This window comes from Apodemus sylvaticus, chromosome 17 (genome assembly GCF_947179515.1).
Source record: "Apodemus sylvaticus chromosome 17, mApoSyl1.1, whole genome shotgun sequence".
Taxonomy (NCBI): Eukaryota; Metazoa; Chordata; class Mammalia; order Rodentia; family Muridae; genus Apodemus; species Apodemus sylvaticus.
In genome coordinates this window covers 54,282,199-54,403,606 of record NC_067488.1, presented here as the reverse complement: position 1 = coordinate 54,403,606, position 121,408 = coordinate 54,282,199, and the positions used below count along the sequence as shown (strand labels likewise).

General features: G+C 46.8%; 3 protein-coding genes across 4 annotated transcripts; 2 read left to right on the top strand and 1 right to left on the bottom strand.

Annotated features, from left to right (window-relative positions):
- Positions 1–11,018: 11,018 nt before the first annotated feature.
- Pkdrej (polycystin family receptor for egg jelly) lies at positions 11,019–17,420 on the top strand. Its single transcript, XM_052161200.1, has one exon. It carries the CDS (start codon positions 11,019–11,021, stop codon positions 17,418–17,420), a length of 6,402 nt encoding a protein of 2,133 aa, XP_052017160.1.
- A 5,155-nt stretch (positions 17,421–22,575) lies between these two features.
- Cdpf1 (cysteine rich DPF motif domain containing 1) lies at positions 22,576–26,868 on the top strand. 2 transcript variants are annotated; one of them, XM_052160812.1, is made up of 4 exons: positions 22,576–22,629; positions 24,630–24,742; positions 25,578–25,689; positions 26,307–26,868. In XM_052160812.1, the coding sequence occupies exons 2-4, from the start codon at positions 24,630–24,632 to the stop codon at positions 26,439–26,441; spliced, it is 360 nt and encodes a 119-aa protein (XP_052016772.1). In that variant the 5' UTR covers positions 22,576–22,629; the 3' UTR covers positions 26,442–26,868. The 2 variants fall into 2 exon arrangements, with proteins under 2 accessions (XP_052016772.1, XP_052016771.1); XM_052160811.1 differs by having other exon boundaries at positions 22,584–22,672.
- Positions 26,869–31,688: 4,820 nt separating this feature from the next.
- On the bottom strand, positions 31,689–101,224 carry Ppara (peroxisome proliferator activated receptor alpha). The gene is made up of 8 exons (XM_052160810.1): positions 101,051–101,224; positions 99,892–99,972; positions 59,930–60,176; positions 46,839–46,999; positions 44,971–45,109; positions 43,186–43,388; positions 35,631–36,078; positions 31,689–32,889 (listed from the first exon to the last, which is right to left on the bottom strand). The coding sequence occupies exons 3-8, from the start codon at positions 60,135–60,137 to the stop codon at positions 32,642–32,644; spliced, it is 1,407 nt and encodes a 468-aa protein (XP_052016770.1). The 5' UTR covers positions 60,138–60,176; positions 99,892–99,972; positions 101,051–101,224; the 3' UTR covers positions 31,689–32,641.
- Positions 101,225–121,408: the final 20,184 nt, after the last annotated feature.

Sequence of the window (121,408 nt, the reverse complement as noted above, 5' to 3'; positions counted from 1 at the left end):
CCTCCCCCCCATCTGAGTTTGAGTTAGGATCTTACTAAATTGCTCAGGCTGGACTTAGATCACCTTTGTAGCCGAGGCAGGTCTTGAACTTTCAATTCTCTTGCCTCTAGTTGTCAGCATTACAGACCTGTCCCACCAGGCCTGGCCATCACTTGGAAGTTCCAGGAAGCCCTCCTCCACCTTGCCCAGCCTCAGGCAGTCACAGCTCAGTGTTTAGCTAAGTCTTCATTGCCAAACTTCACCCAAAACTCTCTGCTGCCCTGGGACAGTCCCCCTCCTCGGGGGCTTGGAATATAACACAGCTCCCCTCCCTCCCTCCCTCCAGGAGCTTTCAGACATTTTGTGGGAGTCAGCTCAGCAGTAAGGGTGGAGAGGCGGGAAAGCTCAGAATGCTATTGCTAAGTGAAAGAAATCAGACGCAAAAGAATACACACACACATCTCCCTCCTCCTCCTCATTATCACTACCACCACCGTCATCATCACCATCATCCCACCACCATCATCATCACCACCACCACCACCATCACCATCACCATCACCACCACCACCGTCATCATCACCATCATCCCACCACCATCATCATCACCACCATCATCATCACCATCACCATCATCACCACCACCACCACCACCATCATCACCATCATCATCACCACCATCATCATCACCATCACCACCACCATCACCACCACCATCACCATCATCACCATCACCATCACCACCACCACCACCATCATCATCATCAAGTATATGTTAAATACCCAGAATATCCAGAATACGAGATGCATAGAGACAGAAGGCAGATGGCTGGAGATCAGGGTTGGGGAGGAAAAGAGATAACTGTCCATCGTGTTAGGTTTTGTTTTATTTTGTTTTGTTTTGTTGGTAACAAGATATCCGGCTGTACAACCTTCAGTTTGTAGCTTTACCCTTCCGAATGGGTAGCTTTATGTGAATATTGCTTCAGAACAGACGCTGTCCTGATGAATGAGGTCTTTGTGCCCCATCCCCTTGCATCTTGCACCCAAGTCAGTCGAATTCTCTGTTCCCTTCTTGTTTCCCACACTCTGGTGTCAACCAGGACCATCATTTTAGAGAAGAATCTGGAGGCCGTGAAGCTGGAAGGCCCCAGAACCCCAATCATCAGCGTACCAGGCCTGCACACCCAGGAGGCCCCAAGACACCACGAGAAAGCCAAGGGGGCTGGGCGGAGTGTGTAGTATTTTATGTGCCTGGCCCTTTAAATGATCCTTGGCTCTCTGTGGGCAGTCTAGCTCTTGGACTGCTGGGAACAGGAGAGGAAAGGCTGAGAGGAAGGAGAGAGAGTGGTGAGGAGAGAGAATAGGATTGGGGAGTAGGCAGGGACAGGAGACAGAGAGAAGGATCAGAGAAGATAGTTGGTGCAGGAAGAAAGAAGAAAGATACTGGAAAAGAGAAGAGGGGATGGGAAAGGGGGGAGGAGAGGGGAAGGGAAGGGAGGGGAGGGGAAGAGAGGGGAAGTAGGGGAAAGGAGGGGAGAGGACGAGAGGGGAGGGGAGGGGAAAGAGAAGAGAAAGTAAGAGACTGTTGAAAAGGAATTGGGCTAGCCGACTGAGAAGACTGAGAAGACAGTGGCAGTTGACCCACGAGAAGCCAAGCTGAGCCAGAAAAGATACTGTGAGCAGACAGATAAAATAAGAACCCACAAAGTAGCCAAAAATGAGACAATTAAATGCAACATTGACAAAAAGCTTCAGGTGGGGGTGGGAAGAGTGCTTGCTGCCAAGACAGATAATCTGAGTTACAATTAATTACTGTAAGCTGTCCTCAGATCCACACCTGCATGTATTTGTTTGACCCCTCTCCCCCCCCCCACCCCCCACCCCTCACCCCTACCACAAAACAAACCAAGTCAAAGAAGCCTTTAAGGAGACCAGAGAGGGCCTGGGTTTCCCTCGCCTTCTTCAGACATAGACTGTGAAGGGGCAGCAAAAGGTGTCTTTAAGACCACCGGAGATGCCACTGTGGTGTGGTACCCCCCACACATCCCCAACACACATCCCCATTGAGCAGGAACTTCCTGAGGGCCTTTGGCCTGCACCTCTTGGCCCACAAGCTGCTGTGTGATGGTGGCCGTAGGTCTAAGGCAGAAACAGGAGCAGGGCTGTGGTGGGAAGGGCACGCCCAGCAGGTCAGAGTACAACAGGTGTTCATGTTTGCTCTAGCCTTGCCCATGAGGGTAGGCTAGCCTAAATCCTGCAAACCCAGGACTGAAGAATCTCTAGGAAAGTCCTGGTTAATTGAGGGACCCTGGGTGAGAAGGGTGCCCTCAGGATGTCCCAAAGCCAAGGTCTCCAGGAGGAGCAGGGTTCAGGTACGTGTAGCCAGCCCAATGGGATCTACGGATCTCACAGTGCATTTCCACTTTGGTGGCCAAAAGTGCATTGAGGCGGCAGCAGAGGTCAGAGCTGGGGCATGGAGAGATTAGTGTGGAGCAAATTCCAAGTTTTAGTATGTATTACCTGTCAACTCCGGGGAGGAAAAAAGTACCAAGCACGTTTAATCTTGGGCTCCAAGTTTTATATCTTCCATTCTGGAGGCTGAGAGAGCAGAGTCAGGGCAACAGCATGGCAGAGGGCTTGGAGAGGTCTGCGGATGGCCAGGGAGTGAGAGAGAAGAATCTTTTCCTAAGACCACCAACCCAGCCATCCCCCCCCCGCACTGATTAAAAACAAAACAAAACAAAACAAAAACCACAGCTCTTACTTCAAAGGGAATAAGAGAGTTTATTCGTGAGCCAAATATGACCATGGCCCAGAATACAAACTTTAGGTTGTCCCAAAAGACAGGTTCTTCTGTGGGTGCGGTTACCTGAAACTATACTAGTTACAAAACAAAGAAAGTTTTAAGTCAAGGCATTTACCTAAGGCATTAGTGGGAGCCATACATGTTGTGTTTTATAAAAAGAAAGAGAGAAGGAATATGTTTTGGTGGATGTGTAGGCAGGTATGAGGGAAGGGGGTCCCTCGGCAGGCCCATGCTGGGCATCCCTTCCCCCTGAGGGACCGACCACACTATGGTATGGTATAGAGTGTATTCAGGGCATGGCGTGGGGAGTTGAGAGGGTAGGAGAGACTGAGAAAAGGAGAGAGAGAGAGAGAGAGAGAGAGAGAGAGAGAGAGAGAGAGAGAGAGAGAGAGAGAAGAAGAAGAAGAAGAAGAAGAAGGAGGAGGAGGAGGAGGAGGAGGAGGAGGAGGAGGAGGAGGAGGAGGAGGAGGAGAAAGAGGAGGAGGAGGAGGAGAGAAAGAGAGGCCAACCAGCCATGAGCACATGAAGGGGGGGGGGGAGGCTCGAGAGGACACAGCAGGAGCAAGAAGGCAAGAGTGGGGGGTGGGGGCAAGCAGCCCTTTTATAGTAAGTCAGGTTGTCAGGTAATTGTGGGGCGGAGCTTAGGCAAAATGCTAACAGTATGTAGGTAGGTTTCTGGCAAAGTGGGAATTTTGTTGTAGGTTTCAGGTGCCTGATTGATGACATTTTAAACTTTGGGATTGATGGAAGCAAGTGCCATAGTAAAAGTTCATTTTAAAGGATGCTAAGTCAGACACGGGAACAGGCCATGCACAGCTTTCAGCGCAAGATAATCTGGCTCTTGCCAACATTTTGGTTCTCCCTTAACTGCCAAGTTCAGTCATTTGGCCTTATAGAAGCGTGTGTGTGTGTGTGTGTGTGTGTGTGTGTGTGTGTGTGGCCGAGTGTGCACATGCAAGCAGATGCCAAAAGCCAACTTTGGTTGTCTTATTCAGTCACTTTCCACATCGATTTTTTGAGACAGTGCCTCACTGAACCTAGGGCTCAGAGAGTCAGCTAGTCTAGCTGACCAGCAACCCTGCCCCCAAGTCCTGTCTCTGCCTCCCTAGCACTGGAATTACAGGCATGCCAGGCTGTGACGGCTTCTGTAGGCACTGGTGCTGGGTGTCTTAGTTTGGGTTTTACTGCTGCAAATAGACATCGTGATCAAGGCAAGCCTTATAAATGACATCATTTAATTGGGGCTGGCTTCAGAGGTTCAGTCTATTGTCATCAAGGCAGAAGCATGGCAGCATCCAGGCAGGCGGGGTATAGGAGGAGCTGAGGGTTCTACATCTTTATCCAAAGGAAGCCAGGAACAGATCAGGTATCCTCAGGTATCTAGGAGAAAGATCTCTAAGCCCATCCCCATGGTGACACACTTTCTCCGACAAGGCCACACCTTCTAATAGTGCCACTTCCTGGGATGAGCATATACAAACCACCACAATGGGGCTCTGATCCCTGAGCCTTCACAGACAGACAACTCCCCAAGCTCTGGCCACGAAAAGTCTGTCCTCAACAAGTGGGCCGCAACCCCTTTGGAACTGCATATCATATATTTACATTACAATCCATAACAGCATCAAAATTACAGGTGTGAAGTAGTGATGAAATAATGTTATTTCAATACGAGGAACTGTATTAAAGGGTTACAGCATTAGGAAGGTTGTGAACTGCTGGTCTATGGTCTGCATAACTTCTCTGTTTCATTAGAAAGTTAGTTTGCAACATTCTAGACCTAACCACTTTCTAAATTCGACACTGGTAGTGATTAGGGTATGGCTACACAGACCTTAAGAGGGTAGAGATATTTAGTCAAGGACACCTCTAAAAACCAAATTCAAGCGGGCAGTGGTGGCACATGCCTTTAATTCCAGCACTTGGGAGGCAGAGGCAGGTGGATTTCTGAGTTTGAGGCCAGCCTGGTCTACTACAGAGTGAGTTCCAGGACAACCAGGGCTACACAGAGAAACCCTGTCTCAAAAAAAAAAAATCCATTTAAAAACCAAATTCAGATCAGGGTCACTTAGTGGAAGCGGACCACCCATGACTGGGATGTCAAAGCAGCAGTCTCCTGATGTGTAGACGTGTACCCGAGGCTGAGCCCCCGAGACAGATCTTACCAGGAAGTGACCAAAAGAGGCTTTGTGGTGACCAGCGCCACCTCAGTAGTGAGTGACACAGTGTTTTGATAACCCCATGCCTACTTTACTGCTCTGAGCTTGCTGTCTCAAAATTCTTCATTTCGAACAAGGGCCCCACTCGGAGCCCTCAGACAGACACTAGCATGGCCCTTCCTTACAGTTCTGCCTCACCCTGTTGCCCCAAGCCCAACTTTCCTCCAGGGTCAGCATTTCCCCTCATCCTGTTCCTTCTTTCCTTCTTGTCCTATTCCTTCTTTCGTTTGTGGCGCTGTCCTGGAGCTGCTCTTGAAGCCTGGTCCCCCATCCCATGCAGGCCAGCTGCTGTGTGTGGATGGCAGGCACCTCCTCAGAGAGGCTCCTCGACTCCTCATACTCCCCCCCTCGAGTTTCTTCATGACACTCCTCACACCTGGAGTTAATCATGTTGTGTCTTCTGCTTATTTTTTTTTTTTTAATAATCCAGATCTTGTTTTATTCAAGTCGATAGTACTAATTGAGAAACCTAAGCAGGGGCTCAGAAATGTAAATTTAAATAAACACAAAACCAGGTGTCAGGGTGAAACAAATCTGGCCTGCTGCAGCTGCTGGGAGTCACGGGTTCCACTAGATAATGTTTCCTGACAACTCTTCCTTTCCTACATTCTTTGCACTCAGGGGATCCAGATGGCTGAGCCAGAGTCTTTTTGTAGCCTTGAAGCCTAAAACAAGCCAATCATTTCAAAAAGTCAACTTGCCCATAAACCTCTTACCCAATCATATAATGCCAAGACTTAGAGACTTGCATTTTTTTTTTCCTTTAAAAATCCCTTCCCCTAAACCCGGTGGTTGCTCACCTAATCTGCTGTGTCAAGGAAGATTTGCAGTCCTGAGCTCGAATAAACCCTCGTGTAAATTGCATCGGAGTTGAGTCCTGGTTGTCTTTGGTGTTTTGAGATCTGGACATAGACTAATGAGTTTGTGTCTTGTGGCTTGGTTATCATGCAAACTGAAATTTACATTTAAAAACTCTTTTAACTATTTTTAAATTTTATTTCATGTGTGAGTATTTTGCCTGAATACATGGATGTGTACCACATATGTGTTTAGTTAAGACTACAGAGATCAGAAGAGTGCATCCAATCCTCTGGAGCTGGAGTGACAGATGACTGTGAATCACTGTGGATGCTGAGAATCAAACCTAGGTCCTTGGTAAGGCAGCAGTGCTCTTAACTGCTGAGCCATTTCTCTAGCCCCTGTGTTTTAGATTTTTCCTAAGGGTGTGTACATATATGTGCACATGTATGTGCCCATGTGTGACCGTGAGGGCATCCTTGACTGGCACCCTCAGGAACACCTTCTACCTTCTTTGAGGAAGGGTTTCTCCTTGACCTACAGCTCATCAGTTAGGCTAGGCTGGCTGGTGAGAAAGTCCCAGGACCAATCATCCTGACTCCACTTCCCCAGTTCTGGGATGACAATCGGGTGCCTCACACCTTGACAGCACGTTAGATTCTTAATGCTTAAACCATGGCCCATTGAATAGTGGGAAACAACCTCTAATTCCTTAGGATAAATGTTTTTAGAAATAATTTAAAGACTTGATTCAATGCCAAAATTCCTTCTGTAAACCAAATGACTTGCCAAACAGGGTTTGAAGAAAGTGAAAGAGACTTATTTTAAGGGCTACCATTTCGTTTGCAGACTCACTCCATTTAATCATAGGGAAAAACTAAATTCAAGGTCCTAGGCCCTCAGGAGACCGGGGACTTCCCTGTAGCTCAATAGCTCCGTTGTACACAGTTGTCTGAGACCAGACATCTCAGAGACAACTTCTCCCTCTTCCTGGCAGGGTCAAACAAGTTCATGTTCCCAGGCCTAGGAACAAACACCTATTCCATTTCTCCAAATATTTTCTTAGTTGTATGTGAACTAGTAAAGAATTTAGAAATTGCTCTTATCTGAACCAAGGTGCATATGTTATATAAAAAAAAATATATATGTAAGCAATTGCCTGTATGCCCTGATTAACTACGTGCAGCTGGCCTGCTCCCTTGTCCCCTTATCACTCTGAGCTCTGGACCTAATGTCTAGGAGGAGATTGAATTAAGGACCTTCAAGCCAAGTTGCCCAGGATACAACCCAGTCTCCAACTGGTACTTTCTTGCTTAACCCATAATGTCAAAATACAATTGGATGATACCACAGCTACCTGCACTCCCCACCCCTGTTATCTCTCACTTTCTTTTCTTCTTTTTTCTTTTCTTTTCTCTTCTTTATTTTTTTCTGGTTTTTGGTTTTCGAGACAGGGTTTCTCTATGTAGCCCTGGCTATCCTGGAACTCTCTCTGTAGACCAGGCTGGCCTCAAACTCAGAAATCTGCCTGCCTCTGCCTCCCAAGTGCTGGGATTAAAGGCATGTGTCACCACTAACTGTCTTTTTTGTTGTTGTTAAAAGATTTTATTTATTTTATGTATGTGAGTACACTGTCGATCTCTTCAGACACACTAGAAGAGAGCATTGAATCCTATTACAGATGGTTGTGAGCCACCATATGGTTGCTGGGAATTGAACTCAGGACCTCTGGAAGAGTAGTCAGTGCTCTTAACTGCTGAGCCATCTCTCCAGCTCCTGACCCCTCACTTTGTGTTCCCATCCTTTGAAAATGTTGTACAATCTTCCGCGGGATGAAGTTCAGATCCTGAACTGGCCGCCTCCCTGAGCGCTCAGAAAATAAAGCTTTCACTTTTTAGCTTCCACATTTGAAGTGAGTTTTCTCAACTTCCAACCCAAATCCAACAATGGTTTCCAGAAACAATACAGCAAGGACTCCAGTTTGATAGTCAAACAACACTCACAGATTTCAGTATCCATTTATCCCTAAGGCGGGTAGGCCCTGAGGGCATCACCCTTCTTACAAACCAAATGGTGTTGGAGGCTTTTGACTTTGAAGATAGTTCAGATATTGCCTCAGTTTTACTGTCTCTTGTGGCAAGCAAATTTGAGATAGGCAATCAAACACTCCGGGTTCCAGAAGAGCATGTATTTAATTTCTCACCCTTGGGCTGGAGAGATGGCTCAGCGGTTAAGAGCACTGACTGCTTTTCCAGAGGTCCTGAGTTCAATTCCCAGCAACCACATACAACCATCTGTAATGGGATCTGATGCACTCTTCTGGTGTGTCTGAAGACAACGGCAGTGTACTCACATCCATAAAATAAAGAAAGAAATTAAAAAAAATTCTCATCAGTGGTATACATTAGTAATGAATTCCAGGATGAACGTTTCCCGGTGTGAGTCAAATAAACACCCACAGTTATGATCTAGCTTACAATTTCGCTCCCTAACTCTGATGGCAGCAAGTCACGTGGTCCTCTACCCCCAAATGCATCTCACTGTTCTCCACCATTGGCTTCTTCCCCAGCCCCTGGGAAGCAGAGGTAGAGGCTCCAGTGTTCCATGGTCTAATTGGTTTTGCTCACCCTCATTGGGGTGGGACCTCCCTGAGAATTGAGACCCAGGCTATAGGTAAACGCTGGTGTCCAAGCGTTAACTGAATTAACGAAGCACACAAAAGAATGAGCCAGTGAGGGAGGTTAAAGGTGCTTACCAGCCAACCTGACAGGCTGAGTTTGATCCCCCTGGACCTGCATGAAGGAGAGAGAAAACTGGCGCCTGCCAGTTGTCTTCTCACCCAAGTAGGTGCACTATGGTGTGTACCTACCCACATACACAAATAAATCATGTAGAGAAGAAAAGGGAAACCATTAGTAGTCAATACTGATGCTTATCAAAAATGGCGCACACATGGTGGGTGGTGGTTTAAAAACTTCAATGAAAAGCCAACAGTGACAGCAGAAACAAACCTCTATTAAATATTGCAAGCAAAAATGAAAGAGATGTCTGTGTAAGGAAGCCAGCACAAGTGGCTTTGTTGGCTGCTTAGCTAAAACAGACTTAAGACAAAGCTTGTTATCAGATACACGTTTCATTGTGACATGAAGGGCAATCTATCAGGGAGACATCGACCCACAGACACATGTACTCGCCAACCAACAGAGTCCCAAAATGCACAGTGAGAAATGTCAGAAGGGAAGTTTGAACCAGAACTTTGCGCTGCCCTGGTAGGAGATTAACTTCACCTCGAGATTACAGTGCTAGCCAAAACCTCAGGAAGGACATGGAAGATGGAAGTACCACTACCAACTGTCTGCATTTGTTTGATCAAACACTCTAAGGTATGATATTATAATTTAAGTTAGGCTTGGTAGTGCAAGCCAATTACTCAGCAGGCACATCACAGGTTCAAGACCAGCCTGAGAAACAGCAAGACCCTCTCTCAAAATTAAAAGGGGTTGTTTATAAGGACTGAGGAATAGATTTCAGTGGTAGAGGGCCTGAAGGAGGTCTTAGGATCAACCCTAACAACAGCATATACCTTCCTTTTAAGTTCACATGGAACGTATATCAAGAGGGACTCCAGGGTGGTCATTAAGGCAAGTCATAAATATAAATGACTAAAAATCATTCTGGATCTATGCTCTAATCATAGCAGAGTTAATTAGAAATCAATAAACACAAGATTTTTTTAAATTTACTTATTCTATGTATGAGTACACTGGTGTGTCAGACACCCCATAAGAGGGCATCAGATCCCATTACAGATGGTTGTGAACCACCATATGGTTGCTGGGAATTGAACTCAGAACCTCTGAAAGAGCAGTCAGTGCTCTTAACCACTGAGTCAACTTTCCAGCCCCCACAAGGTTTCTACATGAACTCCAAATGTTTGCAACTAACAATGCCCTTTGGGATATATCATGGGCACAAACAAAATGCTAGGAGAGTTAGAAATATTTTAAAGCAAAGGTGACCAAAAATACAATAAGCATGTAGGATGTAGTTAAATACTGTATAGTAGGGACTTTATAGTTTTAAACACAATAGGAGGAGAAAGAAGAAAGAAGAGGAAGAAGAAGAAGAGGAAATGCTTCATCATCGAGCCAAACTTTCATGTTAGGAAACCAGAGCCTTGACTGCCGCTCAGCTCAGGGGTACAGCCCTTGACCATCATTCCTGGAGACCCCAGGTTTGATCTTCAGTAACCTTCTCCCTCCTAAACCACCTAGTTATTTTTAGCTAAGTAGAGTAGTACACTCCTGTGATCCTAGCACCTAAGAGAGAAGCAGAAGGATCCAATCTCCAGTTGGTTCCTGAGAAGACACAGTCTAAAACAAACAAAGAAATAAATAAACAATACATTTGAAAGCGAAGGAAAAAGAAAAAGAAAAAACAACAACAAAGACAAAACAAAACAAAAAACCAAAAACAACCAAGCTCAGCTATCCTTGGACTAGGCTGAGGGGCTGGCAAAGGCCCTCCTGACTTCATTATTTTGTAACCGGTTTTCCCGTGGGAGAGGAATTTCTGCTAAGAAGCTTTCTTGGTGTGTCCAGTTTTAAGAAGAAGAAAAGAAGGGGGCGGGGCGGAGCACGGGATTAACCTCATTTAGCAAGGCCTGATCCTGGAGCCTACATCAATATGGGAAGAAAGAGGCGGCTGGAAACAGTCTTGAGCCCTTCCGCCCAGTACATAGTGACTTACCTTGCACCTACCTTCCTGGAGATGCCTCTGTCCTTAACGCCCAATGCCCTTTGATCGGCCTCCTTCTAGCTGCTCTCAGGTCCTGAGAATCCCCAGACTCACTTCCCCTGGAAATCCACTGTTCTGTGACTTCCCACGTTCTCCTTGTGTGTGGTTCTCCTTGGTCCTGAGACCCTTGATGACCCCGAGACCCCACTGTTCCTGGGAACTCACTGCCCTTCGGGACCCACCGCCCCTGGGAACATACTGTTCCTGAAACTCATTAGCCCTGGGAACCCGCTGTCCCTGAGAGTCAACTGTCCCCGGGAACCCACATCCCGGGTGAACCGCCTTATTCCAGAGTGGCGGAGGACGCTGCTCCAGGCCCGCGGCGAGCTGCGCGCCCAGCCCCTCCCGGTACGCTCGCGGCCAAGCTCAGCGTCGCGGCCGTTGCCCCTGCGGCCCGGCAGCTCCTGGGGTGAGCCATGTGGCCGGGCCCCGCGCTGCTGCTCCTGGGCCTGGGCCTGGGTCTGGGCAGCCAGCCGCCACCCCGTGGCCCTCGCGGGCTGCCGGGCGTGCTCAGGGGCGCCCCGGGGTTGGGGCACAGCGCGGAGAGCAGCGTCCGGGGCGGTGGCACCGGTGGTCTGTCCCCGCGCTCATCCCCGCGCCGCGCCAGCCCTACGCTGCCTCGTAGGTGTCCCTCGGGCACAGCCGCGCGCCTCCTCCTGAAAGTCAACTCCTCGGACCCCGCAGCCGCCACAGCTACGGTGTCCTGCCAGATGGCCACCTGTATCATACAGTCAGTGAAGATCAACAGGAAAGACCAGAACGCTCCCCTTATCTTGAGCAGAGACGAGGAAGCCACCCTCAATGTCACTGTCCGTTGGCACTGTCCTGATGCCTTGGTCGTTCGCAGGAGCTGGGTGTACTTTTCGGTGACCTCTGTGAACGACACCCCTGACTGGAACCGACCTGTGTTCTTGCCGCAGATGCAGATGACTAAGGTTTCCTCCCTTCACATCCCCAAACATGCCCTGCCTTTCGGGGTGTATGTGTTTAACTTCACGCTGACCATCATCAGGTGGGACCCCATCTTGCCCACAGTGACAGACTCGGATATCATCTACATTTGGGTTAAAAAGCGCCTCCTGAAGGCTGTTCTTTCTGGAGCCCCCAGAGTAACCATGAAATTCTCCGATGAACTGATTCTGAATGGAAGCATGTCCTACGACCCGGAAGCAGACATCCCCACAGAGGGACTCATTTTTTTTTGGTACTGTACCACAGATCCAAGATACTATAGTGGCAACTATGTATTAGTGACCAACCGGGATGTCTGTCACCCAGAGCAGGATTCACTAGACTGGCCTTGGGCAGTGGGCCCTGTACTAACCATTCCACCAAAAACTCTTAGGGGCAATGGTGTGTATTACTTCAGAATGGTGGTACAGAAGCAAAACAGAACTGCATTTTCCGATAAAACTGTACAGGTGCTCCAGGGGCTTAAGCCCAAGGCGAACATATCCTGCATTGAAAATTGTGGCCCCACTTTAGCCGTATCAGAGAGATTCTCTCTGTTTCTGAATTGCCCAAGTTGTGGCCGCCGGGATTTCTATAGCTGGTCCATTTTGTCTGAAACGGGTCATGAAGTGATGTTTGACTGGGCAGGGCAAACTGACACCAAGAGGAATGGGGCTTATTTGTCCATAAAAGCTTTTGCCTTTAGGAACTTTTTGGAAAATAGGTTTTGGATTTCTCTGATTCTGAAGTCTTGGGGTGGTGTGACCAGGATCTTGAAACACCCCATTGTTATTAACCGTGGCCCTCAAGGTGGCAAATGCAAGATTAATCCAGCTAGTGGGATTTCCATGGTTACTAAATTTGTTGTTGAATGTAGTGGTTTTAAGGGTAAGAACCTTCCCTTTAAGTATAAAATAATAGTATCTGAGTTGGACAGCAGTGGCGAAATCAGTTCCGTAGAAGAGAATACACTGGGGGCCATTGCATATTCAGGGACACAGCCTACAACACCAGCCTTCTTTCTCCCTGTTGGTATGGCGACAAATCACTACAATTTGAGGCTTTATGCTCAGGTCTATGATTCCTTAGGGACCTTTTCTCCAGTGACTTTGCAAGCCACTGTGAAGGCACCTACTGTCAGGGACTCGTCAAAGAACGTTTTACAATCACTGCTCAACGTCACCACGGAACCAACATCATCACTGTCTGCTTTGCTTCAAAAGCAGGACTGGTTACAGGCAGGCTACTTAATTTATGTGGTGACTTCTGTGTTGAATAACATAAAAGGGGAGCTCGAACTTCAAGATGATAGAGCCCATCTCCTGCAGTACCTCGTCAACCAGCCTTTCCGATTTGCTATGCGCACAGTGGATGAAATTGGTCAGTCAGTGATGGTGATTACCAAATTAACCCAGAGAGCCTCTGACTTCAGTCAAGCGGCTTTAGAGGCCACCACGTTATGGCTAAGGCAAGCAAACCAGGCCCTACAAACATACCAGTGCAAACACAAAAACCTTCACTCCCAGCAGATTGAAATTGTGGGCACTGGCATCCTAACCAGTCTGTCTAACCTTCTTAAGCTGATTAATCCCTTCTATACATTCCAAGATCCTTTGTTTGTAGTAGAATCACTATCAGACACAATACTGGCTAACAAGGTACTAGGAAGCAAAACCACTGCACTGAGGACCAGCAACTTTAAGATGTATGTGGAGAAAGTTGAAAACTGGAATGTTTTTAAGGCCTTCAGAAATGAGTCACTCTGTCCAAACTGCCTCCGTGCAACACTGAACGCAAGCATGGTCCACGGGCTACCCCCAAAGGCTCCGATTTCTATGATGTTTTGTGAGTTCACAGATGACCCCTTTCCTTGGTTGACTTACCCGGAAAACATTTCTACAGATGTGGTTGGGTTCAGAATGACAGGGGCTGCCGATACTGGTAAGGTCGTAGAGATCACACCTGACATAGCAGAAGTGTACCTGGTCAGAAAAGACCTGACCTTTGCGAGTTTTAAACTTACAATGGGACCAGGCATCAAAAGTGATGGGTTCTCAAAGATGACAACAGGTGGAATTAGCTTTGAGGTGGACAGCAGAGGAATGGGGGAGGTATTTATCCACATTATTACAAATGTGACAGTGTTGTTCGAGGCCTTGGTATATGAAGGCAGTCAGCTCACTCCCACCAATCTAATGGCCACTTTCCTTGTTCCTCATGATATCCCTCCCATTGCCAAGTGGAGTGGCCTGTTTGACCCAACCTGTTCAGTCAAGGAGGCCCGCATGATTTGTCTGTCAATATCCTTGCTTCAAACCATAACTCAGCGCAGACATTCATTCAAGTGTAACGTCTCAGTGGTCCTGCAGGCATCTCGCTTTGTCTTTAGGCCCACTAACAAGCTCGTGAGACTGGCTGTCTTCAGGGCTCACTGTTTGGACATGTATGGGCTCCAGAGTGATTGGCAACAAAGTACCTGTGTGCTGGGTGAGAAGACCACATGGAAAACAATACACTGTATCTGTAGGAATGGAAGGCGGAGCCTGTGGCCCCTGGTTTCTATGGAGCTGAACTACAAGCATCTGCACACCCACTTTGTGACTGCTAAGGTAATTGTGGTCCCTAACCCTGTGGATCTGCGCCTATCGGTCATTAGTAACCTTACCCAAAACCCTGTGACCTTGCTGGCCGTGCTTCTCATTATGATCCTGTATACTATTCTGGCTTTCTGGGCCTTGCACAGGGATGTGATAGATCGGTATCTTCGGGACAACGTGGTAATACTGACTGATAATGATCCTTTTGATACCATATGCTACCTGGTAACCATCTTTACTGGGAGTCGCTGGGGGTCTGGAACTAGAGCCAATGTTTTTATCCAGCTTATGGGAACGGAGAGTACCAGTGATGTTCACTGTTTAAGCCATCCATATTTTAAAACCCTATACCGAGGGAATATCAATACTTTCCTCCTAACAACAAAAAGTGACTTGGGGGACATCCATTCCATCCGAGTGTGGCATGACAATTCAGGCAGAACACCTAGCTGGTACCTAAGTCGAATCAAAGTAGAAAATCTCTTCAACAAACGCATTTGGCTTTTTGTGTGCCGGAAGTGGCTCTCTGTGGACACCACTTTGGATGCAACGTTTTCTGTCACCAACCCGGAGGAGCCTCTGAAAAGGACAGACTTCTTCATGATTGAGCTGAGTGATAAACTTAGGCAAAACCACATGTGGTTCTCCGTTTTCACAGACATTGTCCCCAAACCGTTCAGCAGGCTCCAGAGGCTGTCCTGCTGCTTGGCCATGCTGCTAAGCTCTCTTGTTTGTAATATCGTGTTTTTTAACCTGAACAAAAAGGAGCAAATTGAGCCCAGACCTGGTTATATCATCAGGTCAATGGTGATAGGAATCAAAAGCGTCTTGATCACAATCCCTGTGCAATTATTAATAACTTTTTTCTTCACCTATTCCCAGAAGAAACCTAAAGTGAATCTAGACACAGTGGCACCCCAGAAGCACCCACTGATGTCAGAGGAAGGTCTGTCCTGGAAAGAACGATTGGACAAGTGGCATGAATATGAAATGAAGGGTCTCCCCAGGAAAACTGCCAAGTCTGCCACTGCTCCCAAGGAAAAGGAGGCCTTTGAAACCTCACAGAAGCATGAGAAAGCAGACAGCAAGGACCCAGACACTCAAATGTCCAATAAGAACTTCAGTAACAATAACCTAGAAGATGGTGACAATGTCCCTTCGAAAGCTTCCTCTACCCAACTGCATACTCCCGAGTCTGTTAAAAAGAAGACCCAGATTATCCTGCCCACGTGGTGTGTTTATATTGCCTGGTTTTTGGTGTTTGCCACTTCCGGTATATCATCATTCTTCATTGTATTTTATGGCTTGAATTACAGCTATGACAAGTCAGTAGAGTGGCTCTTTGCCTCGCTCTGTTCCTTCTGTCAGGCCGTGTTCCTCATACAACCGTGCAAGATTCTATTGGGGTCAGGCACCAAGACCCAAAAGCCTAAGTACTGTAAGAACCTCTCGTGGTCCAGCAAGTACTATTACTCGGAAATCAGGCTGCAGGAGTTGAAGATGACACCGGAGGAGATGGAGCAGCTCCATGAGGACATGGCCTACATCCGAAGCTTGACCATGTACCAGCCTGTCACTGAGGACAAAATCCAAATCCTCAGGCGGAAGAGCAGGTTCCAAAGGAGGTCCTTCTTGTTCCTGAGCTACCTTGTGACTCACTTCATATTCCTGACCCTTCTCCTGTGGTTCATTTTCTCACTGCGTCACAATGACAGCTTCTACTATAACCAGTTCATTCGCCATCGGTTCTCCGTGGATCTTGCCACTGTGATGCAGTTGGAAGATATCTACACATGGCTCAATGGTGTGTTCCTGCCTCTGTTACACAATGACCCAAACCCAACATTCCTTCCGGACAGCTCGTCTAAAATCCTTGGCCTTCCACTCATGAGGCAAGTAAGGGCCAAACCTAGCAATAAGACATGTCTGTTGGCCAAGGCGTTTGTACAGAGCAGCGTCGCAGGGGAAATCCATTGTCATCCACAGTATGGCATTGACCCAGAAGACACACAACACTATTCCAGTGTCTGGAATAAGGCTGGCAAGCAGTCTACAGACAAAACCAGCAATGGCTTTACTTATAGGCCTCCGGGGAAGAAATGGGTGTATTATTCCTACGGAGTATTAAACACCTATGGATCTGGAGGGTATGCGTTTTACTTCTTTCCAGAACAGCAGATGTTAAATTCCACAGTGAGGCTCAAGGAACTCAAAGGAAAGAGGTGGCTGGATGAGCTGACATGGGCTGTCATTGTGGAACTGACCACTCTGAATCCGGACACCAGTCTGCTGTGTAGCATTTCAGTCGTGTTTGAAGTCTCTCCCTTAGGGATTGTCAACTCCAGCCTCTCTGTGTACTCCTTCTCACTGGCTGATTTCAACAGAAAAACGTCAGCAGAAATCTACCTATACGCTGCCATTCTTATTTTCTTCTGTGCCTATGTTGTAGATGAGGGCTACATCATCATGCAAGAGAGAGCTTCCTACATAAGAAGTGTGTACAACTTGCTCAACTTCTCTCTCAAGTGCATGTTTGCTCTACTGATAGTACTTTTCTTCTGGAAGCACCTCCTGGCCACCAAAATGGTCCAGTTTTACCTCACTGACCCTGAAGCCTTCATCCCCTTCCATGCTGTTTCTCGGGTCGACCACTTCTTGCGGATCATCTTGGCTTTCCTGTTGTTTCTGACCATACTGAAGACACTGAGGTATTCCAGGTTCTTCTATAATGTGCGCCTGGCTCAGAAGGCCATCCAGGTCGCCCTTCCTGGCATCTGCCACACAGCTTTGGTGGTATCTATGTATTCCTTCATGTATGTAGCCTTTGGGTACCTGGTGTTTGGTCAGCATGAGTGGAATTACAGCAACATGATCCATGCCACCCAAACCATCTTCTCCTACTGCGTGTCAGCCTTCCAGAACACAGAATTTTCCGGCAACAAGGTTCTTGGGGTCCTGTTTCTGTCGTCTTTCATGTTGGTGATAATTTGTATCTTCATCAACTTGTTTCAGGCAGTGATTCTGTCTGCCTATGATGAGATGAAGCAGCCTGTGTATGAGGAGCCATCTGACGAGGCTGAGGCTGTAACCTATCTGTGCTACAGGCTAAAATCTGGGTTTGACTTTCTCACCTCCCGAACTAGAGACAAAGACCAATCTGACTTTTTCGTCGACATGCTGTATGGGCAGCCAGAGAAGAATACTCGCCGCTTCCTGGGGCTGAAGGCCAGAAACATCAACGGGAAGAAAATGATTTACCTTGTTGTCTGATTGGTGATGGTCAGAAGGGCCAGAAGCAAAGAGTGTCCCAAACACGACTTATGTTTGTCAAGGGGACTAAAGAATGCCTGATGGCTCAGTCATGCACACCTCCACATCTGAGGTATCCCCATGCTAGGCCCTGCTCTTGGGAACAAGAACATGAATAGAGAGGCGTGTCAGGAGAGAGGAAGATGGTAAGGTGGGATTCTCTCTGGCTGGAATTCTGGGACTCCTGGTTCAGAGGCAGCACTCCTTTTGTGGGGGGCTTGCAGCAGTCAGTGTGGAAGAGTGATAGCTGCTCATTTTGAGACCCAGCTTCAAGGGAAAGAGCTGGCAAGGTCCCATCATGGATTAAGCCGCAGCCCAGCAGCCTCATCCTCTAAACAGAAACAGACTGGTTAGCCTCCCTAGATGTCTCCTCTGCCGACCATGCCTGAGGAGCCTCTCAAGTCCTCCTGCAGGCCAGGGCTAGAGGCATCCTGTGGGGAGTTCCAAAACTTGCTTTAGAGTTTGAGAATGCAGAGATGAAAGAGCAGGGGACAAGGACCTGAAGTGTCCCTCTTAACTCCCTCAGGCAGTGCATCACTAATGCACTAATGCATTAGTAGCTAATGCACCTGGTAACATTTTATGACTAAGAGAGGCCCCTGTTGTCAACAAAGGTGCACAAAGGTTCATGTTGAAATACATTATGCATTCTATCTACTGAATATAACAATGTGTCTGATGACTAGGCATTTGGTTATTATATTTATGACTTGATGGATTATTTAGGAGTAAGGAAATGTGGTTCAAGAAGAACAAGGACTAACAGTTGTTACATTGTTACTCAGAAGCACTGTGCCTATATGCTGATGCCACTTTTAAGTTTTATATGAATTAAATTTGAGATTTCTTCTATGACCTGTGCAGTGATTTCTGTGTAAGGAAACAAGACATATTTGTGGCTGCCTTCAAAGTTGAGAGCCAGAGAAGGGAAACACACAGATGAGGCTAAGGCTGCACTGCACTCACATCAGCCTCCTCTGACCTTTATTAAAACAGAGATTTTTTAAAAAAGATTTATTTATTTAATGTATATGAGTACACTGTAGCTGTGCTGATGGTTGTGAGCCATCATGTGGTTGCTGGGGATTGAATTCAGGACCTCTGCTCACTCCAGTCCGCCTCACTCACTCTGGCCGGCTCCACTGGCTCCAGCCTAAAGATTTATTTATTATTATATGTAAGTACACTGTAGCTGTCTTCAGACACACCAGAAGAGGGCGTCATATTTCATTACGGATGGTTGTGAGCCACCATGTGGTTCCTGGGATTTAAACTCAGAATCTTCAGAAGAGCAGTCAGTGCTCTTAATCACTGAGCCATCTCTCCAGCCCCAAGAGATTTATTTTTTATTTGTTTGTTTTGAGACAAGGTTTCTCTTTGTGTATCCACTGGCTGTCCTGGGGTCAGACTTGCTGTGTAGAGATCTGCCTACCTCTGCCTACCGAATGCTGGGAACTAAAGACATGTACCATCACCACCTGGCTCTTTGATAGGCTTTTAAGACTCACCTGTATAACATTATTTTCTTCTTTCTTTCTTTCTTTCTTTCTTTCTTTCTTTCTTTCTTTCTTTCTTTCTTTCTTTCTTTCTTTCTTTCTTTCTTTCTTCCTTCCTTCCTCCTCTTCCTCTTCCTCTTCCTCTTCCTCTTCCTCTTCCTCTTCCTCTTCCTCTTCCTCTTCCTCTTCCTCTTCTTCTTCTTCTTCTTCTTCTTCTTCTTCTTCTTCTTCTTCTTCTTCTTCCCTCTTCTTCCTTCTTCTTCCTCCTCCTTCTTCCTCCTCCTCCTCCTTCTCCTACTTCTTTCTTCCTTCTCCTTCTTTCCTCCTCCTCCTTACCCCCTCCTCTTCCTCCTCATACAGTGCTAGCCACTGTCTTGGATATTTGAAGATGCATCTGGAAGAACATTAAGACAACATCTTAAGGAGGGTGGGAAAACATTCCCAGAAGCTGAAAGACTGTTGAAAGAATATCCCTCCAGGGGGGCTGGAGAGATGGCTCAGAGGTTAAGAGCACTGACTGCTCTTCCAGGGTTCCTGAGTTGAATTCCCAGCAACCATAAGGTGGCTCACAACCATCTATAATTGGTTCTGATGCCCTCTTCTGGTGTGTCAGAACACAGTAGCACTGTACTCACACAAATCTGAAAGAAAGAAAGAAAGAAAGAAAGAAAGAAAGAAAGAAAGAAAGAAAGAAAGAAAGAAAGAAAGAAAGAAAGAAAGGAAGGAAGGAAGGAAGGAAGGAAGGAAGGAAGGAAGGAAGGAAGGAAATCCCACACTGTTAACTGCAGATTATGTCCCTATGAGTTGCTAGCCAAGGAAATCCTTTAAATCCCAGAAACTAAAAAGACAATTTCCACTATTGTTGGCTGCATGTCAAAATTAAATGAAAATACTCATATATTGCAGGATATGGAGAAGTCAGGCTAAACCCGCTGGGGGAGGTCTAGGCTGCTGAGGGAGAATTATTGCCAAGGATCCCATTTAGTTATGGATTCTATTACGTTACTATGCCAGGCAAAGCATGTCTGCTGGTGCGATAGTGGTAAACCAGTATGGATGTAGACAATACTTTGATTGGATTTGAGGCTTCACAGGAGGGGAACCCATGTTTGGCATTAGAAACCTGTGCAAAAACTTGTGGCTGGTGGTCATAGGCTCCAGTGGAGACAGTATAGTTATTGTTTTATTAAATGAATAGACATGCCTTCTAAATACTTGTACTTCTTACCCATAGCTTACAGCTGCTATCAGACTCAGGTATGGAGGAAATTTATTTTTTACAGTCTGTGGTAGTTACTGAGGAGACTCAAAACCAGTCAAATAACTGAATAAATGCTTATCCCTATGGCATAGCGGTCCAATGCCCAGCCATAAATTTAAGAAAATAATCAGACTTCTGTGTGACTCCTTCCAAGGTTCAGGGAACATTAACCAAGAAGGGGTAAATAAGAGTCAGAAAAAGAAGTGAAGTGTTATATAGCCTTTTCCTGTAGATGCAAACATTCCCTCCTGGAGGCAGATTAGGACGTACAAGAATCAGAAAGCTCAACAAACTTTTAAGAATATCCATAAAGCCCCTTTCCCAAAAGTAAGCAAATGCTGCAGGAGACAGGTGGACTACTTCCACGATGTGCGAAGTCCAGTGACAGCTCTTAGGTCAGCACCCACACTGGGTAGGCTTTTCAATGTTGCACTTACCTGAGTCCCTTATCCCAGAAAATAACCCCAGTAAATTCACTGGTTCAACAGGCAAGATTTAGGTAGCATATGTGGTGGGTTTTTTGTTTGTTTGTTTGTTTGTTTGTCATCAGTATGCTTTTTTCTGAAGAAGCCCAGGCAGCTCTCAAGCCACGATCCACAATTAAGATAAGCTAGCAGTGGAAACAGAATCGACCAGTAAAGTTCTACCTGGACAAAGACGCTCTTTAGGTTTATCTTGCTTACGGAAGCTGGGACTGAGTAGAGTTACTTAGGCGTGGTAAGGCAAACCCAGGGGAAGGGCAGTGGGACGGTGGAGCTTCAGCGGGCTAAGAAGAAGGGCTGCATCCATTCTTCTGTTGAGGGATACCTGGGTTCTTTCCAGCTTCTGGCTATTATAAATAGGGCTGCTATGAACATAGTGGAGCATATATCCTTATTACATGCTGGAGAATCCTCTGGGTATATGCCCAGGAGTGGTATAGCAGGATCTTTTGGAAGTGACATGCCCAGTTTTCTGAGGAACCACCAGACTGATTTCCAGAGTGGTTATACCAATTTGCAACCCCACCAGCAGTGGAGGAGTGTTCCTCTTTCTCCACATCCTCGCCAACACCTGCTGTCTCCTGAGTTTTTAATCTTAGCCATTCTGACTGGTGTAAGGTGAAATCTCAGGGTTGTTTTGATTTGCATTTCCCTGATGACTAATGAAGTTGAGCATTTTTTAAGATGTTTCTCCGCCATCCGAAGTTCTTCAGGTGAGAATTCTTTGTTTAACTCTGTACCCCATTTTTTTAATAGGGTTATTTGGTTTTCTGGGGTCTAACTTCTTGAGTTCTTTGTATATATTGGATACTAGCCCTCTATCTGATGTAGGGTTGGTGAAGATCTTTTCCCAATTTGTTGGTTGCCGGTTTGTCCTTTTGATGGTGTTCTTCCCTCAACAGAAGAATGGATGCAAAAAATGTGGTATATATACACAATGGAGTACTACTCAGCCATTAGAAACAATGAATTCATGAAATTCTTAGGCAAATGGATGGAGCTGGAGAACATCATACTAAGTGAGGTAACCTAGTCTCAAAAGATCAATCATGGTATGCACTCACTGATAAGTGGATATTGGCCTGGAAAACTGGAATACCCAAAACATAATCCACACATCAAATGAGGTACAAGAAGAACAGAGGAGTGGCCCCTGGTTCTAGAAAGACTCAGTGTAGCAGTATAAGGCAAAACCAGAACAGGGAAGTAGGAAGAGGTGGGTGGGAGAACAGGGGGAGGGAAGGGGGCTTATGTGACTTTCGGGGAGTGGAGGGACCAGAAAAGGGGAAATCATTTGAAATGTAAATAAAAAATATATCGAATAAAAAAAATCTCAAAAAAAGAAGATGGGCATTAAAACCTATTTATCGGAAGTGAGAGACTTCCATAAATCCTTCTCCACAGACCTCAGAAATCAGCTACATGATGCCTTAATGATTTATTACTTGCAAAATAGTAAGAATGTGCCTTTTTGTTGCTAAAATGATTCACCCTAGGTTAGTTTTTCTTATTTTATAATTAAATATTTTATATGAATGGATATTTTGTCTGCAAATATACTTATGTACCACATGTATGCCTGGTGTCTGTAGAGGTCAGAAGATAGAGTATCCCAGCACTGAAATTACAGGTGATTATGAGCAGTCCTGAAGGTTTGAGTCCTCAAAATAGCAGCCTGTCCTCTTAATTGCTGAGCTATTTCTCTATGCCCCATGGTTGTTTTGTAATGGAACCACAGAAAAATATTGCAAAAGCTGTTATAAACGAAATGTTTATATCATTAAAAAAAAGGGGGGGGGGAGCTGCACAATCGCCACGGATCGAGGGCGGAGCCTTAGCGTATCTAGGGCGGAGCCGCGCAGGCGCAGTGAGGCGGAGCTAATACTGTGGGCGGGCCACGCAGGCGCTCTAGGGGTTTCGGCAGGGAGGTGGTGAGTTGTCCCGGCAGTGGGCTGCTGAACCGCGCGTGGAGAGGTGGGCCGGGTTCCCTCCGTGCCCTGGCTTGCTTGGTCTGGCGTCGGTGCCTCTGGAAACCCTAGGGGCACGGAGAAGGGGGGGTGGAGGAGGCGTTAGACACCCGGCTCAGAGCGCGGGGAGGGTTGTGCGAGCGTGACTCGGGCGGTGGTGTCTAAGATCGCCAGGCGGAGCCCTGCTGACCTGGGGAGACTCTGAACGGGAGGAGGAGGCTCTGGCGGAGTGGCACTATCCTGGGACTGTCTCCTGACTGTCACCTGCTGCAAGGGCAGCGCGCCCAGCAGCCTCGGCGAGGGCCTGTGACGTGCGAATTAAGATACCACTAACTAGGTTCGCGCACACCCAAAATAGAATTTTCAGTTTTAGACGTCATTCGGGACATCTGTCAGTTTCCAAGGCGTGCATATGCTCCTTCTGGCTCCAAAGCTCGTTCTGTAGGACGTGAAGGGTTAGAGGAGGGTGCAGCTGGGGCCAGAGCTGCTGATGGGAGCTTTGAAAGGCTAGTAGGAATTTCGATACAGCGCGATGAAAGTCTAAGAATCAGACAGCTGCTGTTGCCGCCAGACCACTGACCCAACAACAATTTGCTGAGAGGTGGGGTCTTGAATATAAGAGAAGTGCTGTTCAAACCACCTTCCCACCCCAACCTCCCCGGTGAGCCACAGAAACGCCCACCGTGGGCTTTTTTCACCAGCATGTACTGGGTGCTGGTGGGTAAGACTGAGGGCAGAACTGAAGTCTTTAAAACTTTCCTGTAAACTGACCTGAGGAAGGCTCTGGTTGCTGCACAAATTTATCTGCCTGGATCTTCCAAGGGAAGCAAACTTTCAGACTACTTGGGTAGGGAAGGAAAGTATGCTCTACAGCAAGAGAAGATTCTTGCATCCTGTGAAGGGAAGCTGCAGGAGGCACGAGAATCTGTCCTTAAATAGTATCTAAGCACAAGTAAATGTGTTGCCAGTGTAGCAGAAGAACCAGGAATGCCAAACATCCTTCAGTTACTAGCTTGCTTCAGCACCAAACAGTACAGGCCAAGTATACACGTCCACTCTGTGTCCTAGATGCTGCTTTACCTATACCGCCTTACCAACAAATCCCAGTTTATAATGCAGATTGAGACAGAAGGAAGAGCAAAGAAACAGTTTTGTTGCCAAGGATTAAAATAGGCACAGAACCACACACAGCACAGATGTTAGACCTATGTGGGGGGGCGTTTAAAGCAAGCACAGTTATTATGTTGAACATGGTAGTGGAAAAGATATACACAGATGAAGATTGCAGCAGATAGAGAAATAGTAGTGAAAAAAAAAATAAAACAGAATAATATTGCCTTCAAGGGGCCTGTCAGCTGATGTGAATGAAGCCACTGAACTTGAAGATAATCTATAGAAATTGTCCAAATTGGGGCTGGTGAGAGGCCTGGCAGGTAGAGGTGCCTGCTACCAAGCCTGACCTGAATTTGATCTCCAGATCCCACCTGGTAAAGGGTGAGAACTGATTCCACGTTGGCACTGTGGCACATTGCATACCTATGCAAAAACCAGTCCATAAAGTCATAATTAAAAAGTACAGCTGGCATGATGGCTCAGGGGTTAAAGACATTTTAAAGCTGATGACCCAAGATTAATACCCAGGACCTAGACTGTAGAATCTTCTGACCAATTCGTGAATTCCATGGATGCACAACCCTCTTCTCATATCAATAAATATAAATTTAAAAAAAGGAATTAACCAGTTTAAGAATGTGGGGATGTAAATCATGCTCTCTCATTTGACTGTAGCCCAGGCTAGGCACAGTCAATCTTGTGCACTCAACAATCCCATGCCATATTGGCCAGGTGTCCCTTGCTCAGAACTTGAGTTTCCTAGTCAAGGAGTCTCCCGCTTTGTGGGTGAGAGGTGAACAGCAAGGAGGATTTGGTTCCCATGGTGACACTCCTACCTCTTGGTCTTGCAGATGGGATCTGAGGTAGAGCCCTGCCCCCTGGGCATGTTTGAGTGCCAGCTTTGTGCCTTAACAGCTCCTTACAGCTATGTCGGGCAGAAGCCCCCGGACACCCGGGCTGTTGTGTGAGTATGCAACCTGAGCTAGTGCACAGGTGACCCTGTGCAGGGCTACTCAGCGGCAGGTACTGTGTGGAGTGTGACTCCAGGCTTGAGTGTTGTGCTTTAGACCAGCCCTTGCCTTGTTCTGGGATGTCTAAGGCATATCCCAAGCCCCAGGCAAAGCTGGAAATCCTTTCAACTCTTCTGAGGACTCTCTGCCTTCCCTGCGGTTGCAACTGAGAGTTAGGAACCTGTTCTGTCTGTGAGGCAGAAGCCTTATGGCCTAGGCCAAACAGCAGTGGAGGAGCTTGGTGGCTTTTTCATGTGGGGCCCAATCCTATGCTGTCCTTCCTGATGAGACTTCAGGGCTGGTTGGTTACCCAGTGGTTCCTGAGGAGCCGCTGTCCAGGGTTCTCATTCATGCAGGTTGGGAGCAGAGACGGTTACACCCTTGTTTACTGGATTGTGGCTCAGCCTTCGTGAAGCATCGTGAGAGAGCTGGCTGGTCCTGGACTCTGACACGGCAGCACGGGACCAGGCTCAATTCCTTCGCTTCCCTGGATTATGCCACTCAGTCACTCTCATTCTGATGTGTGTGGGACAGAGGAGACTGTCCCATGCTGACCTCACAAGGCCACTTAGTGAATCCTGCTTGCTCCGGGATTGACTGAAAGGTTCCCACTGCACCTTGCAGAGCCGAGGCTGGGTCACTTTTCAGTTCCCACCTGTCCTCCCCCCACCCCCAGGTGTCAGCTTTCGTGCCATTATTGTACTGTACAGGGAAACCAGTTTGTGTCTGCTGAGGCTCCTGCTGCCAGCCTTACCATGGCTCACAATCCAGTGTCCCTTCTCCCCACAGCCTCCTGGAGGAGAGCTACATCATGAAGGATCCCTTCTCCTCAGACAAGGCCAGGTTTCTGGTCCTCGGCTCTCGGTGCAGTGTGTGCGGCAGGCTGGTGTGTGTGGGCCCGGTGGGTAAACCAGGGGACTAGATGAGCTCCTTTGGGTCACAAACACAAAGGGAAGGCGCCAGTGAGGGCAGCTAGAAGGTCTCAGCCCAGGGCGAGTGAAGAGACTTTAAGCACTTGGGTCTCAGAGTAGTCCAGGGGTCTGAGAACCCCTGAGCACCAGCTGCAAGTATAGTGCACACAGTGGGGCTCGCCAGGTCATGGCCAACAGCTGTCACTTCTCTTTGCTGTCTGGCTGATGTACGGGATGGCAGGAGCCTCGGGTCCCACCAGGCGGAGGGAAGACTGTGGAGGGAGTGTTTGAGGTCAACAGGAAAGGTTGGTGGACTGGGGCTGGCCTCTGAGGGGCCTCATGCCACTCCTTGGATTTGGGCTGTAGTTGGCAAGCAGTAGTAGGCGTTGCCCCCAGAATAATAGGCATCTTCCCCCTTCTTGGATTAAACAGTATACTGTTAGCGATGTTATCTTCATTGCCAGGGGTTGCTCCTCAGAACTGGAGGTGGGATGGCTACCTTGCCAGCCCTTGGCGTTCCTTCCTGGCTCAGGTTGCTGCCTCTCCCCGCACTCCGTGGGGGGTTTGCCCGAGTCCCTCGATGTTCGAGTCCTCTTCTCTCTCACAGGACTGCAGCCTGTTCTACTCCAAGAGGGTCTGCCTCCCCTGTGTTCAAGAGAACATCAGTGCTTTCCCTCAGGAAATCCAGCAGGATGTGGAGAAGAGAAAGGGTGCCAGCAAGAAACACGCCAGCCGTCCCTGACTGGCAGGGCACAGCCTCCTGTGAGGCATTGGACTGGGCTTGGCCAGGATTCCGGCCGGGAGTGCTGTATTTGGTCTTCTCTGAACGGTGTGGAGTACCTCCAGCCTCAGAAGCTGAGGAACTACCAAGACTGAGGACAGACAGCAGGGGTGTATCCAGCTGGAGCTCAAGGCCTAGCCTCTAGTGGAGGCCAGGAGAGAGAAAGAGGGACCTCCTTCGCTTGACAGCTAGTAGACACTTCCTGTAGATGTAAATGTGGCTTCTCTCCAGACTTCTAAATAACACAATGTCATCTATCTAGGGAAATCAGCCTCTGAGGGCCAGAGGGTAAGCAAGGGTGATGTCACATCTTCTGTAACGCCTCAGAAATGATTTAAACCTTGACTCTGTGTCATATTTATAATTAAAAACCAGGAGGATAAGCTAATGGTTTGAGTAACAGTCTCAATGACACTTGAACACTCAGTTTGTCCCCCCTCGGGGCTAGTCCATAGGGCTTGGTCTGTGCAAACTGGCCACATCCCAACATCCCAGCATTCAAAACAAACCAACTAGTTTTTAAAAATAGTTTATTCTTTTTAAAACCATTAAGGCAAAACTGTACCCTGAAATTAACTCTTTACATTCATCAGCTTACAGTAGGACGTTCTAAACATACAGGTTCCCATAAATTCAGGATATAAATCAGTTCAGTCTCCTAAGGAGAAAACAAAGGCTCGGATTTTTTTTTTTAAATTAAGATTAAGTTACAGCCATTTTCTAATTGCCTGGAACCAATCAGCTCATGTGACTAGAACATTCTATTTGCCCTTCTGTGTTCACCCTGATTCCTGATGCCCTGGGAGCCCTGTATCCACAAGTGGGGTGGGGGGATGGGGTGGGGTGGGAGGATGCTAGTACCAGTTCAATAATTCCTATTCAGGCCTGTTATCACAGGGGCGAAGGGCTGCAAGCCCCCAGGTCTGAGAGGATGGTACCAAGGACAGTAGTGAGCAAGTGGCAGGAAGCAGGCCTCAGACCTTGCTTTGGAAATGTGTGTGCCCTCGTGTGTGTGTGTGTGTGTGTGTGTGTGTGTGTGTGTGTGTGTGTGTGTGTCTGTGTGTGTGTGTGTGTGTGTGTGTCTGTAAGGCCCCATCCCCTTGGGTTTCAACATGACGATGACATCGTGAATGTTGTAGGGAGTGACGAAGACACACCAAGAAGAAATGTGGCCAGGACATTGGAAATGACATGGAGACTCAACAGAAGAGCTCAAATTGCCAGAGTTCTTTGGTAATAAGTCATAGCTAACAATTCTCTAAACAGTGGAGAACTGTTAACCCGACAGGCCTGCTCAGTGGCCTTGATAGAAACACCGGATGTGAAGTTGGTGATTTCCAGCCAGGGTTCAAGAAAGTCTGGCTGGCAGAGATACATACAAACAGATTGGCTGGCACTTGTTTTGTTTTTTTTTAAATGACTGAAGGTGCAGATTCACACATTGGGAAGAGATCGTGCACAGCCTGGGGACAGTGACAGGTGAGGGGTGCACACCTCTGGGCAGCTGTCTGCAGTTGTTTATTTGAGCTTCCACAGTGCCCAGCAGGTTCAAGAGCTAGGCTTTGAACATACACTGTACCAAACCCTGACTTCGAGGATTCCAGGTATTGGCGATTAGACACACGGCCACAAGCTAGTCAACTAGTTGTATCAGAGTGTTTAAAAAAACAAAAAACAAAAAAACCAAAACAGAAATCACAGTATTCAAGACATAGCTGTGAAGATCATTCTTTTTTCATTCAGTGCAGAAAACATCGTGACACTTAACATGGATAATACTGACATCTTCCTAGAAAGGGTGCCAAGTGGCATTCATCTGTTATGAGGTACACTTAGTTTCAGGCTTGACAAAAGAGCTGGCTGAGCCTTTTTTTTTTTTTTTTTTAAAGTGAAATTTCCCAAAGTGACAATTTTACCAGGAACAAGTCAATCACTCCCTGGTCTTCAGCGCCCGAATCCAGGCTCTGTGTGTGACGTGAAGCACAGCTGAGTCCCAGGGACCTGGGGAAGATGCCCCAGTGCTGTGCCAGCCAGGGAACCCAGAGGGCCACTTGCCTCTGCTCTGCCCTCACCACTGCCAGGGTGACCTGTGGGCCAGGGATGAAGTATCTGTCTTTACTGAATAAATGAATTTGCAGCTGGGTTTGGGTTGGGGGAAGAGGTGAGAGAGGAGGCGAGTGTTACTTTCCCCCCCTCTACAGAGAACTTCAAGGTTTTCATATTTGACCCCATAAAAAGACAATGAAACAACCCGGTTGCTATGACATAAAACAATGCTTCTCCTTGCCTTTTGCCAGCAGTAGTGCCTGACTGCCACTTAGGTGTCAGGTGCTGCCAGCTGCTTGGTCAAGACACGACGCTGACCCTGGGTACAGTTTGGTCCACTTCTGGTTGGCACAGGATTCTCCAAAAGGTGCTCCTCATGATGCAACCACCCTCCGCGACTAAAGTTACCTTTTGGGAGAAAAGCAACGGACTCCATTTTTCATGATTCTGAGAAGTAGATGGTTGAGGTCTGATGTTGAGAAAATGTCATCAGGGGTCCCAGGCTGTTGACAGGCCAGGTAGCAGCAGCCTCTTACACTCTGTCCTGATTAGGGAGCACACAGCTTTTCCTGATAAGCCTGCAGGCCACTCCATTGAAGTAAAACCAGAGATGCCAACACATCCCTCAGAGGGGTCTCAGTGAGGAATGTGGTCCTCTTATTTAAACCAAAGCCTGCCCATGCAGATTTTAGTGTTTTTAGATAAAGGTAAAGGTAAAGGTCATCTATGGCCTGAGTCGGGCTATTGCTCTAATATTCTTAACCTATGCTGGTCTTGGGACTGGGGACAGAGCAGTGCCTGATGGCTCAGCAGGAAACCAAGATGGCGTCAGGCTGGTGGTATCTACTTGAAGATGGCTTTAGGTGCCTGTTCTCACCCCTCTAGGGGCTGTGGAAGGAGACTGGGGACTTACTCTGTATGCTGGGTGAGCAGCTGTAGGGAGTTGCTGCATTTTCCTAGTGGAAACTCATCTTGAAAGGCCACACAGGTTAAAGAAGGACAGTAAAGGTGGTGGGCTTTTTGGCTGTTGGAGGCCCTGGAGCCAAAGGCTAGTTAATCTCAGGGGACACCAGGACAACATTAAACTGGAGTTCAGCAAGTCATTTTCAAACCAATGATGCAGGACAAAAATCCCTTCCCCCATGCCTCTGGTTGCTGAGTGTCCAATGCGCCCAGTGCCATAGGGGTTAGATAAAGGCTCAAGGTGAGACATATTTAGAATCGGAGGCAGGCTGAGTGTAGAGGGGCCCAAGGACTGTGTTTTTCTGAAGGTCGGCTTCAAGGAATCTTTTCTGGGGAAGGGCCTATAAGATCAGCAGAAAGAGGTGTCGTGGAGGGAGGGGCTGGAGTGGTCCCTGCAGGCAGGATCATAGGGGAGGTCATGACGACTAAATTTTGCTCGTGTGCATCTTTAAGGCTCTCTTAAACAGTGAACATGTCTTCACTAGGCCACACAGCCTCTTGAAGACACCAAGAGTCAGGGAGGAGGGTCACCAAGGCTGCTTGGTCCCCATCGATCTCTCCAAGGAGTCTGGCATTAAGACTTTGCCATTTGTGCCGGGAAGTGGCTTTGCAACCCTGCTCCAGAGCTCCAGGAGCCAAGGTGGCATCTTTGATTGGGCTGTCGGCTGAAGCCACCGACACACCCTGCAGACCACATAGCTGCCCACTTTCTGAGTTCCTGAATGTGCCACAGTCTTTTACCCGGCATGCCTTGGGTTACTGACGCCTTGAGAAATCTCACTAGGTGACCTGAAAGGCCCTAGTATTATGTGGCCACATTGTGAATATCCTACCTAAAAGGCAGGTGCACAAAGTCAGTGACTGTAAAGCCAAGGCCACTGTGGTCCCTCCTGGCTTCTCTGGGGATAGCTTACTGGAATTCCAGGAGAACATGACATTGATGAACCTGAAAGCATCAGCTCAGGCGAAGACTGACACGGAACTTGTCAGTCAGTTCTGTGGTCTATGCTGAAAGCAGACAGCAAGGAGCTGCTCTTGTTTTATGCAAATTCAAATAGAACATGTGACTACTCCAGAAGCCCATGATTCGAAACTCACTTTTCCAAGGTCACCTACACTGGAGTGGCATTTGTCTAAGGTTCACCAGAACAGGAACCCGTCCTCCCTGGGGGACCTGTGCACAGAAGAGACTTAGCACTGGAATTCACCCTTTGACCCTCCAAACCTAGGACCAGTTCTTGCCCTTCAGGAACCACCGAGGTCTGGATGTGCCCTGTGACACAAGGGCTGGCTTCTTCCTGACTGAGGTCAATCCTCACTGGGCTCATGTATAAAAATGACTTGCTCTGCCTCTGATTCCTAAGAGCCTTGGCAGAAGGCCTGCAGCAACTGCTGCCCTACAGAGCCTTTGATTGGCAGCAAGGAGGGAAGGCAAAGGGGGCAAGTGGGTTTGAGGAAGGACAGGAAACAGGGAAGATGGGGAGAAGGAAATCAGGAGAGAGGACGTAAGGCGGTCAGTAAGGCTGCAAATCATAAAGCACCTCTTGATGCTAATTTTCCCTTATTATTCTTACTATTCTTTCTAGTGTTTTCATCATGCTGACCTTGAACATTTTATCAGCCACAATCTTTGTCTCTCTTAAACAGGGTCTCGCACAACACAGACTGGCATCAAACTTTGAAGTATGTATCTGAAGGCTACCTCTGACTTCTGCTGAGGCTGCAGACACCGACCACCAGGGCCAGAAAGCAGCACCAGGGACCAAGCCGTCTCTCTACCCACTGAGCTATGTCCTCGACTCCTTGTCAGTGTCGTCCATCTGGATCAAATAGTGATGACGTCAGAAGAGTCAAGCTTTCTATGTCAGGAGCGTAGAGGATGCAACCTGACCTGAAATACGCAGCCAGCCCTTGGAGGGTAGGGGCTGGCGGGCCCATGAGGTCTGAGAATCCTTTGTGCAACTGTTTCTCTTGAAGGTGGTAAGCACTGCTCTCCCAGTGGGACTTTACCATCTAATTCTTTGAAACAACAATAACAATAACACCAACCAAGTGTTGTGAGAGATCTTCGGCTGGGTACAAACAGAAGCTGAATGAAATCACACCCTTGTCTCTCTTGCTCTCCAGAGTGACCAGCTCCCTTCAGCCTAGGTAGGGAAGTCACTTTCGCCTTCTCTACTCCAGAGAGAGAGAGAGAGAGAGAGAGAGAGAGAGAGAGAGAGCGCATCTTATCACCAAGAGTTGTTTTTGTTTTTTAAAGCAGTAAAGTGTCATATCAAAGGAGCTGCCGAAGGGGGCAGGGCTGGAGGAGCATTTACAGATCTTTTGTGAATCTACCTCTGATATTGCTGTCAGACCCACATGCTGAGGGTCTGACATGAGCGGAGGTGCAGAACTAGGCGCTCAGGGCTCATGGTCTTTATCTGTCAGACAGATAAAGGCCTCCTAAGGCTTCTTGAGATGTAACTTTCTGTGAATCTTCTACATGAATCTGAAAAAAAAATTTTTTTTACCCCCACGAGTCAGTTACACACTCAGGAACAGTGAGACCACAGAATGATGGGATATCTTATCAAACTATTCTTGAATGTTCTCAGAAGCCAGCTCTTGTTCTTAGAGCCAGGAAACACAAGTGAAATCTTCCCAATAAACATTTTTTTTTTGTGCCACGTTTAAATGGCCAACCTTGGGCCACACCTTGACTTGTAGGTTTTTAAAGGTTAAAAAGTGCAGATTAGTTTTCAGGGATCTATGAGAGTGCACACAGCAGCCAGAAGGACGGCAGGAAGGAATAGACCGCTCGGACTTTGAAGTTACCCGTTAATTAATGGCGAATTATAAATGCAATGTAGAATGCTGGGCAGTGATTAACAACGGGCCAGTTAAGATCAGACTGGGGACTGCCATTGTCTGTAATTGTCTGAATCCTATTAGTGTCTGATCACCCCCATTTCGGTAGCAGGTAGTCTTAGAAGTGTCCATTCAGAACATAAGGGCGTGGGAAGAGCCTGCATTACCTAGGCTCAGTTCTCTTCGTCTCCAAGGATTGGAGGGACACCGTCTGTGCAAATCCCTGCTCTCCTCTATGGGGCCGCAGACCTCAGAGGTCCCTGAACAGTGGCAATGACCCTGCCATCTCAGGAAAAAAAAAATCAGTACATGTCTCTGTAGATCTCCTGCAATAGTGGGTGCAGCGCTGCGTCCGACTCGGTCTTCTTGATGACCTGCACGAGCTGCGCATGCTCCGTGACCAGCTGCCGAAGGTCCACCATTTTTTGAAGGAGTTTTGGGAAGAGAAAGGTATCATCCGGATGGTTGTTCTGCAGGTGGAGCTTGAGCACATGCACAATCCCCTCCTGCAGCTTCTCAATGTAGCCTATGTTTAGAAGGCCAGGCCGATCTACGCTCAAAAGAAGAAAGAGACGTCTGAGTGCAGCCGAGGCCAGTGCAGGAGCCAAGTGTCGCTGCTTGGTGCGGCCCTGCTGAGAGGGCACCGAGTGACCTTCACATGGCAGCCAGACCAGAGGTCACCGCCTCTGATGGGCACACACATGACTGACACTCCTAGCTATTCCCAGGACCAAGCTCATAGTCCACTCCCAGCCCCTCCTTTTGGATTTGCCCGGTAATCCCCAAACCACACCTTTGTAGGAAACAGAGTGCTTCTTCCTGTGTGAAAGTTGTGTATTCAGCTTCCCATCAGCAGCAATGGGTGTGACAAGATCAACAAGATTTTTTTTCTTTTTTTCCCCATTTCGTTTGTTTTGTTTGTTTTTGAGACAGAGTTTCTCTGTGTAACCCTGGCTATCTTGAAACTTGCTTTGTAGACCCGGGTTGGCCTTGAACTCCTAGAGATCTGCCTGACTCTACCTCCTGAGTCCTGGGATTAAAGGTGTGTGCCATCACCACCCCAGGCTCTGTCTTAAGGCAACATTTGATAAGGCCTTTTGATAACGCCTAGGTGGAAAGCAGAGAGAGAGAGAGAGAGAGAGAGAGAGAGATGACCAGAGCTGGACAGCATACCAAGGAACTCCTGGGGTCCAGAGAGGACATAGCAGAAGTACCACTGTTCACACTAGGTGGCCTTTCTGATACAGTCTCAGGTCTCTCCATCTTTCTGCCTGTCTGTCCATCCATCCATCCACCCATCCATCCATCCATAAATAACTAGGGCTTAAAAACTGCTAATGATGTAGTGTTTGTCTTTTAAAACATGATTTTATTTATTTATTTATTTATTTATTTATTTATTTATTTATTTTCAGTTTTTTTTGAGACAGGGTTTCTCTGTATAGCCCTGGCTGTCCTGAAACTCACTCTGTAGACCAGGCTGGCCTCGAACTCAGAAATTTGCCTGCCTCTGCCTCCCAAGTGCTGGGATTAAAGGCGTGTACCACCACTGCCCGGGCGATTTTATTTTTTTTAATTTAATTATGTGTGTATGTGTGTGTTGGGGGCTGGGGGAATGCCTGTGAGCATGACTCTCCAGAAGGCCAGAAGTGGGCATTGGATCCTTTGGAGCTGGAGTTATATGCAATTGTGAACTGTTTGACATGAACGCTGGGAACTGAATCCATGTCAGGTCCTCTGCACATGCTCTTAACAACTGAGCCTCCCCCCCAGCCCCTGACGTAGATTTTAATCTTTATTGTTTTTGCAAGGACAGGTGAAATAGGGTTTTTCTGTGTAGCCCTGGCTGTCCTAGAACTCGCTCTGTAGAACAGGCTGGCCTTGAACTCACAGAGATCTACCTGCCTCTGCATCTTGAGTTCTGAGATTAAAGTCATGCAACACCACTGCCTGGGTAAATCTTCATTGCTTTAGTAGTAAAATAAAAAAATAATAATTAAGGTTTTTGTGTATGGATGTATTTGAGGGTGGGCATGTGTGGAGGCCAGAAGTTAGCCTTGGATGATGTTACTCTGGTACCATCTGCCTTGTTATTTGAGACCAATCTGTCACCGGCATGGAACTCATTCACCAAGTAGGTTAGCCTGGCTGTCCAGTCAGCCCCAGGGATCTGTGTGTTTCTACTCTCACAGCACTGGGATTACAAGAGCATGCCCACACACCCAGATTTTTTTTTTTAATGTGGGTTCTGGGTTTGAACTCAGATCCTCACTCTTGTGTGGCAAGCATTTTACAGACAGAGTTATCTTGCCAGCCCAGTGATTAAGTTTCCCAACTGTACAAGGATCCACTCTTCATAGTTTTAACTTTCCCACGACAAGTTTCCTATTCTCTGTATCGGTTCTCATATCCACAGGGTCAGCGCAGGACTGCAGCCATGAGGGGTTGTGGATGTGTAGCTCTGCATTGGGTTTCCCTGCTACACCCGATCACACAGAGGGGACCACAACAGCCTCTACTACAGATTTGCATTGTTTTTACACTTTGCGGGAGTGTTAACGATGTTTCTTCTATCCAACTAATCATCAGCCAGCCAGTGACTGTGAAGGGCAGCAATGGCTTCTGTCAGTTAGGTAGAACTATCATACATAGGTCTCTGCCAAGGCCAGGCAAGGTCAGCTGGGCTTACAGTAGGTGGATGACCTTCCTAGACAAGAGACAAGGCTATTTAAAGAAGTGGATTGCTAAGCCAAACATCAGGAACCATGCCACCAGCTTCCCCGGAGAGGTCTGGCTCTTCCTTCCCTGGGATCATTCCTTCTGGCAGAGCAGTCCTTGCAGCTGCTTCCAGAGAGCATGGCAGTTTTCAGCGTGAATTAACATCAGTATTAACAGTGATAGTGCACTGTATCTACACCTGCACTGTACTTTCCAGATTCTCATTTACTACAATAATTATGATGTTAATAGTACAATCATCACAGTATATCATGTGTCTCTAAGATGCTTATATTTGAAATAATTGTATATTACCAGTGGAGCATATATTTAATTTATGCATATACTATGCCAATATGCATTAGCAGATACTATGATAGGAATGCAGCTACAATGTCTCATAGTTATACTGTTCTCCCTCAGTTCCACTCCGCAGGAACTTGGGCCCAGGCATTATCCCATCCTGTCAGCGCTCACGTCACTATATCAGAATATATATTGGCACCGTATTGACAACTGAGTTCCTACAGAAGGGAAAACCTGTGAGTGCCCGAGAGTGACAGATCAACTTACCTCCACAACAAATTATAGCAGCCACAAACAGGGAAATGTCACTGTCATCCAGTTCTAGGGCGTTGAACTTCATAGCGAAGTCAAACTTGGGTTCCATGATGTCACAGAACGGCTTCCTCAGGTTCTTCAGGAACTCTCGTGTGATGAAGCCATTGCCGTACGCGATCAGCATCCCGTCTTTGTTCATTAAGGAGGACAGCATGGTGAAGATGGCTTCATACACACCGTACTTTAGCAAGGTAACTTGGTCATTCAAGTCCAAGTTCGCAAAGCCCGGGATAGCCTTGGCAAATTCTGTGAGCTCTGTGACAGTCTCCACGGACATGCACTGGCAGCAGTGGAAGATTCGGACCTCTGCCTCCTTGTTTTCGACGCCATTGGCCACCATCTTGGCCACAAGCGTCTTCTCGGCCATACACAATGTCTCCATGTCATGTATGACAAAAGGCTACAAAGGAAGGTGGTTGAGTCAGTCAAGGGACGATTCTATGACAAGCTATGCAGTCCCCCTAAACATCAATGAGTCAGCAGCGGTTACTGTGTCCCAATCGCCAAGCTGGGTGCTAGGGTGATTCAGAGTAACTATGCAGTGCAGTCCTGTCCTGGGATAATTTCAAACTCAGACAACATAAGATTTTGCAGAAAACTAACAATGTAAGTCAGTAAGATAATTGTTGTCAGGGCTGGAGAGATGACTCAGTGGGTAAGAGTGCTAGCTGCGTTTGCAGAGGACACTGGCTCTATCTCCAGCTCACAACCATTTGTAGCTCCAGACCCAGAGAGTCTAATGCCTTCTTCTGACCTGTGCAGCACCACACAGGGAGCAGGTACACAGGCATAAACACAGTCAAAGCACCCACACATGTAAGAAAAAATAAATAGGGATTTCAATACTAAGAAACAAACTATGAGGCTGCAAAGATGGCTCAGTGGCTACAAGTGTGTACTGCCCATTTTTCCAGAGGACCAGTGTTCAGTTCCCTGCATCCATGTTGGGCAGCTACGTGTGACTCCAGCTCCAAGGCACTTAATGCTCTTGTCTGACCTCCTGGAGTACTACTACATGTGCACACACACACACACACACACACACACACACACACAGAGAGAGAGAGAGAGAGAGAGAGAGAGAGAGAGAGAGAGAGAGAGAGAGAGAGAGAAAATAAAATCTAGGAAAAAAGGAAACAAAAGCAGCCCAAAGCACCGGTGATGCTGAGATTGTAGCAAAGCTCCATTGTATTTTTATAACACACACCAGACTCCTAGATACTATTGGAATGGTACTAAGCATTAAAGTAGTTCTTAACTTTATCATTTTGTAAACCTTGAAGGTAACCATCATTATTTAGCTTGACTTTTGGGTAAGTCTTGCGTATTAATATATGATGGTCAGGACTGGCTTTGTGCAGAAACCAGCAAACAGACCTTGTTCAGCTTTGTAGAGCAGACCGAGACCACCTTCCAGTGCAGAAAACATTAGCCTTGTGTCAGCAGCCTGTCCTGGCACAAGGGCCAGATGCCAGCCAGGCTCCCTCTCTGCTGCGGCCCCATGACATCCACACTGCAGGTCTGCCGCTTTATAAAGTCTAGTGAGCAGCCCAGGTTTGTCACTACTGTGTGTGTGTGTGTGTGTGTATGTATGTGTGTGTATGTAACTCTGTGTGTGTGTATGTGTGTGCATGTGTCTGTGTCTGTGTGTATATGAGTGTGTGTATGTGTCTGTCTGTCTCTGTGTGTATGTGTCCGTGTGTATGTGTCAGTGTGTATGTGTCCGTGTGTATGTGTCAGTGTGTATGTGTCAGTGTGTATGTGTGTGTATATGAGTGTGTGTATGTGTCTGTGTGTGTGTGTGTGTATGTATGATGGTTAGTCTGGGTTGTCAAAATGGTGGGATTCAGAGTTGCCTATGAGACAAACTGTGAGGAACACCCACCCTGAATGTGGGGGGCGCCATTCCCTAGGCTGGCGTTGCAGACTGTTCATCTCTGCTTCCTGGATGTGGCCACCATGTGACCAGTTGCCTCGTGCTCTTGCCATCAAGCCCCCCCCCCCACCATGATGGACCAGACCCTCAAACTGGGACCTAAAATGAACCCAACACTAGTTTACACTTGCCAGGTGTTTTGTCACAGTAATGGGACAACCAACAAATAAAGTCACCAAAGACGATTAGCTACGAGATGCCATATCTTCATAGTGATGGCCGCACCATTCCCAGGAGACAGATGTGCACTCAGCTAGGATGCCTACTGATGGATGAATAGATATACCCAAAAGAATACTAGTCAGTCATTAAAAAAAAGACATCCTGGTATTTGTGACCAGATGGATGGAACCAGAGCACACAAACACTTAGTACTGTCGCTCATGTGGGTGCTAGAAACCTTGACGTCAGGAACAGAGAACAGGGAAGAGACTCTGGAGAGAAGGGAGGGGGATAGAGAGGGATCTCTAATGCCACTGACTCCAGATACCTTATGTGGTTCATAAGGAGTTTAAATGGAGTTCGAACTTTCTGGACACAAGATGACAGATGTTTAAGGAGGTGGGCAGACCTTGGGATCTGGTTTTATCAGTATACATTTTGTACTTGTGTCTAATTTCCAAACCCTACCTCACAATTGTGAATAATTTAAAAATATAAACTGGGACATATTGTTTGCAGTCACTGCACTCCAAGGGATTAAATGTCAGGAGCACGAGAAGAACAGCATTTACACCACCCCTGGCCAGATTTCATATTTGTTAAGCAGAAGCGACAGTATTACGAGACCTGAATTTTGTGACCATCTATACCACAAGGACACACATACACACATGCACAGACACACACACACAGTGTCTATACTGGGTGAGTATAGGTCACTAATGAGGTGGCCAGGTATTGCTTCAATACCTTCTAGTGACACATCTCAGCCACCTAGGAGGCATGTGACCACCCCTCTCCCCATGCTGGGCCATCAAGAGCATCTTCAGGAACCACAGAAAAGATATCCAATCAATACAGTCTGGTTCTGAGGCAGCAGGACATGTGGAGAAGAAGCAATTTCCTATGAGGTGTTTAAGTAGAGTCTGAACATGGAATACAGCACTGGACCAAAAAATCTGATTCTAGGTTGATGAAAGATGATGGTGTAGTAAAAATGGCTCATTGTGGGGCTGGAGAGATGGACCAGTGGTCAGGTGCTTTATCCGCCTTCCACATGATCTGGTTCTACCAAACACTCACGTGTTAGCTTACCACAATCTCCAACTCTACTCCCAGGGAACCTGAACCCCTCTTCTACCTCCAAGGGCACTGCACACATATGGTGCAAAGATGTACATGCAGGCCAAGTACTTATACAGAGAAAATAATTCAAGAAAATGACTCATGGGCAAGTGAAAACATTCTGTGGGTAAAACTCTGAGCCAAGCTGAACATTTCAAGTCAGAACAAGGTAGACCACAAAAAAAAAAAAAATCTAAAAGCCTTAATAACTGGGCTGATAACCACTTTTTGGGAATGATTTGGGAACAGTGATGTTACAGAAAAAAAAAAAACATAGAAAGTCTGATTTAAAGGGCTGACAGAAAGGTAGTGGGTCTTTTGATCTTGGCGGATTCTTTTAGGGCAGGTGAGATGGCTTGGCAGGTAGAAGTGTTTGTTTCCAAGTTGGAAAATCTGAGTATGATCCCTGGGACCCATATAATACAAGAAGACAGACTCCTGTGAGATGCCTTCTGACCTCCACACACATGCCACATGCATGCCTCTCACAAGCATATGCACACATACACACACACACACACACACACACACACACACAAACCCTAAATTTAATATAATTTTGATTAATTAAAAGTAAATGTCTATACTCATTGAGTACTTCTTCTAAAGATTAGTTGCGATACTGGAGACTGAACTCGGGACTTGGTATGTGCTGGAAACACTTCCCTAGCAGAGAGGCAGACCCTCAGCCCCGAGACCTTTTCTTTTCTTGCCATTATTGTCTCAACAGTCAGGTGTGACAACCATTTCCATAGCGTTCACATGATGTGAGGTGTTAGGAGCCATCAGGATGAGTTAAAAGTTTGGGGCGGGGGCTGTGTATGCTTCTCTGTGATTGCATGTGTGATGGTTTGATTAGGTATGACCATCATTGACTCATGTGTTTGAATGCTTGGCTTATAAAAAGTGGCGCTGTTTGGAGGTGCGGCCTTGCTGGAGGAAGTATGTCACTGTGGGGGCGGGCTTTGGGTTTCCTACGCTCAAGCTATACCTAGTGTGGCACACAGTCTCCTTCTGCTGCCTGCACACTGCCATGCTTCCCGCCACGATGATAATGGACTAATCCTCTGAGACTGTAAGTGGCCCTGATTAGATGTTTTCCTTTATAAGAGTTGCCATGGTCATGGTGTCTACTCACAGCAATGGAACCCTAACTAAGACAGCATCTTTATTCCCATTCTCAACACTGTCTTTTCCTAATGTGCTCTCTTTAGAAATAAAAGCAGAAAGCAAGCAAATAAACAGCTAAGATTTAGAGAAACGCGGTGAGAGGGGCTGGAACCTCCTGGAGTATTTGACAGGACAAACATGTGCAGGGACTCTTCCAGAAGGGGGGCGTGGGGAGAGGTGAGCTCCAGGGGACTTGATGACCACCCCTACAGGGCAGCTTCAAGGATGACGGCAGCCTCCGCTACACAGCTCACAGGGTGAAGCAAAATGGACAGGTGGCCTCTCTCAAAAAGACAGTTAAGAATTCTGAGTTATGGGCCCAGAGGGATGACTCAGCAGTTAAGAGCAAGCACTGTTCTCAAGAGAACCAGAGTTCAGTCCCCAGTGCCACACTGGGCAGCTCACAACGTCTGTAATTCTAGCTCTGATGCCCTCTTCTGGCCTCTGTGGGCACTAGATGTGTGCACGCCCGCACAAACAACCCCCCTACACACACACCTACACATGACTAAAAATACAGTAACTTGGGGCTAAAGGCATGGCTGGACAGATAAGAGTATTGGCTGATCTTCCAAAGGACCCCAGTTCAATTCCTAGTACCTGCACAGCAGCTCATAAACTGTAATTTTAGTTCATGGGGAGCTGATATCCTCACACAGACACACATGCAGGCAAAACACCAGTGCACATAAAAATTCTTTGAAAAATACAATAACTCTTTGAAAATTCATAGGAGGTACATACCCATTATCCTAGTACTCAGAAGGCTAAGGAGGATTCCATTAGTTTAAAACCAGCACTAGGCTAGTAAGACATTCTCTCTCTCTCTCTCTCTCTCTCTCTCTCTCTCTCTCTCTCTCTCTCTCAGACACACACACACACACACACACACACACACACACACACAGAGGCATGCATACATACACAAAATAAATATTTAAAATCTTATAAAAGGCATAGCCTATGGTCTTTTGATGTCACTGCAGCAACAAGACCAGAATCCTACAGACATACAAGGACAGTGAACCGAGAAGCTGGTGGCAGGCACTCTGCCACCTGGACATTTCCCAGGCTGGGCAGAGTTGGAAGAAGAAAGATGGGGTCTCACACTGGAGCAGCAAGTTCTGGGAAGCAGGCCAGCAGTCTGGGCAGGAAGAGAAGAAGCCCTGGCTTCTGAAATGACATGAGACCTGGAAATAGGAAGTGATTCTGGCCAACACTGTGGTCAAAAGCAGCTAGACCGTGTGTCTAAGGCTGGTCCCTGCATAGATATTTGTAGCTGAAGCAGGCAGTTAGGTGCCATAAGCCATTAATATGTGTGTGTGTGTGTGTGATGTTTGATGTGTGATATATATGTATGTATGTGTTTGTATGGTACCTGGGTATATGAGGGTACAGGTGGCGGTCAAAGGTCAACGTAGATTATCTTTCTCAGTCTGTCTCTATCTTATTTTTTGAGACAGCTTCTCTCACTGAACCTGAAGCTTACTGGTGTGTAGCTAAGTCCACTGTCCAGCAAGCTACAGTGATCCTCTTGTCTCTCCTTCCACAGGATTGCAGATGTACATGACCACATCTGGCTTTTCTATATATGTGCAGGGACCCAGCTCAGGTCCTGATGCACTGTGCCCTCAGAGACTTCTCTCACCCCTCCCCCTAGTCTGTATTTCTCATACAGCAGCTCCCGAGTCCTGGACTATTACACTATCATACATTTCCATGTGAGTCCCGATTCTGTTGAGCTCTGACAGAGGATGATGGGACCCTTCTAAGAACCTTGTGGTGAAGAAAACAAAGGCGACTCAGCAGGGATCCAAAAGTACCCAAGCAGAGTATTTGGGTATGAATAAAGCTGACTCTAAGGTTTGCTCTAAGTCTTGAAGTTTGAGGGAGAAATAGAAGGGTCTCAAATGGAAATTCTGATCTCCCTCATTTAAGGTCATCATCACAGAAATGCAAACTTTACCCTGTGATCTAGAAAGGCTCTAATTCAGAGGTTCTCAACCCATGGGTCAAGATCCTTTTGGGTTTTATATTGGATATCTTCAGTATCAGATATTTACATTATGATTCACAACAGCAGAAAATTACAGTTCCAAAGTAGCAATGGAATAATTCTATGATGGGGGGGGGGTCACCACAACATGAGGAATCCTGTATTAAAGGATCATAGCATTAGGAAGGTTGAAAACCCTGCTCTAATTGGAAAGGGTCTCTGGGCCCACCTGGTGTGGAATTTGCTGGAAGTTTCTAAAAGGTCTCAATTCATTTCATTGGAGATTTTATTAAAGAATTAAAAGTCCCAGTAAAAGAGAGGTCGGGCTTGCTCATTAAAGCATGTACCTTGTGAAATTCTTCATTTTCCTGTGACTAGAAATTCTAGCTTGTGACACCCAATAAGGAAGCCTCCAAGCTATTCATTAGCGCAAAATAAACCAGTCATACCAGGCACACAGGATGAAGGCAAGAGTCCCCATGTGCCAAGTGAGGGCTGCTCCCTCTGTGAAAATGGCTCTTGGCCCTCTTCTAGAGTGCCCACAGGTGTATCCAGTCGTAGAAGCTGTGGGTCACGAACCAGGCAAGTGTTACAGGAGGGGCAGAGACAGGGGCAAGCTAAAATATACCAGGTGCTTCCTGTCATCAAAGGGCCCTCCCCAAGACCTGAGCTATCACACTGAAGAAAAAGCAAGAAGGAAACAAAGACGGTGGGTATGGCTTTACCAAAAAGACAGAGAATGTTCTGAGTAGGGAAGGAATAGGTTTGGTTTCTGGGATCCAAATAGGGATTTTCAAATAGGGATTAAAACACACTTAAGAAACACCCCGATACTAGGTAAGGTATTAACTAGATTATTTTTGTCATATCAATTACACAGCCTTTATAATGCCTAGGTTGCTAGGAGCTGAGGCGAGCCCAGGCAAGAAGGCAGCAGTTGCTGTGGAAGTACATCTCAGAACCTCAGAATGACCCCATGTGTTTCCATGGCCTTTCCTTGGACTTTGGGATAAATTCTCTTTCCTACACTGGACAATGTTCTCAGTCATTCTCTGTGACTGGAGTTGACATATCGCTAAGGGACATTTCAGGGTACCAAGGGCAGCAGAAGCGCCTACCGGGTTGTTGCTGGTCTTTCCCGCGAGTATGACCCGGGCCTTAACCTTGTTCATGTTGAAGTTCTTCAGGTAGGCTTCGTGGATTCTCTTGGCCAGAGATTTGAGGTCTGCAGTTTCTGAATCTTTTAGATCGTGTTCACAGGTGAGAATTTCTGCCTTCAGTTTTGCTTTCTCAGATCTTGGCATTCTTCCAAAACGGATTGCTGGAGTTGGGGTGAAGATGGAACGGGGGTGGGGGGTTGGGGTGGGGGAGGGGGTGGAAAGGGATGTAGAAATGGTCAAGGCACTTGATGACCAAGGCAGAGGCAAAAGGAAGAGTGGAAGGTCATACCAGGAATGGCGAGATAAACCCATTCCTCATGACCATCAAACTTTCTACTAAAGAGACCGAAAACCAAATACACAGCTTATCTATAGGATGGTTTACTGTCCTCAGGTAAGCCATTGGCCAAGGTGAAGGTAATGAAAGTAAGTTATCTATCTATCTATCTATCTATCCATCTATCTATCCATCCATCCATCCATTTATGTATCCATCTATATATCTATCTACCTATCTATCTATAAACCTACCTATCATCTCTCTGTCATCTCTATCTTCTTGCTATCATCTATCTATCTATCTATCTATCTATCTATCTATCTATCTATCTATCTATCTACTTATCTCTCTATCACCTATGTACCTATTTCTCTATCATCTATCTATCTACCTATCATCTATCATCTACCTACCTACCTATCATCCTACTATCATCCATCTATATCTAGCCAACCACCTATCTATCTATCTATCTATCTATCTATCTATCTATCTATCATCTATCTGCCTGCCTAACATCAGCCTATTAATTATCTATCTATATACCTATTTATCTATCATTTGCCCATTAATCATCTGTCTGCCTATGGTTTTTTTGAGACAGTCTTATGTAGTCAGTCATGCTTGCTTCCAAATAACTATATAACGGAGGATTATCTTAAATTCCCGAGCACCTTGTCTCAGCCCCTCCCATGCCAAGATTACAGGCTAGGTCTATGTGGTGCTGGGACCACATAGTTTCATGAACCCAGTGCTTAGTGCATGCCAGGTAAGCATTCTACCAGTAGAGGGACATCCCCAGCCCTATTATTTTTTAAAGACAGGGTCTTCCAATGTAGCCCAGGCTGGCCATGAAATTACAAAAATCTTCTTGCCTTGGCATGCTGAGTGCTGAGATTATAGGCATGTAGCACTGTATCTGTCAAGCATGATGCATTATACAAGACTCTGTCTCAAAAAGAAAAAATGGACAGACAGATGATATATAAATAAATACATAGATAGCTATATAGATAGATGATTAAAAGTCTGATTTTAGGAAGACAGACAGACAGATGATAGACAAATAATAGATGTTAGGTAGAAGATAGATATATAGTTAGATATTTAGACCCCCATCTCAAAAATAATGAATAAATGAATGAATGAATGAATGATCTTCACTGGGATTATTCTGGGATGTTCTAAATTATAGTATGGCTGATAAAATGGAAACTCACAATACGGTACAGTGTTTGAAACAACACACATTCAAGAGTGGTTATGTGACATCTTGCCACTCCAGTGACCTCCAAGTTGACAGCCATGTCTCACCATAAGAGTTTCAGGTGCTCTGCTAAATACCAGCTGCCGGAGATAGTTATACAGCACAGCACATCCACTCACAATACAGCTGTTCTGACTGATCCAGGAGGGGAAACTGAGGCATGGACTGAGACAGTGTGTCCAGCGGCCTTACCTACCATTGTGTGACATCCCGACGGACAGGCACTTGTGGAAACGGCAGTACTGGCATTTATTCCGGTTCTTTTTCTGAATCTTGCAGTTTCGATCACACTTGTCGTACACCAGCTTTAGCCGAATAGTTCGCCGAAAGAAGCCCTATGACGTCAACACATCATTTACTTAAAGAACATGGTAAGTCTCTAGGCTGGCTTTGCTCTGCTTTCTTGTGAATTTGGTTTTCTGACTGATTTGTTTTGAAATGGGGTCTGAGGGAGCCCAGCCAGGCAAAGAGCTTGCTCTGTGGTCAAAGATGACCTTGAACTCTTGATCTTCCTGATTCTGCCCCTCAAGTGCTGGAAGCACATGGCTAAGCACCACCAGGCCTGGCTTTATGGAGTTCTGAGGATCCAGCCCAGGGCTCCATGCATGCTAGGCAAGTACCCTCCCAGCCGAGCTGCACTTCAGTCCTACCATCTCTAAGAAACCACTGTTGAGGTTCTAGAAGGTCTAGTATAACTGGGGCAAATAGGAAATGTATACGTCTCTGCATTGAAAAGCGGGAACTAATGTGCTAGTGCAGAGTTCAAAGAGATCTTAGAAAGACTCTACCAGACTGTGGAAGACAACACCAAATCTCTAAGAGAAAACATTATAACAAGCGGAAAACGGCTATTCCAAAGCAACACTCTTGCTTCATAACAGCATCAAGGCTTCTTCACCCAGGAAGAAAACAGCTTGAGCTCATAAAAGCCAAGATAATTGGACATGGCCTTGACCAAGAGCCCCATCCCAAGTTGCATTTTTAAAGGGATACAGATAGAAAACTCAGGAAGGGGTTTGTTTTAGCTTTTGGGGTCCTTTGTTTTTGAGGGGGGCTTCCTCCTCTAGCCTGAGATAGTGGATTCTCATGGCTCATGTGAGAAGGCTTTTCTTAGGGACTGGGACTGGGACTGGGGGACAGGAAGGGGAAGGATCCTCATCTAGGTGTGTGAGGTAGAATGTCAGAAGGACCTGTGGGATGGAGAGAAAGAGTGAGAAGTGAGGGCTGCTCATGTCAGGGAGCCCTTGATGTGGGTTCACTGCTACCATGCACTAGGCCTGTAAGGCCAGGCCCACTGAAGGAGAGAGGGCAGTGACTCTTCAAGAAGGTATAGGAATGTCTACGATATTTCCTCAGATCCTGGACACTTCCAGAAGGTACTAGGAAGGGAGCCTTTGGATTTTAAGTGAGTATGCACATTCCTCAATTTTCTACATATGGTGTCTATGAACTGACAATGTATTGCAAATGTCTGTGCAGCAGAAGGGGATTCACTTTATGTATGTGGGGGCTGGCTCATGCCTGTCTAGAGGTCAAGTTGGCTCTCATTGGGGGTAAAGATACACAGGAGGGTACAGGCGGTCAGGATGTGTTAGAAGTGACTGGCTAGGGGTCAGTTACAGGAGCTAGGTACTGTGGACCCTGAGCAAGGGACAGAACACCCTTGCTCAATGCATGGTAACCTCTGCCCTATCTGGCTTCTGGAGAGGTCCTGAGGTAGTAGGTAAACATGTTCCTCTACGTGGTCACCTCTGCTCTAGCTGGCTTCTGGGGTGGTCCTGAGGTAAAGTGTGTAGTCTAGACTTTGTGCCATGGGAAGAGTCCTTTTTAAATGGACTGCTTTTTGTTTCCTTGTTCATTTTGTTTTAAAGGACATGCCCTTCTCACATGTTTACAAAGTACAACAAAGCAACCTGCCCTCGATTGTCAAAAGAGGAGTCAACCTGCCATGGAAGCCAGTTCTCTGCTCTTTCTGTAGGTCTCGGAGTGTTGACAGCCATCTTGTAGAGGAGCAAAGGCATCGAGCCACATTGCCTCCTCACTCTTCCCCCAAGGCCTCCATACCTTGCAGCCTTCACATGCGTGGACTCCATAGTGGTATCCTGAGGCCTTGTCCCCACATATTCGACACTCGATGTTCAGGGCACTGCCAGGGGACTCATCCGTGCTGGCAGGGATCACAGGGAAGCTGACTGAGGAGGGGCTGGAAGCTGGAGAGAGGGTGTCTACAGACAGAAGAGAAAGTGTGTGAAACCTGGGATGTTACCACCCATGTCAGAATCAGATCCTTGGGGAGATAACTTTGCCTAAGAGGGGGATGTGTGTTATGAGCAGGTGCCTCTCTTTCATCAGCCCTGCCTTGGCCACACACTACCCATAGTCACTTACCATGGTGCCACCATCTTGAGGCTCATGTGCATTAGGTCTGCCTCCTGACTTGTACCCTACCTCCAGATCTTCAGAGGCCATACTAGGGGAACTCCACAGGGGCCCCAGCTACTATGCCAGGTGCCCAACACAGAGCCTGCTGCCTTCCAATTTTGTTGTCACTGTTTCAATAAACTAAATAGTCATACCCACAGGTGTCCTGGAACATGGTTTCAACCCTAAAATCCAATAGCTAAAGTAAGAGGATTGTGAGTTCAAGACCAGTCTGGCCTATAGAGTGAGACAGAGACAGAGTCAGATGGAGGTGGGGATAGAGACAGAAGAGGGAGGAGAATGTGTAGAGAAACAGGAAAGAAAAGTCAAAGAAAACCAAGAGAGTGTGCGTGAGAGAGGAGAAAAACCATGCTGAGAATAAGACAGAGAAAGAGAATTAGGAAAGGAGAGGAGAGGAAAGACAGAGAAAAAGAGCTAGGGCAGAGCCTGGGAGAAGATAATTTTCAAAACCCACTCAATAAAAGTCTAGTGTCCAAAAGATGCAACGAAGCCTTAAAACTGACCAATAGAAAACAACACAGATAAAAAGTATCAACAGAGGCCTGGAGAGATGGCTCATAGGTTAAGAGCACTGGCTGCTCTTCCAGAGTTCCTAAGTTCAATTCCCAGCAATCGCATGGTGGCTCATAACCGTCTATAATATGCTCTGGTTCCCTCTTCTGGGGTATACATAATGAATAAATATCCCTTTTAAAAAAGGCATTGATTGACCTGAATAAATATGTCACCCAAGAAGGCAGATGGGTGGTGAGAGCGTGTATGGAGGCACACTCAGTGTCACTGTCCTTAACAGTTAAAGCCATAGAGGTTATCACTGCACACCGATGAAACTAAACTTCTTCAAAACTGACAGAAGTGCTGGCAGGGTTGTAGAGTGGCTGCTGTCACTCCTGGCCAGTGTGCATGCGGAAAGAGACAGCCACATTTAAAGCAAAAGAGTCGTGAGAAAAATCCCATCCCTGGTTACTTACCCCGCTGATTCAGGAACAGGCCCATAAAAAATAAAATAAAATAAAACATGAGCAGTTACAGAAGCTTTGTTCTTTTCTTAAAGCATGTGTGTACTGTGTGTGTATGTGCACTGCTGTGTGCACTTTTATGTGTACGAGTGCTGTCGCATGCATGCTATGATATGGAAGTGGAGGTCAGAAGACGACTTGGGCATCAGCTGCCAGCTTCCACCATGTTTGAGAGAAGGCCTCTTTTCTGTTGCTTGTCCCTTTGAGCACCAGCGTAGCTATTGTGAGAGCTTCTTGAAGGCTCTTGTGTCAGCCTGCCATCTCTGCATTTGACTTGTCTTTCAAACATGTTTTGGGGTTCGGAACTCAGATCATCACGATTACGAAGCAAACTCTTTGACCCACAGAACCATTTCCTCAGCCCTAGGAGCTTCATACTTAGTTGCTAAGAACTGGAAGTACTCAAGATTGTTGTGTGCAAGTTCAAGGCCAGACTGAACTATTATATTCAGTGAATTCCAGGACAGCCTGAGCTATAACAGAGTAAGACCTTAGATCAAGAAACCAACAAAATCCAGGGCTACACAGAGAAACCCTGTCTCAAAAATACCAATAATAATAATAATAAAAAGAAAATGAAAAAAAAAGCCGGGCAGTGGTGGCGCATGCCTTTAATCCCAGCACTTGGGAGGCAGAGGCAGGCAGATTTCTGAGTTCGAGGCCAGCCTGGTCTACAGAGTGAGTGCCAGGACAGCCAGGGCTACACAGAGAAACCCTGTCTCAAAAAAAAAAACACTAATAATAATAATAATAAAAAGAAACCAACAAAAGGGGGTCGGTGGGATGTCTCACGGATATGAAAGACCAAGTTTCTGCATTCCAGGAACCCACAGCAGGAAAAGAGACACATGGAGGTTGTCTTCTGACCTACACACACACACACACACACACACACACACACACACACACACACACCAAATTAAAGAAAACACCACAACAAAATAAAAAGGCAACTAAAAAGGCCACCCCAGCAGCAACTGGTCCCAGGCAACTGCACTCCTGCATTTACAGGACTGACTACATTCCTGTCTTTGCCCTGCACAGTGGATGCTCCTGACTGGGCAGGGCATCAGGTACAGCACTGAGGAGACTTACTGCTTTGGTACTGAGGAAATCAACTCTCAAGTAAAAGTTAGATGCTTCCTTCTAACGAAGCTAGAAGTAGGACCCGGAAGGATCAGACACTTGACCGTCACCTAATTGTGTCTCTGAGCAAAGCCTGGGCATGCCTACTGGAATGCAGAATACACCACACCACACAGCTCACCCCAAGTACCACTCAATAAAAAAAATTACAAGGCAAATGAACAGAAATGTTGGCTCATGATGAGAAGAGAAATGAATGAAAGAGACCCAGAAATGACACCGATGATAAAATTTGCAGCCAAGGCATTAAAGAGTGTACAGAGCCACATTGGGGCAGTCTTGCACTTGGTCAGAGTTTGACTTTGGTCAAGGTTAACTTCTCCCAGTTAGCCAGGATTCTGCTCCACCTAGGGTGGAGCGCACGTAGTAAAGGTTAAGTTCATTGTTCTTCCTGGTATAGGGATTCCTGAATTAAACAGGTGACCCACCCAGCTGCCGGAGCAGTCAAGACGAAGACCTCCAAGAGAAGCTAGACAACTTCCACCGGAACTCAGCCTGGAGTCTGGGGGGAGGGTTTGCCCAAACTGTTAAAAGGTCCGGCGCCATTAAAGTTTACGGCTTCGATCAGTGAACATTGACCTAGCCGTACTTTCTTTTCGCCGCTCTTCCCTATGACCCCAAAATTCTCTCAACAGGTAACCCAGTTTACATGTAGCTGCTGGCGGCTACATAGTGGCGCCTGAACGTGGGAAGACCTGGCACGAGAGAATTTCTTGAGGTAGCCCTATCCAGCGAAGCTTCGTGGAAAAGGTGAAAATTAATGGTGTCCGCACGGTAAGCAACATAGAAGGCAAAACTAGCGCTAGTGAATTCGTGTCTATGGTTGTGAGTGCAGGAATGGATACAGTTTTTCAAGCATACTGCGTGGACCCAGCGCAGGACTGCTTGGGTTGATAAGATAGGGAAATATGGGGAAGGAATTTGGTAGGCATTTGCCCAAAGCTCGTAAGAGCTGATTTCGGCGAAAAGAAAGGGGTTTTTAAAAATAGGCATATGTCCATAGCTTCTAAGAGCTGTTTAAAGAGGAAAATGGATGCAATTGCTTAACAAGCACGCTTAACTTTCTGTGTATCTTTCCGTGTTTGTCCCGGTGCACCGACTGTCTATGTGTATGTTTATGTCCTCTCTGTGTCTTTGTGTGAATGACTGTTTCATGTTAAAAAGAAAAAATTGGTAAAGATTACATCTGCTGGTAACCTCTTGAGCTAGCCACAGTTTGTGTGGGGATTGATTCAAAGCCACGCCGCGGCAGCGTAGCTCACTCACCCAAGACAGAAACATGGCTGGGGGAAAAAGCCGCTCTTAAAAGCCCAGAAACCTCGAGATTTGGGAAGACTTTGGTTTGGCTTGTGAAATTCATGTAGTCGCTTTATACTTGTTTCTAATTGGTTTTAATGATATAAGGCTTTACATTTCTTGACTAAAGAGTTATAAATTAATTGGTTATTATGTAAAAGGTATAGTGTTATTAAGAAAAGGTTAGTTTAAAACTGGTGATTCAGTGTTAGAGCTATCTTAACTAACTACACGTGGCCTAACGCCACTCATGCCTTGTTCTTGTTTATAATTGGATTTAAAGGTATATTTTGCATGTCTTGACTATAGAGTATTGGCTTAAGTCACTGCACATGATTTAAAAGGTATAATGTTATTAACAAAAGTCAGGTTAAGGCTGGTAGTTTAGGGTAGTCGCCATTTTGAACACGTGGCATGATGGTTAAGGCTGGTAGTTTAGGGTAGTCGCCATTTTGAACACGTGGCATGATGGTTAAGGCTGGTAGTTTAGGGTAGTCGCCATTTTGAACACGTGGCATGACGATTAAGGCTGGTAGTTTAGGGTAGTCGCCATTTTGAACACCACATGGCATGACGCAATCCAGGAAATACAGGCCTTTAAGACGCTCCTAAATTGGCATGGTGTTTTGTGTGAATCTTGGCCTGGAGATTGGATTTTAAGATTTAAAATAATGTCTCTTTAATAAGTTACACTGGCAGACAAACCTTGTGCTGTAAAAATGTGTTTGCCATTGATTTTAAAGAAAATAGATTGTTTAAAATTGGGATTTGCTTCCAAAATTGCAATTGTGCTCTAATATTGCAAGAAAACATTGAATAAAAATCAGTGTGTCATTGGCTGCAGTTTTCAGTTTGCAGGCTCATAATTCTTAACATCTTGTAATTAAGATAATTTTAAGAGTGATACAGCTGTCTCCAAGATTAAAAAGGATATCTCTGTAGAAATGTATTTGATATCAAGTAGGTTCCTTTGACCATGGAATTACTGGTTTCTTTTGTTTAATCCTTAAATTGTCCTCGTAGGTTTGGGTCTGGTCTTAGATAAAAGGCTCAGATTAGAAGATATTTACATTTGAGGAATCGCATACTACGTCCTTGCCAAGGACTCAAGGTGGATCCTAGGGCAGAATTTTTACATTTGAGTTAATGCAAAGCTTAGAACTGCCTCAGGGGAAGCTAGTGAGGAAGTTTTTGAGAAATTGTTTCTGCCTTACAGGCCCCACCTAGGGAGTGTTTGGTTTAAAAAAAAAAAAAAAAAAAAAAAAAAAGTTTTTGACTTATCCAGGTGTGGGTTAAAATGCAGTTCAAATCTATGAAAGGTCAAGGAGGCTATAAAAGCATTAACATTTGGCCTGTCTACTCCCTATAAAATTATTGTAAATTTAAAGGGTTGGTTTTTTGCTTTACATTCTGATAATTATAAAAGCATTTGCTTCTAATTTTAAAGAGACAACAAAACAATTTCATTAGAAAGTTTTGCCTCAGGGAATGGCTAACCGCCTTATGTCTTGTGAGAAAAAGTGTTTTGTCTCTGTTTCAATACTAGAAGTTAAGATCTTAAAATTTTCAGTGTATAATGTTCATAGAATGTTTGTTACAGGCCCTTGCTCCTATAGACTTTTAGAATTTTTAGGTAAATGGCTTTCAAAGGTTGTTAGGATATATTAATTGGCTTTATCTTATTTACCTCATTTTAAGCTTGCCACAGAAGGTCTTAAACCTCTGTTTTCAAGGTAGGAAACGTTTGTTCCTTGCTTCAAGCAACAATCAAATTTATTATTAATGGTTGGTCTATTACATGGTAAGCATTTTTAGGCAAAATTAATAATTGTTATCCAAAAGATAATTTGTACTATCAGATCACATGTTTATTCCTTTAAGTTTCTCCCTGCTTCAACACAGATAACTGAATTGGGTGCTATAGCAGCTATTTTTAAGATGTTAAAGGTCAAGCTTTTAATAATAGTAGATATACATAGCTCATGGTTTATAATTGCTTAAAATTGGTCCATTTTTAATACTGCTAATTCTTAATTTCTACAGTTTATACAAATGTGATTCAAATTTCTAAGAACAAAGGATATGTTCTCTAAATGACTGTCCTTTAGGTATTTGAAATAATTTTATATTTTGTGCACATCAAATTATAAAGATTTGTTCTTGATGTCCTCAATTTCTACCTCTACCACGTAATGGTGTTAATCCTAGAGGACTTAGTTATTACAGATAAATGATATTCATATTTCTAATTTAAAAGATTAAAAAAATATGTACATGTGACTAATGATTCATTTTTAGGCTGTCTAGTTGCAACTGCTCTAACAGAAAAAGCAACTATATTTTATATAATTACATAGTTATTGCCTATGTTATGGTTTATACTTTGTGTTCCAACTTAAATTAATAAAACAATATCTTCTTGGAAGAAAGAAGAGAGGGGAAATTGTGTCCCTGTGCATATAATTTAAATTATGCTTACATGTTTTTAAGAAAATTTTAAAATTTTAAAATTGGATGCCAAGAAACTCCTTGCTAAATGTATATGACATCTTGTAATTAGACATATTGATGTCTAGGTGAAATGAAGGAATTCACTTACTAACATATGCCATGATCCTGATTTAATATTGGGGGAGAAGGCATGTCCTCTGTTTTTTCCACAGAATGCGGCAGAAGATATGCTGAGTGTGCTTGCTGAATGCCCAGACCATGGTAACATAAGAGCTATATTGGATATATGTTCTTGACTTACCTCAATTGTTAAATGTCCCAGGTTAGATAAATTGCCTAGCTTAAAGCTTTTAGACTTTGTGGGGCAGAACATGGAGACTGTTATGCTAGCTTAGGAAAAATTAATTAAGAAGAGTTAAAATGACTCTTCTCCTTATTGTGCTCAGCTGACTCAACCATAGACTGGTCTAGAAATAATTCCAATTTTGAAGATTCCAATTTTGAAGATGGCTAACAATCTTCAGCCAGCTGTGTTAATTTAACATATAGTCTCCACTTTTCCTGAGAAGTAACAGCTTAATTCTTGATTCACAAGGCTACCTCTCCCACCTCAGAGGCCAAGCTTTGGATCCTTAAAGTTGTTAATTTACAACTGAATTGGATACTTCTGGGACAAGTTAATCCTATTCCACCTTTAACTCTTGACCTTGTCTGTTAAGCAGACTGGCTGTCTCCACCCAGGTTCACCTGGATGGAGAGATTACATGTCTGTTAAAGACACTTGCAGACCCCCCTGGCTTCAAAACTTACACAAGTGGATCTCCAAAGAGGGAGCCACATAGAACTCAGATCTATGTGTGTTTGTTTATGAACAAACATGGGTACCAGCGAGACGTGCGAGGCAAAGCACTGCATGGGGAGGTGAATTTCTGCTTCTGAGTCCCCAGGAAGTACACCTAATTGCATAGGGGTTAACGTCGAGAGGCTGTCCTTAAAATAATAAGGGAGCCTATTACCCCTCCTCTGAAAAAGACGTTATACAATATTTAAGAGGAATTACGGTCAATGCTTCCCCTCCTGGTTAAGGCCCGCCTTCTTATGAAGGATATTTATCCACTTGTTTTCTACCTCCTCGTGTTCAAATTAATAAAAAAAGGGAGGACATGTACAGAGCCACATTGGGGCAGTCTTGCACTTGGTCAGAGTTTGACTTTGGTCAAGGTTAACTTCTCCCAGTTAGCCAGGATTCTGCTCCACCTAGGGTGGAGCGCACGTAGTAAAGGTTAAGTTCATTGTTCTTCCTGGTATAGGGATTCCTGAATTAAACAGGTGACCCACCCAGCTGCCGGAGCAGTCAAGACGAAGACCTCCAAGAGAAGCTAGACAACTTCCACCGGAACTCAGCCTGGAGTCTGGGGGGAGGGTTTGCCCAAACTGTTAAAAGGTCCGGCGCCATTAAAGTTTACGGCTTCGATCAGTGAACATTGACCTAGCCGTACTTTCTTTTCGCCGCTCTTCCCTATGACCCCAAAATTCTCTCAACAGGTAACCCAGTTTACATGTAGCTGCTGGCGGCTACAAAAGAGTTACTCTGACTATACTTCAAAACGTGAGACAGAAGACTGGGTGTGTTGTATAGAAATAAGGATGAGGGTGAGAAGAACGCATGGATCATGGCACTAGTGATAAAAAAACTGCAATATCTGGTGTGGAAAATAAACCATATACAATAGACAGTGGAGAAGAAAAGATTGGCAAACTAGAAAACACAGCAATAAAAATTATCCAAAAGTATGTGTGTGCATATGTGTGTGCACGTGCACGCATGCACACACACACACACACACATTTAAAGTATGAGTGACAGACGCCACAAGGATGCAGAGGAGACCATTGCATAGGGCTGACAGGAATGTAAATAAACAGCACAGCTATGTGGGAAACTGTATAGACCTTCCTCTGATAACAAAAGGTGAAACTACCATGGGCCGAAACAACCCCACCATCCTTCTGAAAACATATTCATAGGAACTGAAATCAATCTGCTTAACTTACCTGTGCCCCACACATCAGTCACTATTCACAATAGCTGAGATGTGGAGTTGTCCCACAATGGCTAAATAGAGAAAGAAACACGGCATACATATCAACTGATGTTAACTGATGGTGGGAAGGCCCGCCCACCGCGGGCAGCACCATTCCCTACACAGGGGATCCTGGACTATGTAAGAGTAGAGAAAGTGGAGGCTGGAAGGAGAGGGCTCAAGTTAAGAGCACTGGCTGCTCTTCCAGAGGACTGGAGTTCAATTCCCATCACTCACACGGCTGCTTACAACTGTTTGTAACTCTAGCCACAAGGGATCGAATGCACTGATGCAGTGCTGTGATGGACTGTGACTTGGAACTATGAGCTTAAACAATACTTCCTCCCCTAAGTAGCTTTGTCAGCATGTTTTATCACATCAACAGAAGTGAAGCTAAGAAAGAACAAACAGAAGCACTACAGATTCCCTAAATATTATAGTGGTGATAAAGAAGCATCATGAATAGCTTCAAGTCCATAAGTTTAACAAGTCAGGTGGAACTAACACTTTCTTTGAAAGATACCGTGACAGTCTTCATTGACACTTCTTCTGTGCTATGAGATGACTAAGGGGTTGATTAGTGAAGAGCACATCTGGGTGTGTCTATACGGGTGTTGTGAGAGAGGGCTGATGTGTAGAAGGATCACTAAGGGAGAAAGATCAGCCCTGAGTATGGACAGCACCATCCAGGAGCCAGGAGCCCAGATGGAATAAAGGCAAAGAAAGAGAGATGTTAGCCAGTGTGTGCAAGTGCCCCCTTTTCTGAGCAAGTACGATGGTGGCTGCTGCCACCACCAGTGGACCCCAGACAGCTAGTTCAGGCTTCTAGCTGCATACACTAGTGCTGTCTAGGCAGTGGTCAGGCCTGTAGCCTTGGACTAAGGTTGACTGATCCCCTATGTTTTGAGGCTCTGGGGTCCCTAGACTGAGCTGAAATTCGGTTCTTCAGCTCATCAGCATGCAGAAAGTCATCGGGTACCACCCGGCCTCCAATCATGTAAGCCAACCTAATAAATTCCCCATTATAACTACACACATGCACAGTGTATGTGCTTTTTTGTGTAGAGAACCTAATACAGAAACAAATTACCAACATTTCAAAAGAGAGGGGAAAAAGTCTTCCTTCTACCCAGGAAAGAAATGGAATATATAGATTAAAATGCCCTCTCCTAAAGAAAACTCCTGCTGGGTGAGGTGGCACAACCTTTATGTCTTTAATCCCAACACTTGGGACGGGTAGAGGCAAGTGGGTCTCTGTAAGTCAAAGCCTTGTCTACATAGTGAGACCCTGTCAATAAAAAAGAAAGAAAAAAGAAAGGAAGGAAGGAAGGAAGGAAGGAAGAGAAGGAAAAAGAGAAAGAAAAGAAGGGAGAGAGGGAGGAAGAGGCTGTGAGTTAAGACGACTCCAGGCTCAGATGGCATCATCTATGAAATCTCCCAAGCTTTCAAGGACTCAAGCATCAATTCTACAGAAAATCTTCCAGGAAATGGAGAGAGAGAGAGAGAGAGAGAGAGAGAGAGAGAGAGAGAGAGAGAGAGAGAGAGAGAACATTTCCTTGCCAGAGTCAATCTATGACCAAAGGCAGAGAGAAAGAGATTCTGAAAACAGGACCAACATACCCTTAATAAAACCTTAGTCAATTAAATTAAACTGTATACCAAAATGGTTAGTCGTTAGGACAAACTAACATTTTCCACTGGAATGAAAGCTTAGCTTAACCTTTGACATGCGCAATTCACCATATTAATAAAGTAAAAGGGGCCAGGCGGTGGTGGTGCATGCCTTTGGTCCCAGTACTTGGGAATCAGAAGCAGGTGGACCTCTGAGCTTGAGGCCATCCTGGTCTACAAAGTGAGTTCAAAAGACAGATAGGCTACACGGAGAAACCTTGTTTCAAAAAACCAATAAGTGAGTTAGAAAGTAAAGTGACTAATCAACCAAATAACCAACTGAAAGGGAGGCACTTTCACCATCATCTTAGAGGCATAAGAATTTCTCCAAATCTAACACCAATGCCTAGTAAAAACTCAGCGCACTGGGATAAGAAGGTGACTCCATCAGTCCGGTAAGCATCTAAGCACCCCATAAGAACACTGTGAGAGGGCATCTGTGAGAAAATGTGGCCAGGATACTTTGCAGCAAAAGATTGTGTAGTTTTTCCATGGATCAGTAATAAGAGGAGGCATTGCTATTCCTGTCTAAGATTGTGCTGCAAGTTCTGACCAGTATAACAATGTAATAAAAGGAAACTAAAGAGACCTAGCTTGAAATGGAAGAAAGAGAACTGTTTTTGTGTTTTTAATGTGTGGCACATTATTCACATGGAAATCTTAAAGAATCTGTGAAGAACTCACCAGAACTAATTAGCATTCAAAATGATTATACTCATATATATATATATATATATATATATATATATATATGGAACTGGATAATCAGAAATTTAAGTGCAAAATAATCAATACTATTTATTATCATATCAAAAGCATAAAATGCTTCCATGCAAATCTGATGCAAAGTGTGAAAGACTGAACATGAAACAGAATAACCCTCACTTGAAGAGTGAAGAAGACCCAGATAAGGGAGGAATACTACTGCCATAAATCGATTGGAAGACTCAGACCAGAAGATGTCAAGTCTCCCCAAAATGACTGTGTGTGTGTGCATGTGTGTGTGTGCATATGTGTGTGTGTGTGTGTAACTCCAATCAAAAGCTTAACTGCCATTTTTTTTTTAAAGAAATCGCCTAACTATGGGCTAAAGTGATGCCTCAGCCTTTAAGAGTACTGGCTGCTTTTCCCTGGACCCAATTCTCAGCACCTAGAAGGCAGCTCACAGCTCTCTGTAACTCCACTTCCATGGAATCCAACACCCTCACACAGACATACACACAGGCAAAACACCAAGGCACATAAAATTAAAACTAAATCAACCAACTAGAATAACTAGGGCTGGAGAGATGACTCAGTAAATAAGAGCACTTGCTGCTCTTCCAGAGGATCCAAGTTTGGCTCCCAGCACCCGGTTCAGACGGCTCACATTCATCTCTAACTCCAGCTCCAGGGGAATATGATGCCTCTGGCTTCCACAGGCAACTGCACTCACATGTATACAAACATATATACACACATATGCACATACACATATATACATATGCATACATATACACACATATCCACATACATACACATACATACATAAACACACACACACACTAAATTGACCAGCTGATTTTAAAGTATATATAAAGTACACAAAGTAGGGAAGTCCTAGACTATCCAAAACAATATGATCCGAGAACTTATCTATGTGACAGTGGGCTACTGCACATAGACATACTGTGAACAGACACACACAAGGCTCTGTCTAGATGTCTGTGTTCTTTTCTCGGGTAAATACATTGAAAGTAGAAGAGCTGGGCATGTGGGGCATATATTTGCTAAGTTTTCAGGAAATGCCAACACTATGGGATTGGTGATCAATGAAAGAAATGGGTGGAGCTGAGCAAAAACCTAAATGTAGACCTACAACTGTCCACCGATTTCAGAGACACAGAGGCAGCTGAGTGGCCTTGTCAGTGAGCTATGCCTGAACAACCCCAAAAACGAAAGAGAAAGAAACTTTGATGTGTATGTAAAAAAATTAAGTCAATGACTATTGGACTTCATCGTAAAACCTAAAACTTATAGAAGTTCAAGTGAAGAACTCTTAACTATGACACCAAACATAGTCTGCCAAAGGAAAGACACTGGTGACTACTGCACTAATTAGGAACTGGCTTTTATTGAGTAACTCAGCTAACAAAGAGGACAAATGAAGTACAGTCCAGGAGAAAGCATTTGTAAATCACTTATCTGATGACGTCCTTGTTGTCCAGGATGCAGATATAAGTTTCTAGCATCAGTAGTAAGAAAACACAAGTAAAAATAGGTAAATGATTTGAACAGAAAAGCTACCCCCAAAAAAGTTATAGGACGAATTATCACATAAAAAGATGTTCAGTGCCATTTGGCCCTACCCCTTGAAGCACCACGGCTCACCCACAAGAGAGCTAAGGTGGGGCTATAGATGACTACAAGATGGTTATGGTGTTTTCACCTTCTGAAGATGAGCCTGGGAAGGGCCGAACTCACACACTGAAGGTGGGGACATCATCTTGGAAAGGGTTTTGGCGTGTCCTGGAAACTAACACAAACGTCTGCCCTATTATCCCAACCCTCACTCCCACTCCTCTATAGAACGCAGATGTCTGGACGGAGCCTTGCATGTAACTACTCATAGTAGTTCTCTATGCAATAGCCTAGACCTGTCCACTGCACCAATGTTTACAGCAAGATGCATGGAGACAGAAACAACAGTATGTCAGGCAGCAAGATGCATGGAGACAGAAACAACAGTATGTCAGGCAGAGCATGGCAAAGACTGAAGTACCGGTACATGTCATAAAGCAGAGGCATTGCAAAGGGACCCCACTGACTGAGAAAGCCTGTTCAGAAAGAACCATGCCATTCAGAAAAAGTTCCAGGAAACACAGACTAGCCCACAGTGCTACAAAGCACACTGGAAGTTACTCAGAAGTTACTTGGTAAGGAGGAAGGGATGGTATCGCAGGGGAGCACCAAACTGACTTTGTTGGGTGTAGTCATTAATTTGATTGTGATGGTGGCATCAGAAAGGGGGAGAGAAAAAAAGATCTTCCTAGAAAATAGCACTTACCTGTGATGACAGAGCCCTCGGAGCCTGGACAGCTTCCCAAGTACTGGTAGTCCGCAAAACTAAAGCTTCCAGAACTCTCCTCTCCGATGGACTGAGAAATTTCTTGAATGTTTCCCATTTCTTGTAAGAATTCTTCAGACAAGGGACTTTCCAGGTCATCTGCCTCCAGTGGGGAGAGAGGACAGATGGGGCTCTCTGTGTCTACCATGTCGGACGGATGTGGCCAGGCAGGCCACAGAGCACCAACCTGTGGGAGCAAAATAGCCATTCACTTTCTGTTCTGAATCGAAGACATCACTGTCTAAGTTCAAATCTCAGCAGTGGCAGCATTGACTCTACCCTTGACTCGAAAGCACAGTAATTAGATTCTCTAAACAGGGTCTGGAGAGATGACTCAGCAGTTGAGAGTACCTGTTGCTCTTACAGAGGACCTGAGTTCAATTCTGAACACCTATGTGGCAGCTCCCAACCCCCTGGAACTCCAGTTCCAGGGGATCTGACACCCTCGCCTGACCTCTGTGGGCATTCTGACATTTTTTTCGTACACACATATAGACCCAGGATAGATGTTCATACAACACATAAAATTAAACAAACATATACCTTTAAATTTCTAAAGAAGAAAACACAGACAGTCCCAAACTGCGTGCAGTTGGCAACCTTTCACTGCTCACTGTCTGTCCAGGACACTGAGCCTAGCTTCCCAGCCATGGACAAAAGCAAAGTCCACGTTCCCTAGAACATGCCTTCTAATGGGGACACAGGTGGGGGCCAACTGAACGGGATGTCTGCTGGGGGTGAGACGTAGATACAGCCAGAGCAGATGGGGAACAGATGCCTCGCACAGGGAAGTCCCAGAAGGATGGGCTCCGTTCTGGAGAAGAATGTTCCAGCAGAAAGAACACCAAGTGCTTGCACATGCCAGCACATTCTAGGATCAGCTGGGAGGCCACTGGGCCTGGCTAAGGGGCACCAAGGGAGAAGGAACAAGCAGTCAGTACTCTTCCTATACACATGAAGGCCAGGGTATGGTAGATGGTTCTAGAAAAAAAAAATGACATAGCAACAAATGCTTTGTGGAGTTTTAAAGACATCTAAGTAGGTAAGTACCAAGCAATATCAAACTCCATTTACCTGCAAGCAAAACAATAACAAACAAATAACAACACAAACAAAAACAAAAACCAAACCAAACTAAAACAAAAAAGCCAAAAAACAAAACAGTCTCCATATAGATAAGTACATTCTCTCTTTATAATCTTAAATGACTTTGTACTCCCTCTAGTCCAAAGTCCAATCCCCTTAGCATGTCAGTTCAGCCCTTTGGAACTCATCCCTTCCCATCATGCACTTGTCATGGCCCCTTCAGGCCCATGGAAATTTATCACACTAGGCCACTTTGCAGTTTCACCTCTGCAGCTCTGCCTAAACTGTCTCACGGATGCCTTCAGTAGACCCTGACTCAGCCTCCTTCCCCTCAGCCTGATAGGGTCACCGACCATCTAGCCAGACTAGATGACATTTAGCTCCCCGAACTGTTTTTCCATCTAGAAGTAGTCGCAGAGAAGGCCACAGCTCCCATTGCAGAGAGGTCCTGAGCTGCTGCGTGCTAAGGGGGCTGTGGGTTCCAAGTGCCACAGCTCCTGTCATGCTGTGACCACAGAGAGCCAGTGTCTTCTGAAGAACAGTTCCCAAAGCACTGAATGAACACAAGTGAACCGACATCACCAGGTTTCCCATTTGCCAAAAGCCAACAAACTTTTCAACCACAGAGGAAGAGGTGTTTGGGCTTCCCCAAGAAATGAAAAATTGATACAATTACTTATTTCTGAGAAATTCAGCACCGGAGCTTGGAATCTTGACAGTTTGTCATAGGTGTTCATGACACACAGGGAGACATCATCATCCTGGGACTGGGGAGATGGTTCAATGGGTAAAGTGCTCGCTGAGAGAGTTCCAGGGCCTGGGTTCAAATCCCATCACTGACCCCCCCCCCCAAAAAAAAGCCAGGCATGGCAGTGTGCTTCTACACTCCCAGCACAGAGTAGGCGGAGGCAGGAGGATTCCCAGGACTGACTGAATCAAAGTTCATGAGACTCTTGTCTCAAAGAGTCAAGTTGAAAATAATTGAGGAAGACAACTCACATTTACCTATACAAGCATGTGTACAGGCACGTGTGTTCAGGCACACATGTACAGACACATGTATGCATGAATCACTGACCTTTGTAGGATAACGATGTGTTCATGTATGTTATGCCACAAATCTGTGCCTACTTTACTACTCGGAGGAGCGGTGCTGGGGAAGGAGCCCAGGGCCTCATGCACACTCCACCACGGAGCTATTACCTCCGCCCATCTACACACTTAATTCTGCATTACATGCAAAGGACTTGCTTTTTAATTGGCAAGCCAGAGTGATAAGCATTACATAAGTTATTTTCACCGTGAACTAAAAGTTCAAAAGCCACAATCATGATACTAGCCATAAAGTTCATCCCTATAAAAGGCCACCGCGGAGCAGAGTCTGTGCTGAGGATGGGGTGGTGTCTTTTTTTTTTTTTTTTGTCACTACCTCTGACATCAGCCTTTATTCCCAGAAACCAGGGGCACTGGTCTAAGGCCATGAATTGGTTTCCTTAACTTTCAGGAAGCCCCAATGTTTGGGAATCCTGTCACTTGACTGGTTGCTTTTAAGGAATTGCCAGGACTTAGGGCAGAGAAACACTGGTCTCGCCATTCACAAACGAGATGAGATAATACAGCTTCATGAGTCGGGCAATCTCGACGTGAACTCTGGACGCAGGGCCTGGCACCGCACACAAAGAGGAACACATTGGTCCTTCTGGATTCCAACCAGGACAGATAAGAGCCTTTCCCTTTGAATGAGTCCCCCAGATAGATAACAGAGGTCACATGGGCACACCCCAACACACTGGTTCCTGGCATGCCCTGGCATCCTAGCAGACTCTGATGGAGAGCATAAACATCCGGGGCAGTCTTACCAAAGTGTCTAGCATCCACAGTCCACCGCCATTGCTGATTCATGGAGAAGAGACACCAGGCCAGCCGGTGACTATGCCCTGTGCCCTAGATATTCCAGAAGGGTAGGGAAGGAGGAACAAGCCCCATCTTCACAGTGCCCACAATGGCTTGGGATAACTGAATTAAGTAACAGCGATATTTCCTTGGGAATTAAGAAGTTGACCATTTAAAAACTCTAAGAACATTCAGTAAATAGGAAAGAAAAGAAACAGGCATACAGTTTCATAGTGGCAGAGGACAAAGCACACAGGGACTCAGGTGTTCACTGACAACCTTTTATGCTGAAGAATCTTGCAAGTTGCCACTCTAGGACATTGGATGACTCCGCTAATTTGACTTGCTAATCATACAATGAGCACCTACTGTCTGAAGCCAAGTGGGGTTCATTCTTCTCTAAGGTCCTCTGGCCCTGGGTCCTAAATCTCTTAAGCCCTTATTTACATGTGGTCCTGTAACTTCTTATGTCTGTCTTTCCTATTAGACTGTATGTCTTGATAGAGCAAGGAGGTGTATTTACGTGATATTTGCATGCGTTCTTCCAGAACAATCTCTACCACAGAGCAGGTATTCAAAAGCAGTTTCTACTCTTAGCACAGAACAAGCACTCTCTGTGAGAGCTCACTTTGGCTTTGTATGAGCAGCTACTGCAGGCATCACCCAGTCAGTGAAAGAGTCCTCAGCATCTAAAGACAACGTCTGTGCGGTGAGTACCAAGAACAGAAGTCAGGGGAATTCTGCACTGGATACATGACCTGAAGTTTCCAGAGTGGGGTATGATTATTGGGTCTGGAAAAGTTTGTAAGAAGGAAAAAAAAACAAAACATCTCAACAGAATAGAGAATGTAGAAGTTTCTAGTCATGAATTGAGAGCAGTGGAGACTTGGGATGCTAGCTATCAACTCCTCAATGCAAAGCAAATGACCTGGCTTTGGGGTGAAGTCTGATGCCCTGCAGACAGTAAACATGAAAAGGCAAAGGAGCGGGAGGCTCGCCATTCTGGCTTTCCCCTTAAATCCACAAACGCTGAACTTTGGATATGTCCTGTGACCAAGTATGCCACAGGATAGTCCAGAAGTTTTCAACAACACCAGCCAGGTAGCTAGGTGTGATGAAGTACACCTTTCATCTCAGCTCTTGGAAGGCAGAGGCAAGCAGATCTCTGGGAGTTTGAGACTAGCCTGGGCTACATAGAGAGTTCCAAGACAGCCAGAGTTGCATAGCAAGACCCAGTCTCAAAAACAAAACAAAGCAACAAAACAAAACAAAACAACAAAACAGTGGTACTCATGTTATCCTGGCTACTTTGAAGGCTGAGACAGGAGGATTGTTGAGTTCCAGGCTAGCCTGGGCCACATAGAAAGACCTTTTTAAGGAAGGGAAGGAAGAAAAGGAAGAAGCGAAAGAAGGGATGAAGGAGAGGGGAAGAGAATGAAGGGGCTTGGTCCTTTGGATGGAATAAAAGACGGGTTAGGGTGTGGCTACTGCTTGAGTGCACAGCTGGCCTAGCACAGAAAGCTTGGTTCGGCACCCTCAGAACTATACAAAGACAGAACACAATAGGAAAGGTACATCGCCAAACCTCTGTATTATTAACAGAGGTTATTGGATCGACAAGTCACTTCCTAAAATATCTTCTAGAACTACTTATTGAATAGCACAGAGCAGGACCCTTGAAGCAGCTACAGAAAACAGTTTCATGCCTTCCATGAACAAATGAATCCAAACAATAACATCAATCCCAAAAGCATCCAGACAGGCCCAGACTCCGGCTTCCTGACCATGCCCTCTCTACGTGTTCCCTCATTTACTGTTTCACAGGACAGATTCCTCAGCTCACTGCTCCCCCCCCCCCCCCCCCCAGCACTCAACACTATCAACCTAGAGAAACCGGTTTAACCCTTCCACTGCTAGAGGAAGTCTGATTAGGCTTAAGGGAGTGGTCGAAAGGCCAAAGAGGAAGTCTTACCAAGGGAGCATTGATGCCTGCAGGCGGCTCCCAGGCTCACCAATTCTAGCCTGCACAGTTAGTCATACTCGGCAGGCTTTTTTTTTTTTTTTTTTTTTTTACATAACAGAGTCATGTTTACACATCTTTGAGTTCAGTTTGTTAGGCAAAAAACCTGAAATAACATTACAGAATAAACAAACTAAAAGCCACAGAAGCCTTCCCTGGACCTTTACCTATGACCCAGGGGTCCAACAAAATAGGTTAATCATTACTAACCACACAGTGATTGACATGCCAATGGTCAGTGTAGAAAATGCCCACAAAACACATGGGAATCCTAAGGCCAAGGTCAGCACGTAGCAATGGTTAAAAAAAGGGGGGGTGGGGGGTAGGGGAGGAAAGTATTTAACAAGTCAAGTCCAACTCAGCTCCAATCATTTCCCCATCACCTCGATCTTGCCCAACAATGCTGAAGGCATGACCTTGAAACCTTGTGATCACAAGAAACGGTTGGCATGAGAGGCAAGGCGGCACAAGACGGTGGCTTTGAGCCTCCATGGCCCTGGTGCGACAGCGCAAGATGAATGGTCCTAGTTCTTCTAAGGAACACGTCCCATGAATTTTCTTTCCACAAAGTCCCCACTACCTGATGGGGCGTATCACTTTCCATTTGAAACCCAACATGCCCTTTAAAATTTTGATGTAATCTTGCCTCTGTGAATAACAATGTCAAAAAATGGGGAAAGAAAAAGCTACAAGCTTCAACACATTCTGCGCCTGTTGCAATCAAAGTTGCCTGAGCCCAGAAGTCTGTCACAAGAATCAAAAGTCAACTAACGAGGCATTTGTATTTGTCCATTGGAAGCTTCCATCCTGTACAGACAGAACGTACAAACATGGGGACTGAGTTGCGATGTTTAGTAGTCTGGTGACAGAAGCCACAGATCGATGGCCCTGCCACGTGTAAACTGGACTATGCTGAGGATCGGATGCCAGCACAACAGGTGGTTGGCACAAAAAACCCAATACGTGAAGACAGCCATCTAAGGAGTCTCTCTCTCTCTCTGTAGACTTAACCTGATGATGCCTTTGGGAAGAGAGACCATGTTTTATGAATTCACTCATACAAGAATCCACTTAAGCTAATGCTTGTGCTCAATACCAGAGAATACATACAGTCTTGAAGGATGCCATGGCCAGGACATTAGAAAGAAGAGTGGGCTTGGGCACGCAGGAGGGACAAGGGAAAAATAAACATTTACTATTCGACCCCTAATGTCAGGTCCTCAGTGAAAATGACTTGAATTTTCCGAGTACCGAGACAGGGTAGGAGTAACGGGCCCCACTCACAAAGCAGAAAAAGACTCAGGAGAGCAGTGTCATTTGCCCAACTAGCACATAAGAGGTAGACATCAGCAAACAGTTGGAGATGTAGGGTGCTGTGTGGTAGGTCAGAGATCAGACATGAAGCCTAAAAGGTGACCAGAAACTCAACAGAAAAGGGCAAAGGGCATCTCAGTGAGATGTCACTAAAAAGGGACCCACGTGAATGACCTGAGTTGTTACTGGGGGAAAAAAATAACCAACGATGGTGAGCCAGGCTAAGCCAAGAGTAGTATGGGCTACAACTGTGTAACAAATGGCCCTAAACATAACCACTTAAAAGCACCACTATTTTGCTTTCAACTCTGAGTCAGCAAATAGAGCCAGGCAAGTTTCCTGTGGGTCATAAAGACTGTCAGTGAGCCGTAGCTCTCGGGAGTTCTACTCATGTCTGGTAGGTTCATCAGAGCCTCCATCACATGCCCAGCAACTGATGCTTCTGATTGGTCTCTTCCCATCAGGTCTTCCATCCTCTTCCTGGGACTGGAAGATGTCAGACTTCCTCAGGAGCAGCAGCATCTTAAGAGGGCGAGGCCTGTTAGGGTTAGGCCAGCTCTCTTCTAAATTATATACCATCTCTCTAGTCACATTCTGGGTTTCAGATCAAGTCATAAGGCCAAGCCCATACCAAGGTAGGGGAATAAACCTTTGGTGGGAGGAACCACAAAGGATTTGTGGCCATTTGTGGCTTCTTGTGTGAGGGGAAGTGGTGGTAGACGCAGCAGATGCAGGGGAGGTTGTCAGACCTGTCATGGTACCCAAGGATTCACTGTGATTAGGAGTTTGGCTGTCATCTTCAAAGCAGTAAGGAACAGACTGTGAAGCAGCAACTCAACATATCGAGAGTTATGTGTGGACTGACCTAGCAGCAGGGTGGGATCTGCACCCAACTCACAGGACAAATAGCAGGGGCAACCCGAGTCCTCGGGAAGCTGTCATCCTGTCCATCTACACCCAGAGGCTGCCTCAGAGATCTGGGGTAGGAGGCAGGATGCCAGCCTCTGAGGATTTGCTCACTGGGAATTTGGAGTTGAGCCTAGGACAGACAAGGAACCTGGCTTAGGTAACTGGCAGAAGTAGTGACATCCATGACACCCAGAATGTAAGCATGGGGACCCAAAGTTGAACTCTCAAAATGCATGTAAGAAGAAGCAGCATCTGTGCCTTTAGTGCTGGGCAGCAGGAACACCAGGTTCACTGAGAGAGAGACAGTAGGTGAATTCCACCAAGAAAAGGAACATTCTGGGAACAGAGCAGAGGGAAACCCTTCATGAATTCAAAACATTTTCTCTGAGAAGAAAGCCTGGAGTTCACAGGTACCAGGGTCCAATGGAGTCTAGACAGAGTGAGGACAGATACTACACAGTAAGGCCAGTTGCTGGAAAGTTCCATAGCACACTGGGGGACAACTGACATTCTCCAGAAGGCAGAAGAGGCAGATGACATCACTTGTAAGGGCTCAAGTTTGGGAAAGTTACTGAGTTTCTCAACAGCAACCACAGGAAGAAAGAAAAGGAGTTTACATTATCAAAACACCGATGAGAAATAATTTCTGCCTGATAACCACGAGTTCCGAAAGCCATCTGCAGGGTGATGGGGCGCAGAGCTCCTGTTCACCCTGTGGACCATTTCTCCGAGGTTCTAGAATGCCTTATTCAGCAACACTCGTTACCTACCTCTCTTTGGTGAATATGATTTCCCCAGGTGGGACTTCATGGCACTTTTTTTCTAGATATCCAACTTGCAATGGATCACTAAGTTCCTATATCTCCATCTGATGCATTTTTATAGCCTCGGGGCCCTTTCCTCCCCTCATTTAATAAGTAGTCATTATTAGGGGTTTGTCAGACACAACACTGCTGTAAACCAGAAATGTGGCTGATTATATTGGTGGTGCTGGTGATGGCAGCATCGCTAACACTCCTGAGTGCTTATCATGGGCCACACTCTGAGTCCTAAGTACCTAATATCTACCTGTTCCTGCCATCCTTGCCCAGCCCTGTGAGATAGATGTGGTTATTGCATTCACTTTACAGATAAGGACACTAAAGTACAGAGAGTCTCTGTAACATACCTAGGGTATGCTACAGCCTATGAACTATAGTAAACCTCTCTGCACCTCATTCCCAACCATGGCTATCAAAAGGTGGTTAAGTTTTCCTTCCTGGTTTGTGTATCTCAAGAGTGCAGAGGCTGGAGAGATGGTTCAGTTAGTAAATATTAGTATTGCAAGCACAACAAACTTAGTTTGATCCCTAGAAGCCACTTAAAGAGCTGTGTGTGGTGGCATGTGGTTGCATTTTAGCACTGGAGGTGTGGAGATAATCAGTTCCCCTAGGGCTTGTTGGCTGGTTAGCCTAGCCAGATGGCAACCCCTAGGCCAGTGAGAGAGTATGTCATAAAGAGAAAGATGTAGAGCAGCTGAGGAATGACACCTCAGGTTGACCTCTGGCATACACACACACACACACACACACACCTGTGCGTTAATATGTATGTACATGCAACACAATGCACACACAATATTGCATAATCCATAAAGTAGTATAGGTGTGTGTGTGTGTGTGTGTGTGTGTGTATGTTATAAGAAATGAGAACTAGGGTCTCACTATGTAGCCAGGGCTAGCCTGGAACTTGCTATATAGACCAAGCTGGCCTTGAACTCCACCTGCTTCTGCTTCCTGAGTGCTGGGATTAAAGGTGTGCTCCACCACGCCTGGCTAAGTGGTATTAATTCTGTGTCGGCATCTTTGATAAACTTTGGTGAAGACTGTGGGGATTGCTCAACTATCGGAGAAAGACTTGTGCTCCTGGAGCCATTGTAGGTGTCCCTGCCAACAGCCACTTGAGTCTGGGTCTCAGAGGAGCCCTCAGCCAAGGCCTCAGTTCTAGTCTATATTTGATGTGCTAAGTATTTTTTTTTCATTTTCACTTAAAAAGCAGCTTTAGTGGCTGAAGAGATGGGTCAGTGCTTGAGAACATGTACTGCTCTCCCGAAGCCCCCAGTTTAATTCCCAGCATCCTTCACAGGCAGACCAGAACCATCTGTAACTCCAGCAGCTCCAGGAGGGCTGACACCTCTGGCCTCCTTGGGCACCTGCAGTCACCTGCTCACACCCATACAGACACCCATACATACACACGATCGAAAATTAAAAATAAATCTTAAGGAAAACAGTTTCACTGACATGTAACAGTCTACGTATTGGTAATGAGCAGAGATGACAGGCTAGGAGGACATCAGCACATATCCATGACAGCACTGTCACCAAGCTGACAGCATACCCATCACCCTGGAGAGGAAGGATCCTCACACCACCGTACCTAGCATGCCATCATCCCTGCTAGTCAGTGTTTGTTGCTGTAGAACTGTGCACAGAGAATCACTCTAGGTCCAGTTTGGTCCTTTTCGAAAACCCAGTATTATCATTTTGAGATGCATCCCTGCCACTGCCTGTATTACTCAGCCAGTTCTCCATAGCTTCAAAGCCACAGCCACAGTATGGGTAACCAGGGTCTGGCCATCCGTTCACCTGCTGATGGACATCTAAACAGTTTCCATGCTCTTGCCATTACACTCAAGGCAGTGAGAAGCATTCGGGAGTCAGCGTGTGCATTTGCGCATGTGAATTTCTTTTCTCTTGGCTGGAAAAAAAAATCCATGGCTGGGAATCCCAGATGGTGGTATGTAGTTGTTTAATGTTCTAAAAAGATTTATCTATGTATTGATGTGTAGTCATGGATACTTGCATGTATGTGTATATGCCTGATATCTATGGAGATCAGAAGAGGGTGTCAGATCCCCTGGAACTGGAGTTACAGGCAGTCATGAGCTGCAGCAGAGGTGCTAGGAAGTGAACCAAAAAGCCACCTGCTGAGCCATCTCTCTGGCCCCTTGTTGAGCTTCTAAAGAAACCACCAACTTGTTTTCCAAAGTGTTTGCATCATTTCCCCTTCCCACCAACAATGCATGCAAGGCCGGGTTTGGTCTTTGGTGTGGTCAGCTTTCTGAATCTGGACATTCTACAGGAGTTCAGCATCACAATGAGACTGTGGGGGCCCTGGGATAGGAGCATCATCCACTACACATATATCTGCTTGGTGTTCTGCCCCTCAAATCTTCTGCTGACGTTGAAGCTTAGGTATTTTTTACTCCAGGTGATTTTGAGAGTTGTTTTTGTGTAATGGATATAATCCTTTACCAAGCACATGCTTTGGGTAGGATTCCTCCCACGCCACAACTTGGGTCTCTATTCTCCCAACAGTATCTTTTGAAGAGCAAGTCTTGGTTCTGGTGAACTCTGGCTTGTTTAGTTATTTTTATGAATGAGGTGGTTGCTTTTAGATCTGTGAAGATTTTGCTAAAACACAGTCATTGAGGTTTTTCCTCCCGGGATTTCCTCTAAAGCTATACAACTTATAGACATTGCATTTGAACCTACAATCTAGGTTCAAATCTAATTTGGGTTACTTTGGGTTATCTGGTATGAAGTGTAGACAGGCCTATATAAGATAAGCAAGCACACAAACAAGGTACTGTGTGTTGAAAAGATTTCCCTTTCTCTACCTTTGTCAAGAAGCAGTTGGGGTTTTGGAAAAATTATAAACAAAAGTGCGATTTTTATTTTTTTTATCAAATGCTTTTCCTGGGGTTACTGAGATGATTATATGGGATCCCACATCCTGTGGATTTAGTGAGATTCATCTTTTTTTTTCATTTTTTAAACTAGCAAGTCATCTTTGCATCCCTGAGATGAACTCTACCACTTATCATGGTCTTTTTGGTAGACTCTTGAATTCTACATCCTAAAATTTTTAGTAGAATTTTGGATTCACCAGGGACATTGATTTTTAGTTTTACTTGTTCATGACTCCTTGGTCTACTTTTATTACCAGATGAATGTTGGCTTCACACCTGGGATGAACTGGGACCTGTCTTCACCCCTTTGATTTTCTAGGACTGTATACAATACAGTCCATATTATTTCTTCCTGAGACATTTGATCAAATTCTCCAGTGAGTTGTTTGATCTTGAAGTTCTCTGGGAGAAGGCTTTTCGCAAAAATCTTTATTTGATATATTTAGGGCTACTTGAGTGATGTATTTCTTCTGGAAATGGGTTTTGAAAGTCCATGGAGTGCAAGTAATTTGTCCTTTCCATCTGGGCTGTTTTATTGGTGTAACTGTGTTCCTAATGCTCCTTTATTGCCTGATTATGTCGGTAGAACTTGTAGTGATGTCTCCTCTCATGCCAAATGTTAGTGATTTGTTTCCCCACTGCCAATTAGCCAGGCTTTATTTACCACCTCAAGAAAAAAAAAGCCTAATTGTTCACTGATTTTTCTCTCTCTCTCTCTTTCTTTCCATCTGATATTCTAAGGATCCCTCTCTTCTCTGATTCATCTTCTTTCTCCTGCTTTACATTAGTTTATTTATTTATTTATTTTTTGATCGCCAGGCGGTGGTGGCGCATGCCTTTAATCCCAGCACTTGGGAAGCAGAGGCAGGTGGATTTCTGAGTTCGAGAGTTCCAGGACAGTCAGGGCTACACAGAGAAACCCTGCCTCGAAAAAACAAAAACAAAAACAAAAAACAAACAAACAAACAAACAAAAATTATCTTTTTCTAGTTTCCTAGAAACCAGGTCAGATGGCTTCCTCCATTGCTCTTCTCCACCTCATTTTTTTTTCTTTTAACAAATACTTTTAATTCTTCGAGGATTTCATATGCTGTATTGTGATCTTATCTACCCTGACTCCCCACCTTAACTCCAAATCCACCCCCACGTCATTATTCCTGCACCTTCATGTTCTCTCCCTCCCTCCCTCTCTCCCTCCTTCCCTCTTTCCCTCCCTCCCTCCTTTCCTCCCTCCCTCCCTCACTCCCCCCCTCTCTCTCCCACCCTGTCTCTTAATTCACCAATCTTTTAACTCACCAATTTGTGTTGTCTATATCCTCCTAGCTGTGTGACCATCCACTGGAGCAGAGGCACCCTACCAGGGGCACTTTAAGAAAGCTCCCTCTCGCTCTCCTAGAAGCCACTGACCCACTGACTGTCTTTAGCTCATCAGCAAGGGGTGGGGATCACAGACCCCTTCCCAGTCCTTGCTGGAGTGGTAGCTGGCTTGATCTATGCAGGCAACCACGGCTGCTGTGAGTCCATGAATGCAGTGGTCCTGTCACGTCCAGAAGTCACTGGCTGTGGTCCTCCCCAACCTGTGCTCTTACAAGCTTTCCACCCCTCCTCCCCATCCTTCACGGTGGTCCTCCAGCCAGCTTGTATTTTGAGGCTGGGTCTCTCACTGAATCTAGAGCTCACTGATTGATTGGCTAGACTGAATAGCTAACAGGGCCTAGAGACTTGCTCTTGTCTCTCAACACTAGAAGCACAGGGCCATGCTTTCATGCCCAACATTTTATGTGGGTGCTGGGATCTGAACTCATATCCTCACACTTGCATGGCAAATACTTGATTGGCTGAGTCATTTCCCAGATTCCTCTAACCTAGTTTAAGGCTGCTTATTTGAGTTTTTTCTTTTCTCTTTTCCCCTAATGTTGAGTGTCCAGTGCTACACATTTCTACCTAAGCACCACCACTGTTGCACAATCCCGCAAGTTTAAAACATTGTTTTAAATTTTTCTCCGGTCCAAACTCTTCATTATTTCCTGTGTATTTCCTTATTGGTTTAGTTAGTTGTCTAGTTTCCAAATGTTTGGAAAATGGCTTCCCGGGTGTGTTTAGGCAACTGACTTCTAATTTAGTTCCATTATGGCCGGAGAACTTACTTCTCCTTAAATTTATTGAGAGTTGTTGTATGACTCAAAATATGGTGCATATTAGGGAATCAGGCAATGTAACACATAATGTGTGTCCTGCTGGTGGTGGTGCAGTATGTAACATAAATGTCAGTTTCATCAGGTTGGTTTACAGTGTTGCTCAATGCACTTATCTTTGCTGGTATCTATATTTGTCTTATTCATCTGATTATCATTGTGTACTTAGCTATTTCTCCTAACAGTGACATCATTCTTTGGTTTGTATTCTTTAAAGTTTTGTTATTAGATGAAAAAAAAAACCTTTTAGGATGATTATCTCTCTTCCCAATGAATCAACTATATTATTCTCAAAAAGTTCTTTTTCTTCTGTTTGCCTGAGTCAGCTTTGCTTGTCTGGATGACACCATAGAGCCACCTGAGAAGGGAGTCCCAGTTGAGACTGGCCTGTGGACATGTCTGGGGATACAGGAGGGCCCAGCCCACTGTGGGCAATACCATCCCCTAGGCAGGCGGTCCTAGGCTGTATAAGAAAGCTAGCTAAGCGTGAGCCTGCAAGTGCGCCAGAAAGCAACAGCCCCTCCATGGCCTTCTTGCTTCAATCTCCTGACTTCCCTCAGTGATGGAAGTTTAATCCAAATAAATCTTCTCCTCCACTAAGCTGTTTTTGGTCATGGTGTTGATCATAGCAATGGAAAGGGAACTAGACCCCTGCCTCTCTTTTGTTCCCTAGGGTCTCCAATTATGCACATGCTAGATGCTTAAAGTCAACCGATACCACTGATGGCATTTTCATTGAAAAAAATGTTTTTTCCCAAGTATTTCATTTTTAATGGCTCTTTTGACTATGTTCAACCTCACCAGTTTTCCCTTCTGCTATGTCTAGCCTGCCACCAACCCCACTCAGTGTGTTTTATATCTCAGCTCTTGCAATCTCCATTAGAGAAGTTCAATTTTGTTATAATATCATCCATGTCTCCACTTGACTTTCTGAACCTTTGAAATTCAATCATAATGACTTTAATGTACTCTGCTGCTAAATCCAATATCCATGGCTGTTCCTGCTACATTTCAAAGCATTGATTTTTTTTTTTTACCCTCATTATGGGGCCCCTCTTCCTGAGTCTTCCAATGCCTAGCAACCTTCAGTTAGATGCCTGGTTTGTGATCTTTCCTTCCTTGTTGTGGGACAGCCTTGTGTCCCTAGACATATTCTTGACCTTTGTTCTGGGATGTAGCTAAATTACTTGGGCAATGCTGGTCCTTCTGTATCTTGTCGTTGCAATTTGCTAGGCGGGAGCACAGCCGAGTGCTGTGGCAGATCATTACTCCCCACCACAGAGGAGGAGTCTTTCCGGTTCTCCTTGAGGCATGAGGGTTCCCAGGCCAACAGTGGGAGTTGAAGGCACAGTTTCTGGACCTGTGCACGGGCCAGACACCTGGTCCATCAGAAATGCTGGGCATTCTTTCCCTCTAAAGTTCTTAGGTTCTTTCTCTGTCCTCTGTTCTAGCTCTGTCCACAGACATGCCCCTAAAAGATTGTTGGCATTTGTCTGGGGGCCAGCGATCTTTCTCCTCTTTTCACTGGCCTAGGGGCTGTGAACACTGTCTTCTCCCAGCTCTTCAACTTAGAGTTGGTAAACTCTGCCTCAGTCTCTCTACTGTGTGGCAGCCTGGCCATCCTCTCAGAACCATCTGCACTGTATCTGACTCCCCTCACCTCCAAAATCAGAATCCAATTTGTCTGGGTTTTTTGTTATAAACTGGTTGTTATTATCCCTTTGGGACAAAGAGATGGTCATTTTCACACATATAAAATAAGTTGGCTTCAATAAGGCCATTTGGATTGGTACTTCCCAACACTTTCTAAATATTCTTTTTAATTGTGCATGTGTTACTGTATTTATGTGCACTCATGTGCGCACATTTGGAGTCGAAGCAGGATACTGATATTTTCCTCTATCAATTTTCTCTTCATTTCCTGGCCCAGTCTCCCACTGAACCAGAAGCTCACTGTTTGGGCTAGGCTGGCCAGCAAGCATCCAGGACCCTCCTGTCTCTACACATCCATTCTGGGGTTCCAGGAATGCCCACACATACGCAGCTCCTAGGTTGCATGCTTGCATTTGAACTTAGATTCCTTTTCTTCTCAGCAAGTGTGCTTGTATCTGCTAAGCCATGTCTTCAGCCCCTTCAATGTCCTCTAAAATCCACATTCTCTTCTGTTGAACACAAACATACCATATTTTCTACTGCTGTTTACATAATTTCAAAGTAAATTGACCGTGTTCCTTAAAGATCCTAGTGTAGTCCTTGGGCAAACAGCTGAAATTCTTGTTTAATTTAAAACAATGTTTATGTGCACCAGTATTTTGTTTGCATGTATGTACATGTGCCACATGCATGCCTTATTCCATGGAGTCCAGAAAAGGCTGATATATAACCCAGAGCTACATACTGTTGTGAGCCATCATGTGGGTGCTGAGAACCTGACCCCAGTGCATGGCAAGAGAGGCAAGAGCTTTTAATCACGGACTCATCTCCCCAGCCCCTGGACATGAGGCTTTATATAGCTCTTTAGGTATATACTTGATATCTTGCTCTGTAAGCCCCATGCATATACCCAAGAATCTGGTAGACTTTCTGCATACTTATTCAAATCTTTGCTTAAACCCCCAAGTTGGATCCATCTCCAAGCCTGTAGCTAGATTTCATTTTGAGTGTTAGAAAACATGATACTATAAACTCACCAGGTGACACCAGATTATTGTCCATCCTGTTTAAGACACATTGGGATTAATGAATTCTCAATAAAAATGATTAGGCTATTGTGGTGATTCTTTTTAAAAGCATGATACCAAGAGGATTAAGTACAGCAAAGGGATTCGGGAACATGTGATGATCCTCTATGTGCACAAAGCAAACAGGGCCTCCAAATACATGAAGCCAAAACTGACAGCACTGAAAGAATAGGGCAAGTCCAGCATCTTACTCTTAGGGGCCAATAAAGGCAGTAGAACAGAAAGTCGGCTTGGTTATGGAAGGGCTGGGGAGTACAGCTGATCAACTGGTTCTAATCAAAACAAGCAGAACACTCCACTTGTGGCAGATTAACAGATTGGTGGTCTGTGTCCCTCCAACAGCTCATATGCTGAATTCTAACCCCCAAGGCATCAGAATAAGGAAATGGGTCCTTTGGAGGTTTTAGCTCAAGAGGATGGATGGTTAAAGAGCACTTAGACAGGGCCCGGTGAGCCACTTCCTCCCTCCACCAGGTACAGACTAAGCAAGGAGACTCTGCAACAGGATCAACTTGATTCTCCCAGCCTTCCAGTCTGTGAGAAATACTCATACTGTTTATACACCACTCGGCTCACAATAACTTTTTCCTTTTTCCATTTCTCTATGTGTCCATACATACACACATATATACATACACACATATATATGTACAATTATATACACACATATATAGACACATACACATAAATATATACACATACACACATATATACATATACATATACATATATATGCACATATACATAAATACACACATACACATATATGCACATATACACACATACACACATATACACACACATATATACACATATATGTACACACATACATATACAAATATATGCATCACACACATACACATATACATGCATATTTATATACACACACATATATACACACATATGCATACACATACATGTACACACATATATACATACATACACACATATACACACATTTACATAAATACACATACATATACTCATACACACACATACACGTGTGTGTACAGGTGTATGTGTGTGAGGATGTGCATGGAGACTGGAGGCTGACATAAGGACTTAGTTGCCATTATTGATCAAGGTAGGGTCTCTCTCAAAGAGTTTGCTGATATTTCTACTTTTGTTAGCCATTTCACTCTAGGAATCCAACTTCCACAGAGTCTGGAATGACAAGAGGACCACAAGACCTACCTAGCATCCAAACACTGGTCCCCAGCTCACAGAGCACATGCTTTAACACTGAATTCTCTCCCTGGCCCCCGCTTACTATAACTTTGTTACAAAAGCTCAACAGGACCAAGACACTATCCAACAGCAGGTTATAGCCTCATTCACCTCAAAGCCTATAGGAAATTCACCAAGCCATGTGTCATACCCTGGGCCAGTGAATAAGCTTTAACACTTTTAAAATAATCAAAATCACAAGGAATATGTTTTCTAATAACAATGGAATCAGAGTAGAAATGAACAAGGGAAACAAAATACAAACATTTCTAAGTGTTTGAAAATTAAGTTACACACTTTAAAATGACCCACAAGTCAAGGAGGCCTCAAAAAAGATTTGGAATATATGGAAGTAAAGAAACACATGACATAATAAAATCATAACAGAGTCGTGAGAAGATGCAGGAATATGGCTGAGATAAATCCCGAGCCCTAAAATACCCACACAGGGGACAGTGGAGAGGAGAGGCGAGTAAAGGAGAGGGTGCAGAGCAGGAATGTAAGGTTTTTTTCTCAGGAGGCCAAGAAAATAATAGCAAAGAAAATGTAAAGCAAATGAAGAAAGAAAATAATAAAACAGGAAGAACAATCAATTAAGTTTAAAAAAAACAGAAAAATCAATGAAACAAAAACTTGGATCAAGGAAAACAATAGAATTGGCAAACCTCAGTTAGACTGGTACATTCAAGATACAGTCCACCAGTGTTGGGAAATAAAACCAGTGAGAAGAAATGGATAGATTCTCCAAAAGTTACGCTCAGAACTTCCCCCGAGAGCTTGATGGCCACAAAACTGAATTCATGACTTCAAAAAACATCCCAACAAAGAAATCCCCTGCTTCAGCTGTGTTTACTGGAGGATTCTACCAAATATCTAAAGGTGAATCCATACAACAATGTTATATAATGTCCTTTGAAAAATGAAGTATCCCTCTCTTGTTTCTGTTGCTATGATAAAACTATGGCCAAAACAACTTGGGGAGGAAAGATCTATTTGGCTTACACTTCCAGGTCCTAGTCCATTACTGAGGGAAGCCTGGACAGCAACTCAAGCAGGAACTTGAAGCAGAAACCACAGAATACTGCTTGCTGTACACAGACCCATGCTTAGCTAGCCTTCTTATGTAGCCCACCTGCCTAAGGAATAGTGCTGCCCTTAATGGGCTATCTCCTCCTACATCAATTGCCCATCAAAACAATCCCCCCCACCCCCTCCCCCTGCAGACACAGACACAGGCCAACCTGATGAAGATAAGAGTGCCAAACCCAGAAGCTACAGGATTCTGTTTTTGTTTTGAGCCCTGTCACCCCAGTAACCCTAGACTTTGTTAATTCTAACTGGAACAAAAAGGAAATGCATTTTCATGAAGCTAGCATCTCTCAGAAACCTGGAAAAGCCTGTAAAAAGAAGGAAAGTGACAGATGTATTTTGCTCATGAGTTTCAACATAAAGTTCTTCAGCAAAATATTAGCAAATCAAATCCAAAACTACATAAACAGTTAAAAAATAAAATAACAACCAACATGACACAACCACATGAGATGGATTTCAGGCATGGAATTTAATATTGGGAAATGCATACCGTCATATCAATAGCTAAAGAAAAGACACTGGGAAAAATATGACAAAAACTCAATGACTTCAGAACAGGGAAGATCAAGCCACCTCAAGAATGAACATCCATCAAACCAGCACTAAGGTTAATGATGAGATTAGTGAGAGTCTCTGGGCCATGGTCAGCAGCAAGGCCAAGGATGCTCAGATATGCTTAACCAGCAGTGCTGGGGTTGAAGCTGTGGCTGTAAGTCAAGGGGGGAGGGGGAGGGGCGAGTGTGATATATTATATGTGTATATGAAATTCATGAGGAATAAATAAAATTATACTTATTAAAAATAAATGTAAAAGAAACCCACAGAAGGCCATGTTTAAAAAAATGGAAAATAAACAAAAAAAAATCACAGTGTACATGACAAGTTTAGGATTAATTCAAATTAAGGAATTCATGCATTGGCTGAATAAAGTTGAAGCCACGCTGAATGAAAATTTGTGATCCCATATTATTGTTGTTTGAAACAGAGTCTCAACTGTTGTACCCTGCCAAAGGAAAGCAGTTAAATACAATGCAGCCAGTCCATACACTGAGGCATTTTGGCAATAAAAGGAATGGATATTTGTCCCAGCAGACAAGTTATCACAGAGACCAGACTGCGTCTGATTCCAGAAGAGGCCACTTAGGATGTAGATTGATCAGTAGCTCTCATGGGAAGAGCCGGATGCCTGGAGACAACTGGTGGATGGCGGTTTCTCACTGTGTGAGAGATACAGCACTGTGGTGGAATGACACCTTGTGAACCAGTGTGAACTGCATGTCAATAGAATCTTTAAATTAAAAAATAATATGTGGAGGGCTGGAGAGATGGCTCGGTAGCTAAGAGACAATACTGCTCCTGCAGCAGACACAGGCACCCAGCAGCCACATTGGGCAGCTTGCAATGCCTCTAAATCCAGTTTTAGAGGATCTGATGCTCTCTACTGGCCCTCATGGGCACTGCACACATGTAATGCACATAAACTCATGTGCATACATCATAGACACACACACACACACACACACACCAAAGATAAATAAATACATACTTTTTAAAAAAGGAACAGAAACCGGCACATAATTGTCCAAAGCATTTCTACCAATAAATAGCCACCCCAAGCTGGAAGCAGCCTAGATGTATTTTTGTGAGTGAATAGCTTTGTACACTGTGGTCTACCCACAATGCAATGCAGAACACTACTCTGCAGCAAACAGAAGGGGTCTACTGAACAGCCCAACAATGCAGATGTCTCTCAAGGAATCACATGGAGTGAGAAGAGCCACACCAAGAGGTCGCAGCAGGTGTCAGGCCCACAGGAGTTCTTCCCAGTGCAATTACCTACCATTTTTGCCATGTCTCTATGGGCAGGCATGAGAACATAGGTATGTGTGTGTGTGTGTGTGTGTGTGTGTGTGTGTGTCTATGCATGTATGCATGATTGGAAGATGCAGCATAGCCCCACCAACCAAGAACTGAATTGTGTACTTGCTATGAACAGTGGTATTCTCCACACATCAGCTTATACTTGCTGATTTCAGTAAATTTAAAGAGACACAGCTCTTTAATAACCTATGATTCACATTCAAATCTTTTGAGGTAACCTAACCTTTTCCGGAATAGGGCCCAATTTAGGGTTAGGCATTGAATTTTGTTGCTGTCTCTCCCTACATCTGAAACCTACCCACGGCTTTCCTTTCCAGACTGCGTTGATGACACTTTCAAGGGATACCACCATTGGTAGCTCGCACCTTTTTAGACAGAACATAGAAACTTCTTCAGCGCCTCTTGGGAGTACTCTTGGGAGGTGTCTGCACAGCTGGTCCTGCACGTTGAGAATTTCTAGCCCAGGGTATCCTGTGTCTCACTCCCAAGCTGGGGTCTTCAATAGGCTCCAAGCCTCTCTCTATTCATGCCCTTGGCCCTGTCCCTCTGCCAGCTGGAAATGGCTACAAGGCTTTCCTGTTTGGAATGAGCAGTCCTCAGAGCCACATGGCTCCCATTCTTATTCAGCATCACCAATAAGAGAGACCTGGGAGCGTAATTATTCTGTCCACCTCCAAGTAAAAGAGCGAAGGGCCACAGCATTTGCCCGATGACGCCGATTTGAATCTGTTTCAGGGATTTAAACACTTAGGCTTGTGGAGACTCTTAAGTCAGGCGCTTCCTGTCATAACTGGTTGAAGGGAAAGAAGGACGACTATGGTTTAAGGTGGCAAGGACACTGCCTTATGGCTCATCATAGAAATGAGAGTTAGGAAACACGAAGGACCGGGTGTGGTGGCAAGCGCTCGCAATCCCAGCACGTGGAGGCAGAGGTAGGAGAATCCTTGGGGCTTGCTGGATAGCCGGTGTAATAGAATTAATGAGGCCCAGGTTCTGTGAGAGACCCAGTGCCAAAAACTATTGTGGAAGAGTAACAGAGGGAGGATCATGGACCTCTAACCTCCACATATGAGTGCACACATGTCCATGTGTGTCCCCACACCTGCACACACAAACATGTGTATAAAATGCACATGAACACACACACACACCAAGACACCCACTATCAGTGAGACCTCAAGGGGACAGATGCGCTTCTGACCCAATTCTTATGGAATTGTCCAGGGCCCAATGCAGGAATGTACTGAGCAGTCTGTGAAGTCATGACGCCTTTGCAGAATTCTGTCATTCTGCCAAGCAAGAGGCCAGGCATACCTGAGGTTAGGTACAGCCGTTCAAAAGCCTGGGTCCCAGCATGACCCTATGTGACCTTCCTCTTTTATTTTTGCTCACAAGTAAAGGTCCCCTTCGAACCATCTGCTTTCCTTCCGTGCTGTTTGTTTTGAAAGGTTGTGCTGTCTTCATTTGGCTTTCAATCAACCCCTCATCCCCATCCTGCTTGGTAGCACATCCCTGCTCCTCCAGACTCTGACCACAATGCTCCGTCGCACCGCAAAGTTTACACGCAGGGGGCAGTGTTCATGGTCCTGAGCATGAATCCTGATCATTTTACTCCTGCTGAGGACAGTATGACTCTCTACTACCTGCGTGTGCTGGTTAGAGCTGGGATGCCAGACCAAGGCTTGGTCTCATCCAAGGTCATGTCATGCCTGGAAGCTTGCTAGGGCTTAGACCTAAGTCAGGGTCTCCTTGTCCCCACACGGTGCAGTGCCTTCCCATGTAGCCCTCTTGCTTGTCAGGGTTACAGCCTGCCCAAGCTTTCTGTAACCACTCTTAGCTACCTTCAGCTCTGCCCTCGGCCTGACACCAGCCTGAAGAATGTCAGCCTCTTTACAGTTCAATCAGAGCCCCTCCTCACACTGGTCAGAAGCTCCATGCTATTTACACCGATTTCCAAACAGCCTTCACGATGGACACCACAGTGACCTGCCACCACCTCTCTCCTGGGACCTCACCTCATCCTCTCCAGCATGATTCCTGTTCTACTGCCTTGTTGCTCTTTACATGAGCCTAGCTGATTGCAGCACTGCCAGGACAATCCCTGATCCAGTCTGCTGTGCAGGTTCAAACCTGAGTTCAACCTCCCAGCATCAACCTTCTCCCCAGGCCATTCATGGCCACCCCAAAATGTTCCAGACCCAGCTGTCCCAAGCTAAGCTTGCTCTTTCCACTGTACCTGTCCCTATTTTACCTTACTAGGTCTAACCCCAGTCACCCTTTCCCTCTCTGAGATGGGGTTTTGTGTTTGGGGCCCACAGATGAACCCCTGTGGCACAAAATGACTCCTGACGTGGAAAACTCAATGGATATTTGAGTGCATCTTTTTCCCCCATTTTTCCTTTGCAAACTCAATGGTCCAGCCAATGTAAGACAGTCAGAACTTGCCAGACCCCTCGCCTGCTTTCCAGCCTCCCTGCTCCCCCACCCCCATTTCTTTGACCTGAAACATCACTCATTTTTGCTCATCATGTAAATATCTCTCCTTTCAAAACCCTCTCGATGACATCCCCAGATGGAGGAGCCACTCCCTGACTCCCTGACTCTCCGGTAGCTTGGTTCTTTTGTTTGTTTGTTTGTTTTTCGAGACAAGGTTTCTCTGTGTTGCCCTGGCTGTTCTGGAACTCACTCTGTAGACCAGGCTGGCCTTGGACTCAGAAATCCACCTGCCTCTGCCTCCCAAGTGCTGGGATTACAGGTGTGTGCCACCACTGCCGGGCTTCGTAGCTTGGTTCTTATGTCCTGACTGAGGTCCTGCCTAAGACCTGCCCACAAGAGTGGTGACTGCTCACTAGGTGGAATTTGTACTTTGTCTGCCTTTCTCCCTCCTCTATCTCATCAGTAGCTATGAAATGAATTTCATACTGGTGCTGATGTCTGACCACTGAGTGCTCCCTGACAATGGGAAGCAGCGAGCCTATGGGAGGAGCCTGCCCACAGATAGCAACAGTGTTGAAAGGACAGGGTGGACTGCGAGGCAAAGCCTTTCTTAAAAAGACAGCATGACGGTCACCTAAAGGGACTGAAGTGGCAGCGGCTGCTTAAGAAAAGTGTGAAGCTAGAGCGTGGTGATGCACGCCTTTGATCCCAGCACTTAGAGGGCAGAGGAGGGTGGATCTCCATGAGTTTGAGGATAGCCTGATCTGTATATATCAAGTTCCAAGTCAGTCAGGCCTGCAAAGTGAGTGAGACTGTCTAAACAAAGGAAGGAAGGAAGGAAGGAAGGAAGGAAGGAAGGAAGGAAGGAAGGAAGGAAGGAAGGAAGGAAAGAAGGAAGGAAGGAAGGAAGGCATGAGGATATATTCTGCTATAAGAGTCTTGATAGGTACTAAACCAGGGTTTTCTAAAAGAACATAATTGATAGACTGACTTTATTATCTATCTATCTATCTATCTATCTATCTATCTATCTATCTATCTATCTTTCTATCCATCCATCTATCATCTATCAATCATCTGTTTATCTAGCAACGTGACTATCATCTATTTATCATCTATCACCTATTTGTCTATCATCTATCTGTCTGTCTACCTATCACATATCAATTATCTGTCTATCTATATCATCATCACCATCATCATCAACAACAACAACAACAACAAAAACAACATCAACCTATTTATCTTAAAGGGGACTTATTTGAGTGGCTTATGGTCTGAGTATCCCCACAAGGCTGTCTCCTGATAGAAAGGCCAAGAATCTAGTTGTTCAGCCCATGAGACTGGGTGTCTCGGCAGTACCAATCTGACGGTGGAGTCCCAGGGAACTCCTAGAGAGCTGTTGTTAGTCTTCAGTCTACACTGGAACCCTGAAGAAGCAGGAATGCCTCAGTAACAAGATGAATGAACTCGGCTGCCAGAATGAGAACAAGCAGGCAAAACCCCAAAGCTTCCTTCCTCCATGTCCCCTTCTCTGGGCTGCCATTGGAAGGCGTGGACCGGATGTACGGTGCGTCTTCCTGCTTCAAATAATCCAACAAATAATACCTCACATCTGGTGTGCTCAGATGCTTGGTTTTTAATTGATTCCAGAGATGGTCAATTAACAACCAAGAATAGCTATCACAGGCATCCTGGAACCTCCTGGGAAGGGGTATGCTTAGGATGCCCCCAGACATTGAAATAATCAACAACCAGTTGTGTAGTATCCACACAACTAAACGTGTATATGGATGATGTTATACATCAGTATCTCAGTATATCACAGAGAGCTTTTCTTAAGGGACTTGAGGTCTTTCCATTACTGAGCTATCCCTTCCATGAACATGGTATGCCTGTCTATTTACCTTTTGATATGGCTTGCTTTTCTGTTACTGTGATAAACATTAGGGCCAAAAGCACTCCGGGAAAGAAAAGGGTTTACTTCGCCACTTCCAAGTCACACGGTCCGTCATGAGAGAAGTCAGGGCAGGAACTAAAGCAGAAACTACAGAGGAAGGCTGCTTGCTGGCTCACTCTCTGGCTTATTCAGCTGGCTTTCTTATATCTTCTAGCCCCCCACCCCCAGGGATAGTACCACCCATAGTAGGCTGGACCCTCCCACATCCATTATTAACCAAGACAACTTCTCAGGCATTCCCACAGTTCAACTTGATCAAGGTAATTGTTCAATTAAGTTTCCCTCTTCCCAAGTGACTTTGGGTTGTGTCGAGTTGACAGTAAAAACTTCCCAGGACGAACTATATTCAATTTCTTCCAACAATATCATTGGGTTTCTTAGTAGGCGCCTTGCATGTCTTTCTCAAATTTAATCCTAGGTATATGATAACACGCATTTAGTTTTTAATCCATTATTATGATACATTTCAAGGTTTGTAGGAAGTTGAGCAACACAAGGTTTCCACACACCACTTCAGTTCTGACCAGTTCCCCTATTACTAAGGTGTTGTACTGAGGAGACAAATCTATTACCTTATTGATGAACCAGTATTGGCATATTAGGAGCTGAAGTCTCTAGTTACCACTGGAGATCACTCTTTGTAGAGCTGAACACATTTTGCGGCTTTTGACAGCCATGTGAACATGGCATCCACATTACGGTATAACACAGAGTCGGCTCACTGTCCTAAAAGTATCTCACGTGCGCTCACCAATGCACTTCCTCCTTCTCCAGGCCACCACTGGTTTTACTGCCTCCATACTCTTGACCTTTCCTTTACATCCCAAAGTCATAATCATTCAGCACACCACCATTTCAGGGCTACATGTGTGGTTGTAGCCTAATGGAAGCTCCTGGCTACTGTACTGTGTGAAGGGACCGTCCTCCTTCCCTGATACCCGCAGTATATGAATGGTCAGTCTGCTTGGTGCCTCCTGATCCAGTGGGAGAGTTGGGGACCCTCTCTACTTGGTGAAGGGGTCCCTGGCTTTTCCCCACGGGCTAAGGCTGTGAGACACTGCTCATCTCCAGTCCTCTCCCAAGTTTAAGCTGGGCTATAAGAGTTCTTTGTATCTTTCAGGGCTAGCGTTTTTCTCATACATACTTTATAATTTTTTTTTAACACCAAGTCTGTGGTTTTACTTTTCACTTCTAAGTGTCTTTTTATTTTAAATATTTTTATTCATTCTTATTTATATGAGGATGCTGTAGCTGTCTTCAGACACACCAGAAGAAGGCATCCACATCCAATCCCATTACAGATGGTTGTGAGCCACCATGTGGTTGCTGGGAATTGAACTCAGGGCCTCTGGAAGAGTGGTCAGTGCTCTTAACTACTGAGCTATCTCTCCAGCCCCAGTGTCTTTTGATAAGCAAGAGTCGCCAGCATCTTCCCAGGATGTATGAGTTTTATTTTTCTTGCCTTATTGCATTGTCTAATGTTTACATCACAATGCTCAAGACAACTACATAATAAACTTGTGGCTAATTTTAAAGAGCTTTTGAGCCTCTGCTGTTAGGTGGGAGGTATCTCCCAGATCCTTTCTCAGATTGAAGAGTCTATTTGCATTTTTCTCTTTGGAATTTTGTCTAGTGCTTTATCTGCACTACAGGTTTTGTCTTTATCCAACTAATATTTTGAATTACACTGATCTTTCTCTTTCATTCCCTCAGTTCTATGAAATTCATAAATGGAAAATTTTACTTGATTTTCTTTTCAAATATTTTCCAAATAGTTAATCAGTCAACTTGTATCCTTACCAGCTCCCTGACCATGTGGCTAAAACATGGTGTACTTCTGCATACTAGTACATTTAATTTGCTAATATTTGAATATATAATTTTTTACCTCTTTAATCTTTTTTGTTTGTTTATTTGTTTGTTTTTTTTCCAAGACAGTATTTCTCTATGTAACTCTGGCTATCCTAGACTTACTCTGTAGACCAGTCTAGCCTTGAACCTAAAGAACTGTATGGTTCTCTGAGTGCTGGGATTAAAGGTACGTGCTACTACACCACTCAGATTTTTAAAAAATATTTTTTTTAAATTTATGTTCATGTGTATTCCTGCGTTATACCACCATACAAGCACCGTGTGCCCAGTGCAGAAGAGGACATCAGGTCATTGAGAAGTGGAGTTAAAGACAGTTGTGAGCCACCATGTGGATGTTTAGAAAAGAACCTGGGTCTTTGGAAGAACAGCCAGTGTCTGTGACCACCTCTCCAGCCCCACTCTTCTTTCGTTAAGCACCTGGTCACTGGAGGTGTGCAGTGACCTGGTCACTGGAGGTGTGCAGTGACCTGGTCACTGGAGGTGTGCAGTGATCTGGTCACTGGAGGTGTGAAGTGAGCGTCTTCCCTCACTGATTGAGCATCTTTTTCTGTATCACACAAGCCATCAGTCTAGACTCCTTTTGAAGTTTGAACTTGCCATCCATATATTATCCTTTGTATCCCCTCTCCACCCCTTTCCCAATTTCATGTGTATGTGGTGTGCATGTATGCTTTTGTATATGTGTGTGGGTCCATGAGTGTACACGCATACATGTGTATGTATGTATGTTTTTGCATGTGTGTGGGTCCATATGTATGCATGTATGTGGAAGCCTGACCTTGTGGTAATGTCATTGGTAATCATCTTCAATTGCTTCTCTGCCTTTTCACTGAGGCAGGGTCTCTCAATCGAACCCAGAGCTCACTGATACGGCTAGTCTCACTAGCTAGCTTGCTCTACACTTTCTGAGGAGGCTAGCATGGTGGCTGAGCTGCCTCTCACACCAGGCATTTATGCGGGCTCAGGGGCCAGTGCTCCAGTCCTACAGGTCAAGTACTTTAACCACTGGGCATATTGCTCTTCTGAGGTGATGAATAGCATTGTGAATCTCTTTAATGTGTGGAAGCTGCTTCCTCTGGCCTCACACGACAGTCACATCCCCAGTGTATGCGAGAAAAGGACCTCAGCACATCTCCAGCGTGGCTGGCTGCTCTCCCACAGTTCCTTCCACGGTCCCCACGGACATCACCACTGGCTTCCTCTTTCTCATTTACTATGACACATGCTCCTCTACTGTTTATTATTATATTTTAGTTGGTGTAGAGACTACTGGACTTCATGCCACATTTCTCCCATATCTAATCATTCTTCGCTCGTTTCCTCACCGCACTCCCCACCACCCCACACACTTGCCTCCTACCCTAAATGCTCCTTCCTCCTGGCACGTCAGGAGTGTGCTTAGATCCTGACTCCTCTTGTGGGGGGAAATATGGGCTATTTTTGGGCCTTTCTAGCCCTCCCATTAATTTCTCTTACCCCTCTCCACTCTCAGCCCCATCCTTTCCCGTGGAGCCCCTCCCAGCTTCCATATCATGTATATTTCCATATCATATATGTTTTTAAATATAGACCACTCATAAGAGAAAGCATACATCACCTGCCTTCCTGGGTCTCATTTCACTTACATAATCATTTGTTGTTGTTGGTTTGTTTTGTTTTGCTTTTTGAGACAGGATTTCCCTTTGTGGTCCTGGCTGTCCTGGAACTCACTATGCAAACTGGGCTGGCCTTAAGCTCATAGAGATCCACCTGCCTCTACCTCCTGAATGCTGGGATTAAAGGTATGCACTGCTGCCACCACCACCACCACTAGGATTACACAATGATTTTTTTTTAACTCCATATATTTTCTGACAAATGGCAAGATTCCACTCTTCTTAGTGACTAAATGAAACTCCCTTTGCCTGTATGCATCCTATTTCTTTATCCGTTCATCCACCGATGGGCCTCTAGAGCAAAGCTGATTCCTTATCTTGGCTGCTGTAAATAGTGTCAAAATAAAAGGGGCTGTCCAAGTGTCTCTGAGAGTCCTTCGGGTGTTTAGCTGGACCACGCACGTAGCAGTTCTATTTTTAGCTTTGGAGATATCTCCCCACTGGTTCCCTCGATGGCTGCCCCAGTCTACACTTCCACTGAGAGGGTGTGACTCGCTCTTGCCTCGCAACCTCGCCAGTACTTAATGTTGTTCATTTTCTTCCTGAAGCCATCCTGACTGACCTGGGTGAGACAGAAACTCGGTGCAGTTCTGATTAACATTTCCCTGATGGCTAAGGATGGTGGACAGGTTTTGCATATTTATGGCTAGTTCCTCTTTTGCTTTTCCAGTTTTGTGACGCACATCATGTGCATTTGTCAGTGGGTCGCGAGGAGACGTGAGGCTACGTGTTTGCTGTCGGTGCGTGATCTCAAGGGGAGGGGCTCAGATCCAGTCACAGAGTTAACTTTGAAACTGGCCAGGAATCTTGAATACCAGCAAATTCTCTCCTTCTTTCTTTAGGAGCCGGACGCTATGACAATTCTCCACCTTCCCCTTCCCCTCTCCTTCTTTTCTTCACTCTTGCCTTCCCCATTTGTTCACACCCTAAGAAGACAGCATGCTAGCTCCGCCCCCTTACACCAGCCCCATGCAGGGAAGGGGCAGCTGCCATACTAAGCCATAATCGCAGTCCTGAACATCTCACCCCAGTCCCGTGCACGGCCATCGTGACCTGCAACCATATCTGCTTCTGACCCTCAGCATGACCAGTCCCAGCCTCTCCCCTTGGCTATCACTAGCTCCCCCTGCCAGGTCCACGTGTAAGGATGACCAGTGACTGCAAATTTTCACTCCTCCCCGACGGAGAGTCAGCTACCTGCACACTGTGGGCTTGGAGACAGAAGCCATGAGAGGCCATGGAATGTGGGCCCCATCCTGAGCCCAGACCTCTTCAGTTCTCTCCTGTGGCAGAGGGTTCTGCAGTGAGCTTGGGGGTAGGGGAATTGGGAGGGGGTCTTGTGATCAGTTGGTCTGTGTTCCTCACAGAGGTTTTCAATATCAACTCACTATATGTTAGAGATGGATGTTATTTGCAAATGAGTCTCCAATAATAAGGTTAAAGTATGTTTGTAGTGATGGAGGTTAGGCCTAAGGCAACATGACCGACATCTTCATCAAAGAGGGGAAACACGGGTCCGGGGAGATGGCTCAGCAGTAGGCAGGCTAGTTGTGCAAGCCTGACAACCCAAGTGCTATCCTCAGAACCACATAAAAAGCAGGATTCAGTGAAGCCTGCTAATGCCAGCACTCCTCTGGTGAAGCAGGTAGAGACGAGAGAAGCCTGGATAGCTTTCAGGCCAGCTAGCATGGAGTATACGCTTTACAGGCACTAATAAAGGAGACCCTATCTCCACAAAGTGGAAGGCCAGAACAGACTCCCCCAAAGTTGTCCTCTGACCTCCAACATGAGCACCCTCACACACGAGTGTGCACAGACATACACGTATACACGCATACGCACTAAATAACATTAAAGCAGGAGTGTGGCCACAGACTGAGGACGGATGCTTTCTGAAGTGAAAGGAAGACTCAGCAGGGTGGCCGTGGCGGGCTATGGAGCAGAAGGACTGCGGTCATCGTGGACGCTAGAGAAACAAGGACCTGCATAGGCATGCAGCTCTGCCGGCTGAGTCAGATGTCTACCTCCTGAATCAGAAGAAACCCCTATCCTTGGAGCCCACAGCATGTGGCCCTTTTCTGGTACCTCAGAAGAATAGTAGTACTACAAAGACTAAGATGGCGGCCATCCTGAGACGGAGGGTGGGTCCCCATGGGAGAACTCTAACTCCTGCCAGCTGGAATCTGAGATGCTGCAGAAGATATGGCTGAGGTGAAGGCAGAGGATTGCCAGGGACAGGCAGTGTGGGAGAGAGAAGTGGAGAAGTTGGGATCAACAGCAGAGGGGCCGCTACCACAGGATCAAACCTTAGCTGACATCTAGCAAGAAGAAAGGGAAACCTCCAAGAACCTCAGACTCAGGACAGATAGATTTCACCCTAAGTAAATGACATACAGTCATCTTAACAGCCTGATTTTAAAAGAAAAAGTAAACCCCTGAGATCCACCTCACTGCTTGGGTTCCCATGCACAAGGATGGGCAACCAGGATGCCCTGTCTAGAAACATCAGTGACCATCTCAGCTTCTGTCTGATCTAATGAGCTCGAGACCCACCCCCCAGGTACAATATAGATCTCTTCTCCATATCCCAAGCCCACCAAGCCAATCAAGGAGTGGCCTTGGCTCACGCCCGTTTTAGATTCTTCTAGCAAACAGGCATAGATGAGAGGCTTACATTTGTCTAAGAACAATTTACCTCATGCAGGCCAATCAAGCTGAATGGTGTGGAGCCTGCTGAACTCCAAAGCCGGCTCTTACCCTCTCAGGCTCCATCTCAGGAAGCCACTGACCTGCTGGCCAGAGGAAGACGGTCACTGCTCTGAGGCTGCTGGACCCATCCGACGCAGGAAGGGGATAGGCAGGCGTGGTGATTAAATGGCCAACACTTCCTGAATATCGGTCATTAGATTCCTGATTAGAGTTAATAATCACCTAAGATTAGATCCCGCCGTCCGATGTGGGTCAAGAGGAGTTTAGCTCAGCCCATAATACTTTGAGATCACGATGAAAGACATGAAAGTGGGTTCTGTGGATTCGTGAATTTTTAGTGAGTGTACTTTTTCTTCAACTTCTTCTAGCTAAGGGAAATTCCAGATTCTAGGACAAACGGGCTCTGGGCTGCAGATTGGAGTTACTGTTAAGATCTGTGCAAGCATCCCTGGAGGTCCGTTGGACCCTCCATACAGGGTCCTTCCACACCACAGGTCAGGCTCTGTTACCCACCTGCCCCTCCCTGTAGCCCAGAAGACGGACTGCCAAAGCGAAGCTGTGGAAGGGAAGTGTGAGCCCTGGGGTTCCTCACTGCTTGCTCCATGCTCAGGGCAGAGTCTGGCACCCACTGGATGCAATAAATATCTGTTGAATAAATAAATGAGCCTAGGAACCAGCGGCTGATAGACTCCAAGGGAGGGAGAAGGAGTAGAAGTAGAGATTCAAATAGTCTCTGAGTATGTGATGGGCAAGAATCCTGCATCCAGGGTTGGAGAGAAGGCTTGGTAGTAATGTGCCTGCCACACAAGCACAAGGACTGAACCAGAGCAAGGGTTTCTAGCTCTGGACACACAGAAACTCTAAGCACAGAGGCATGAGTCTGCACCCCCAGAAGGGGCAGAGATAGCTGGACTCCTGAAGCTCCTTGGTAAGTCAGCCTCACCAAATCAATATGCTCTAGATTCCGAGAGAGATCCTGTCTCAAATAGTACAGTGGGGAGGGCTAGAGAGGTGGCTTGGTGGTTTCCCAGGACCCACACCAGGCAGCTTGCAACTCCCCAAACTCCAGCTCCAGGGAATCCTGTGCCTCTGGCCTCTAGGTGCTCCTACATATGGAGCACACACACATGTGTGCACACAAATGCACACACACACATACACACAAGCATGCACACATGAACACACATACATGCACATACATGCATGCACACACACCATATGCAGGCACACACAAGCGTACATACATTCATGCATGCACACTCATGTACACACACATGCATACATACAAGCATACACACATGCACACACAGATTTAAAACACAATTAATCTTTTTTATGAAAAGAGGTAAGGTGGCAAGCAATTGTGGAAGATACTAAGTGTTGACTTCTGGCTTCCACATTCGCATGCACACACACACACACACACACACACACTTGCAACCAATTTCAAGGAGAATCATGAAGACTTTAGGAAGGAAGCAGTATTGGATGCAGCCTTGGCAGAATCTCAGACAGAGTGCGCCAGTTGCTACCAAGCATTAAGGCAAGCCAGCATGAATAGAGCTTCTACAGCCTGCCAGGTATTCATCCCACTGATGGACAAGGAAACTGAGGCACAGGCCAGGTGAAAGCTCCTAAATGATGGGGGAGGATCCTGAAGCCTGCCCTGGCCTGGTTCCCCCAGTCCAGCCGAGTGGGGGCAAGGAGATGGGGCAGGGGGTGTCAAGGAGAGGGGAGTGCAGGGTGGCTCAGGATAAGACGCACAGAGCTTGAGAGTCATGGCAAGGCCACAGGGGAGGTTTGGATCTGGAGTTCTGAGATGGGTGGCAACGTGCAGGGGCTGGGCAAGAGGTGGAGGAATTGGCTGGGTCCAGGAGACTAGCCCTGAGAATTCCGAGAATCACAAAGTCCATGGTATCGAGCCTTTCAGTAACTTACCTTCATATGTCTACGTAAGATGCTTTTGGAAAAACTGGTGTGTGGAAATGCTCATCTTATGCCACAAAACACATTACCATCTCTCCAGGTCTGGTTCTCAATGACACCCCCCCCCCTGCCCCTTATCTCTCTGTGGCTTCATTCTTGGAGAGTCTCTACCAAACCACCTTTCGCATGTGGGCAGGTAGCATTTTAAAATACCCACCAGAGGGTGCTTTCTCCCACCAGGAAAGCCCCCTCTACGTTCATTCATTTCTCCAAAGGTCACAATTCATTGTAGGATTGTACTTCAAGGAAGTCCTGCCTGGAGTCTTCCTTCTGGCTCCCGTTTCTCCCAGTCTCTGCCTCTATTGCTTTTGAGATTATCAACTGCCCTTGAGTGTGGTTAAACATTCACCTCCATTAGACTTCTGCCCTAGACACTAAAAGCTACCTTTATTAGATTCATCCAAGTAGAGAATAGGGCAGGGGAAAAGCTGATAATGTTTGGTCTGTAGAGTAAAAAGAAAGCCGCCCATGTATCACTTTTCCTTCTGAATCCTGCTAAGTTCCCTGCCTGCTGTCTACATACAAGCCTGGGACCCTGCAAGGAGCCTTACTGCTCCTAGCAGGAAGCCATCCACCTGAGGCTTCCTCTGCCACCTCTGCCATCCTCATGGCTAAGAACTGCAGCCTTCCTGGTGGCCTCTACTTACCTGCTATACACCCCTGACTCCTCTTTCCGGTCCCATCTGGGTTCCAGGTCTGGTGGCAAGGGTGGATGCCTTTCGTCCACCATCTTTGGTTCACCTTCTCATTGTTCACCCCATCCTGCTTCTGAGCGTTCCCACTTTTGACATAACCCCCTCATGCATCTAAAATCCCCTCTGCTTCAGCTAAATGCCCCCAGACACTGCCAACCTTCCCACCCCACTTCCCCTTTGTCGTTGTTGTTTACCCCAAGCTGTTGGAGAACTCACTGCAACCCTCCTGCCTTAGATTCCCAAGTGCAGATTATAGGCGTGTACCACCAGACATGGCTTTATCCCATGATGACCACCCACACATGAGCCCTCCCAACTCTGTCGTTCGAAGAGCATTGGCTCAGCTCAGATCCCTTTCTTTGCTTCACGATTCCCTCTCGCGCCTCTTTTTTCCCTGGGGTACGTGCACCTGCACATCTTTTCACACTTGAACCCTTTTAAAGGTGACATTCCTCCATTAACACTCCACACTGAATATAGCAGGCCAGGCTTGTTTTTTAATGACTTCAAAACAACAGCAATAGAATGTCTTTCCTAATGGAAAACACGCTGGACAAAGCAGAATTTTTGGAAGAGAGATAATAGAAGTCACGATCTGAAATCTCAAGGACTTCAGGCTCCTGCTCGGGAAGCAGCAGGCAGGGGAAGTGAGCCAAGCTTCCCCTGCCTGCATCTGGCAACATCTGCAGTATTTTTCAAAGTATGTGTATGTGGGGGAGAGCTTTGGGAGGGGGAGTTGATGATAATACTTGAGCAAAATGCTTCCCTAAACTGTGAAGTCCAAGGGCACTGCAGCCACACACTGCCAGAGTAAGTCCCACGGTCAATAACTTTCACCTACTCAGACGTGACCCCGTTGCAGGCAGAGTTCAAAGTTCTCAGGACAGAGTACCCTCTAAAGCATCACTCTTTATATATATAGGAAGTGAGGGGGTGAAGAGTAAGACTCTGCCTTGGTTATCAAACTATGCCATGGAGCCTGGACTGTCTAAGGGCAGCTCGTGATTCTAGACATCGGAAAGCAGGGCTCTTGTGTTGGCCAATTATTAGATAACCATCCAGAAAAGCCACCTAGAAGAAACAGCTTAAAGCTCTTCCAATAAAACCCTGCATTTAGCATGGCTGGAACATTTTATAAAGCAATAAAACATCTGCATTTAGCATGGCTGGGACAGGGAAATGCCTGCGTCCAGGACACTGAGATTTGTTTGCTGTTGCACGATTGTATCTTAGGTTTGTACAAGGCATCTTGTTTCACCGTGAATGTTCACATAAAACTGGCTGCTGTCATCTTGGTGTGTTTCAGAATTGGGCACGTTCCCCCTCCACCTCTAATTACTAGGTCTCTCCCTTGTTACTGGTTGCTTGTCACCTCAGCGTAGTTATCATATAACCACAGACTTGTTCAGTTACAGATGGCTGTCAAAAGCCAGAGGGCCCCTCACTCCGACCTTACATTAATCTTGAGTTGTTCACAAGTTTCAATGACCTTTGGGACAATTAACCATTCTGTGCTCTACCCCTGGCTCTCAGGATCCAGAAGGATGCTTTTTCAAAGGCTTTCTTGTGTTCCCCAAGCAGGAAGAGTGAAGTAAGGGCACCCATTTAGAAATGCTTGCTCCCCTCTTATTTCCAAATCTCTTAACATCCAGCAAAATAAAAGCAGTCTGATGGGTGCTAACTTAATTTCTCCACTTTCTCCGGAGAATATACATCCCATGTGAGACCCTTAGCCCATTAAAAGCAAATACTTCAGGATTTAGGAGATGGCTTGGAAGTTAAAACACTGGCTGCTCTTCCAGAAGCCCTGGGTTCGAATCCTAGCATCCACATGGCAATGTACAACCATCTATAACTCTAGTTCCAGAAGATCCAATGCCCTCTTCTGGCCTCCATGGGCACTAGGCATGTGCCCATGTGATGCACAAACATACATGTAGGCGAAGCACTCATACATTAAAATAATAATAATAATAATAATAAATGTCCCAACTCACAAAACTTTACCCACATTTCTTTTTCAGGCACATGTTTGGCATTTGACTCCATAGTTTTGAAATTAAAAAAAAAAAAAGCATTTTGTTTAAATAGATCCTCAGGTTTTCTGGTTTCAAAAAAAAGTCTATTTGATACACAGTAGCTCCCAAATCTAGTGATAATTACAAACACACTCTTTTGATTGCAACCATCACACCTTAACCTGGATGCCATGGGAACTACATCCTGGGCATGAGGGAGTTGCCAACTGCAAAGATGCGCCCCACAGTGGAAATGAGGGTGCAGCATTTGCTGGCTCCGAGATGCCTGCCCTTCCAAATAAATGCTCCCTCTCACAAGGGTGCATGGCAGCGAGTTCTTGATGATCTCAATTCTGCCAACCTTTTACATAATCAATGAGATTCTACAAGTTCCTACGAAATCCTACGGTGCTAGCAGCTCAACCGTGAACAGATCCAAAGCCGCCACCGCAATCCCCCACATCCCTACACTGGCTCTCAGTAATCCAGACTCAGTGAGAGAGGCAGACTCTCCAGGACTCATAGTGACAGTCAGTACCTAGATATGAGCTCCAGTAAGCTGCAGGAGGCTGCCTTTCAGTGGGTTTCTTAGTAGGTTTCTATTGCTGCCATGAAACACCATGACCAAAAAGCAAGTTGGAGAGGAAAGGTTTTATTTGGCCATGGAGGGGTACTGCTTACTGGCTTGCTTTAAGGAGTTTGCTCAGCCTGCTTTCTTATAGAACCCGGGACCACTAGCCCAGGGATGGCGCCACCCACAATGGACTGGGCCCTCCCCCATTAAACACTAATTGAGAAAATGTCTTACAGATAGATCTCATGGAAGCATTTCCTCAACTAAGGCCCCTTTCTCTCTGATGACTCTAGCTTGTGTCGAGTTGACACACAAAACCAGCCAGTACATAAGCTTCCCCGGTATAGTGTGGTCTAATGGATATCTGACCTTTTTGATTGACACTGCCTGGTTATATCATCTCCATATGCACTGGGTCACACGCATACCTATCCTGGTAAACACATGGCCTACTGGCCATACATTGGACACCCTGGAGGTGCATTGGAGTGAGAACACATGGCAAGACTTATCTGTCACCACCAAGTCCTGGCGTCACATTCACATTCTAAGCTAACAGGGATTACTTGTGATAATTGTGATGATCTTACTGATAAAGCCTTCTCCTTTACCTGTGTTTTAAATCTCATGGGAGATTGTGGGAGGTATTGAGGGAGCCTCTTTCTCAAACTCTCTGAGAGTTCAAAAAGCCTTGACAGCAATGCATTGGCTTGGGGTAGGTGTGGCACACAGGCAGCCTGGAACCCAGGCCTCAGACAACTCCTGGATTGGTTCAGTGTTCTCAGCCACTGCCTTTCAGCTCCACGCCCCCTCAAAAGTGATCTGGAGAAGAAGTGCACTTTCTGTTGAGAAGCTGCAGTTTGGGGAGTTGGACAGAAGTCAGTGGCCTAGCAGGTGGCAGCTGAGAGGCGGTGGACCCAAATGTCATAACAGATGGCACCACAGCTGTATCCAGGTGCTTCTCCAAGGTAAACTTCCCAGCGACACCTTCACCCTACACAGATCCCAAACCAACTCAGCTCAACTAGGAAGACTGCACAGGAGCAAGGGCTTCACCGGTGAGGCGCTCACACTCTTGCTGGGCACCACAATCACCACCTCTTGATGCTCAGCCACACACACACACACACACACACACACACACACACACCTTTGAAGAATGAGTAATACATCCATACAAGAGTGTGGATAGCCCAGGGCACATAGGGAACAGAAATGTTCTCAAGGGAGTGGCAAGCTCTGCGAGCCTAGAACTTCTCTCGGGAAGCTCCTACTGAAAACCCATCTGCAGCTGGGGCCATACCTCAGCCCAGCCCATGCTGTGAACTTGCTGTCTCAGGCTTGGTGTTCAACAACCCAACCACAACAGAAACCTCACGAAACCCCTCTGATCACCAAGTTGTGGATTTCAACTCTGAGCTTAAATTCTCTAAGTACATGGCCCTAGACACGATAGTGTGTTCATTGAATTAAAAAGGCTAAAGCCACAGACACGGCAAATGTTTGTCCCATTCACAGGAACTATAGCTCATTAATTAATTTATTAATTCGTTAGTTAATTTATTTATGAGACAGAGTCTCTCTATGGAGCCCTGGTTGGCCTGGAACTTACTATGTAGACCAGGCTGGCCTTGAACTCACAGAGATCCACATGCCAATGCCTCCAGTGTGCTGGGATTAAAGGCATGCCACACCATGTCAGTGAACCTGTATCTTATAAAACAATGCCTATCAAGCTGCTAAAATCAGAAATAAAAACAGAGAGCCTCTCCCTTCCACCACCCAAAGCAGACACTCAACAGGCCACAACCTTAGTTGTGATGCCACAAAGTTACAGCAAGCATCTGCCACCAAGAAGCACCATTGTCCCACACACAGGCTGTGCGAGCAAACAGGGGAAGATTCGTTTTAGTTTCACTTTATTGACAACAAGCAAAGACACATTTCAACCCATTTTTTAGTGAAGTCTTCTCCAACAATATTATAAAAACACAAATAATCATACCATTAGAAGGGGGCAGGGGTCTTTAGTCACAAAAGGATAAGACAACCATTCTTACACTCTATTTCTTCATCTTTTAACCATCCTGAGGATAATTATAAATTTCTCTTTTTTTTGTTTGCTTGTTTGCTTTATTTTTTTTTTAAAGAGAGGGTCTCATTGTGTAACACTGGCCAGCCCAAAACTCTGTGTGTAGACCAGACTGGCCTTGAACTCACAGAGAACCTCCTGCCTCTGCCTCCGGAGTAAAAGGATTAAAAGAATGTGTTGCTGTACCTGGCTATTGATTTGTTTTTAATATAAGGTTCCATGTAGCCTGGCATAGCCTCAAACTTATCAGACGCCTTTGCCTCTCCTGCCTCTGTCCCCCCAGTGCTGCGATTAGAAGCATGGACCACAGCCCACATGGTTTATGAGGGGCTGAGGATCAAACCAATGGCCTTGTGCATGCCAGGCAAGCCCTCTATCAACTGAGCTACAGCCCTAGCCTTCAAGTGGAACTAACTCACTCTTCCTCCAGAGTGCTGGGATTAAAGGCATGCACCTGGTTTCAAGTTTCTTATAATTCTAGCATTGAAATCAGTCTCATGAACAAACCCATAGTTGTCTTGTTTATGGATGGCACAGTATCCCACGCCCCAGGAAGCTACATAATAAGTATGAATCAAATGAATGAATTATATACTAACACATGCCTATGCATTGGCTAAATACTGGATCTAAACCTAGTGAGTTATTAGACAGGCAATTGAAGCAAAAATACATTGTTTTTCACATTCACATGAAATATTTTCCTCAGCTTAATAGCTAATAAAACAAATTACAAACATGCTTTCTCTTCTCTCATTCACTTCCCACCCCTTACATACACACATATAGATACATACACACATACAAACACACATATACACATATACACATACACATACATACATACATACACACAGACACATACACATACAGACACACACATACAAACACACATACACATAATCACATAAACACTCATACACACTAACATACACACATAGACATACATACACACATAGACATACATACACATACATAGACACATAGACACATACGCACATAGACACATACACACACATACACACTTACAAACACATACACACATTCATACTCATACACACTTACATACATACATACATACATATACACACACATACATACATATACACATATAAACACACACACATATATATATACATACTCGCACACACACACACACATGCGCGCGCGCATGCTTTTTAGAACTCTCTTTATAGGCTAAGTTAAAAAGAGCTGCTTCAGTACTAGCATAGGCTACATAGCAGGCTCCTGCCCTCCTAACAAACTGTATAAGTCTGGGGTGTTTCCATACATTTAAGAAGTTGAAAAGAGACCCTTTGCTTTCTACTGTTCACATCTCGACAGGGCCCAATGGCTCTGGACTTGCATATGGTCATCAAGTAAAGTTCATCTGGCTGTTTCATGGGGGCCTCCCTGCCCTGGCTAATGATGAAACTAACCGACTACTTAGTTCAATTGAAATGAAGACAGCCAAGAGACAGTCTTGTGAGCCAGTTTATAAGCCAGTCAGTAACACCATTTCTAACGCAACACCACCTCTTCTTAAGCTACACCATTTCTAACGCAATACCACCTCTTCTTAAGCTACACCGATGCTGCCTGCCACAAAGAAAAGCAGTTCCCAGGAAACAAATAGACTTTTTCAGAACTGAAACCTGGACCACCCATTTACCTGACTCCCCAAGCCATGAAAAAAGACATTTAGTATTTCACCACAAAGTAACCACTATCCAAGCCCTTTTGCTAGTCTGAAGTGCAACCAAAGACAGCGTTTACAATATTGCAGTCTGGAAGCCATCGCCAATCCTCTTTACCTGTGAAGACAACGTCTTGTTCCTGAGCTTGACCAGCCACAAATGTCAGTTCACAGGGAAGGCCTTGAACTTCAGTCTTGGCTGTAGAAGGTTAAAGAAGGAACCAGTTACAATATGTTCTCTGGATCCCCCCCAACTCTCCACCACCTTAGGAAAGTCACTGTGACCCTGTTGCCTGCAACCACTACAGTGTCCCAGGGTCGCCCAAGAAAGTTCTGTACTCCTCCCCCAAGGAGAGGAGGGGCCTTTCTGGTTTCCTCAGAGGAAGGGAGTGGATTGGGGGTGGGGGGATTGGTGAGTGCCCCCCCAAAGACATTATATACCACTGTGGATTTTCTTTAGAATCTTAACATACTCTCCTTTAAATTAAAAAAAAAAAAACCCACAAAGTTTGGGAAAAGGAGAAGTGCAGTTATTTCAGGTTAGTCGGAGCGGGTATTGGGGCAGTCACCCTCCCGACCAGCACAGTCACTCCCGGCTCCCTTTATCCATATCAGGTCAGCCGCGCAGCCACGCAGCCACAGGCACAGAGCTGGCCCCACACAGGACCCGCTGTGGCACTGGACTCGGGAGGGCAGAGACTTAGGGTAGCTTTGACATCGTCTCTACCCTGCTGCTGGGGCCACATCGCCCCACTACGGCCAGGAGCAATGAGGAAACTAGTGTTCAAAGAGGGTCTGCTGCTGGTGACTCGAACCCACCGGCGTTTCTCCAGATCTCCAGCAGTGGCTAGACTCAGTGACCCCAGAATCAGTCTGTCGGGGGACCTCGAGTTACCTCGCTCCTAAGTTCCCCGAGGGTCTCAGGAAACGCCTCCCGGTGAGTTACGCCCAAATGCACCACGCCGTGGGAAGGGAGCGCCCCGATGTCCCCGCCCGTGTGCCCTCCCCTCCAAGGGACAACCAGAGGACCCAGCGCCGGTCCAGTTCCAGGACTCCACGAACCCTCCAGCCCCCAAAACAGCTGCGAACACCAATGTTCGGAGCCGGCGCGCGGCGCTCGAGGGGACTCGAAGTGGCGGACAGTTCTGCGGGCCCCGAACGTCGCACGCGTGTGCCCTTCCTAGCGTGTGCCCTCGCCAGTGGCTGTGGGTCTCCAGACCCGCGCCCCTGGTCCACGCGCATGCGCCACCGAGCCCCTCCCCTCCCTGTCCACCCACCTCACTGTCCCGGGACAGGGGACGCCTGGCTCCCGCCCTCGCGCGTGCCCTCCAGCCCCCGGGCACCTGAGGCTGCGCTCCGCAGGGCCAAGCACGCCCGGGGAGGCGGCGCCAGGAGGGGCGCGAGCGGCTGCCTCCGCCCCTGTCACCCCTGTCGTGGGGCCGCAGCGTCCGGGGCCCCGGCCCGGCACCGCCTACGCGCGCCCGTGCCAGCCGCGCCCCCACGACACGCGCCGCCCCTCGGACGTCCCCTGCAGGGTCCCGCGGCGAGGTGACCGCCCCGGAAACCCCGCCCCCTAGGCCGGGGCCGCGGCTCAGGACGAGACACACCCCCTGGACGGCAGCGTCTGATTGGCTGCTGAGGGGGAGGGCGTGGCCTAAGAGGCCTGGGGCAGCTCTCCTCGATGCCCATTTAGTGCCTCGGGGCCCGGGCATCTGTTGGTAAACTGAGGCTGGCTAGGTGAAGGGACTGTCCAAGGTCACCAGACGGCCAAGAACAGCCCTGTGGGAAGGAGGCGCCCCGGCGCGCGCATCCTCCTGCTCCCAGCCCAGCGCACCGGCCAAGACTGAAGTTCAAGGCTGCGGGTTTGGGTAGAGTTTCCCGCCGGGTGCCCTCGGTGAGCTGGTCTAGATCGCCGAGCGCGTGCCCTGAGTGCCAGGCGGGCGGGCAGGCGAGATCTGATCTTCAGAGCCCCAGGGTGAGAAATGGGGAGAAAAGAAGAGCGAGCTGAGGCACGCGGCAACAGGTGGCCGAGGTGCCAGGGTGGGTGTGGCGGGCGGGGAAGGCAGAGGCTGAAGGGCACCCAGGACGGTCTCGGGGAGGCGCCGGCCGCTCCGACCCTCCGCCTCTGCCCCGCCCCGGGCTGCGGCCCCTCTGCGTACGCTTTGGAGGTTGCGAGGCTGACTGTGCCCAGCTCAGGCACTGGGGCTCTGCCAACTGACAGCGCAGGGGGCAGGCTGCGACCGGGAGCAGCCGCCTTATTTGTGTCGCCCCTGGATCTCCGATCACGGAATGCACATGGCCCCCGGGGTGCCAACGCCTCAGGACGCTGCTCCTTTGGGAACGAAATGTGTGCTATGCCAGCCCTCCTGTCTGTCCTCAGGCTGGGCCTGCCACTATGCTATTTGTGGCTATGAGCGCCCAGGAGAGCCTACTAGGGAAAGGAAACTTTCAGCGTCCATCTCCTCTTTACCCTGGGAAATGGAGACCACACCCTACAGGCGCATTCAGGAACGGCTTTTAAAGCCACCTTTGCTGATCAGCCTCATACCTGTGGCAGACTTTGCCCCACCTGCCAGACACCCACAGAACATTCCCTGCTTGCCTACTGGCAAGCCCTCCCTTTCTTGCGCGCACTAGCCAGGAAATAGCTACTGTTTGTCTTCTGCTTTGAAAGCTTGCAAATCCGAGCCTCTGGAGATGGTTGGATGGATAAAGGAGCTTGCTACCAATACTGATGATCTGAATTCCATGCTGGAGACTCACACACGGTGGAAGGAAAGAACCAACTCCTGCAAGTTGTACTCTGACCTCCACATGTACACACACACAAAAATGTGCACACACTGGTACAAGCATACACACCAGCCACATACAGTAAAAAGAAAAAAAATGAAAAGAAAAGAAAAATGGAAAAGTTAAAGACCTTGCAAAGTGACTCGCCTATATGATTTCCTGGAGAGCCCAGGGGAGACTCAAAGACAACATTAGTCCATTGTCCTACCAGAGGCAGCATTGTGCTGGGTGACCTGTATGTAACAGTGAGCAACATCCGGGCGCTGCTCACAACAGCTGCATCCCCAAAGGACAATCTCCCTAGTGTACCAGGTGACCCGGGGTGGCCATTGAAAAGAGAGTGCTTGATTACCTGGTGTACAGTAGGTCCTGAGCTCCGGAGACCAGAGTCTTGCCTCCTTTTTCGATGTTCTGCTGCTAACCCAGTTCTACGAGACACTTGGAATAATCTGGTTCGTAATGAGAGGGGCCAAAAGAGTAACTGTTGAAGACAGAGAACACAGGAAAACTAACAGTTGGGATTCTTGGAGCTCCCAAGGTTTCAAGATGAGAAAATATGGGATTTGTATGTACGTATGTGTGTGTGTATGTATGTATGTATGTATGTATGTATATGTATGTATGTATGTATGTATGTATGTTTTTACTACATGCCCAGAGGAATAACTTTGGAACATAAACTTCCTTCCATCCAAACTCCCTTAGAGATTCCTCAATGGCCATCGGTCACTTACAGAGGACGGTGAATTTTGTTGATAGATTGTATTGAGAGGAAGAAGATGTCAGGGCTTGTCCTATAACACCACGAGAGACACTGTCTCAGAGGGAGCACACCTGGCTCTGGGACACCTCTGCATCTTTTCTCTTTGCTTCCGAGGGGGTTGAGGGGTATAGATACATACACAACAGAGACACCCTCTGTGCAGGGCTGAGTAGACACCGTTAATGTCCTTGTGTCCCTTAGTAGGCACGTTTACTAACTACTGAGAGTTTTGGGACCACATGCCTTAGTTCACCCTGGATGTCACCTGCAAATGTGTTGGTCTATCCTTGGTCATAAGTGGCCTACAGGCTGCAAGTTAGACACACCCATCCCGTCCACACTCACACTTCCTGACCAGTTGCAAGCTGATGAGAGAAACCAGTCTGTAAAGCCCTTGCTGCGTGCATCCACCTGCCAGAGGTTGATGAATGGTGTAACTGCGGAAGCTTCCGCAGTGAGCATACAGATAGAGGCTTAGAGCCCAGTGCAGGAAGCATGGGAGCCTCTCTAACTGCCCTGCACCAGTGCTTGGAGATTCTCCCATGGGTCTGGGGTCCAGGCCCGTCTATGTTTACCTTGCAACTTATGTAAGTCCTTTCCAGGAACCACCCAAGGCCTCTGAGGGTCACTGACTTGCTCTCTGCTGATCTGCAAAGCCTCCTATGGTGTGTCATCTGCCAGGATAGTGGCCTCTGATCTCCTGGAAGCGTGCCCTCAATCAGGCGGTGGAAGTCCACCAGGGCAGGGCAAGTAGGTATTTGCTGATGGAAAACAGGGAACTGCTTGCTGGTGGCCCGAGGCGGACTTCAGTGAAGACCAGCACTGGTATGTCCTTAGATGCCACTCTGAGACTAGCTCTCTAGCTCTCACCATCCAGGGAAAAAGTATGTTCACCTTAGACACCAGACTCACAGTAGCCCTGGAAGGCAGCTCCACCTACTCCCCACTTCCCGGATGAGGAAATCAAGGGCAGAAGCCAGTTGGAGAGAGTGAGGATGCTCTCAGACCTCATATCCACTCTGTGATCTGCACTTATCTGGTACAGAGGCCAACTGCTGGCTTGACACCTCAGGCTCTGGCAGACATAGGAGCCTAGTGCTCTGGAGATTCCTGGCTCTAAGACTCTTGGGGTTGGCATCAGACAATTCAAAAGCCATGGCAAGAAGGAGAGACAGGCTCAAGGAAGGAGACCATGGAAGTGATATTAAGTGGGCAGAGGTGGGTGAGGCCTGTCCCAGGAAGCTGGGGGGGAGGGGAAGTACGGAGGTCTGGCATTTGTGCTGAGGTCTATGGGAAGCTTGGTTTTAAGCAGAGCTGCAATCCCACCAGAACAACAGTTGGGATGAGGGCTATGTCAAATACTGGCTGTCCCCTGGGCAGAGGTGGTGGGCAAAGTTATGAACTCACTGGAGGTCTGCAGGATCTGGAACCTTCTGCTAGAAAACTGCTGCCTCGTGGACACACTACCCTTTTTGATAATTAACCTGTCTCCAAATCTAAGTTTACAGACTGCCTTTGCTAGCCGTGGGGCAGATGTCTGTCTGTCTTTGTACATCTGGGAAGGTCAAAGCACCCTGCTTACAGTAACTCTGCTCTTTACCCCTCTCCTCCTTGCCTCCACAGTGCACAGATACTTCCCTTGTGGATACATGTGACTATATTCCCAGTGGGCTATGCTTCTGGGCACTGGGTCATGGGTGCTTTTTATCCAACCCAGAGCTCGGACTTGCAGAGTGACCCACTGTGTATGGTGAGAGTAAAGAAGACAGATTCAATTCTCAAAGGATATTTGTTCTGACCTAGACCAGCAGGAAGGAACATGAGCTTCTTGGCAAGGGTCAGGATAGTAGAGATAAGGCCTGGTGTGTCAGTGACAAGTGCATGCCAGGTGTGGTAGCTCATGCCATGGACCCAAGCACTTGGCAGGAAGAGGAAGGTGGATTTTTGTGAGTTTGAGGCTAGTCTGGTCCACAAGCAAGTTCCAGGACAGCCATGGCCTCCGGCATAATAGAAGAGACCCAGCTTTGGAACAAATAAAGAAAATGTGCTTGCCCTGTTTTCAAGAACCTGTGGTCAAATTCAATCTGAAACTACTAAATGGAAATAAGCATTTCATGCATTTTCAAGTAACGTTTATTGCAGTGTATCATTACAGCTATTCTATTTGATGGCTAATCTCTTATCATGCGTGCTATATAAATTAAATGCTGTTCTGTCTGAATGGACAGGAAAAACCCAACCTCTCTAGGTTCTTATACTGAGTTTCAGCACCTCCTGGGGGCTTGGAAGTTCACATTACCACCTCCGTGCCCTTAGTGCAGAGTCTGGCTCCGCCCATTAGTCACTCTGTAACTTTGGCATTGGACTTGACTCCTTCCTACAGGAGCCTTCCTATCTAGCAAGCAGGGCTGTTGTGTCTTTCCCAGGATCCCTGTGGGAGAATGAGGAAGGTGCTCATATGACCCTTTTGAAAGACAGGTCCTATTCTTAATGTGATGACCACCAGCCTGAGAGTTGTGCCAAGAGGTACCTCCCCTAGGAAGTTTCTTGGCCTCATTCTTCTTGTGGCTGAAGCTGCCCTCTGTTCCAGGCCCTCCTTCCACACACCATACAGCTAGCTCAGCATACACACACACACACACACACACACACCTGCCCCACTATCTGGCAGTTTCTGGTTGCCCGATGCTGGCTACCCATCAGCTATGCTCTCCCTCCTGCAGACCCTATAGCTAGCTGCATGCCTCCTCCCACTGCCCTCCCCTCCACTCTCTTCCCTTTTACCCAAGAGTCTCTCTTGTCCAGAGCAGCCTGCAGGCCCCAGGCTCCAAAGCACTCTGTAGAAGGGTCTTTGGGCCCTGCGGCATATCTGCAGAGTTCAGGAAAAGCTGCCTCTGTAGATGAGAAAGACCAGCTGGGTGGCCCCTGGTTTTACCAAAATGTGGAATTGCTCTAGGCTCACACCTGGTTCCCTAGAAGGGGATAGGTCACATTCAATAAAGCCTTTGTTTTGTTTTGTTTTGCTTTATAAACCTCCTCCGCAAACTGGAGGGGGGAAAAGATGTATTGAAGAGTTTCAGCTTTTATTGTTGGTTTAAAGAAATATATTTTTTCTTTCCTGAGTACCTTTTATAATCTGTTATTGTTGAAAATACCCCTTAGTTTTGGTTTGGTTGGGTTTTTTGGGGGGGGTGGTTTTTGTTTGTTTTTTTTATATTTTTGTTGTTGTTGTTGTTTTTGAGACTGGGTTTCTCTATGTAGGGCTACACAGGCCTGCCCTGGAACTCGCTCTATAGACAGGACTAACCTCAAACTCAGAGATCCACCTGCCTCTGCCTCCTGAATGCTAGGATTAAAGGCATGCACGCCACTACCAAGTTGAAATTGAAATACTCTTTCTTAATGAAAATTCTGTATGTAACTTGCTGGTTTTATCAGGAAGGGATGAATTCGTTCTGACTGGGCCTCACCGAGTGCTAACAGCCCCATGATGACTCTCCAAGGAGGTTAAATCCCAGATCCCTGCTGCTGCCTGCCACCTCTGGCCCCAATGCCTCTCTGTTTACTTATCTACACTAGGTGAGCTGCAAAGGCTTCTTGATGTAGTTCTGGCCTTTCCATGCCCAGCCCTCTCCCCCGGGTTTATTTGTGATATTTATTTTTCAAGTCAACACACTGGCTTATGTTGAGACTTGCACCGTGAAATACAAGATTCTATGCGAGGGCTTGATTCTGATCTTCCAGGAGGCCAAGGAGCAGGGTGTGGGCGGCACAGCCTGCAGGAGTTTTTGCACACACGGGGCTGTGGCACAAGGCACTGGGCACCCTCCCAGGGCTCAGATTGGAGAGGCTTGTTTCCCTCTCTCTGTCTGCCAGCCTCAGGAAGGACCCTAGGAGGGGCAGCTAGACTCAGGGAAGGAAGCGTCGTTTCTCATGGTGTAAGAGGCATTCCATGTATTTGGAAAAGGCCTGGGGCAGTGAGGGACATGGCAGGGGGCAGCCTCCCCTCGTGGGAAAGACATCTTTCCTCTTAGTAAAAAGTGGTTAGCTGGCTGAAGAATGGACTGGGAACTGAGCCCCCATCTCCACATTCCCTGGGAGGAAGTGCCGGGATGAATCGGCATCCCTGTCAAGTATTAGTGCTGAGTTTTACTTCTAAAACAACCCTAAACCTATGTGGCAGTGCTAAGTGGGAGCCAAGGGCTGAGCTGGTGCTTTTGGAGCGCGATTTCCATCTTCCTGCCCAGTAACCACAGCACTGACAGGCGGCTAGCTGGGCCCTGGGTTCTACCCAGTTGCTGAACCACATCTTGATACTCTCTCATTATCTTGGGCTACGATGTCCTAGGCTGACTATGCACTGTCTAACCTAATTACTTACTATCCCTGGCACTTGCCACCACAGACCCCTGGTGCCTTGGGAAAAACCTCAGTCTATTGCTTCCTGGATCATTTGCTGGCTCCTTCCCTCATCCGATGGGGAAGGGCTCGTCTTCACTAGCTGTGTGGCCTTGGCACCCAGTAGGCTCCCTCGGAAGAACAGCTTGCGGTTTTTCTTGCTGATGTATGGTGCCGGCCATGCTGTCCACCTAGAGGCAAGAGCCAGCTCTGTAGCCCCACAGTCTAGAAGTATGGCTGCAAAATCATCCTGCCAAGACACAGAGAGTCTTGGAATGTAGGCGAAGGGGCTGGGGCTTAGTCTTACAAGCAATAGAGAGCCAAGAGAGATGCCAGGCAACCACAGACTCAAACAGAAGGACTTCCCTGTCTGCTTGTCCTAACCTGTCCCAGGCCCAGAAGGAGCAGAGGTCAGTATGCAGAGAAGGCACACATAAGGAACAATGCAACTATGCTACTGAGCTGGCCAGAGCTGAGAGTGGTCTCAACCCCAAGACAGAGAGGTGTTAGCAGATAGGTTCTCCTAATCACACAGAAAAGCAGCTATCTTGTCAAGAGTTTGGGGGGAGGGGGCTGCAATTCACAGAAGCAGGCAGGTCCAAGTGCTAAAATTCAATCATGAGTGTACTGCTGCCTACAGACGTGACTTAAATGACTTTGGGGATCTGAACTCCAAGCTCATTAGCAATCCCAGACAGGTTGGGGAAATTGCAAGGGAATTTAGAAAGAAAATAACCATGGAAAACCAGGTAGTTTGTTCAGAGCGGGGACTTTGTGTGCATGTGTGTGTGTGTGTGCGTGTGCGTGTGTGTCTTTGGATATGGCTACAAGTGCATGTGTGCAAGCCAAAGGACAACCCTGGGTATTGTTCCTCAGGAATCATCCATTTTTCCTGTTGAGAGAGTCTCCCACTGGTCTAGAACTTGTCAAGCAAGCCAGTCCACCCAGCTGGCCAGTGAGTTCCGGGAACCCGCTTGTCTCTCCCTTCCCAGCACTGGGATTACAGGGGTGCATTACTGTGCCTGGCTCTTTTGTTTTAAAAGTGGGTTGAGAGACTTGAACTCAGTCCTCATGCTTACAGGGCTTTACTGACTATACTTGCTTACACTTTTTTTTAAAAAAAAAATAAAGATTTATTTATTTATTTTATGTACATGAGCACACTGTAGCTGTCTTCAGACACACCAGAGGAGGTCACTGGATCTCATTACAGATGGCTGTGAGCCATGCTGGGAATTGAACTCAGGACCTCTGGAAGAGCAGTTGGTGCTCTTAACCACTGAGCTAGCTCTCCAGCCCATAAAAATATATTTTACATTTTAAAATTTTATTGGAGGGAGTGTTTACACACCATGGCACACATGTGAAGGGCAGAGGAAAACTTGCGGGAGTCGGTTCTTTCTTTCTACCACGTGGGTCCCGAGGGTCGTGGGTCCTGAGGGTCAAGGTGAGGTGTAAGCAGCCTTACCTACTGAGCCATCTCTCCAGTCCCTTGCTAATACTTCACTAATTAAGAGCAAATCTGTTCCTCCCTGGCTGCCACTCACTGAGGAGGAAAAGCACAGTGATATAACAGGTGTGCATAAGAAAGTCAGAACAGACTTTCTCTACCCCTATCTCCTTTCTCTACCCCTTGGACACCTGCCTGCCTGGGACTCCCTATACAAGACAGTCCTCTGCAGGATTTTTGAGAAAAGCTGTCTTCGTTTCTTGTTTGTTTTTGTTTTTGCCAGGAAGAAACACCATGACCATGGCAACTCTTATAAAGGAAAACATTTCATTGGGGCTGGCTTACAGTTCAGAAGTATGGTCCATTAGCGACATGGTGGGAAGCATGGCAGCATCCAGGCAGACACGGCACTGGAGAGGTAGCTGAGAGTCCTACATCTGGATCTGCAGGCATCAGGAAGAGAGAGTGACACAGGGCTTGGCTTTAGTTTCTGAAACCTCGAAGCCCACAGCCCAGTGACACACTTCCTCCAACACCAACAAGGGCACACCTCCAATAAGGCCACTGCCTGAGTCTCTGGGGCCATTTTCATCCAAACCATCACAGAAGCTGAGCTACAGCATGTGCTGGGCCTAAGTGTGGTCCTCTCTCTATCACGGTTAAGACATCATCTCTGATAAGCGTCTGGAAGCTGCTGCTCAGTTGGATGCTCTTGGGTTGAGACTGAGCCTTGCTCTACAGCCCTGGCTGACCTAAAACTCCTGATAATCCTCCTTGTCTCAGCTTCCCGTGCACTGCTATGGACATCCACTGCCTCGCCTGGCTTCTGTCTTGTGCTTCTTCCTCGTGGTACACTGGGTATAGTTTTTCCGGTGTGTACCACCCAGCGCTTCTCCGTGCTTTTGAGCCGATCTTTTCTATGTTCCATGAGACTGAATGTAGAGGCTCCGTCTAACAACGACTTCTGTTTGCTTACACAGCTACCACCCCAGGTCATTTGAAACCAAATCTATGGCCTGACGTTCACTGGGTCACCCAGAGATAAAACTCAGAATGCCGAGCCTGTAAGCCACAGACTTCATGACAGTGTCTATTTTTCCTTTCCTTTTTCTTCCTTTTGGATGCTAGGGAAGTTTTCTTTCTAGGTGTGTGTGTGTGTGTGTGTGTCTGTGTTGTAACTATGTATACACACATTTACATGTAGATGTGCATGCATTCATGGTAACCCTTCTTTTTCCACACACACACACACACACACACACACACACACACCAGCACTGGAATTACAGTCTTAAGTGGCCATACCCAACTTCTCTGTGGGGGTAGGGAGTTCCCAATCCAGGCCCTCATGCTAGTACAGTGGGTACTCTTCTAATTGAGCCATCTCCCAGTCTCTGGAGCCCTTATTTAAGTTGAGAATATCACTGACTCCACATGCCAGCGACTAGGCAACTGGAGATGGAGATGCACTCGGACGAGTGACCCATGACGTCCCTTGTATGTCCCAGAGGGTAGTCACCAGGCAGAGATTTTGACCACAGCACTGAAGGCTGTCACCATCCCAGCGCTAACTCCCCAACTCTACTGCCCAGAGTGGCAACTGATGAAACCTCAAGGTACTGTAAGAAGGCTCTGGGCGAGCCTCCTGCGGCTGCTCCTTCGCCTACGCCCAGCAGTGGAAGTTGAGGTAGAGAAAGTGTGGACCTGGTCCAGATGCATGGAGCCTCTGTTCAAGTGTCCCCATGCTGGGCTGTCCTCCTAGGCTCTGTGACCTTGGCCTCCGGGCAGTCTGTCCCTAGCTGTAAGATGAGAGGCTGGGCTGGCTGGTCACGAACGCCCCTGCCGGTGCCCCTGCCAGTTTGGGATTCTGCGTAGTATCTGGAGGTGTGACTCTGACAGGCCCCAGAGGGAGAGTGCCAGGGAGGCGTGCCCTGACTGGGGGAAAGGAGGTAACCACATGACCTTCCTTCCAGACAGAGCCTTGTAGAGAATTATGTTTAGTGTCTCGTGCTCTGTGCTTTGCCTGGGCCTAGAATTAGCCCCGAGCCCATGGCCCTGGGGACTTGACTTCTTTCAGTGAATCCAGCAAGGCCAGAGTTGGCCAGCTGAAGGTCACCACCCAAGCCCATCCTGGGGCAAGGACAGTCTCTTTGTGCTTCTACCATGTGCATGGCTGGTCACCCCAGTTCCTCCCTGCCACTGTCCCGTGTTCTGGCTTTGATCTGAACAGCCGCAGATCCTGCTGGGAGCAGGAAGAAAGAACTGCAAGGGGGGCTTGCTCTGGCACACTGACAAAAGGGCAGACTCAAAGCCGGACTTCCATGTGGCTCCTCAGCCCAGAATGGGGTGGGGGATACTCAGTCCCCAGGCTGAGAGAAGCAAAGGCCAGAGTTGCACCTCTTTGCCTGGTCACCCCTGCCTTCTTTGGAAGGAAGTTCAAGACATTGGTCAGCTAGGACAGACCTGGCAGGACCCAAGGTCCCCAAGAACCCTCTAAATTGGCTGAGCCCCATGGGGTTTTCTCTGGGTCTCGAAGACCTCCAGGCTCCAGGAGGGAGGCCCCTCGGCCTGGGCAAGGCTCTCTCTCCCTTAATCCATTTGTTCTGAAACTGAATTGACTCTAGGGTGACTTTGGCTTGTGGCTTTACCTACTTGGGACTTGTTTTATTTCCAGATGCTTAGAGGGGCTTCAGGAGGGCAGAGGTGATGGGCAAGTGCGGAGAGCTTCCCTCCACCCAGTGACCCTTTCTGCTCATGCCCCACCTGACTGACCCCATAGGCTGTCAGGCTCCTGCAGAGCCCCTCCCCTTGCCACACCCCTATGCTGAGGCAGCCTGCAGTCCTGGGCAGAGCCCCATGACCCAGCCTTGTCTCACCTCTCTCCAGGCACCGGACTTGAGTTGTGCTTCTCCCTGCTCACTTTTCCTTCTGTCGGGCGTCTCTGGTGCTCACTTCCGCTTTTCCTTTAATGGTTCACATTGCGGGCATTAGCTCCTCCAGGAAGGCCTCCTTGATCTCTCCTCCATGTGTCCTGTTATATGTTGATGTATTGCGGTGTCTGTGTCTTAGCTGTCTTTCTCACTGGACTAAAAACTCCTTGGGAACTAGAATTTCCCAATCCTGATTAAAAAACTAATAAAACGAGCCAGTCAGCGGTGGCACATTCCTTTAATCCCAGCACTCTGGAGGCAGAGGCAGGTGGATTTCTTTGAGTTTGAGGCCCCCCTGGTCTACAAAGCTAGTTCCAGGACAGCCAACCTACACAGAGAAACCATGTCTCAATAATAATTAGTAGTAACAATAATAATAACAATAACAACAACAATAAATTATGTAGCCATTGTGACACCCATGGATGGTAGAGTAAGTAGGTGAAAATGTAACCCACTATTTATGGTCTCAAAGTATCTGCTCTCAAGGACCAAGGACACATAGTAACAAATTGTAGTAAAGCAGAGGCAACAAAAGGAAAACAGCAACTTTTAAGAGCATCCAGCTGACTCCACATTCCTCCAAGGGTTTCTGGCTTGGGGCACATGGATAAGAACACAAATTCTTGTAGCCCTCTCGCTAGAGAGGAGATAGCTTGGATCTTATCATAGCAGACATTCTATCAAATCAGTGGGCCGTGTTCCCCAAGGTCACCGGTTGCTTGGAATAATCACACATGCGAGCAGAGGTGCCATTTCAGATATAAAAAAAAAGTAGACTTGTACATGTATGTGTGAGCATGTATCCCTGCTTTTACGTGCACACCTACGTTTGTCTGTGAGCTCCTGTTCGAGGGGATGCATCTGTGCATGGTTGTGTTTGAACATGAGCACACACTTAAGCCTTTGATTTGTTCTCTCGTAGTTAGGAGTACTGGAGGCAGCCGAGGGCAGCATCTGCCCAGAGCTTAGTCCACTGACCCACCGGCTCCTCACATCCAGGAAGGCCTTGACCTTGAACTCCACAAAGCCAAGGTCAGCGGGGACAGCTTCTTTGAATGATGCAGACAACAGCTTTGATGTCGACCTTCCCTGGTGCCTGTTTGCCAATTTCTCCGGCTCCGCAGCAAGTGTCTTCCGATTGAAGGTCATCCCAAAAGGCAGCTGAGATATGCCTGTAGTTCCTCCCTCTTCCAGCTGGTGCCCCAGTAAATGGTAGGGGCTCAGCCTGCCCTAGACCTTCTATTTAAGGCTCCACAGAATTTTGAAAAGCTGTCCATTTCTCCAGCCTTTTGCTTCATGAGGGGAACAAAGATAGAATTGTAACAGCTTATGGGAAAGGGCCACAAAGAATTTATTTCTTCCTTTCCTGGTTTAAACCTGTGGGGGCTGCCTGGGAATTCAGACATAGCTTCTGAAAGTGGGGCAGGCAGTATAAAGAGCACCCTGGGGTGTCTAGTTTGTCCTACATCGTTCACACTTAGCGCTGGAACAATCTTAACCTCTCCCTTCTCCACATCAGGACCTCCAGCCCTCCTCCTCCGGGCTCCATACTGGTGCTCCTGGCCTCTGCAATCCCTGTCGACCCTCTCCCTGTATTCTTCTGTGCCCTTCCATCCCTAAGAACCAGCTACCTTCAGCTGGCTTCACACAGGCTGACACCCTGAGTGCTTACCTCTGCTGCCTAAAACAATCCAGAACCCTTGTCACCTCTTCTGGGCAATGAGGGTGCTGTACCCATGGGGCAGGCCACTGAGCTTTGCATGTAGAGCCCCGAAGTAGCTACTTAGCAAGGCTCTGTGCCCCAGCTTTTCAGCCCCTGGATGGTGCCTCCCTCTGCTGAGGGTTTCTCATAGAATTCTGTGGCCCAGACATGGCATGTCTTACCTGTTCCAGTGTTTGGGAAGAGAGTTATTGCTCATACTCACACAGAGATTTCATCTCTCCAGAAGCCATGGTTTAGATCCTAGAAGGCTCCTCTTTACCTCTTGAATAAAAAAAGAGGACTGGCTCAGTAAGAGCTAGCACCAGGACAGCTGGGAGCTATGTTTGGCCCCTGGGTTGAGGGGTTGAGGGGCAGAAGGACTGTACGTCAGTTCTACTTATAGTCAAAGCACCTGAAGTCCCTCCTAGGTGGGAGGACAACTGCTCTCCAGGTAACAGTGATGGGGACAGAAAAGAGCTGTAGAGCAGGGATAACAGAAGCAGAGACCAAGGACTTCCGGTTCAGGGCAGAGTGTGAAGCTAGGCAAGGGTAGCTAGCTTCCCTCTAGAAATCCTTCTCCATGGAGGAGATTTCACCGTATGAGCCATTCTGCAGATGTTCACAGTATTCACAAAGCCAGAGGTGGCAGGAGAGGGGGGGAGGGAGGGGGAGGGAAAGAGGGAGAGGGAGAGAGAGCAAGAGAGGGAGAGAGAGGGAGAGAGGGAGAGGAGAGGGAGAGAGAGAGGGAGACAGAGAGAGGAAAGGAGGGAGAGGGAAAGGGAGAGGGAGAGAGAGAAGGAGGGAAAGAGAGAGAGAGGGAGAGAGAGGGAGAGGAGAGAGGGAGAGAGAGGGAGGGAGAGAGGGAGATAGAGGGAGAGAGAGAAGGAGAGAGATGGAGGGATAGAGGGGGAGAGAGAGGAGGAGAGAGAAGGAGGGAGAGGGAGAGAGAAAGAAGGAGGGAGAGGGAGAGAGAGGGAGAGAGAAAGAGGGAGAGACAGAGAGAGGGAAGGAGGGAGAGGGAGAGAAGGAGAGAGGGAGAGAAGGAGAGAGGGAGAGAGAAAGAGGGAGAGAGAAGGGGGAGAGGGAGAGAGAGGGAGAGAAAGAGGGAGAGAGAAAAGGAGGGAGAGGGAGAGACAGAGAGGGAAGGAGGGAGAGGGAGAGAGAGAGGGAGAGAGAGAGGGAGAGAGGGAGAGAAAAAGAGGGAGAGAAAAGGAGAGAGAGGGAGAGAGGGAGAGAAAGAGGAGAGAGAGAAGGAGGGAGAGGGAGAGGAAGAGGGAGAGGGGAAGAGAGAGGGGGAGGGAGGGAGGGAGGGAGAGAGGGAGAGAGAGAGAGAGAGAGAGAGAGAGAGAGAGAGAGAACTGAAAGGGTGTAGCCAGGAGGCTTGGGTTTTAGACAGTTGAGATGCAGGTTGTAGGGGAGAGGTTCAGAGTCCTGAGGTTGATAGGCATGTGGTCCTACATCTCAGGCAGGGACCACACCTAGCGATGGTGGTGCCAGGAGAAAAATGCCCGGCTCAAATCAGATGAGAACTAGAATAGAGAGAGCCCCGTGTTCAGGACTGGTAACAACAATCATATTTAATCTCCATGCTGGTCCTAAGGCATGGCACAATAATCTCTGCTCTGAAGATGAAAATCTGAGGCTCAGGATGGGGACTGAACCCTTCCAGAGTCCTGGCTAAGATGGGGGCAGAGACAGCAGAGGGGTAAAGAGGGAACAGGTAAAGGAGACAGAACAGTCCAGATTGGGCAAAAGTCAGCCTTGAGCCCTAAAGTAACCTCTAGGATCTTTGCCCTGGAAGGAGGGTGAGGACAGAGATCTTGGGGGGAGAGACTAGCAGGTCCCAACTATGGGAAGGGGTACAGGGGCAAAAGCCAACCTGGTGCTCACAGAGGCCCCAGGGATCCTCTTTGGCATCAGGGCTCATGTGACCTGGACTCATGTGACCATGCTGCCTATGGGGCAGGAAGCCTGAACTGATTGCTAAGTGGGAATCATGCCTTCCCAATGACCAAGCAATCAGACACCTTGGCTCTCTCCCTCAGCTGCCCTGTGAGGCCAGCTGCAGCAGAAAGAGCAAGACAGGAGGTGCCTACAACGTGCTGGCCACTTATCCCTTGAGTCACAGCCACCTTGGAGAGCTGCCAGAAATCTGTGAAGCCCCAGTCTCCCTGTGATTCCAGATTCCACTAGAGTCCCAGCCTCGGGGCTGGTGTATCCTGGGACTAGATCACTCAAGGACGGGAAGCAAGCATAGCCCGTTCATCCACATCCTGAGTGCTGCAATCTGGGAGCTGACGACCTGTCTCTAGCCTTGGTTGTCTGACCATTGTATGACCTTGGCCAGGTCTTTGGACTCTTGGGGTCATGTCACACAGACAGAGGGAGGAGGCCCTTTCACCTCGTGGCTCCCAGGACACCCATGCTCATCACCCCATGCTCCCTGCTATTGCTTACTTTCAGCATCTTCAAAGCATCAAGGGGGAGGAAGTGTTAGCCAGTGCTGCAAGGTGGAGGACCAGCATCTAGCACCGGGATGCTGACATCCATGGCTGGGCCAGGATTGTAGCTGCCCGCAGCCACATGTAAACCGGGTTACCTGTTGAGAGAATCTTGGGGTTATAGGGAAGAGGGGCGAAAAGAAAGCGCGGCTAAGTCAATGTTCACTGATCAAAGCCGTAAACTTTAATGGCGCCAGACCTTTTAACAGTTTGGGCAAACCCTTCCCCCCAGACTCCAGGCTGAGTTCCGGTGGAAGTTGTCTAGCTTCTCTTGGAGGTCCTCGTCTTGACTGCTCCGGCAGCTGGGTGGGTCACCTGCTTAATTCAGGAATTCCTAGACCTGGAGGAACAATGAACTTAACCTTTACTACGAGCGCTCCACCCTAGGTGGAGCAGGATCCTGGCTTTCTGGGAGAAGTTAACCTTGACCAAAGTCAAACTCTGACCAAGTGCAAGACTGCCCCAATATGGCTCTGTACACAGGATAATGCTGTGTAGCCTAGAATGGCTTTCCACTCCTAAGGTTACCACTTGCCAAGAGCCTCCTCCTAGATGTGGCAAACAGATGGCTGGTGTCATGGCACTGCTTAGAAAGCAGGGCACATAGATAACGGCCATTTCAGCCGAGTCTGGTTTCATAGAACACTGGATCCCTGCACAGGGTCCTATAGGTGACCTGATGACCAAAGGCCAACAAAGACATGCAATTGCACGGTCTACTGGGGCCCGGGGTCTGTTTCCCGCTGCCATCCCTGCAGGTCAGGACTGACACAGCAAATGCAGATGTTGCCAATGGGCTTGGAACCCATGTTAAACGTAGTTCTCTGTCCCTGCAGTCGGATCCACCGGTAGACCCTGTCCTGACATCAGGATGTCAAGGCTCTATTCTAACCCTCACCCCTGACCCCAGCCAAAGACCCTGACAAATGTTTCCGAGAGCCCTTAGCCTAACCACAGCTTGTAGGTGAAGGGATACTAAGAAGAAAGGGCTTTGCAGAGCCCAGCTAGCACCTGCCTATACCAGGCATATGACTCCCTGTGCCTGCTTCCCCAAACAGGTTCCACAGTCAGTATAGACAGGCTCCACAGTCAGTATAGACAGGCCCCACAGTCAGTATAGGCAGGCTCCACAGTCAGTACAGACAGGCCCCACAGTCAGTATAGACAGGCCCCACAGTCAGTATAGACAGGTTGCACAGTCAGTACAGACAGGTTCCACAGTCAGTATAGACAGGCCCCACAGTCAGTATAGACAGGTTCCACAGTCAGTATAGACAGGTTCCACAGTCAGTATAGACAGGCCCCACAGTCAGTACAGACAGGCTCCACAGTCAGTATAGACAGGCCCCACAGTCAGTATAGACAGGCTCCACAGTCAGTACAGACAGGCCCCACAGTCAGTACAGACAGGCCCCACAGTCAGTATAGACAGGCCCCACAGTCAGTACAGACAGGCTCCACAGTCAGTATAGACAGGCCCCACAGTCAGTATAGACAGGCTCCACAGTCAGTATAGACGGGCCCCACAGTCAGTATAGACAGGCCCCACAGTCAGTACAGACGGGCCCCACAGTCAGTACAGACAGGCCCCACAGTCAGTACAGACAGGCTCCACAGTCAGTACAGACAGGCCCCACAGTCAGTACAGACAGGTTCCACAGTCAGTATAGACAGGTTCCACAGTCAGTATAGACAGGCCCCACAGTCAGTATAGACAGGCTCCACAGTCAGTACAGACAGGCCCCACAGTCAGTATAGACAGGTTCCACAGTCAGTATAGACAGGCCCCACAGTCAGTATAGACAGGCCCCACAGTCAGTATAGACAGGCCCCACAGTCAGTATAGACAGGCTCCACAGTCAGTATAGACAGGCCCCACAGTCAGTACAGACAGGCTCCACAGTCAGTATAGACAGGCCCCACAGTCAGTATAGACAGGCTCCACAGTCAGTATAGACAGGCCCCACAGTCAGTATAGACAGGCCCCACAGTCAGTATAGACGGGCCCCACAGTCAGTACAGACAGGCCCCACAGTCAGTACAGACAGGCCCCACAGTCAGTACAGACAGGCCCCACAGTCAGTATAGACAGGTTCCACAGTCAGTATAGACAGGCCCCACAGTCAGTACAGACAGGCCCCACAGTCAGTATAGACAGGCCCCACAGTCAGTACAGACAGGCCCCACAGTCAGTATAGACAAGCCCCACAGTCAGTATAGACAGGCCTCACAGTCAGTATAGACAGGTTCCACAGTCAGTATAGACGGGCCCCACAGTCAGTATAGACAGGTTCCACAGTCAGTATAGACAGGCCTCACAGTCAGTATAGACAGGCTCCACAGTCAGTATAGACGGGCCCCACAGTCAGTATAGACAGGTTCCACAGTCAGTATAGACAGGCCCCACAGTCAGTACAGACAGGCCCCACAGTCAGTACAGACAGGCCCCACAGTCAGTATAGACAGGCCCCACAGTCAGTATAGACAGGTTGCACAGTCAGTACAGACAGGTTCCACAGTCAGTACAGACAGGCCCCACAGTCAGTATAGACAGGTTCCACAGTCAGTATAGACAGGTTCCACAGTCAGTATAGACAGGCCCCACAGTCAGTACAGACAGGCTCCACAGTCAGTATAGACAGGCCCCACAGTCAGTATAGACAGGCTCCACAGTCAGTACAGACAGGCCCCACAGTCAGTACAGACAGGTTCCACAGTCAGTACAGACAGGTTCCACAGTCAGTATAGACAGGCCCCACAGTCAGTATAGACAGGTTCCACAGTCAGTACAGACAGGCCCCACAGTCAGTACAGACAGGTTCCACAGTCAGTATAGACAGGCCCCACAGTCAGTATAGACAGGCCCCACAGTCAGTATAGACAGGCCCCACAGTCAGTATAGACAGGTTCCACAGTCAGTATAGACAGGCCCCACAGTCAGTATAGACAGGTTCCACAGTCAGTACAGACAGGCCCCACAGTCAGTACAGACAGGCTCCACAGTCAGTATAGACAGGCCCCACAGTCAGTATAGACAGGCTCCACAGTCAGTATAGACGGGCCCCACAGTCAGTATAGACAGGCCCCACAGTCAGTACAGACAGGCCCCACAGTCAGTACAGACAGGCTCCACAGTCAGTATAGACAGGCCCCACAGTCAGTATAGACAGGCCCCACAGTCAGTATAGACAGGTTCCACAGTCAGTATAGACAGGCCTCACAGTCAGTATAGACAGGTTCCACAGTCAGTATAGACGGGCCCCACAGTCAGTATAGACAGGCCCCACAGTCAGTACAGACAGGCCCCACAGTCAGTATAGACAGGCCCCACAGTCAGTATAGACAGGCCTCACAGTCAGTATAGACAGGCTCCACAGTCAGTATAGACGGGCCCCACAGTCAGTATAGACAGGTTCCACAGTCAGTATAGACAGGTTCCACAGTCAGTATAGACAGGCCCCACAGTCAGTATAGACAGGCTCCACAGTCAGTATAGACAGGCCCCACAGTCAGTATAGACAGGCCCCACAGTCAGTATAGACAGGCTCCACAGTCAGTATAGACAGGCTCCACATCCAGGATTGTGTTTACTAAGTCATTTCTAGGCCCAGCATCCTGCAGGGCCCTAGCACTCAGCCATATCCAAAGGACCCCATCAGTGGGAGTTACCTGATGCCAGGTCACGCTGACCAGAGGGTAACAAAGTCCTTGGTGCGCTCTTCAGACTGGAAACCAGCACCAGTTCCAGAGGAGGGGACTTGGGGTCAAAGTGACAAGCTCTACAGAGCTTTGATGTACCTGCAGTATTGGCTGCTCACTGGAGCTCCCCCTGCCACTCCCCCCCACTGGCCTCCCTGCCTCAAGAGCCACTCAGATACATCACAGACCCTGTTCTGGGAGCAGGGCCTTGGGGCAGATGTGATATCTGTATGCAAATCTGTGGCCAGTGCTTCTGCAATGGCCTGGCACCAGACCTCCTCGGAAAGGAGGGGAACGGTTCCTCCTCGAAGTTTGCAGCCCTGAATCTCTGCGGATGTGTCGCCCTGATTGCAAACAGCATGTAGGACTTGGCCACTGAGAACCTGCCTGCATCCCCTGTCCTACAACATCAACTTGAGCTTGCCGCGAGGAAAGCTGGTGGGGACTCCAAGGGGAGGAAGCAGCCATGGAGCACCCAGGCCCATGGTCAGTACCTCTGCCTAAGCAGAGGGGTAGGGATGGGTAACAACACTCCAGAGTCATCCAGGAGGCCACATAAAGACAGCAGGTCATTACCAGGTTAAGCCGTTGGCCATCCAGCTGTCAACATCTGTCTTGAGCGCAGTCCCATTCATACCTAGGTTCCAATAGGGGACAGCCCGACTAAGCCGACTAAGCCGGGTTTTCAAGATGCTGCCCGGGTCTGTTAGGAAGAAGGATGAAGGATGTAGGCCAGAGAGAAAGGATCGCATCCCAGCGGGTGGGTGAGTGAGGGTGGTGGTGGTCTAAAGGTCTCCCATCAAGTAGAGGGACAAGTGGAGGGAGGAGTCAGTTAGAGGGAGGAGCAGGGTGTGGGGAGGAGGGGGATGCAGGATGTGGGGAGGAGGGGAATGCAGGGTGTGGGGAGGAGGAGGATGCAGGTTGTGGGGAGGAGGGGAATGCAGGGTGTGGGGAGGAGGAGGATGCAGGTTGTGGGGAGGAGGATGCAGGGTGTGGAGAGGAAGGGAAGCTTGATGGGCAACCGTGCCAGAGCACCCTGACGAAGGCTTGGCCAGGGAAACATGAGACGTGGCCAAGGCTTGGAGGGGACAGGGGACAGGGACAGAGCAGCCGTAATCCCTCTATCCATCCTGTGTGTCCTTGTTACCCACCTACACAGTAGTGTGAGGCACACAGTGTCCCTGCTTTTGCTTCTTCTGTGCCCCCTGCTCCCTTCACAAGACGTGCCCCTCTTCTTCTCCACGAACTCCTATTCATCCTTTAGAGCCCAGGCTAAGATCTACCTCACTTGCCTGGGCTTGCTGAGTCTCGGCTCCATGCTAAGTGGGTGCCAGGGGATAGGAGTAGGGGAGACAGCGTTAAATGAAGAGCTCCACGCAGGCCCTATTGCAGGCCC

Bases quoted from the DNA above. Each gene is read 5' to 3' on its own strand.
- Ppara (XM_052160810.1), bottom strand. From the start codon at position 60,137: ATGGTAGACACAGAGAGCCCCATCTGTCCTCTCTCCCCACTGGAGGCA. The intron at 45,110-46,838 runs GTATGGAGGCCT...TTGACGTCATAG, and splicing joins ACGCATGTGAAGGCTGCAAG to GGCTTCTTTCGGCGAACTAT. The intron at 43,389-44,970 runs GTAGGTAAGGCC...CCCCAACTCCAG, and splicing joins CGTCGGGATGTCACACAATG to CAATCCGTTTTGGAAGAATG.
- Pkdrej (XM_052161200.1), top strand. From the start codon at position 11,019: ATGTGGCCGGGCCCCGCGCTGCTGCTCCTGGGCCTGGGCCTGGGTCTG.
- Cdpf1 (XM_052160812.1), top strand. From the start codon at position 24,630: ATGGGATCTGAGGTAGAGCCCTGCCCCCTGGGCATGTTTGAGTGCCAG. The intron at 24,743-25,577 runs GTGAGTATGCAA...TTCTCCCCACAG, and splicing joins CCGGACACCCGGGCTGTTGT to CCTCCTGGAGGAGAGCTACA. The intron at 25,690-26,306 runs GTGGGTAAACCA...TCTCTCTCACAG, and splicing joins GGCTGGTGTGTGTGGGCCCG to GACTGCAGCCTGTTCTACTC.